The sequence below is a fragment of the Hyperolius riggenbachi genome, chromosome 3 (genome assembly GCF_040937935.1).
Source record: "Hyperolius riggenbachi isolate aHypRig1 chromosome 3, aHypRig1.pri, whole genome shotgun sequence".
NCBI classification, from domain to species: Eukaryota; Metazoa; Chordata; class Amphibia; order Anura; family Hyperoliidae; genus Hyperolius; species Hyperolius riggenbachi.
Genome location: NC_090648.1, coordinates 339,952,405 through 340,074,300, shown reverse-complemented (window position 1 = coordinate 340,074,300; position 121,896 = coordinate 339,952,405). Strand labels below are relative to the sequence as shown.

Here is a 121,896-nt window from a genome sequence, read left to right as displayed (position 1 = left end):
TCTGCCAATACCCACCTCAGGTAAATGATGGATATTTGCAAAATAATACAATCAAAATATCTTTCTCCAAAAATACGAGTAACAGTCATGTGATCTATGTCAGGGGTTCCAAAGAGGAGTCTGAGCTGCTGCAGGGAACATATCTCCACACTCTTCAGTGCTGCAGTGTTTATCCACACATGTTCAGGGAGAGTCAAGGGAGGTAAAAGCACCTGAGGCTTGTTCCTCACAGGGGGGGGGGGGGGGGGGGAATTATGCAAAACTCATATAAACCAGATATCAAACATCAGCAGGGTGTTCCCCCTATTTGCTATACTGGCGGCACAGACTAACCAGCAAGCTCATGGTGACCCAGAACTCATTGGAGTGTGTAAGGGACTACAATGGTCCTAAAAGCCCCCTTACTAAGATGTTAAGAAAAACAAAAAAGTTTGCTTTCCTAAAACAGAGAGAATTTGCCATAATTCAGGTTGGAGTGAGCTTGAGATGTCTCCCAGAGCAACAATGGTTAATTTGCATATATTCAGCAGTGTTGCTCTGGGAGACATCTCAAGCTCACTCCAACCTGAATTATCGCAAATTCTTTCTGTTTTAGGAAAGCAAACTTTTGTTTTTCTTAACATCTTAGTAAGGGGGCTTTTAGGACCATTGTAGTCCCTTACACACTCCAATGAGTTCTGGGTCACCATGAGCTTGCTGGTTAGTCTGTGCCTCTCGGATTTACAAGCCCTACTCCATAGAGCCAAATTAATCCATGCCATGCACTGATGAGGATCGAACAATCCGAAACAGTCTGTATGCATGTTGGATTATTATGGCTCTGTACAAATTAACAAGCTGACGCATCATTGCATTCCAGCGGTTCTGGAGGTGTGTTTAGCTTCTAAGGGTACAATGGTTAATTTGCATATATTCAGCAGTGTTGCTCTGGGAGACATCTCAAGCTCACTCCAACCTGAATTATCGCAGATTCTTTCTGTTTTAGGAAAGCAAACTTTTGTTTTTATTTGCTATACTCAGAGGCTATGCATCCAGCAGTCAAGGTTGGAGAGCAAAATACAGGACAATACTCAGAATGCTTAGAAAAACAATAGCCTGGCCTGAATGCAGCACTGTCCCATATTGGTTACTGAAGTTACACTTCAAAAGCTCATGTCTGGTGTACATAGGGTGAGGATGGGGAGGGGAATCAAAACACTTCCAGGTTAGCTTCAAGTCACTACAAACATTTAATACTAGAAGAGCTCAAAAGACATACCAAGATATACCGCTAGTCCAAAGTAAAGGTGCGTACACACGCACTACAGAAGCCAACGACGGGTCAGTCGGACCCTCCCGTTGGGCGGACTTTCAGCAGACTGTAGTGCGTGTGTACGCACTGTCGGCAGACTGATAAGGCTGTTCCTGAACGATCCGCTCAGCGGATCATTCACGAACAGCCTTATCAGTCCGCCAACAGTGCGTACACACGCACTACAGTCTGCTGAAAGTCTGCCCAGCGGGAGGGTCTAACGGACCCGCCGTTGGCTTCTGTAGTGCGTGTGTACGCACCTTAACAGTTCTCCAGAAACAGATATCAGATAATGAACAAATACATTCAACTATTACTACGGTATATACCTACAAACACCTTCCATTAACACTATCAAATGTCATATTTATCCCTTAAACCACATAACCATGTGGAACAGTAAAGCTCATCAAGTACTTTATGGCTGTCTTAAAATCTGGTTTGCCATAAAAAGGAGATCCTGTCGCACCTGAACTTTGCCACATGACCTAAACCTGGCAGATTAGGTTACCTGGCCTACAACGGATCTATATTGTGGGTACTGAAGACAATTTAATGTCTCTTACATGTGGCATTCAATGCACTTTCCACACATGTGTAACATGCATTTCTTCTCCATAGAAGAAAAAACGGTCATGCATGATCCACATCCTCACTCTACGAGGCCACAATGGCAGCAGTGGATCAATCCATTATTGGGAGGGGGTTGATACTAGGGAATAACTATGCAACAGTGCAAAGGCAGCAAGGCAGGTCAGTAACACTCCCCCTTCCTTGGAGAACCTTTATCCAAATAAAAAAAAAAAAACATTTGCATTTGATTTGGGAGGAAGTCTTCTTAAATTACCAACTAAAATGGATTTAATACTAAAAGTATACCGTAAATGAAAGTAGCGTATGGGTTATAGTTGAAGAAAATCTTACGTCTGTATTTAAAAATCACTAAAGAACAAGACATACCTGTAAAATATCACAGATTGCCACATACTCCTTCTTCAAGGTTCAAAAAACAATCAAACACACAAAGACATTTTAAAAACCATGTCTCAAAATGGAGCATGAATGGCTTCAATAGCTTCAAAATGTAAAACGAATGCTGTATCATCCAGCAAGCATCTTCAGTCCTGGTGGTGTGTGGCACTATGCAAACCCTGTTTGCGAGCGATGGACCAAAATAAGCAAACAACGTTGAGCAATACTCAGTCTATCACTTACATAAGCCACAGCAACACAGAACAATAGGGAGTCACTTAAGCTGAGCAATTTCCTGCATGAACGGAATACCAAATGCTCCAAGGTAATGCTGTTCAGACCACACTGGCACTTCATGCTGTAGGGGAGTCCTCTTTGGATAAAAAGTGTGGTGCAGGTCATAGTTCAGTAAGCAGCTAAGAGATTCCATGTAAACATCAGCAAAACGTGCCAGACGCCTCAAGAAATAAGTTGGATTATGGTCCGTCCTGAATATACTTCCAAAGCGAGGGTTAAAAATCTTCCTTGTCATATGCCTATGGTGCAAACAGAATCACTCAGTCATGGTAAACCAGAAATAGCAAAGGTGATGTATCTCAAACCCACTACCAATCAGTATCTCAGATCTATTACCAAACAGCACATGTGCAGAAGCTATCTGTTGCCATAAGAGATGATCAATGAGAGGCACATTTTCCAGGGTGATGTAAATTTGGTTACAATTTGTCTACTGCTTAGAATTTGGCTAATCTCAACTTGCCCAATTCCAAGCTGTATAGAAACTTCCCCAAAAAATGTGGATAGACTTAAGCGATGATCAATAAGGTGTTTATTTTCAGTCATGACCCCAAGTAAAAGCACCATAAACTAGCATTAAATGCCAATTATAAAATATGTCTTACTGAGAAGAAAACAGACACACTCACAAGTTTACATACCCTGACAGAATTTATGAAATATTGGCTCTTTTTTTGAAAATATGATTGACCATGCCAAAATGTTTCTTTCCTTCAAAGCTAATGGTCAGCCAAAGCCGTATATTATCACACCATTGTTTTTTTTTATTAACATAAAAACAACAAGTCAAAGCATCCAAATGTCCTTGATCAAAGGTTTCAAATTTTGGTGTGATAATCTACAAACAAATTCATGCTGACAGGTTCATTGGATATTAACCTCCCTGACATTATGATTACTTCAAGATTGTCTAAAAGCTTTTAGACCATAAAAATCATACCGCTAGATACAGTAGATCTGCGGTAGCCCTGCACATTACACACCTCCAATATATCCAGCTAGCTCGGGGTTACCGTTCTGAGCTGCGGATTTCTGTCCCGAGCCTGACTCTGGGTTACCGCTAAGGAGGTTAAGGATAATTGTCCGCACCAGTCACTTGTGTGCTTGTAATTACAGTACAGTGTGTATAAAAAGTCAGTGACATGCTGGACTCTTGATAGTCACATTTCAGCAATGGGGAAAGCAAAGGAACTGTCCAAGGATCTGAGAGAGAAGGCTGTACAACTTTATAAAAAACAGGAAAAGGGTGTAAAAAGACATCCAAAGAGTGGAGTATGCAAATCAGTAGTATTTAAAATCTCTTAAAGAAGTGAAAATTGAAGGGTTCTGGTGACATCAAACCACGGTCAAGTAGACCAACAAGATTTCAGCCAGACCTGTCAGGGAATACACAGTATTGTGAACTAAGGGCATGTAAACTTTCTAACAGGAACCATTTCTGTATTTTATTTTTTTTACTGGTTATGTTTTTTTTAATGAGTGTTGTGTTATTTTCAGAGGTCTCCTAGTTTAATCACATCTCTTTAATTTTTAATGGGATTCAAATTACTCATATAAAAAAAAAAAGGTACAAATGTTTGAAAATCCTCCGGGGTATGTAAACTTTTGAGTACAACTGTATTTGCAAAACACAGGAACACTAAATATTTAGGTGTCACCTCTTTATCAATGCAAAAGTAGAACGCTGAAAAGGGCACCTATGTGTGCATGGCTTAAATTGCAGGTTAGGCTCTGTGGCTACGGCACGGGTGCTGGGCAGGGAGGCCAAGATCTACAGTAAAAAAATGCATGCTAAGGGCTAGTTTATACTGAATCAGTTGCTGTTAGCTATAACTGAACAGACAACTGATGTGCAGGTGAAGGAAATGTCCATATTTACTGAGTCCATGAGTCACACATTTTTACAAAGCTTATTCCCAATGCACTGCTGTAGAACAACCGATTAGTTAAAATGCAAGAGTTTTTAAGCATTCAGTGTAAACAAGCCCCAAAGGTATCCATACACTGGTCGATTTGCCATTAGATTCGACCAACAGATAGATCCCTCTCTGATCAGATTCGATCAGAGAGGGATCTATCTGTTGATCGAATCTGATGGCAAATCGTATGGCTGCCTTTACTGCAAACAGATTGTGAATCGATTTGAGCCTGAAACCAATTCACCATTTGCTGAGCAGCCGCCTGCCTCCCTCCCCCTCCCGGCATACATTACCTGAAGCCTGGTCCCGGGCATCTTCTCTGCATCACCTCCCGGCTCCCGACTGGCATTTTCTCCGCATCACTTTCCGCATAAAGACATCCGGCATCTGCGTATAACTTTCTGTCACTCCAGTGACAGCGGAAGTTCAAATAGAGCGCCCTCTATTTGTACTTCCCCTGTCACTGCAGTGACACAGGAAGTTATACACGGATGCTGGGTTGCGGAAGGTGATGCGGAGAAGATGCCGGGAGCCAGCTTCAGGTGATGTATACCAGCGTCGATCGTGCGCCACTAGCGATGCGATGATCTGCAGTACACATTTTTGTTTCCGCTTCCCCATTCATTGTGATACACTGGGGTTCAGCATTACATCTCACCCACAGTGTGGGTGGAGCTAAAAAGGAAAATAAGTAAAAACAGACCTCAGTTCTTTTCTCTCTTTAATCCAATCTTGAAGAACCATCTGTGACTCAGCATCTCTGTAAACCTAAAAAACAAACAAATTAAATGAACTCCAGCCCAGATTGGACAACCTCATCATCACCTCATTTCTATGGGTACCAATTAAGTTCAGCTGTAGTTCTAACACAGGAAGAAGACGAAAAAAGAAGAAGAAGAAGAAGAAGAAGGAATATGGAAGAAGGAAGAAGAAATCCCAAAATGTTGCACTGCTGAACACAACACACAAAAATGTAAGAATCTTTTTTTGACACTCAAGTTACACTAAATGTAAAAACATTTTAAAGACCGCTAATGTCAATCCCACACCATGCAAAATGTCCATAATAAGTAAATAAGTCCCCACCTCTAACCATTACATATAAATGTTGACCAAGACTATAATGAGAGATGAACATGGATGAATTAGTAGACAGAATAAAGGTTTGTAATTAGAGCCCTCTTCAGGGCAAAAGTCTCTGCCCTTTAGCTGCGAAATCTGGGTTACAGCTACACTTTGATGATCAATTCCATAGATGTATGGATCCCCCTCACTGGAGTAGCAGAAAATAATGTACTGCTAAAGTGAAATAACTTTGCAGGGATATACAGGTATACAAATAAATAAGAGGTGACACGTAGCCAACACCAGGGTACCACCAGGGTCTAGTAACAGTCACTATCCTATGAGCACTTGCAACTTTATCATATTTGTGTTTTATTTGCAGATATTGTATTTGAATGTATGGTTGTGGTCATTGCAAACAAAAGAAAAAGATGTTCCGCTGCACCGTGGGTTGGGTATAAAGCAATCTTCAGTTTATTGACACATCAGTAGAAACACATATGGCTCACGCGTATCGGAGCTCACACTGGCTCCTTAATCATAGCCAACATACACAGAAACATCACAAGTTTAAATAGTCAAAAAAGGCCGGCACACCCAGGGTGTGGCTATGGCTCTTAAAGAGACATATGTATGTACATATAAAATGGCCGAATGGCCAAAAGATAATTAAAACAACCATGAATGTTATGATTAAGAATCAAGATGAATAGACAATTCGGTTGCATGAGATGTATAAATTACAGATACCACAGTGATGAAATAGAAAGTAGCATGCAAGAATACAAAATACATATAAATTGTATAAATGTATAAATGCATAAATATCAAAACATTGACACCGCCAGGGAGGAGAGTAAAAAGGTTTGGAAGGTGAGGGGGGGAGGGGGGGGGAAGACTGCATGGAGCAAAAGGAGGCAGGGCCACACACACCCGAGCTCAATATCTAATATCATAAGTCAGGCTGACATCCAGCTTAGAGTTCAATCCTGTAGGTATGCGTGTGCCCAATCTCCAGATCCATAGAGCCTCCCGTTGTAATAAACGTCTGTATAAATCCCCTCCCCTGGTAGAATGCATCACCCTTTCAATAACTTGGAAAGTGAAACCCCTCATGTCACCCCGATGTTCCCTGTAAAAGTGTCTGGCTACACTGGAAACCTGGGTGACATAAGCCTCATTCCTGACGCATCTAGCTGATCCGTTATAGTGTTCTGCAATGCGCTGTCTCAAGGGGCGGGTAGTACAACCCACATATTGGACCCGACAGATGGAACAGGAAATAAGGTATACCACATTGCTCGAATTGCAATTGACATATTGCTTTATATCAAACGTAATGCCCTTGGCAATAGAGAGAATCTCTCGTGTCTGATTATGAACCCGACAATATCTGCAGGTACCATAACCGCATTTATAAGAACCCACGCAGGTCAACCAAGTTGGGACAGGTTTAGGAGAGCTGGAGAAAAGACTGGGTGAAAGACGGGTCCCCAAAGTAGGAGCTCGGCGCGCTGCAAAGGCAACGCCACTACCCACAATGGTACGGAGCTTAGGATCTGAATGCACCGGCAAATATTTTTTTATTATATTAATAACCTTATTGTACTCCAGACTGTAGGGAGTTATAAAAGTTAGATTTCTTTTTTGCCTCGTCTCGCTTCCAGAACCAACCTCCAAAAGGTCACGACGATCCCTACACAGCACACGTTGTCGTGCACCACGTATGGAGCGTGTGGTGTAACCCCGTTCCCGGAGTCTCTCCTCCACTACATCCAACTCCCGCCCCAAAAGGTTGGGGTCTGAGCAGTTGCGAGCCACTCTAACCATCTCCCCATAGGGAATTGCTCTCAAAGTATGGCTCGGATGGCAGCTAGAGGCCAGCAGAAGAGAATTGCCGGCGCATGCCTTCCTATAAGTTTTAGTGACAATCCTGCCTGATGTCTCGGAACCCCACAAAGTCAGATCGAGATAATCTATCTGAGAGGGGCTATGGGACATGGTAAAAGACAGGTTCAAACTGTTATCATTACAATATAACAAGAAATCAGGCAGAACGTCAGGGGGACCTTCCCATATCAGCAGCAGATCATCTATGTACCTCCCATACCAAAAGATAAATTCTGAAAAGGGGTTCTCCGCCCCAAAGATGCGGAGCTCCTCCCACCATCCCATGAACAAATTCGCCAGGGATGGGGAGAATTTAGCTCCCATAGAAGCTCCACATCTCTGGAGATAGAAAACCCCATCAAACATAAAATAATTATGGGTTAACAGATGATCCACCGCAGAAATGAGGAGGTCCCTAGTAGCCGCAGAGAAAGAGCCATATTTTTGGATGTGAAAGTCCAATGCCCTGAGAGCAAGGTCATGGGGGATGGAGGAATAGAGTGCGGTCACATCCATCGTGACCCATGTATAGCTATTGGACCATTTCAGGGAGTCCAGGCTGTTGATTAAATGTGTGGCATCACGTAGGAACCCAGGCAAACGGCGGACGAGTGGCTGAAGACACCCGTCCACCCATTGGCCCAGGCGCTCTCCCAAAGAGCCTATCCCAGCCACAATGGGGCGGCCCCTGGGAGGAACATCTGGTTTATGCACCTTAGGGAGGTGGTGGAAAATTGGAATAACCGGTGTATCCACCATGAGATAATCTCTTTCCCGTTCGGAGAATACTCCCAAGGAGCAACCCCAGTGGAGTAGTCGTTTAAGCTCAGCCTGGAATTTAATGGTAGGGTCACCTGCTAACACTTGGTAAGTGCTCTTGTCCTCCAATTGTCACAATGCCTCTGCCCTATACATGTCTGAGTCCATGACGACCACAGCCCCTCCTTTGTCCGCATTGCGAATTACAATTGAATTATCAGTCTGGAGGGACTGCAGTGCGTCTTGCTCTTGCTTAGTGAGATCAGAACTGGCTCTAAAAGTTTTCTGTAGCTGAATAAGTTCACTCAACTAAATCCTGAAACATGTCTACCGCCGTGGATCTGGCCTGTACAGGGTAGAAGAAAGGATTGGAAACGGGTACGGGGCCCGGGGCTGCCCGGGCGACTGAGCCGCCACTCGCGCCGGACACTGGTTCCGGGGTGAGGGCAGCAAGGGACCCCCTAAAGGGAGGGACCCCCTCAGTCGCCCGGGCAGAACAAAAGTGGGGCCCCGCACCTGTCTCCGCACCTCCCCCCACCCCGTTTTGTTCCTCCGATTCCAAGAAGTGCTTCCTCACCATCAGATTCCTTACAAATTTATTCACGTCTAGCATAGTACTAAAGACGTCAAAGTGATGCGATGGCGAGAAAGAAAGACCCCTTGAAAGCAGAGAAAACTGGGCATCTGTCAACTGAATACTGGAGAGATTGATAACATTAGAACTGGGGCTCTGTGATCTCACTTTACTATGTTTACGGCCTGCCCTCCTGCATTTCCTTTTTTTCTGTTTTTGTGTTTCCGATTTTTCTTCGGATTTTGGTAGTAGGATGTAGGTACTAAAGGGGTTTGTCGGTCCCCCCCCCTTTTTTGGGGTGCCGGCAAAGACTGACTGTACCAACTCATCCTTGCCATCAGGGGTATCTGAAAAAGTACCTGAGCTGTCCGCAGAGCTAAAACTGACCTTTTTAACTGGTCTAGGTTTGCGTAATATCGGTCTGGGGGACCTGTGCATGGTCTCCCACCTGCCCCATTCATATACCACATTGTTTCGATAATCACCTAGATCCCTGAGGAATTTAACTCGTTTGGTGTTTGTGACCAAACTCTCCAATTTAGCAATATTATCTTTAATTTTGCTATTGAGCTCATCAAAGAGTTCAAAATTAGAAAATTGGTTCAAAGCTTTCTTAGTTTCAGAAATCTGAACTCTAATGTCCGCGAGTTTTCTTTCCTCATAGGATATTATCAATTTCATAAGTCGAATGGAACAGTCGGTGAGGACTTGGTTCCATTCTATTACGAATTGATTTGAATAAACAGTGGTGGGTACCTTTTTAATACGCAATCCTCTTGGAATCATGCCCTCCGAAACATAATGTTTCAGGGTGGTTGTATCCCACCATAACCGAACCTCTTTCTCCAGAAGGCATTCAAGATTGGTAAAAGAGGATTGCATATTCAAGGAGGGATCGGAACCAACAAAACCCGGTTGTGTGGCAAAAACAAAAATATATTTATTCATTCTGTCTGGATTGGACAAAAGTTCACCAATAATGTCCATGGTATACTCATAACCAAGTTGTTCTAGCTCCTGGGGCTCATTCGCACCTGAATTACAAGACAAAGCATTAGAATCACTGCATAAAGATTGATGTGTTCCCCTCTTCTCAATGGAGCTTTCAGTGTCTTGCATAACATTATCAGTCTGTGGCCCTAAAGAATCTTTGTCCTGATTTTCAGAGGGTGACTGTGTGGGACTAATGTTCGTATTAATGGACGAAATATTAGATGAAACAGCGTCCCTAGTGTCCAAAATGGTGGTCATAGAAAACTCCTTGATAAGATCTTTAACATGGGGTGTTGTGGAAGTACCCTTTGGAACTGCCCCCGTTTTAGCCCAATCTTGCAGGCCACTTTGTGTATATTGCAACATGGGGGCATTGTCACTTACTTTCACAGATGCAGATGAGGGTTCCTGACTCTGCGTGCGCCTCAAATTGTCCACCAGCGCTGAGATTGCTGCTCCGTGTGTGGATACAGGATACCTCCTTGTGATCTGGGAGACCTCTAAAGACAGGCGCCGTGAGAGCCCCGTTTTAGGCAAACCTGGAAGTTCCGGTCTGCGTGATGCGAGTTTAAGAGGCTGGGCGTCCACTGGGTGGCAAGCCGTTGCATCACTTCCGCCCCGTTCAAACTGTGGAGCGGAAGTCAGGTTGGCGTCCCTCGTTGGATTGTCCGGCGGCCATCTTGCCGTGGGACGGCCTAGATCCATGGATGTCCCCGACGGCGGCCATTTTGAGGGAGCCTGATCCGGACCTCCGCATGACGTGGAAGCGGTTTGCTGAGTGGCTTGCTGGGCGGTCGCCTCCAATGCCGGGGAGGGAACAAGACGGCTGCGCAAGGCTCGCGGCTCCATGGCATCCACTCGGCTTCCCAAAGCAATACGACCCACAGATCCACCTCCAAAGAGGGGGGCCAGCGGCACACAAGCAGCAGGAGCAGCGGAACTAGCCTGGGGCCACCAAGTCTTCACACAAGACCATAGGTGAGGGACCACCAGAGACCAGACAAAGGCCAGAGTAGTCACAGGCAGCGACAGGTTAGAACCGAAAGTCTATATGGATCTTGATACAAAGTGATCCTCTGAAGTGTGGTCATAAACAAGTGTCCATGTAAAGTTGATAGTAATTACCCAGTACCGGTGGGCGCAGGTCCAGGATGAGCAAACTGGATAATAGACAGAGAATGGAGATGCTGGCACCACCGGTGCATATCCCAAGGGAGCAGGAATACCGGGTCTCAATGCAAACAAAAGAAAAAGATGTTCCGCTGCACCGTGGGTTGGGTATAAAGCAATCTTCAGTTTATTGACACATCAGTAGAAACACATATGGCTCACGCGTATCGGAGCTCACACTGGCTCCTTAATCATAGCCAACATACACAGAAACATCACAAGTTTAAATAGTCAAAAAAGGCCGGCACACCCAGGGTGTGGCTATGGCTCTTAAAGAGACATATGTATGTACATATAAAATGGCCGAATGGCCAAAAGATAATTAAAACAACCATGAATGTTATGATTAAGAATCAAGATGAATAGACAATTCGGTTGCATGAGATGTATAAATTACAGATACCACAGTGATGAAATAGAAAATAGCATGCAAGAATACAAAATACATATAAATTGTTCATAAAAATGTATAAATGTATAAATGCATAAATATCAAAACATTGACACCGCCAGGGGGGAGAGTAAAAAGGTTTGGAAGGTGAGGGGGGGGAAGACTGCATGAAGCAAAAGGAGGCAGGGCCACACACACCCGAGCTCAATATCTAATATCATAAGTCAGGCTGACATCCAGCTTAGAGTTCAATCCTGTAGGTATGCGTGTGCCCAATCTCCAGATCCATAGAGCCTCCCGTTGTAATAATGGTTGTGGTCATTCATGCAAGTGATTAGTGTAGGTTTCCAGTAGGCTTCTCCAACATACAACCCTGCAGGCCAGACCATGCCTGCTTGTTCTGCTTGGCCCGCTGACACTTTCAGCCAGTATACAGTCAATAAATGTTGGGATAGCACCCACCTGACAGGTAGCTGCATGCGTTGGGAGTACACGAGTGCAGAATAATCGTTACCCATGTCAGAAATTGAGTCAAGCAACATTTCCCACATGGCTGTGAAGGGCAGTCATACTGTTAGTTAGCTCCAGGTAGATGCTTGTGCAACCACCTGGCATGAGATAAACGTACACCTACCACAAATGATCCATGGGGCAGAGAGTTAAAGGAAAACAGGGAGGGTAAGGTTACACATACATAAAAAAATATATAGGCATAAGGGGGGGTGAAAGGAGTATGAAGGGCATAGCATTGGTGTGAGCAGCAATGGGGGTTGTCAACAGAATGAGGGCCATAGAGGTGTGAGCACAAATGCGGGACACTGAAAGGGCTGGTGCACACCGAGCGGCTTTTTGGGCGTTTTCAGATCCGCTTGCGGCTGCGGATCTGCTTGGTCAATGTATCTCAATGGGGTGGTGCACACCAGAGCGGCAGGCGTTTTGCAGAAACGAAAAATGCCTGGGTGAGGCATTTTTTGGATTTCGGATGCGTTTCTGCCTCAATGTTAAGTATAGGAAAAACGCAAACCGCTCTGAAAAGCGCCTGTTCAGAGCGGTTTTGCAGGCGTTTTTGTTACAGAAGCTGTTCAGTAACAGCTTTACTGTAACAATATATGAAATCTACTATACTGAAAACCGCAGCAGCAATCCGCAAAACGCTAGCAAAACGCCTCATAAAAATAAAAAAAAGCGTTTAAAAATCTGCTAGCATTTTGCGGATCTGCTAGCGGGTTTTGGTGTGCACCAGCCCAAAGATGGTGTGAGCAAAATAGCAGCCGGTAGGAGTATGATGGGGAGGACGGATCTGGAGGCACATGAAAGAGGATGCAAATGTAGGGTGATATTTAAAGTTGTACATGTAAAAAGCAGTCGACGGCTTGTACAAAAGGAAAAAAAAACAAAAACAAATGTTGGGACCTATAACCACGCCCATTTTGGCCAACATAAAAAAAAAAAAGTCACCACATACTGGTTTTAGATATTTTTAAACCTTGGAAAGAGGAAGTGTATTTTTAGACTTTTTTTTTTGTCACTGACCCAAAATATGTAGATTTGATGTTGCGGCTCAGTTCTGACTGCATGCTTGTTCCAGGTATAGGACTTGGATACCATTCATGTTAAAGGGATCCTTAACTGTTAAAGGGAACCTCAGCAATACCAGTTTACTGGCACTCCTGCTGATCTCTTTGGCTGCAGTAGTGGCTGAATCACACACCTGAAACAAGCATGCATCCAGTCTGACTTCAGTCAGTCAGAGCACCTGATCTGCATGCTTGTTTAGGGGCTGTGCCTAAAAGTATTAGAGACACTGGATCAACATGAGGGTCAGGCAACTGGTATTACTGGTATTTTAAAAGGAAAAATCCATACACTTCTCAGTTTAGGTTTCCTTTAAAAAGAGCAGTAGGGCAAACAACCAAAAATAGATTAAGGGTGTCAGATTACATATTGCTCTCAATACAGGTTTCCTTCAAGCAAGGACCACACTTGACTGTTTTCGTACACGTTTTCTGCACAGAAAAACTGAGAACTCATGTTAGTCAAATGGGCTGGTTCACATTTATTGTGTTTTTCGCGCGCAGAAAAAAAACATCTCATGATTCTGCACATTTGTTAGTTTTCTGCATCAATTACATTAACTTCTGTGAAAAAACGTGCAGGTTTTTCTGTATAGAAACACACTGCATTCAGAAAACGTACGCAGAAAAAAACACGCACAGAAAACTGAAAGACAAGTGTGTTCCTTGCCTTGAAGGATATCTGAGGTGACATGTGACATGATGAGATAGACATGTGTATGTGCAGTGCCTAGCACACAAATAACTATGCTTTGTTCCTTTTTTTCTTTCTCTGCCTGAAAGAGTAAAATATCAGGTATGTAAGTGGCTGACTCAGTCCTGGCTCAGACAGGAAGTGACTACAGTGTGACCCTCACTGATAAGAAATTCCAACTATAAAATACTTTCCTAGCAGAATATGGATTCTGAGAGCAGGAAAGAGATAAAAAGGATCAATGGTTCATCATCGCTTTTTAGCTCTGGCATACTTCAATTAACCCCCTTGGCGGTATGAAAAATCCCGCCAGGGGGCAGCGCAGCAATGTTTTTTATTTTTTTAAATCATGTAGCGAGCCCAGGGCTCGCTACATGATAGCCGCTGCTGAGCGGCATCCCCCCGCCCGCTTCGATCGCCTTCGGCGATCTCCGATCAGGAAATCCCGTTCATAGAACGGGATTTCCTGGAGGGCTTCCCCCGTCGCCATGGCGACGGGGCGGGATGACGTCACCGACGTCACTGACGTCGGGACGTCATTGGGAGTCCCGGGCCACCCCTCGGCGCTGCCTGGCACTGATTGGCCAGGCAGCGCTGGGGTCTGGGGGGGGCCGCGCGCCGCAGCAGATAGCGGCGATCGGGCGGGGGCCGGCGGCGATCAGAGTGCTGGCGCAGCTAGCAAAGTGCTAGCTGCGTCCAGCAAAAAAAAATTATGAAAATCGGCCCAGCAGGGCCTGAGCGGCACCCTCCGGCGGCTTACCCCGTGTCCAGCACGGGGTTACCGCTAAGGAGGTTAATGTGTCATTGAGCAAAAACAATAAAACAGTTAAAACTTAAGAAGTAGATTTAACCATAAAATAAAATGGTAGAATATGTTAAAAAGTCATTTTTAGGAGAAGGAAGATAGATACAATTGTTGATTTCATTAGCTTATTTTCGCTTCAGGTGTCCTTTAACAAACGACACCCATGCTAACCTAGAAATAAAAAAACACATAAGTAGTTAAATACTAGTTCTACTTACATAACAGATGTATTGCACTGTCCATGTTATGATTCCTGTGAATTTTATAAAGGAAAAGCAGAGAATCCTATTCTAGACAGCTGCCATCTTGGTTACCTTTGACCTCCTGATTTGCTCCCTCACTTTTTTTCCTCCCCTTGCTAATTGTGTATTTGTTACCGCCCTCCTCCCAGAGTCTTCAGACACACCCACTGAGGTCTATACTAGGAAGTGCACTGTCTTATGTCATTAGGAAGGGGAAATAAAGGGTAGAGGAGGAATATATTATAGATAAAAAGACCCCCCCCCCCCCCCAGCATGCAACTGTTTGGCAATGGCTATTAAAGGGCCATTGCTCCTAAGGTATGTGATAACTCCAAACCATAACAGTAGAAAAAGTTTTGAATGCAGGATTAGCATCTTTATCACTTAATACACTCAGACCTGTTGCTGTTGAAATGTGATTTTTATGGAGACAATCCCGCTTTAAAAACGAAAAAGTCTCTGTTTTTTTTTCCACATGGTAAAAGCCTTCACAACTCTTTATAGCAATCGGAAAAGTCCCTGACTCAACCTCCTTTTCCAGTGCTTTACAAACTACATAAAGGTTTTACCAGCTGTATCTCAGAAAAGTCACAACCTAATCACTTCCTTAGTCATAGTCTAATGTCGCTATAGTAGTCTAAAGGTGGCCATACATCAGGCGACTTGGCGGCCGATCGACCATCCGATTCCATTATTATAATCGAATTGGATGAAAATCAGTACTGGCAAGTGCATGCCCTCCTGACAATGCGACCAATTTCGGGGAAAAAATTTGAGGGGGACAAGCGCAGGCCGCGCACAGGTAATGTATACTTTACACGGGGCATCAGGGGGGCATTTACATTAGGGGGGCACAGCATTGGGGCGGTGGATGTGGCGCACAAGGCCGATTCCGAATCGATTTCAGCATAAAATTGATCGGGAATCGGCCTGCAGTGTATGGGCAGCTGACAGATCTCTCTCATCAGATTCAATAAGAGAGAGATTTGTCTCTTGGTTGAATCTGTCCGAACATCTCTAGATCTATGGCTAATTTTGGTGGGAACCAGTTATCTTGACAGTGTGTTCTCGGGATGTTGGAAGAAGTGGCACACACAAAGGAAAACCATGGAAGCACAGGGAGAAAACACAAACTCCTTGAACTACACCACCATGTTGCCCATTTATTCGTGTTTGATTTGTTTAATGAAAATCCCACAGCTTTTAGTCTATTCTTTCAGGAAAAGAGACAATTGTTTTGATTTTAAGAATCTATCACATTTCTGCGTTGATCTTTTTACTGGAAGATTGAATAGAGTGGATAGAATAACAGTACTGTACTTCCTCAATCAACGTAATCTTGGCTAAGATTTTAAATTGTCATCAAAAAGCTGAATAAAAAAAAAAAACACACCAAAAAGCATGTGCATTTTACAGCACAAATGTGTGAAGGGGTCCTAAGCCTCATACTAAATATTCCTTGTATCCACTGTGTCTAGTTCCAGGACATTCCTTTTTATTTTGAGCACCAACTCATAAAAAACAATATTTAGGAGTAAAATTAGATCGCAAGTTCACAAAATCTTTTTTACCCTTCAACCTTCAAGGGTGTAAAAGCTTATGTCACACCCTTTACACGGCCCTCCTCTGGGGTGGAGATGACTGCATGGCTCCACCTGCACCATCTTGGCTTCTGACTGGCTAGACACAGCTACTAACCGAACAATAGCAATTCAGCGCAGAAGACTTGGGCGCAGCCGGCGCCACCCTAGAGCGTAATAGGAATTATGGCTATAGTGGCGCACAATGAGTAACTTCGGCGCCGTCAGAAGACGGAGCTGAAGTTGCTTGTAAAACACTTTAATTCGGCCTCCAGCAATAGCTGGAAGCCAAATTACATTATTCCCCTCCATCCACGCCGACCTAGAGGGGGAATAGTAATTAATGTCGCTGGGAACTTGTGAAGCAGCAGGATAAGCCATACCGGCTGTATCCTTCGCCCAAATCTCCCGGCGGCGATTCTTCTCGTACGCCTACTAATCCCCAGTGACAACACAAAGAGAGCAAGAAATGACACAACTGAAAAACAACTGAAAAACATTGCCAACTGCAGGAACCCAAGCCAAAAGGAGGCTAGTAGCATTATGCAGGAACAATCCAATGCCAACCTCTGAAAGGGCTGACAGTCTGGAGATCACTTTCCACCTGGACAAAAGGCTCAATTCCTGGATGGTCAAGTCCAATAATAAACAGCTGGCAACTACTTTAAACAGATAAAGTGTACCAGAGACAAACTAACAAAAGATTTATACATACCTGAGGCTTCCCACAGCCCGATCCGAACAGATCGCTCCAACGCTGCTGTCCTCAGTCTTTTCCCTCCCAGGCGCAGTACTATTCTCCGCCAGAGAGAGACAGAGTGAGCGCACTGCACATGCTCAGACTGCCCGCGACTGGCCGAAGTTACAGGACTCAGTACCAACGAGGGAGAAGACTGAGGTCGGCGGCGTGGGAGCGATCCATGCGGATTAGACAGCCCCAGCTAGGTATGAATCTTTTATGTCTGTTCGTCTCTGGTTTCCTTTAAGAATCACATGAGGTATACTGAACATCTTGTATTATCAAGCGATATAGAGAGCACTAGAGGCCATATATTTCTCCTCTATGAGAAATCATAGTATATGAAAAGACTTTAGTTTCCTTTATAGACACATTTGGGTGTATCTGGCTTGTCATGATTCTAATTCTAACACCTTCAAATGGCAGAACAAACTGTATAATTAAAATGTTCCCTCCATTCCTCACCCCTCCAAATCTCTACGTTTACGAAAGCGGCTTTAAAAAAAAAAAAGAGCCGTAGCTTTCTTTCAAAAGAAAAAAAAAAAAAAAAAAGCCGTAGCTCATTCCAAGTTTTCCAAAATACAGTGATAAAAAATGCTTCATGTTATTGCAGGACTTTAGTTTCCAGGAGAGAGAACATTAATGGGGAGTTTAAGCACTTCGCATCCAGACCCTGATCCCCCTTATGGGCCAGGGCAGTTTTGATATTTTAGCTATGACCCTATTTAATCAGCAATAACGGTATCCCTGTTTACGACACCTAAATGAAATATATATCTTTTTTTAAAGAGTCACTAGCCTTTCATTGAATAGCATTTTCTCCCTCAAACAATTTTGTTTTCTATGCATTTTATTAGGAAAAAAACAGAAAAAAAAACATAATTTCTCAGGTTTTACCAATTCCAATTTAAAATGAAAAAGCACTATTGTAGATAAAAAAAAACACAAATTTTGTTTGGCTAAGGCCCGGTTCACACTTGCGGTGGCCCTCCGGAATCGCCGTGCCGGAGCCGCACCGCCTGCAGAACGGACGGAACGGACGCACGGCATAGCAATTAAAGCCTATGCGTCCGTTCACATGGGTCCGTTCTGCAGAACCGGAGCCGGACCGGATCCGGGCCGGATCCGGACTCCGGCCTCCGTTCCAACATGCGCTATTTTTTCATCCGGCCCCTCCGGCAGCCGTATCCGGGGCGGAGCCGGACTGCACCATCCGGCCAATACAAACAAATGGGAACCGGAGGCCGCACAACACACTGGCTGAGAAATCCGGATGTTCTACCCCACTTCCTATGCGGATTTTTGCGGCGATATTGGCTGGGGACACATGGGCAAGCATTTTGGAGTGGAGCAGCACGAGCTGGAGGTGTTGGCAGGATGTTGGCAGCATGTCGGAGGTGGAGGTGAGTGCTAAACAGCAGAGGGCCTGATTCCACAGGTCCCCCTTCTGCTGACCTCCCAGACCCCAACATTTTTTTTTTTTTTTTTACGTTAACTTTGCCAAACGGATCCGGATCGCATCCTGATTACCACCTGATGCAACCTGACCGGATCCGGATCGGATCCGGATCAGAACCGTACGGTTCCGATCCGGATCCGGTCCGGATCCGGTCAGGTCATCCGGTCCGTTTGGCAAACAACCGCTAATGTGAACCGGGCCTTAATCTACTGTTTACTGTTTATCACAAAACTTAAACTACATTCCTGTCACAATTTATGGTGAAGATATTTGATTCTGAAATAATGCTACAGTGTGTATTTTTTTACTATGAATTGAGAAAATAAAATAATTTTAATGGTAGAAATCAATCTTATTGGCTCAGGGAACATATATGCACTTTCACCAATTAGTGCTGCAGCAGATAGTGCCAGAGGTTTTGCACAGGAGCAAGCCCAATCGTGCACAGCTGTGCTTCAGCTACGCCACTTATATCTATGTCATGGTGGCTTAGATGAAAATATAAAAGTTTTTATTTACTTGCATTACTTAAAGTATTAACCACTGTACCCCCGCCCGTACGAATTTCTCCGTCCCTTTTTCCATCCTTTAACCCCCAGGGATGGAGAAATCCGTACTTTCCGCGCTCCCGCCGCTGCCCGCACTCCCGCTCACTCTAGCGCGCATTCCCGCGGGTAAACACGCCGCCGGCCGCTCACCCGGAGATCAATGAACGGGAAAATCCATTCCCGTTCGTTGATCTAAGCCCCGCAATGATCCGCTGCTTTTCCGCTAAGCAGCGCGATCATTGTGAAAAAAAACAAAAAAACTTACCCAGCCTCCTACTACTTCCTCCAAGCGTCCGGAAGGAGTAAAACTACACCCTAAACATTTTTCACATACAAATAAATTAGTTATACACAAAAGTAATGGGGAAATAATTTAAACGGTTTTATAGCACGGGACAAAAGGGCAAATCAATTTCATGGGTTTTAATTACAATAACATGCATTATTTAAAAACTAGAATGGCCGAAAACTGAAAAATATTTTTTTTCCCACATTTTTCCTATTTTCCCATTAAAACACATTTAGAATAAAATAATTCTTGGCATAATGTCCCACCTAAAGAAAGCCTAATTGGTGGCGGAAAAAACAAGATATAGTTCATTTCATTGTGATAAGTAATGATAAAGTTATAGACAAATGAATGGAAGGAGCGCTGAAAGGTGAAAATTGCTCTGGTGGTCAGGGGGTAAAACTCCTCAGTGGTGAAGTGGTTAATACTCCAATGTCTTCCCACTACACTAGCATGGCGTAAAATACATGTAAATGGCTACAATCAGGTGAAAGCAGCAGTCACATGATGGTCACTGCACTCCGGGTTGTACTGCAGCCTCTTTCCATCCCTCCAAAACAGGATGAGGAAGGAGGCAGGTTCTGGACCTCCGTAATGATTATATATGACCATTACTCAGTAATGATTATATATGACCATCACCTAATCTCAGGTTCTTACAGGCGTTTGTATACATTTACACTATTGGTGAGAACGTATGGGATACTTTCTTTCTGCTAGTGCTGTAGCTCCTGCTGAGGCCATGAATGAGAGCGAAACCTGCACAAACAAAGTTTTTGTACGAGTTCGCGTTTCTTGCATTTTTCATGTGTTTTTATTAATCTTTAACAAGAGGAAAAATACAGTAGCAGATGTATTTTTTTTAAAAAGCTCATAAAACGTGAATGTAGTTTGCATATAGTATGCAGGAATAAGGGACTTGCTGTGCGATAAATGCACATAAAGTCATATTGGTAATTAGTGCAATTTTACTTGCTATGTGGAATGTGCATGCAAATCAATTAAATGTTTTCTTTGCCTGACCCACTATATTTTTATGATTCTTTGCCTCTCTAGCTTGCAGCAACCCTCCATTCCACTCCTTAATCTCTCGGCCGAGCGCATGCTGAGGGCATTGTTCTCCTCCTTAACCCCTTAAAGAGACTCCGTAACAAAAATTGCATCCTGTTTTTTATCATCCTACAAGTTCCAAAAGCTATTCTAATGTGTTCTGGCTTACTGCAGCACTTTGTACTATCACAGTCTCTGTAATAAATAAATGTATCTTTCCCCTGTCAGACTTGTCAGCCTGTGTCTGGAAGGCTGCCAAGTTCTTCAGTGTTGTGGTTCTGCTATGCACTCCCCCCTCAGGGGGGAAAGAAACACACAAATGATCTCTTGAGATTCAAAAGGAATGCTGTATACAGCCTGCTTGTGTATGGATGTATTTTCTATGTGTGGACATGCTGTACATCAACCTACTTCCTGTTTTGGTGGCCATTTTGTTTGTTTATAAACAAACTTTTTAAAACTGTTTTTAACCACTTTTAATGCGGCGAGGAGCGGCGAAATTGTGACAGAGGGTAATAGGAGATGTCCCCTAACGCACTGGTATGTTTACTTTTGTGCGATTTTAACAATACAGATTCTCTTTAAGAGCCATGTGCTTAAACCCCCCTAAAGACCAGACCATTTTGTAGTGATAAATCTACCCACTCTACTGTATTTTTGTTTGTAAGATATAGGAATGTCATATGTATGCATCAGATCGTCAAAGGATCTGATTTTCCCATCTATTAATAACTCTTCCACCCACTCTACACCTTTTTCAATACAATTGTCTATATCTAGGTTTTTTAAGGCCATATTCAGAGTTATTCGTGGAGTATTTGAGGATTTGGCTAATGGGTCGTCCCTACATAATTTAGTCATTTCTTTCATTATTCTTAGAGTATTGGCTGTTATGGGGTTTAAAATCTTAGGTTGAATATTCCAGTTTAACCTGGATTCTAGAAGTGCCTTGAAATTGCTATTGGGGAGTTGACTGTTCAATCCTAACCCACTGCTTTGAAGTGTTATTAGTCCAGATTGAATTAGATTGTTCAAGTATGGCAGAAAGAAACACAAGTTTCTCTCTTTTATCATTGTGATTCAAGGATTTGTTCCTATATTGGAAAATTAGTGAATCAAATACCTACTGGATTATAAAATACTTACTGAAAAGGAAAAATAAAAATGAAAAGAAAAAGACAGTAACAAGGGAAACAAAAATGAATAACAGTCAAAGTACCAGGATATCATGGGCCTGTATGGCCAAGTCCACCAAGTGGACTAGAAGACTGTTCTCCTCAGGTGTAAGAAACGGACATGTGGGGAAAAGTCTGTTTGGGGGGAAAGTTCGTGAGAACAATGCATGCTTGTGTTCTTCTCCTGTTGTTCAAGCATCAGATGAGGCTGAAGCCACAGTGAATTTCTCCTCTTCTTGTTGTTGACCCTGTGACCATTCCATAGGGTGTTGGCGGAAGAATGGGCGAGACTGCTCTTCTCTCGGGTGTACAGGCTGTATGTTCCATTTCGCTAACAATGCCAGTCCCTCTTTGAGGCGCTACTCCTGCTACTGCTGAAATTCTGTTTGTCCCCACATTTATTGCCTGATGAAGCGGGTGTTGCCTGCAAAACGCGTTGCACTTTTGGGGTACTATACAATAAATGTAATTACTATTATACAGTCTTTCGTGTCTGCTTTATGGAGGTAAGTCCACCGCTTCCTCCAAGCAAATTTTAAAGGTTTTATCCACTTTTACCCTGCTGGCTGTACCGTGTCCACCCCTGGTGGAGGAGTGATCTACCCCTTTTCTGATCTACAGAGAGTGACTTCTTAATCCTGAGTGAGGACAGGTCTAATCTCCTCACCTGCCTATACAGTGGTTGCCTTTGTGGTAACCCACGTTTGTGAGTATACTCTTCTCACTTATTATCTTTACTAATTTTTGCTGAACTTACTACACTATATTGGGCTCTCGGTTTCTCTAACCTTATAGTCCCTCTTTTAGGTTTCTGATGATATGTTGGAACCCATCTTTTTTAATTAGTAGCTTAGGTGGGAAGCCCCAGTTATACTGGATTCCTTCGTTTCTCAGTGCAGTCGTCACAGGTGAAAATTCTTTCCTTGCCTGGAGTGTCATTTGAGATAAGTCTGAATAAAGAGCCAGTTCTTTATAAGGGTCAGGTAGCTTCAGACCATTCCTTGTTTTATCAAGCAAAGCTTCCTTAACATGGAAGAAGTGTACTCTCATTATTATGTCCCTTGGTGGAATCTTCTCAGCCAGGAAACTTGGTTTAGGTAGTCTATGCACACGGTCCACTACCAGTTCACTATCCGGTATGTTTGGCAAAGTGGTTTTCAGTAAATCATGCACATAACCCTTTAGGCCTTCTATAGTTACTGTCTCTGGAACTCCTCTTACTTTAATATTGTTTCTGCGATTTCGGTCTTCCGCATCTGCTTGCTTCCCCTTATCAGCATTACTTCCTCCCTTAGTTCTTAATTAGCGTCAATCAGCTCATTAACAACAGTTGTCATATTAGGGATTCTTTTTTCTATTTTGTTGAGTCTGCTGTCTGTGACTGACGCGTATCACGTAAAATTGTCTGCAAGAAGCAGCATGTCTGCGTCCACAGTGCCTTTAAAAGAGAGCATGAAGTCTTTGAAAAAGGCTTGCGTTAGGGCTTGCTCTGTGGCAGGGAAGTTAACTAGATGGTCGGTTGGGGATTGCGGAGCGCTGCCTGAGGATAGTGAGGGGAGCATGTGGCCTACCTGGGCTCCAGGGAGTTCAGTCCTCTGCCTGGATTTTACAGGGCTGCGAGGTGTAGGGGTGTCCGGGGAGTCCTCTCCGCTGTCTTTATGCTGCTGGGTGGGAGTCTGTGGGTCTCTACCTCCAGAGAAATGTGTGGAGGGAGACCTCCGTGGTAATGGCTGCAGCTGCTGTCTCCCATGCTGATCTCCTTCCTCATAGCGGTGGCCATCTTGGATCTCTTCAGCATACCAGTCTGTAAGTTTCCTGGGCTTGTTTTTGTTCTTTTTTCTCGTTAGAGACTCTTTGCCACTCCATCTTGTTCCAGAGGGTCAATCCCCTGCAATTTTGCCGCGTTTAGGGGTCTGCAAAGTGCTTTTAGCCGCTGTGATTCAGTGTCCCTGGTGCAGAGCTACAGGACTAAGCAGCCATTCAGCTCTGCGTCCAGATCACGCCCCTTCTTTATTTTTTAATGTGTTTTTTTTTTATTTTTATTGTGCTCCCTCCCTCTCTCCCCCCGCTAGCCACTGTGATAGACTGTCATAGGCTTCAGCCTATGACAGCGGATCACCTCCGAGCCAATGGAGGGGACAGCCGTGTCACACGGCTGTCCCCAGTACAGCGCTGCCTTAGATTGCAGCACTGTACAGACTTAAAAGACGGTCTTCAGCCTTCAGTCTCACCACTGGGAGACTAAGGCCGAGCGGAGCTCCGCCATACAAGCGGGGATGCATGCGCAGCCCGATCCCCTGCAAAACACTCCCCCAGGACTTTACGCCGATCAGCGTTAGGCGGTCTTAAAGAGGTTGACACTCAGTTATGCACACTGCTGTTGTCCCTCCGCCACCCTCCATAGCAACTGAATGGGTCACTAGCCTAGAAACTGAACAGAACTCATCCAACAACTATTGCCTAAGGGATTGAATACTAATCGGGTATGAGGCAGCAGTAATTGTGTGTATGCACCTTTAGTTGCATTAACTGGAGTATACCTTAATATAGTGAGGCATGCTATGTCAGCACATCATAAAGACAATGCTGTAATACTACTGTAGTAATAAAAATCTTTGTTTGCACTTAAAAAAAATAATGAATCTCCACCTGCTCTGCCTCCTGCAGCACTACCCTCCTTTAAATCTATAGGAAATGCTTGAAGCATATCCTTAATCATCATTGTTAAGCCTTCCTCAGCTACATAATGGAAGACAAAAATAGATATGTAAAGCCCCTTCTCAAGTACCCTTACAAACATGCAGCCATCCAAAGCTGGCACTGTCTTCAAATGCTCCATTGTACACAGCCTAAACGTGTCCATCACCACTGTACAATACCCAGAACAAAACAGCTGTCTATAGCTGAAAGCAAGGTGACCACTCACTGCCAATGATAAACTGACATATTTGTACTGTTGAAGTGGAATACAACATTTGTTTTTTTCCAATAGACATTAGAACCTGCAAAAACAAGTCATTTTTACCCTAAGTCTTGAGGGTTTTAATATGCTTTTGAATAATGACAACATAGGATTAGTGGGCTGCAGGAGGTCGGCTATTTGCAAAATACATGAACCGTGCATATTAAGGACCACTATTGTAAAAAACTGTAACATTTAAAATACATGTGTACACATACATTTATCCTAGAATAAAATGTACCGTAAATCACAGTTTTCTTATGTAGCAAGTCACTTAAAAGTATGTGGTAAAAATCTGACAGATCTGAAAGGTTTTGGATTAGTCCAAAGACAGACAATCTTGTGAATCCCTCTTTAGGAGGTGGATTAGTCCAAAATCAGCCAGATTTTTACAACCTAATGTTATAGCAACATAGAAAAAAGTAAAGTAATCTATAGTGCATTTTACTCAAATGTACATACATACAGATTTAAAAAAATTCTACAAATTTCTAACAGTAGAAATCCATTAAACTATATTTAGATTAAGATGCAGCTATTTGCCATGAAGTTTCTGATAAAGAAAGTACTGCTGATCACCGAAGAGATTCCGTTTACTCTGTATAATTAGGCAGTATTCACCTAGGAGACTTCTCAGCAAAATTTCTGTTTGCTCAATATGGACAGAATTTCAAATATCAGCATAAAATTAAATACACATCTAAAAACAGTTTAGACATGGAAGATTATACCAAAAGGAACTGCAACCTTTAAACAGCAGGACGTTGAAGGAGCACAATATGTTATTGTTGTAATGCAATTACAATTGCAGTAAAATAGAAAAATTATACACACACTTACAGGATGTAAACACAAATAGCACAGAGGGGGGTGACAAAAGGAAAAGGGAGTAGTGAGCTGTCCTGCTCTAACTGGATAGGAGAGAATAAAATCGGGCACTGGGTAGGTGGCTTGTCCTAAGTCAGCAGTTAAAGTGAACCTAAACTGAGAAGGAGATGGATTTTGCCTAATAAAATAATACCAGTCGCCTGACTCTCCTGCTACTAATAAGCAATTTTATTTATTAAGCAATATACATTAAAGTTCATAATTAAATGAGACAGCTAGTGCTGCTAGTAAGATGGCAAAGTAGTAAAATGTCACTCTCTGGGAAGAGAAAGGCTTCTGGGGTGATGCAGCCATGAGAAGTCCAAATCATCCATTGTGTCACACAACTCATACCGTATACAATGTTTGCTTACTTGTCTCCCTTATTTTAACGTCTTTATTCATTCCATGGTCCTTACAATGTGCAATATTTTTATAAATTTGTTTATAAATTTATATTTACATAACTGCTTAGTATCTGTTGGGTGTTCGGCATCAAATTATTTCACCTGCTGGTGACACTGCACGCCAGGACTGTTGTACTCTCTGCTCACCAGCAGGTGGAAAGTCTACCTGTAAAGCGCCGTACTCACCACCTGACCGGTCCAGCAACGTCCCCTTGATAACAGTTGTAAAGCAACGCCTCTTGCTGTCAGTGGGTATGCATGACAACACGCAACGTTACAAGTCAGGCACGAACGAGACTTCGAAGGATCGCGGTACTTTACGCGGTGTTGTCCAGGATCCTAAAGATTCGATCTGCTGAGAAGTAATGGATCATTTTGGAACACTGTGTGCAAATCTATGTGTATGGCCAGCTTTAGTGCCACTTTTATCAGAGCTATATTTCAGAAAGAGGTGTTTGGGAGTATATTATTCGCATGTGGATGAAAGTTACACAGATTTATTCACTGAGCACAATATTACTACATACCTGCATACGTTCCAGTAAGCCTGTTAGACCCTGAAGCCAGGCCATTGTCTGTATGTACTCTGCTGTATTCATCAATGTAAGCTCGGATTTCAGCTCTGGAATAATGGCACCTGTCCTCCAGCCATGCTTTAATGTCAGATCCTGTTTCGCAAGACAAGAAATAAGGCATTGTTTACATTTCTCTTTTGCTGATAGGTTTAGGACTATTGTGCAATTGCATGATAGCTCAGATTCATTTACAAATCAGTGTGTGCCTATTGTAAAATCTTTCCTCTCCCTGATTTACTCTCTGAAATTTATCACAGGTGGCGACATCTTTAGTAATGGTCCATAGAATAGTAGAAAAAGAGATGGAGCACCAGCTCTTGCAATTAGGATTTATTAGCGTTCACATAGGCATTACAGGTAAACCAGTAGTGAGGGTAAGAGTACCGGCCTGACAAGTTTTGAACTGGGTATGCGATTCCTAGCCAAGGGATACCCCACAGAACTTGTGATTAAATCCTATCAAAAGGCAAAAAGTAGGGACCGCATGGATCTTATTTTTAAAGAGAGAAAGACTAGACAGACATCATGTTCTAAAGGTGGTCGTGTAGCGATGGTGTTTGACTATTTTCCAATGGCTACACAGATACGAACTAGTATCCTTAAACACTGGTCTGTCCTAAAATGTGATCCCTCCTTAAATTGCATCACTAAAGAGAAACCCCTAATTACCTTTAGGAGAGCCCAAACAGTGGGTGATGTTGTCACATCTAGTGAGCTACGACTAGACTACGACTGATATTACACTGCTTTCTAGATGCATACTAACTGGAGTTCCTAAGCTTTATACTCGGCATGCCTCTCTATATGCTCTTTTAACTGTTTTTAATCTGTTTACGCAGGTAGCCTTTTAATTCTTTAATCTTTATTTTCACTTTGCTTGCAGGTACCCGCCCCAAATAAATCTCTGCATCATGATTGGAGCTACTATGGTAGCAATAGACGCTCGTCGTGACGTGGACCGAGCGTAGCGCCGGATTGGCCTCCTATCCCAAGCTCTGGATAGGTCCGTCGTTCTTGAGCGCCGATTGGTGGGCGAGTCATATGATCCCAGAAGTGGGCGGGTTACTACCCGGAAGCGTACGCTGTAACGGGCGGCGCGGTACCAATCTGTGATGCAGAGACGGAGGGGTGTGGTAAGTGTTAACATATTGTATATATTGATTATACTGTCCTGCAATGCTTGATACCTTTTTGTGCCTTTGAGAAAGCGGCAGTTGCCGTGAAACGGCTGTCAGGCCGGTACTCTTACCCTCACTACTGGTTTACCTGTAATGCCTATGTGAACGCTAATAAATCCTAATTGCAAGAGCTGGTGCTCCATCTCTTTTTCTACTATCCTATGGACAATTATCTGAATTGTGAGCACGGCTACTAACTGGGAGCGACCACATTGTGTCTTCTGTCAGCCAGCAACTGGTGCCAACCGCATATATCTCCCTTGACTGTTGAATCTTTAGTACTGGCAAGTGATCCCTGGGTAATGTTTGGTTACGGAGACTTCTAAAGCCAATAGAAAATATAGCTGGGGGAGGGTTGCATAATAAACAGCCTAGTCTAAGGCTCAACACACACCATACAATCTTGGTTGTTCAATCTTACCACTTTCATGTAGTATAAGAGCTTATCCAATCAGTCATTCAAGGTATTTTGAATCTGTTGGCCCTTATACTATATAGATTTGGTAAATCTGTACAACCAAGATTGTATGGTGTGTGTTGAGCTTTAGTGGGATGGCTTAATACCAGTATACAGTGATGTATAGCTATGGGACGGGTTTCTGATGTTGAAACCAGGATAATTACAGTTAAAGTGAGTATCCTGAATAATTTACTGCATTCTATTATATGTCACTACAGTTCCTCCTTAAAGTTCCCCTCCTCTCTGCCCATCCCTAGGAGCAGAGCTGTTACATGTGCACTTGCAGAGACACAGTATATCGGAACGATAAGCGGGAGCCCTCACCAAAGCTCCTCTCCCAACCAGAACTACTGCGCAGAACACTCCAGACCACGTGAGCGCAATAGCAAGCAGCGATTGCGCAGAAGATGCCAACCTGGCGAGGTCACCTGGGGCCACAGGCTGGAAGCAGAGCAGTGGCGAGGGCTCAGGACAGCTACTAGGGGCTGGAGGAAGCCCCAGGTAAGTAGATTTTATTTTATTTTGCTCAGACCTTCCATTTAAACCAAATGTCCAAGCTGTTGAAAAAATAAAATGACATCTACTTACCCAGGTCTTCCTCCAGCCCCTTGCAGCTGGCATTTCCCTTGCCACAGCTCCGGTCCCAGCCGGTGGCCCGCGATTCCCTCCATTCACAATAGCGACCTCGCCAGGTCAGGATCTTTTGCGCCTGTGCGAGAGCCACTCCATATCACGCCCATGTGGTCTGGAGTGTACTGCGCATGGGCAGTAGTTCTGCGCAGTACACTCCAGAGCATGTGGATAAGACATGGAGCGGCTCTCGCACAGGCGCAGAGGATCCAGGTTTGGCGAGGTCTCCATTCTGAACGGAGACCGCGGGCCACCGGCTGGGAGCGGAGCTGCGGCAAGGGACATACCGGATAGGGGCTGGGGGAAACCCCGGTAAAGTAGAGGCCATTTTTTTCAACAGCTCGGACATTTCCTTTAAGATATCTCATGTAACCAGGCAACTGCCAAGCTAACCCATAAACCAGTAAGTTGCTAGGAAGTAACAAAGAAACCTTTGGATTTCTAACATTACTGGCCACACTGATGTCAGAATCAGAACACCACTCAATTTCAAAATGATATAATGTAATGTAATGCTAATACTATCAGCATGTGAGATTTGTGACTGCAGGTCCACCTCGCCAAAATAACAGAAATGGAAAGGTCACCACCACAGAGTGAATTTCCATTGGAAGTGGATCCAGACGCAGGCAGCCATTCTACTTCCTCTCCATGGAGGCTCTGAATCACTGTGCCGTCAGCGATCTCACTACAGAGTTACAGCGCCACCTGGAAGACGAAGGGAAAATTGCAGCGGTGGAGCCCAGGGAGATGAGCGAGTGCAGGGGCTGCTACTGGCCTTATGGCAGCATGATGTTTAGGGTCTGAAACGTTCAGAAAAGACCCTAAAACCTGGAAATAATCACACCGTTAGGGAGGTTTAAGAAAACCTGTAACATAAACCCTCTGGGGGATACTTACCTCAGGAGGAAGCCTCTGGATCCCAACGAGGCTCCCCCTGTCCTCCAGTGTCCCGGCAATCCAGCACTGTGACAACCTCCCCCAGCCCCCCCCCCCCCCCCCCCAAACAGTGGCGAGGTAAATGTTTACCTACCGCGATCCTGTGCAGACGCACTAGGCGCTCTTCATTCGGGCTAAGGCGAAAATAGCAGACAGAGCCTTCTCGTATCCGCTCCACTGCTCGGGCGGGAGTCCTTTGCGCCTGTGCAGTAGAGCAGATCGATCGTTTTCGGCTATTTCCACCCTAGCCCAAACGGAGAGCCACTACTGCGCCTGCGGAGGATCGTGGTAGGTAAATCTTGCCTACTGCTTGTCAGCTTTGATGAGGGGGTTTCGGGGAGCCAACGCTGGATTCCCCCAAGCTACAGAGAATAGGGAAGCCTCATTGGGACCCTGAGGCTTCCCCCTCCCAAGGTAAGTATCCCCCATAGGGTTTTTTGTTTTGTTACAGGATCCCTAACTAAAAACAAATACACGGAAGCTAGAAAATACAAGCTTGTAAAAGACAGAAAACAATGGCACACAAGCAGCATAGCTTCAGCCACAAGAAATGTGTTAATTAATGGATGAAACCGATACATGTTACATCTTTCAATTCAGTTCTCAAGTGCTGCTTCAGATGGCAAAACAGAACGGATACCTTCTGACTAGAGCTAGCGGTTACAAAAACAATCACAGCTAAAAGGGGTGAAATTAGGTTTTAACAACGAGCTCCATGCCATCCAAATAGTGTACTAAACAACAATACCTTCCTCTGTTCTTGATTTTGTGCATAAAACATGTGCATCATATGTAATATCAACACAGACTACGGAAAATTGTTACTTACCTATCGGTAATTTTCCTTTCCTGATGCTTACATGTCATAACACTTGGGTAGATGCCCCGCCCCCGCTACCCCATAGGATCCCGTAATTATAAATTTTAACAACTCCTCCTCCCCCCCCAGTCTACGTCAGCCTCGAGCTCACCGAAGCCACATAGAAGGGAGGGATCGCGTTATGACATGTAAGCATCGGGAAAGGAAAATTACCGATAGGTAAGTAACAATTTTCCGTATTCCCTATGCTTCCATGTCATAACACTTGGGATTTAACTAGGAAATAATAAAGGGAGGGTTCTTTACATGCTTAACACACAAATTTTAATTCACATTATGAATTTGAAGATAATACAGTTTTCCCAAATACAAGAGAACTCTGAGAAGATAAGTCCACTCTGTAGTGGCGCTTGAAAGTGTGAATATTGGACCAGTTTGCTGCTTGACAGATTTTCTCTGCCGGTACTTGATTGTAGGCTGCCCATGATGTAGCTATGCTACGTGTAGAGTGTGCTCTGATCTGTTGAGGTGGTTCTAGATCGAGAGTTCTATAAGCAGCTTGAATGATTTTAACCAACCAGGATGCAATTGTCCTTGTTGAAGCGGCCTGACCTTTTCTATAACCTGAAGGTATGACCCAAAGTCTCTCTGTTTTCCTGAAGTCTGAGGTCATCTCCAGGTAAGTTTTAAATGCCTGAACTACATCTAAAGGATGTGGGTCATTTGGCTCTGTCGTCTGAAAAGATGGTAAAGTCCAGTCCTGATTTAGATGAAAAGTTGATGCGACTTTAGGGATAAACTCCTGAATCGGTCTTAAGACTACCCTATCTGAGAAAAATGAGAGATATGGTTACTTTGCCCCCAGAGCTTGTAGTTCCGATACTCTTCTGGCCGAAGAGATCGCTACTAAGAACACTGTTCTAAATGTTGTATTCCACAAGTTACATGACTGTGCAGGATGAAACGGTTGTTTAGCCAAAGCTTCCAGCACAAGAGGTAAGTCCCATTTAGGGAACAGTTTTTTCTTTGGTGGTCTTAACCTTAGTACCCCCTTGGTAAACTGTTTTATCAGTGGGGACAGCAGCCCATGATGTTCCCGTCAGTGGGGTTAAGGCCGATATGTGCCCCTTAATGGTGTGGTAGCCTAGACCTTTATTTAGACCTCTCTGCAGAAACTCTAGGATTGTGTGGGGTTCAGGTTTCAAAGGATCAAATTTTTTCTCCTTGGCAAAGAGTTGGAAGATATTCCATATCCTCCGATAGGTTGTGTTCGTAGTCGGTTTCCTAGCGTTTAGTAGAGTCTCAATTACCTCATTTGAGCAACCTGAAAGTTTTAGCCTTTCCCCTTCAATATCCAGACCATGGGCCATATGCAATTCACTTTTTCTCCTGGGTCTTCTCCTAGGTGATATGTTCACAACTTGTCATAAAATGCCTTTTAAGCCACCAGAAAACAAGAAAATTCTCAAAATAATTTTGATAGTACTTTTTCCACAACTTTTGGGTACTTTTTCAATTGTAAAATGCCTAAAAAATATTTTATAGAGAATTTAAAAAATTATCTCCTAGGAGATAACTCGGGAGAAAAAATGAATTGCATATGGGCCCATAAGTCTGAGTTTTCCTGGATTCTGGTGAATAATTTCTCCTCGTGTCAGAAGATTCTTTTCGTACGGGAGAGGTAGTGGATACTGTGATTACAATTCCCACAGGAGGGGGAACCATGGGCGTCTCGGCCAGTAGGGGATTATTGCTATGAGCGTAACTTTTTCCTGATATAGTCTCGTAAGTAATGGACGGATCATTGGTGTTGGAGGGTAGACATATGCTAGAGAAAAATTCCACGGACTGGACAGAGCATCCACTTCCGCTGATTGTTTGTACTGGTATCTGGAATAGAATATCCTGCACTTTGTGTTCACTGGTGTGGCCATAAGGTCTATCTCTGGAGTCCCAAATTGGTTGCTTATCCATTGAAACGTCTGTTGAGATAAACTCCATTTGTTGTTGTTCAGTGGTTTCCTGCTTAGATAATCTGGTGTATGATTGTCCACTCCTGGTATATAAAGTGCCTTGATGTTCCATAGATTTGTCTCCGCGAATTGAAAAATTGCTGCTGACTCCTGCAATGATGTCATGCTCTTGGTACCCCCCTGTCGTTTTACATAAGAAACCGCAGTGCGGTTGTCCATTTTCAAAAGAACGGTCTTTCCACAAACTAAATTCCGGAAACTGAGGAGTCCCTGGTAGGCTGCACTCAATTCCAAGAGATTTGCTGGCGTGTGATGACCTGTATAAGTCCATAGTCCCTGGGCAAACCGGCCCTCGCAGTGGGCTCCTCAACCCCTCTGACTGGCATCCGTGGTAATTATGATCAGTACGTTGTCTTGTATGAGATGGTGTTTCATCAGATTGTTCAACGATGTCCACCACACCAGACTGTTCCGCATTAAGTTCGTTATCTGTATTGGTTGATTGAATGATGTTTTGTTCCATTGGCTTAAGAAGCCCCATTGGAACGGTCTCAGATGCCAATGTGCCCATCGCACCATTGGGATGACTGAAGTCATCAGTCCTATTAGGCTGAGGCATTGTCTTGCTCGAAGTGAGGGTATAGATAATGTTAGCTGAGCTCTCTGTGTTAGATTGTGTGCTTTCTCTAATGGTAGGCTCAATGAATTGTCTACTGTGTTGACTAGAGCACCTAGGAATATCATTGATTGTGCGGGTTCCAGATGGCTCTTTGCATAATTTATCTTCCAGCCAAAGTATAAGAGTGTGTTTACTAGTATTTCCCTGTGTTGAAGTATTGTCTGTCTGTTTGATGATATGAGAAGCAGGTCGTCCAGGTAGTGATACAACCTTAAACCCTTCTCCCTCAATAGAGCCACCACTGCTAACAGAGTTTTGGTAAATGTTCTTGGTGCAGTGGATATCCCGAAAGGGAGGCAAGTAAATTGGAAATGGTCTTCCGCAATTGCAAACCTTAGATACTTCTGGGACCTCGAGTGTACTGGGATATGCAAGTAAGCGTCCTCGAGGTCCACAGAAAGCATCCAGTCTGATGTTCTCGTAGCTTGTCGAATTGACTCCAAAGTTTCCTTCTTGAATTTCTTTACCTTGATGTGTTTGTTCAGTCTCCTTAGATCTAGGACTGGGCGCCAGTCTCCTGTTTTTTTGCGTACGAAGAATAATGGGGAATATACCCCTTTGCCCCTCTCCTTTGCTGGTAGTTATTATGGCCTGTTTTTTGTATGAGAGACTGGATATATTCTTTTAGAATTAACTTCCTGTCTTGTTGTAGTAGAATCCTTGTAGTCTGAAATTGTTTTCTTGGGGTTGATAGGAAACTCCATCGATATCGGCCTTATGACCCATTGGTTGTCTATATTGTCCGCCCAAGCTTGTCGGAAAAGTGCAAGTCTTCCCCCTACTGGACAAGTCTGAGCGGGCTCCCCGTCAAAACGGTTTTTGTTGTGTGAGTGTAGACTGGGTCGTCCTCTGTTGAGTCAGGCGTTGAAGATTGGATTGTGAACTTTGCCAGTTCTTCTTGAACTCCCTGCCGGGTTTGTAGGATCTGGCATTCCTATATCTTGCTTGTTGGTACCGAGTGTTTACTTGAGGATTGGATTTTTTGTTTCTTCTATCCTGGGGTATCAACCCCGATTTTCCTCCTGTGACTCTTTGAATTGCTTGGTCCATTTCCTTACCGAACAGATTAGATCCGTCATATGGTATCTTGCACCAATCTTGTTTTGATGCCGGGTCTGCTGCCCAAGACTTTAGCCATAACGCTCTTTTGGTCACTACCGCAGAAGCCATCACTCTTGAGGTACACCTAATCACATCTATCGCCGGTTTCACTGCACTTCCTGTAATTGTGTAGATCTTCTTCAGCTCAGAGCCCATCTTTTTTTCTAAGACGTCTCTAAACGTGGTAGCGATCTCTCTCGGTAGCGTCATAGGTCTCGCCAAGCGTACAACAGACGCGTCAACAATTGGAGGGTTGTCTAAAGTTTTTGTTTCCTCTGGTTTTAATGGATAGAGTTTTGATATCTTATTTAAGGGTGCTCTTTTATCGATTTTTTCCCATTCTTCCTTAATAATATCTGCTATTTCTGTCATTAATGGAAAGGTGGTAGTTTTTCTTTTCAGATGTGTAAAGTATTCCTTCTGTTTTCCTGTACTTGTGGACGGGTCTTCAGAATCATCCGATTCCCATTCTATGGCTTCTCGGACCGCCTTAATATAAGGTTGCACTAATGCAAAGTCGAAACCCACCGCTATGTCTTCTGTCTCTGCTGAAGGTGGCGGTTGTGGTTGTTCCGTTTGTTGTGTTGATGTGGGTGGTAAAGAGGCTAAGTAGTCTCTCATGGACTCTTGTACAGCCTGCATTATCATCTGAGAGACATCCATGGGAGTTTGTTCTCTATCCCCGGCTAATTCCTTAAAGCACTTTCCGCAGACGGATTTATCTGGTAGTGCCTCTCTACTACAGGCCTACAAGCATCTCTTATAGCGTTGTCTAGATCTAGATCTGCTCCGATCACGATAGCGAGGTGAAGGACTTCGCCTGCGCGATCTGGATCTTGAACGAGTACTCTTCTTTTTGCGATGTTTCTTGGGGCTGAAACAAAACAAAAGAAGAGACTTCGTTCAGATTTTTAAAAATAAAAACATTCGGGAAAATAGAACCTACCTTACTGCCCATACCTTTCCCGACGCTGGTCTAATGGTGGCGCAGTGGGAGTAATAGGACCAGCAGAAGTAGCTGACGAAATGAAAAAAGAAATAGATAAGAAACAATAGTACTAACTACTGACATGAAGCTATATTATAGAGATCCCCCCTATTATAATATATAACACGTTTTTTTTTTTTAAACATCAAACAACACTTACATTGCTGCGGGGTAGCAATATCCTCCTCAGTAGGAATAGTGGCCGGCACCTCCATGGCTGGGAGGCGAAGAAGCAGTGTCCAACGCACCAGCAAACTCCTATGGCCGCCGAACGCCATGTCTATGGCTCTAAATATCTCCTCCTTGCCTGGAAGGCCGCCCCCTGGATGCCGGGCTCCAATAGTCTCGAGCGAGACCTGTTGCTATGGAGATCGCTAGTTTCCGCCTACCCAATACTACCCCGCTTCTGTATTGAGCGGTGGTAGTGGGCGGAAGTGCGTCACCCGGAAGTGACGTCTGCGCTTCACTCGGAGCTCCCTGTGCAGCTGGTAAGGAACGGCCTAGAGAGAAAACAGGTGATTAAACTCCCACTGCGCCCGTAACTTAGCATTTTTAATGCTATAAGCCAGGCGTACACCCGGTAATGCGGAAAGCGGCTGTAAGTGGAAAACAATAGTCCTTTAGACTATATACATTTCCACAGCCTCCCTCAAAGACCAGTCAAGATGAGGGGACCTTACTAATTTATAGCATACATGGTCATGAAAACAAATAAGCCACTATTTAAGCGGCCAGGTAGGGCATACAAAAATATAATAAAAAATGATAGGCAAACCTTGCCCCAAGCAGTGGGTCCCATGAGGTGAGGTGAGATCGAGGAAAAAAGACTGGGGGGGGGAGGAGGAGCTGTTAAAATGTATAATTACGGGATCCTATGGGGTAGAGGGGGCAAGGCATCTACCCAAGTGTTATGACATGGAAGCATAGGGAAATATGCATTTCATCAGACACAGCATTCTACCCATTAGTTTAATTTAAAGAGGCACTGTTTTGACATATAGTGGAATGCAGTAAATTATTCAGGATACCCACTATTAATAATAATTCCAGTATTTGTACATTAATGATCAGGTTTTCAGAATGAGAAACACTTCCTATGACTATATATTGCTGTATATTGAATGTAGCCCTGCCCTACCAGCATTAATTCTGGGAGATTAGGTATATTTTGTACAGGCTTCGGAACTCTCAGTAACTGAACATTTTGCTGAAATCACCTGACAGCAGTAAAGATGTCACCACATGTGATCAATTTAAGAATGTAAATCAGGGTGAGCAAAGATTTTACCATAGGCAAACATTGGCCAAATATTTTATAAATCAACATTTTAAAAAATAAGCAGTTTTATTAATGACGTTATTTTCACTACAGTTCCTCTGATGTTACATATGCACATTTTTTTGAAACAAAACAACGTCTCAAATTCCTTAAACAGTATGATATGCAAGTAGATAAGAAGCCTTCCTACCGCCAAGTCACTGTATATATGATCTCCAAAGTACAAGACCTTTGATCCTACCCAACCAGTCAGCTTCAGGAATTCAAACAAATTGCCCTAAAAAAATAAATAGATGTACTTCATATTAGTATGGACTAATATCAATATAATTCACAAATATTTAAAGGAAACAATTTAAATAAAACAGGTCACACTTTAGTGATGTGGATTTTTGAGTATTATCTTAGGGATAGGGATAACCAGCTGTAAAGTTAGTTCAGCAGTTTATCATCAAAACATGGGCAAATCCAATCCCCAGTCTGCTGACTGGACAAGCAGAGGTCAGCAGCTAAGTGATGAGCTCAACATTCGGCCTCTGATCTTTGGTAATCAAGTAAGGCAAAAATAAAGCCTGGCTGGTCCAAAGTGCAGCTATTCATTTGCCATTTTATATCTGATAACTTCATTTCAAGAAAAAGCAAGTAATTTGTCTTTATCGCAGAAAGTGTTTTTATAAATACTAAATCTCGCTGTATTTTACAGCTCCAAACGGCCAGGTGAGTAAGACCTCTTCCAGACGGGCAGCTGACAAGCAGTGAATTCACCGCCTGTCAGCTGCTCTCCTGCACTGGCTGCATAAACACCCCCCCCCCCCACACACACACACACACACACAGAGTCACAACTAAGCTTGGCTGCAGCCATGCTCAGAATAGTTTTTTTGCGATCCAGCTGCATTTAAATTGCTCCCCAAATTGAACGCCTGCTGCAGACAGGACGCTGAATTGCTCTGCAAGTGTGCGGTTCAGTGGTCAGCTGGGGAGACAACTTCTAGGCCTCTTTCAGACAAGGAGCTATCTCAGAGCGTGACAGGCAGTTTCCTCTTTGTCCTTGACTGCAATAAGGGCCTATTCACACTACAAAGTAGCGCACGGGTGAGGTTACCACGATTAGTGCGGTAAAACCATTGTACACTCCCGCGATTCCAGACGATCGTGATTCAGCACATATTTAAAGCACTGTACCGCGATCGCTCGAGAATTGCAGCAAAATGCTGCAGGTAACACATTTTGTGATTGCCGTTATACGTGAAATCACTGCCATAGGGTTATAATTGCGCTAACGCTTTAAAAAGCACTAGCGCTTTGGTGATTAGCGAGAATCGTCCACTAATCGCCGTAGAGTGGATGGGCTCTAAAGGTTCTTGTGTAGAGATGTACAGGACTGAGATCACAGCCTGCAATCTCAGCACTAGAGCTTGGTGTGTCCCCAGACGTCATTCATCTGTGCGCAGGATTTTATCTGTCATGCAGCAGGCAAGAGGTGCTTTGTGCATTCTAAAGCAGTGACCCTTTCTCTAAGAGTAAATGCAAAGAATCGGAAGTAATTATAATATGTTTATTAATTAGCGTTTCACCACAATGTTCACAACCTTCTGTATAACCAAAAGGATATCTGTTTAAAGTGTACCAGAGACAAAAGGGTGTAAAAGTTTTATACATACCCGGGGCTTCCTCCTGCCCCTTCTGCGCAGATCGCTCCCTCGCCGCCGTCCTCAGCCTCCTGGATGCACCGGTAGATGCCCTGTTATCTTCGGGCAGTTGGGGCCAGTCAGCGCAGGTGACATACATCAATCCATTCATTTTTGTACTGAACACTTTTTGCATTAATAAAGAGATTGGATAAAAAAATTTTCCCAAATCGATTTCTTGATAGCATTTCTTTAAGAGTCGCCAGATCCAACACGCCAAAAACACGCCATCACCTCACAATCACATCATGGCGAGAATGTGATTGTAAATGTGCTGCCTAAAACTACAGCTATGTTCACCCGGAGTATAGGAGGCGGGGATTACAATGCAATAATGATACAGCTGTACATAAATAGCTTATAATTTAGTAAAGATTACGGTATTCATAATGCTTAGCTTAGAAAAAAAATACACAACAAACCTGCTTGTATGTCTTGCCTTTTTCAAGCTGGTGTATTTTATCCCATAGTAAAATACCTCGGTCAGTAACTTTACGGAAAGGTCTGGAAGATGTGGAAATCAGAAAACGGAGTAATAAAACTGGTCTTACATGAGCAATAACAGAGAACGGATACAACAGAGCAGGCTGACAGGAGCAGAGAAAGACATATAAATGAGTAAAATGAATGTGTACTAATATAATATATTATACACACACACACACACACACACATATTTATATTTTAAAATCCCTCAGTCCCTGCGACATCCTCCTGTCCCTCTGTCCGTGTGTTTTAGCAACTGCGCATGTGTAGCCTTTTGTACAGGAGGACGACAGGCTGGGGGGAAGGGTACGTGGGTGTACATGCGCGGGTATGCGGGCTGACGTGCGATCATAGGAGCTGGAAGGGAGTTGGGTTGTGAGGGACTAGAGCCCGTTATATTAATGGGCTTAGGTCCACCTAGTATATAATAATATACAGAAAAATAACACAGCTTCTTTCAAGCAGGTAATTATACAGAAAATACCTGGGGTTGTCTGTTCTGCAAACTACTGCGAGGACAGATTCCAGGCTTAAATTGAAGGCTGCAAACTGAAATGCTACAAATTCTGCAGTACAGATTGAGGGAGTGTTTTTACACCTCACAGGTGCCAGTGGTATATCCTGTTGTGTATCCAATTGTTCATGGTGGAAGGGTGATAAGATCTTGATTTATACTCTAACAAGCTACCAAGGTCTACCAAAACCTGATAGAGTGCACTCACGGAAGACAGACTGGAATTACTTGATATATATTGGGACTGCTCAGCTGCTAATGTTTTTGAATGTCAGTGTACCTGAGATGAAAATTATTAAAGCATTTATACTTACCTGGGGCTTCCTCCAGCCCCCTATAGGCCATTTGCTCCCTTGCCATCCACTCAGGCTGCTCTAATCGTCCCCTAGCCCGCCTTCATCTTACAGTTGGCTCAGTCGTGCTGCACTGCGCATGCCCTATCATGCTACAGTCGTCCTGGAGCATTCTGTGCCAGCGCAGACGTAGGAATGCTCCCAATGACAGGAGCGTGCGCGGGGTCAGGCATGCAAAGTACAGCAGGACTTGCGGCGACCGAAAGAAGAAACCAGGCCAGCCAGCGAACGATTGGAGCAGCCCAAGAGGTAGGCGAGGGAGCCACTGGCCTAAATGGGGCTGAAGGAAGCCCTAGGTAAGTATAAATGCTTTAAAAATGTTCCAGCTCAGGTTTCCTTTAAAGCATTTGAATGTCACTTTCAGCGGACTGTTACCTGACAGCACATGCTGTATAGTGTATAGGATTTCTTTATTTGTATGCTGGTTGGAGCTCTTTTTATATTGCATACAATAAAAAAGTATTTAATGTTTGCAGTGTCCTAATTCTTTCTGGTAGTATACAACCACTGCCAGGTCCATAGCGGTGACTGAAGAGCATTAGCACGATAAATCTGAAAATTAGGAGTTACAAAATGAGCCACTTTTTTTTTCACATTTTTACCTCCTTTTGTCATTGAAGAAATTAGGTTTGTCTGCTTGAACAATTACGACATCAAAAAGATCCCTCCAATCTTTTCCAACAATGAAGTTCATGCCTTTGTTCCTGTAACAGTTATGCAAATTCCTATTTAAAATAATCTGAACATTTCCAATCAGTATAAAAGGGTGCTAGCAATGCATTCAAATGTATTACTATAGATATCATGGAAGTAGTAATGGACACAGGTTCTTTCAGTTCTATGAAAGATCGCTTTAAAGGAGTTGTCAGGGAAATTATAGTAAAATAAACGCTACTTACCGGTGGCTTCCTCCAGTCCCAAGCTCCCAGGACCTCCCTTGCCGCAGCTCTGCCCGCAGCCAATTGCCGGAGCTCCGACCCGGTCCCCGGTGATGACGTCGCAGCCTGGGCAGTCCGCTCCGGCCCACGTGGCGGCGATTGACAGCGCCGATCACGCAGGCGCAGTATAGAGCGACCCCCAGGTCGCTCTGACGTCATCGCTGGGGATCGGGTCGGAGCTCCGGCAAACGGCTGCGGGCAGAGCTACGGCAAGGGAGGTCCTGGGAGCGTGTGGCTGGAGGAAGCCCCCGGTAAGTAGCGTTTATTATAATTTCCCTGACAACTCCTTTAAGTTTTAGTTTGTTTTTTTGTAGTTACATTAGAAACTAATGTATTTTTCGGAATATAAGACACACCTAGGTTTAGAGGGCAAAAACCAAGGAAAAAGATAATAGATTATAAAAGAAATAATATAATATACAGTGGCTTGCAAAAGTATTCGGCCCCCTTGAAGTTTTCCACATTTTGTCACATTACTGCCACAAACATGAATCAATTTTATTGGAATTTCACTTGAAAGACCAATACAAAGTGGTGTACACTAGAGATGGCCCGAACCGGTCGCCGTGCGAATCTCTCTGGGCCCTGTACTACTTCCGGGTCGTTATGACCCGGAGTAGTACGCCTGCACTGGCCCGGCGGTGCGTCTCCTATATCGCGCGCCTGTTGCCGGGCACTCTCTGCGCATGAGCGTGACGTCACGCACATGCGCAGAAAGTCCCCGGCAACAGGAGCACGATCTAGGACGCGCACCACCGGGCCAGCACAGGCGTACTACTCCGGGTCATAACAACCCGGAAGTAGTACAGGGCCCAGAGATTCTGAGATGTTTGCCGGCGAACGGTTTGGGAACCGTTTGCAACATCTCTAGTGTACACATGAGAAGTGGAACAAAAATCATACATGATTCCAAACATTTTTTACAATCAATAACTGCAAAGTGGGGTGTGCATAATTATTCAGTCCCCTGAGTCAATACTTTGTAGAACCACCGTTTGCTGTAATTACAGCTGCCAGTATTTTAGGCTATGTCTCTACCAGCTTTGCACATCTAGAGACTGAAATCCTTGCCCATTTGTCTTTGCAAAACAGCTCCAGCTCAGTCAGATTAGATGGACAGCATTTGTGAACAGCAGTTTTCAGATCTTGCCACAGATTCTCAATTGGATTTAGATCTGGACTTTCTAACACATGGATAGGTTTTGTTTTAAACCATTCCATTGTTGCCCTGGCTTTATGTTTAGGGTCGTTGTCCAGCTGGAAGGTGAACCTCCGCCCCAGTCTCAAGTCTTTTGCAGACTCCAAGGGGTTTTCTTCCAAGATTGCCCTGTATTTGGCTCCATCCATCTTCCCATCAACTCTGACCAGCTTCCCTGTCCCTGCTGAAGAGAAGCACCCCCAAAGGATGGTGTGTTCTGAGTGATGTGCAGTGTTAGTTTACCGCCACACATAGCGTTTTGCATTTTGGCCAAAAAGTTCCATTTTGGTCTCATCTGACCAGAGTACCTTCTTCCACATGTTTGCTGTGTCCCCCACATGGCTTGTGGCAAACTGCAAACGGGACTTCTTATGCTTTCTGTTAACAATGGCTTTCTTCTTGCCACTCTTCCATAAAGTACAACTTTGTGCAGTGCACGACTAATAGTTGTCCTATGGACAGACTCCCCCACCTGAGCTGTAGATCTCTGCAGCTCATCCAGAGTCACCATGGGCCTCTTGACTACATTTCTGATCAGAGCTCGCCTTATTCGGCCTGTGAGTTTAGGTGGACGGCCTTGTCTTGGTAGGTTTACAGTTGTGCCATACTCCTTCCATTTCTAAATGATCGCTTGAACAGTGCTCTGTGGGATGTTCAAGGCTCTGGAAATCTTTTTGTAGCCTAAGCCTGCTTTAAATTTCTCAATAACTTTATCCCTGACCTGTCTGGTGTGTTCTTTGGACTTCATGGTGTTGTTGCTAACAATATTCTCTTAGACAACCTCTGAGGCCGTCACAGAGCAGCTGTATTTGTACTGACATTAGATTACACACAGGTGCACTCTATTTAGTCATTAGCACTCATCAGGCAATGTCTATGGGCAACTGACTACACTCAGACAAAAGGGGGCTGAATAATTACGCACACCCCCCTTTGCAGTTATCGATTTGTAAAAAATGTTTGGAATCATGTATGATTTTCGGTCCACTTCTCACGTGTACACCACTTTGTATTGGTCTTTCACGTGGAATACCAATAAAATTGATTCATGTTTGTGGCAGTAATGTGACAAAATGTGGAAAACTTCAAGGGGGCCGAATACTTCTGCAAGCCACTGTATATACACACACACACACACTAAGGCCTCTTGCACACTACATGCGATTCCGACAGGGGAAGGAGAGTAGACATGCGGGGGACTGGAGAACCACACGGGGGGGGCAAATACAAGGACTCCCTGTCTTTAGCTTTTAAGACGCAGAGACTTTTCCTCCCCATTTTTTGGTGAGGAAAGTGGAACTTATTTCCGAAAAATACTGTAAAATATTTTGCTATTAACCACTTCAGGACCGACATATAAAAACGTCTAAGGACCAGAGCAGTTTTAACATTTTAGCTATGTCCCTACTCAATCAGCAATAACTTTACCACTGCTTAAGACTACAAAGAGATATACATATCGTTTTGGGTTTGTTTTTTCAGGAAAAAAAATGGTCTTTGGGAAGTTTTTTTTGTCCAAGAAAGATTTTATTTTTTATGCTTTTCAAATCAAAAAAGTAGTAAAAATTTTTTTTTAGTTTTTTTTTTTAGAGTTTTTAGTTTTAACGATCATAGTTTTAAAATAAAAAGTGTTACTGCACACAAAAACCAGAAAATGTATGGGACTAGTTCTCCTGTTTATCACAAAACATAAATTATATTCCTGTCACAATGTATGTTGATACTATTTGATTTTAAATAAAGGTGGGTTGTTGCTACAGTTTTTTAGCCTTGAACTGAAAAAAATACAAATATTTTAATAGGAAAATAAGAAAGAAAGGGTTAACGGAAAAGGTTAATTTTATTAAGTTAAGGGTGTGGTCTTAAAAGTGGGTGGTTTTATGAGCGTGATGGGGGTACGTGCGGCTGTGGGGCACATTCGCAGTACAGAATGCCTTGGGACAACTAGAGAAAGAGACTGGGCCCGACCAGAGGAGGATAGGAGCATCCTGGGAGGACAGCGATGGAGCCCACGGGGGGTGAAGGAAGCTTCAGGTAAGTATTAATGCTTGTATGTGGGTATACTCTAATTCCCTGGTGGTCCAGTGGGTCCTTAACCCCCCGGTGATCTAGTGGGTTGTCCCATGCAGGGCATAACTAGAAATCACTGGCCCCCCCTTGCTAAACTTTGGATGGGGGGAGACCTCTTCCCCCCCCCCCCCCCAGCAGAAATCGGAAAGGCAGGCAAGGTAGACAGATGTAGCCCCCTCCCAGCATAGGTGCCCCCAGTAGCCAGGCATAGGTGGCCCCTGTATAGGTAGCCAGAAATTGTAAAAGGCAGGCCAGGTTGCCAGATATAGTCCGCCCAATATAGGTAGCCAGCTGTAAGTGCCCCATGTATAGGTGGCCAGGCATAGGTGCCTCCAGTATAGGTAGCCAGCTGTAGATGCCCAGTATATGTAGCCAGCTATAGGTGCACACAGTATAGGTAGCCAGCTATAGGTGCCCCCTAGGTAGCCAGCTATAGGTGCCCCCTAGGTAGCCAGGCACAAGTGTTCCCTGTATAGGTAGCCAGACAGATGCCCCATGTATAGGAAGAAAGGCATAGGTGCCTCCTATAAAGGTAGCGAGGCATAGGCACCACCCCCGTATAGGTAACCAGGCATAGATAGTCAGGCAAAGGGTTTCCAGTATAGCTAGCCAGGCATAGGCAACCCCACAATAGATAGCAGGAATAGTTATCCCCAGTATAGACAGACAGGCTTAGGTGTCCTCAGTATAGGAAGCCAGTCATTCACCTCCCCAGGTCAAGCGACAAGCAGCTCTCCCCACCTCCACCCTCATCAGCACCCAGCCTCGCAATGCCACTAAGTACCGGATCCCGGCTTGATGCATCAAGCCAGGACGCGACACTAGAGGCAGTGCGAGGCTGGATGCCGGGCTGAGCGGAGAGGGTAAGCGACGATCTCCAGAGGAACGTCACGAAAGGTGAGTTTGTCCTCTTATTTCCTTCTGCCGACGCAGCTTAGTGATCACTACGATCAGCGGCGATCATAGTAAATCACATGATCAGGAGCCAATCGCCATGGCTCCTGATCAGTGAGGGAAGATCTCAGCTGTCATATGACAGCTTAATCTACCAGTTTGGGTGAGTGAGATTGGGTCGGGAGCGTTGGGATTAAGGGCAGTAACAGTTACATCCTGTCAGCAGCATACAGCCAAACGCAGGATCTAACGTCCTTGGTCCCAAAGGGGTTGAACATCCTGGACACCTTGGCAAAAGATTGGATTTCAAGGTGTAAAGCTAAAAAAAAAAACACTTGTTTTTGTGAACATTTCAGGAGACCGTTAACCCACACAATCACTGTACAGCTGTGCAGCACATTTTGTGCAGAGTCCAATGCAAGAAGTAGGAAAACAAAAAGCAATCAGTCTAATACTTTTCAGCCAAAAACATTGCTGAATTGCTGAAGTCACCATCCTTGAGAAGATGGTGCATAAAGGAGACTGCCATCAAAAGTAATCACAAACAATTGCACTGGGCTGAGGAAATAAACTATGGGCATGAAGCTGTGTGTATGAAGTACAGCTAAGCACTGGGGTTTTTTTTTTAACGTTTATATACTTTTCATAGTAGTGGAAAGACTCCGGATGGTACAGAAGCTTCCCAGATCCTGTTACAGCTCACACAGTTCCATCAAAGGGTCCCTGTACACCAATTCAACTTGCGTCGTTGAATACAATTCTTCTGACACACTCCAGCCCTCAATGAACACATGTGCAAATAAGGTCTGCGCATGCCCAGTGGAACAAAGCCACTCATGCATGACTATTCCTCCGCGCACAAGCACTTTGTTCTGCTGGGCATGCACAGATTTTACTTGCACTTGCCCAGTTGGGATGTGCTCGTCCACAGGAGAGAAAAAAAAAATGTAAAAGGGACACGTTTTTACGGATTAAAAACATTTAGAAATCAAAAACTCTCTCAAAGCAAACCTTTACTTACAGTATACTTAAAGGGGTTCTGTGGGGGGGGGGTTTTGAAAAGAAAAAGTGATACTTATATGGGGCTTCTGCCGGCCCCCTGCAGCTGTGCCAACGCCGTCCTCTACGATCCGCTGTTTCCCGATGCCGTCACCGGTCAACTATTCGTCTAACTAGACGAATACAACTGCAGCTGCGCAGCAGCATACGTCCCCACAGGGCTGTGGAGTCGGAGTCGGAGTCGTGCAATTTTGGGTGCCTGGAGTCGGAGTCGGAAAAAAATGCACCGACTCCGACTCCTAATGAATTTGTAACTGTAATTAAAATAGAAAATATGATAAAATGTTCTATTTCTCAGATAATAGTCATTAAAAATAATGTATATATACAGTAATAGCTGTGCTTAGTCCACAAAAATGAAATAAACCAATCAAAATTAGTTACTTGTGCTGATTCAATAAAGCAGTCCCCGTATTTTTAAGGTCAGATATACATATCTGATTGTGACTGTATATATGATGTGTACACAGGAATCTCTTATATATACTAAATAACATCTATTCTGTAAGAATAAAGCCTGATGTGTAGCTGTGTCACTAATAGAGATGGTCAACGAGATGGAAATAGTTCTGCATTGATGCTGACTTATGCAAATGTATGCACTCCCTTTGCTGATGAAATCAAATAATTTGATATGTTGTTAAAATTTGATTTGGTGACTACAAATCAAAGGGTAACTGAGACGGATGAAAAGTAAAGTTTTATACATACCTGGGGCTTCCTCCAGCCCCCTTCAGGCTAATCAGTCCCTCGCTGTCCTCCACCACCCGGATCTTCTGCTATGAGTCCTGGTAATTCAGCCAGTCAGCGCTGTCCGGCCGCATGCCGCTCCCACAGCCAGGAACATTCTGCACCTGCGCAATAGTGCTGCACAGGTGTAGTATGCTCCTGGTGGCGGAGTGTGTGCATGCGCACTACGCCCGACTGGCTCAAGTACCTGGACTCATAGCAGAAGATCCAGGTGGCGGAGGAGGACAGCGAGGGACTGATTATCCTGAAGGCGGCTGGAGGAAGCCCCAGGTATGTATAAAACTTTAATTTCATCTGTCTCAGGTTTACTTTGTTACACAGTAGTACTATACTCTACATATGCACTCCTCACAGAGCTGCAGGGAATCCACTGAGAATGCTGTGCACATTGAACACAGAGGTGTTGTCTGTTTACAATCTCCTCATTCCCCTGCAGAGTACCTGCACATCATTCTTACATGTACCCACACTTACATTGCCTAGGGCCTGATAGATGTTCTTTGTTCCGGTTTGTACCTTTTACAAGTACTCTTACCAAGGACTAGTTTTAGTCTAAAGGGAATAAATATAGTAGTCTACATATCCTTCTCACTTCAGTTGTCTTGTAAAATTCCTAAGCGTTGGCAGTTAAGAGACGAATTTCATGTTACATACTTTTAATCAACAAAATTGTAATATGCAAATTAGAGGAGTTGGAGTCGAGGAGTCGGAGGAATCCTAAACTGAGGAGTCGGAGGATTTTTGGACCGACTCCACAGCCCTGCGTCCCCACTCCCGCTCGTCCCGCCACAGTAAGCTCCCAGAGACGCGGGAGCAAGGACACGCGCGGCCACAGCTGTATTCGTCTAGTTAGACAAATAATTGACCAGTGACGGCGGAAGGGAACGGCGGATCGTAGAGGACGGCAAGGGACATGACAGCTGCAGGGGGCCGGTACAAGCTCCAGGTAAGTGTTAGTTTTTCTTTTCAAAACCCTACACAGAACCCCTTTAAAATAAAATGTAACATTACCTGTATCTTGAAATAACAGACAAGCTTACAATAGAATGGGTACTGTTCCTCAGTATAACTGTATTCTTTGTTCATGCATGCAACATCCATTTAGTTCTCATTTTGGAACAAAAGGTCAAACCAATAAAGAAGGCTCTTAATCTGAGGAACAATGCAACATTTTCCTCAAGATAAAGATTTACCTTTCCTCAGCATGCCAGCATGCTCCCCTTGGCATGGGATAGTGGAACAAGACGTCTCTGCTACCAACAAGTATTAGTAGTTTTTTTCTTCAAAGCAATGCATGCAATTCTGTCATTCTATTTATATTTATTACAACAGTATAGTACCACTATTACTTCCATCCCTGGTTTGTCATGTCAGTTTTTTGCCCGCATGGAGCTGCCATGTTGCTGGCAAAGTCAGCACTATGCACAAAATAGATAATTCATAGCACTCTTATAGGAAACCCGAGGGAAGAGATATATGGAGGCGGACATATTTACCTTTAAACATTGCACATTGCCTGGCTGTCCTGCTGGACCTCTGCCTCTAATACTTTTAGCCATAGAACCAGAACAAGCGTGCAGAGCAGATGTCTCTGACAAGATCAGCTGCATGCTGGTATTGTTTAAAGTGAACCGAACATGTGAGAATATTATATATGTGTGTGTGTATATGTGTGTGTGTGTGTATATGTGTGTGTGTGTGTATATGTGTGTGTGTGTGTATATGTATGTGTATATATATGTGTATATATATGTGTGTGTGTGTGTGTGTGTGTGTGTGTGTGTGTGTGTGTGTGTGTATATATATATATATGTGTGTGTGTGTGTGTGTATATATGTGTATATATGTGTATATATGTGTATATATGTGTATATATGTGTATATATGTGTGTGTGTGTGTGTGTGTGTGTGTGTGTGTGTGTGTGTGTGTGTGTGTGTGTGTGTGTGTGTGTGTGTGTGTGTGTGTGTGTGTGTGTGTGTGTGTGTGTGTGTGTGTGTGTGTGTGTGTGTGTGTGTGTGTGTGTGTGTGTGTGTGTGTATAAGCAGTTTCCTTATACCTCTTCCGTCTGCGCAAGGACTTGCAGACAGAGGAGCAACAGATGATGGAAGACTGATAAAAAAAAAAATCACCTAATTAGACTTAACCACCCTGGCGTTCTATTAAGATCGCCAGGGCGGCTGCGGGAGGGTTTTTTTTAAATAAAAAAAAAACTATTTCATGCAGCCAACTGAAAGTTGGCTGCATGAAAGCCCACTAGATGGCGCTCCGGAGGCGTTCTTCCGATCGCCTCCGGCAGCCAGAAGTAACACGGAAGGCCGCAATGAGCAGCCTTCCGTGTTTGGCTTCTCCTGTCGCCATGGCGACGAGCGGAGTGACGTCATGGACGTCAGCCGACGTCCTGACGTCAGCCGCCTCCGATCCAGCCCTTAGCGCTGGCCGGAACTATTTGTTCCGGCTGCGCAGGGCTCAGGCGGCTGGGGGGACCCTCTTTCGCCGCTGCTCGCGGCGGATCGCCGCAGAGCGGCGGCGATCAGGCAGCACACGCGGCTGGCAAAGTGCCGGCTGCGTGTGCTGCACTTTATTTGAGTAAAATCGGCCCAGCAGGGCCTGAGCGGCAGCCATCGGCGGTGATGGACGAGCTGAGCTCGTCCATACCGCTAAGATGGTTAATTGAACAAACAAACTGAGTCTATCCCATTGCATGTCAAACAGAAAACACTAGTCACATTTGAAGAATTTCACACCTAGCCTGAATAATGGCAGTGGAAAGGTAGCAGGGGAGTGAACGTCTCAAACATAGGATCAGCATCAGAAAAGAAAACAGTTGAGTCAGGCACTGCAGTAATTACCGTTTTAATGGTGTTCCGAATTGAAGTGAATCACCATAGTTGTATCAAAAATTGTGACATTCAATAGGTAGGTACAAAACATCATCATCAATGAAAAAATCGTCATGTGCAAACATCTTGTGCATTCAAACAGTTGCAAGAGGAGGATGTCCTACCATATCAAAGGTGGCGGTGGTGGGTGCAGGGCAAAAACGGTAGCCTAACGGCCGTTTCGCACGGCGGTGCTTCTTCCGAGGCTGATCCAGGCTAAGTGCACCCACCACCGCCACCTTTGATATGGTAGGACATCCTCCTCTTGCAACTGTTTGAATGCACAAGATGTTTGCACATGACGATTTTTTCATGGATGATGAGGTTTTGTACCTACCTATTGAATGTCACAATTTTTGATACAACTATGGTGATTCACTTCAATTCGGAACACCATTAAAATGGTAATTACTGCAGTGCCTGACTCAACTGTTTTCTTTTCTGATGCTGATCCTATGTGTATACTCCATTTATCAGTTATGAGCACGCAGTATTTATTGCAATAAAAAGGTGGCCTTTAGAACATCTCTCCATCCTCATACCCAGTGATACGGCTACAGACTTTGTAGTGCCGGCAACCCTTCACTCTTTGAACGTCTCAAACATGGCAGCCCTTTCAACTATTTGAAGCCAGGAGCTGCTTAGATCCCTTTAAATGGAATTTAATATGGAAGCCTCCATATGTCTACCATCATAAAAATTTCCCATCCAGGACTTGTGGACTTTGAAATTGAGAGGTGTGATGGACCCCTCATCCCAGTAGGACTCCCCTTGATCTGCATGGTAATATCCTGAGGCTGGTGAACTACTCTGCATTGTTGAGCCTCCATATGTCTCTCACCTGGGCTTCCTTTTAACCAGTTGTGCATAGGTACCGCATGCACTTATATGAAACAGTTACATGAACAGGAGTTTGTTAAACTTCTTTGGACAGGATGGGCTTTAGTCCACCTTGGGTGCATTTACTGTAAAACAGGAAGTGGCAATAAACACTAATTTTAGCTATTTACTGCTGCACAAGACGCTTGTTTAACTCAACAGTTGCTGTGGACCTTTGTAAAATTAGTCTGTGATAATAATTGAAAACTATTTCTGATGCAGAGTGTACTTTAACCACCTTAGCGGTATGGACAAGCTCAGCTCGTCCATTACCGCCGGGGTGGATTGCTCAGCCCCAAGTGGGTCTTTTTTGACAATTTTCATTTTAAACCCGCAGCTAGCACTTTGCTAGCTGCGTGTTTCACTCGCTCACCGCCGCTACGCGCAACGAAAGAGGGCCCCCCCCAGACCCATTGCGCAGCCTGGCCAATCACCGCCAGGCTGCGCTAAGGGGTGGATCGGGACTCCCCCTGGCCTCATGACATCGATGATGTCATTCCGATCATTGCCTTGGCGACGAGGGAAGCCCTAATAGGAAATCCCATTCAGAGCGGGATTTCCTGTTGGGTATGATCGCCGGCGGTGATAGGAGGGGTGGGAGGGATGCCGCAGGGAGGGGGGAATCATGTAGATAGCGCTAGGCTAGCTACATGATAAAAGAAAAAAGTGAAAAAACCCACCCACGGCCGAGCGCCGCAAAACAATCAAACGCAAGGGTGGTTAAAGGGTCTGTTTCCACTTGCGCAATCTGCAGCATTTCCCTACATGTGAATTTGGACAGGGAATTGCAGCCTATTGCGGTCAGTTTTGCACACGGGGAGGAAAAAAAATATAACTAAAATCAGACGCATGGCATGGGGAGAGGGATTCAGATGTGTCTCTCATCACAGCTGTGCCAGAGTAGACTCTAGCAAGATGTGTACCGAGCATAGAAAGAATGGGCCAAGGCCCGGAACACACTACCGCGCACCTGTCCCCTTTTCAGCAACACATCAATGTTACAGACTGATACGAGTTGCTGAAGAGCAGGGAGAAATGGGCAGAAGTAAGCGTGCATGTTCAAGCCTTATAAGGCAATATCGAAGAGATACCATTTTTATTTGATTTTCATTAGAAGCTTGCACATATTCACCACTGAAATATATAAGAGCTAAAAAGTAAAAAGAAACATCCATATAATGAATTTGAGGACTTCCTTACTTACACAAAGCTGCTAGGGCTGTTTGTTATGAGAAACATCTTTTTGCCAGTGTTTGCCAATTTTGACAAAACTGCTTGTGTCTTCTCTCCATAGCGAATATACCTCTCTAGAGAAGATAGGGAAGTAACAAACAAAAAAAAAATCAATATGACAAACATAAATCATCGGTACACCCCATCAAGCAAAACCGATTAACATAACTTCAAAAACACCACCAACTTGGAATTCTGAAATTCCCTAAGGTTTGAACAAACATGCAACTGAAAAATTCACAGCAGAACACCTAGACAATTTTGGCTGTGCTTGCAGTAAGATTATAGTTCCTTTTTCATAAGCCAACATGTTGAGGAATGTGACTACAGGGATGATGCAGTGACATGTTGCCATGGTTGCAAGAAAGCACAATTTTAAAGAGCAACTCTAGTTTACAAGATTTGTATGCATAAGGAGCTCCACCATAAATGAAACAGGTGACTAATTTCTTCAATGCAGGCCTCTCATGTAACAGAGCGACAGGCCTGTCAATAAAATAGGCTTGTGCTCTAACTGCTGGTCAGCCAGCTAGATCGGATCAGTTTTCACTCCATTTACCAGGTGAGGGAGGGTGCAGCAGCTGGGTGGTTGCTAGTCACATGACACGTAAGAAGATGGAAGCCTGAAACCCTCTCTACCGCTGGCTTCAGGAATCTGTTTGTTTTAACTCTCGCTCAACCAATTCCCCAGCTGCTGCACCCTCCCTCACCCACCCAAGGGCCTGGTTCACGTCCCCCCCCCCCCCCCCCCCAAGGACTTAAACGCCCAGCTACACCCTAATCCTGCCTACTGCACTGATTGAACTGCTCAAAATAAAGAAAGGTTTGAACTTGGGAAGGGATGTCTCAGGAAACTGAGGCTCTGCTCACACAGAAACAACATGTGGAGCACAAGTACCTGAAAGCCTCAATTAATAAAAAGAAGACATTGCTACAATAAATTTGTAATCGGTGGGCTATGCAGCAATGCCTTTATTTCTGATCCTTGAGTTTCACTGATATTTCTGACAGATCTACAAAAGCATGACTGCCAAATGAAATGGAAGAATACATTTTAATATACAGGTCATATATGAACTTTTCAATGAAAGCTTTTTAGAAAAGGAGAGCAGCTATAACATTTTCAAATTATGATGCCCACACACTTATCTAACAACCTTTTTACAAAATATCACTGTGCCATTTAGTCCTTTCAGTTAAATGTCATTTGTTAAAGCATTTGACCTTTCAGACCATGGATTGTAAAAGGTGTGTCACCATAGCAAGCAGTGTACTACCATGAAGTTGATTAGGCCACTGGCAACATAATTTATTGCACAACTAAACTCACATGCATTGCTTCTATTATTGGCAATAGAGTCAGATACAGGACAAAGGTCATGGGTCTATGTAACAGAAAACTCTCACCTATGTCAGCCTCCACAGCTCTGTACATCAGGCCCTTCACATGGACATCCCTAATGGCATCCTAAAAACAGTGTACAGAGAATACTCAGAAAAAAAGAGAACCAAGAACATTTAACGGTAGCTGAGAGAGGTACACAACAAAACAAAAAAACACATCACACACACAAAATGTATATAAATCAGGCAAGTGGACTTTCAAGTTTTGTTTGTTGTGGTTTTGGATTGAGAAGCAGGGGTGCTTTAAACTTCTGGGCTTAGTATTGTACACATACCTTAACATCCTTGTATAGATGAACAGCTTCATAATCAATGTTGTTTTTTCGGAAGTAGTCATTGACACAAGAGAGCAGGGTCATCTCTGGCAATGAGAATATGTCCATGAATTGCTTTAGTGTGTTGCCTTCAGAGCTCTGCAGTTAAAAATACATCTGTCAGATTTACATAATTTATGAGTCTCCAGTCAAAACCACGAGGAAGAGTTCTGGAACTGGATCTTTGTCAGAGTCTGAGCCACAGTCTGAGCAACAAAAAGTTCAACAGTGAAACAAGATACATTCACATTGCTCACTGATGACACAATTTTTATTGTAAATTCTTACTACTTCTATGTAGCAGGGAGGGGCTTGTACCTATAATATAGCAGCTGGAAGATTTTGGCGCATGGGAAAGCCGATAAACGACTTACCCTGCTCCTGCATAAGTCCCGGCAGCGTTAATTAGCATTTCCCCTCCAGGTAGACATGGATGGTAGGGAAAGACGTAATTCAGCTTCCAGCTATTGCTGGCGGCCAAATTAGAGTGTGATTTGTGCTTCGTCTTTTGACGGCGCCCAAATCAGCCCCTGTGTGCTGCTATAGCCGTAATTTCTATTACAGTCTATGGTGGTGCCGGCTGTGCCCAAATCTCCTGCGCTATTTTTACAGCGCTCGTGGAGGGACTACCTAAAGTATCCATGCAAAGTATACCAACTCTACTACAAAGATTTAATACGATTTTACAAATAATGATTGTATCATTAGTAGGCACCTTTACTTGTGTCATATAAAATCATGGTAGAAATAAATAAATATTTAGGCTAGATTCACAGTGGGACGTTGCGTTTTGATGCCACGTTAAAGTCGCACCGCAAGCTTACAACGCAACGCGCCCAAAAAGTGGCAACGCAGCGTTACCGTCGCATACAGCAGATACAGTAAAAAATACAGGCAATGAAAAGTATGCTTCCAAGTCATTACTGAGCATGTGCAAACATTCCAACGCAGCTAATAACGTGTATAACGCACTGCATGCAGTACTTTTACTTAACGTGCAGCGTTAGACACCAACGCAACGTTTGCACTGTGAACAGGGCATTGATTTTTCATTGCAGTGAGTTATTCTGCGTTAAATGCTGTTTTAACGTGCGACTTTAACGTCCCACTGTGAACTTAGCCTTAGTGAAACAGCAGTTATGCAGTTGTAGCCACATGCAGGACAAGCAATGTAAACCTTTTTCAATATGTCCAGGGAGTCCAGGTTTTATTATAAATCCAGGTGTATGTAGAACAATGCAATTGCATAACCGATGTTTCACAAACAGTTTAGCAATCCTTACTATGATCTCATATGACACACGTGAGGGTGAAAAACCCAGTCCTGGCTTACAGGATAACAGGTTCTCTCCACTGCCCACCAACCTTAATAAATCAGGAGTCCAAAATCAAAGCAAGCCTACATGACAGGGGGAACTTTAGGTGGATTTACACTAGAATGTGATGCTGAGCCAGAGCAAATCATGCCAATGGCTAGGTTAACTGATCAGCACTGTAATTCATGGACTGGAACGCATGCAATCTCAATTCTTTCTGTTAATAATGCAAAGATCTGCAATAAATTAGCAACAGTTATGCAGATTGACACTGCAGAACTATAGATGCGCTCAGTGATCGAAAACCCTGTTTTAGGATTTAGTGTCATCTGGGTCTGCATCTGGGGGAATTTCCTTCCCTTCCTCTCCTGTCATGAAATGGATCTCTCTCTCCAAAACGGACAATAAATAAAAAGCTTTTTGCAGAGGGGGTTAGAGTTCAGACTGGTATACAGCTAGAGTGTTCTCGGCCAAGGTGATTGGTTGGGTCATCTCTGCCGAGATTTAACATAGATGGCTTTTGTTAACATTAAAACTATAGATTTTATAATAATCTAAACTTGGGTACTAACTAGCACTGTGGTAACAGCTTAAAGGGGTTCTGTGGGCCTTAAAAAAAAAAAAAAGTGTCACTTACCTGGCACTCCTACCAGACCCCTGCAGCTATTAAGTCCCAGGCCATAACTGAAGCTGCCTCAGTTTGTTGCCGTCGGTGACCTGCTAATTATTCGTCTAACTAGACGAATCGCACTGTGGCTGCGCGCGTCCTCACTCCCGCATGCATCATCGGGAGCTTACAGCACAGGCGCAGTACAAGAAAACTTCGTACTACGCTTGTGTTATATGGGGAGGGGGCGTGCAGCTTCATTTGTTATATACCAGCCATAGCAGATGGGTAGCATGTAAAATTACCCTTTCTATACTCTTAAATAATCCAATATAAATGTGTAGATTAAATAAACTATACTACCAGAAAATCTTAACGAAAGCATTACCTTTCCATAGAAATCGCTCATCTGCTCCAGTGGTACATGGGAGCCTTCATACATTTCAATGACTTCTGAATCTGAGACAACATCAAATCCTCTGAAAAAAACATGAAAGAGCAAGACTCAAAAGAGGTTTCCTCATACAGGCAGCTTCCACTATGCACCCTTCTGTACTTCTGGCATCATTCTTCACTAAATTCAAGTTTCAACTATTCCATAAATCCAAGTTTATTTATTTATTTATTTATTTTTTGTATATGTGCAATCAGGATACCACTTACACAGTTGAGTGTGTAATCAATGCTTATAGAAGATGGCATATACCTAAACAAGAATATTAACAACATTAAATATTACTTAACACGGTTACATTAAGTACTGTATTGCTAGACTTGATTTCATGAGGTTAAAGTGGATGCATGACAATCTATATGACACTGGTGGGGGTAATTTCCTATAAGAGAAATATGGGGTGGAAATATCTAAATACTAAACAATAATAATCTAATCATATGCAGAGGCAGTATCTTAGGATTTTTTTCTTCCTGTGCTCCTGACTACGCATTTGAAGGTGCGTACACACCTTTGATGAATGTTGCCCTTTGGGGATCAGGACCTGATCCCTATGATATCGCTTGGGCCTGGCTGCACAAATACCGTCAGCTGTGTAGCTGACGACACGCTGCATTATGCAAGAGGGGGTGAAGGGAGACGTGCGGCGTGTGTGATGTCACATGGCTGGCAGAGAACGATGCAAAGAATGGGATCTGCGTCGCTGGGGGTTAGTAGATCTGCCTGGGCAATTGCTCATAGGTTGGGGGTCACCAGCTGCCGTACACACGTCTGACTATCGGCTGAGGCAATCGTTATCGGCCACCTCAGCCGACTTAAAGGGAACCTAAACAGAGGGATATGGATGTTTGCTTTTAAACAATACCAGTTACCTGGCAGTCCTACTGATCTCTTTGGCTGTGGTAGTGGCTGGATCACAGACCTGAAACAAGCGTACAGCTAATCCAGTCTGACTTCAGTCAGAGCATCTGATCTGCATGCTTGTTGAAGGTCTGTGGCTGAAAGTATTAGAGACACAAGATCAGCAGGAGATTCAGGCAACTGGTGTTATTTTAAAAGGAAAAATCCATATTCTTGTCAGTTTAGGTTCCCTTTAAGTCAGGCATGTGTACAAAGCTTAGAGCGTACCTGAAATTACATGATGAGATAAACATAATAGTAGTACTAGTTCTACTAAGAAATTGCCTGGAGTCCCTTTCGGTTTTCCAGTATAGCTAGAGTAAAAAAACTTGAATTATAAATGAGCTTCTCAAAAAGCTTGTCGAATATATTGTCCAAATATAGTCTGGTTTCCTGAAAAGTAAATAAAAGCCAAAAGGCTATCATCTGTCAGGGATAAGGCAGATAATAAGGTTTTAGTGAAGGAAAGCACAAAGGGTTATTACTTTAAATTGTAAGCCTTTGGGCAGGGTCCTCCTCCTTTTGTGTCCAACCTGATCATGCACCTCCGTTACTGTGAACCCATGCTAGGCCTCTTGAGTGAACCTAACTTGCTTAATCTCCATGCTCCCCTCCAGTGACTGACTAAGCATTACCTTGTACTCATACTGTGCTGCATGATCTGATCTTTCTTGTATTCAGGTATTGTCATTTTGCTGTATGTCACCCCTAAATATTGTATGTATCCCTATTTATTGTCCAGCGCTGCGTAATATGTTGGCGCTTTAGAAATACAATAAATAAATAAATAAATAATTACTTTAATTTCTTTTTCAGCGAAACAAGCCAGAGTTTGGATTCTGAACGATAGCTGTGTCTGATGCAACCTTAAAAATGAACCCATTAAACTGAAAATAATATCAATATCAATTTCCTCCTCCTCCTCCTTCCTCCTCCTCCTCCTCACTCCTCCTCCTCCATAGTAATGCTCTGCAGCAGGGGTGTCAAACTCAATCACGGAAAGGGCCAAAACTACAACAACATACTATAGCTTAAATCGAGGGACAAATTGTTTATTAAGATTTATTGAAAAAGGGGTGTCGTGGGGGGGTGAAGGTGTGTAAATGGGGAGGGGGGGACCCATGCTAATTTTGCGGGTGGGGGGGGGGCAGTGGATTATCGCTACACCCAGTTTAAAACTGCCAAGGTTTCAGTCAGAAACACTGCCACCAGTGTGCTCCTTTGGACTGGAAGGCAGTGTGCACTGTTTCTTTGCTTCTTATGTGATTGACATTATAAGCTCTTGAAGGCCACATAAAATGGCACATGAGGGTCACACTTGGCCAGCAGGCCTTGTGTTTGACACCTGTGCTCTACAGCAGGGGTTCTCAAACTGGGTGCCGCGGCACCCTGGTGCGCCTTGAGCACCTGCCAGGGGTGCCTCGGCGTTCATCCCCATCCTTTGGGAGGTGCTGCTGAATAAGGTTCATAACAGCATTTCAGTAGTTATTTTTGCTGAGGGGTGCCTTGAAAAAAATTCAGAGCCATCAAGGGCGCCGTCACCCAAAAAAGTTTGAGAACTACTGCTCTACAGTTTCCTCCCCTCTCCAGTCTGTTATCACACAAAAATGACATGCCAGCTGAGTAGGCATGTGATTACGGGCATCACATCAGTACTTTGTACTACATAATATCTTATTTATGTACTAAAGTTACCTAGTCTTGTGAAGGGACTCAGGAGCAGAGTTCACTTTTTTTAAACTGTATAAGTTCCTTAATTAGGTCAAATAAATCTGTGTTGTGTACTTTATCATATAACCCTTCACCAGCCATATCCAGAAACACAAACTTCTACTGCTTTAACGGCAGTCTTTTAAAGTTCACTTTGTCCCACTTTGTCCCATTCTCCTTACAGTCTGACCAGCAAGATGACAACTCTTCCAATTCAGCCATTTTAGGCTGCGTAACCAAATATAAAGCAGGATCTTGCTTTTTAATATAGATTATATGAAATCAAAATTTGCAGGGCACAACGTTTTATGCATTGCACAAAACTCAGGGTAATTAGCTCTGGGATTGCAAAAAAATCTTCCTGTGCTAAAAAGAGGGATTCTGCTTGGTTGAGAGAACAAAAAGTCTGTGAACTGTACAAACTCTTTCCCCATCTCGTCATCACTCACATGAGGTAATCACCCAAATCTATTCTCGAAATTAAATTGACCCTAATGTCACAACTGATATGCATAATGGTGGCTGGATATTGTAGTGGTTGAGGGCTCTGCCTTTGACACAGGCAACCAGTGTTCGAGTCTCGGCTCTGCCTGTTCGTAGCGCCATCCTCTGTATTAACTTGATATGCATAATGAACAAAAGTGAAGTCCCACAAAGTGAGAGTCTGCAGTTTACCAGAGACTCAGAAAACAGTAAGGTTTTCAGTTAAAAGTCAGTTTAAGAGAGAAAAAAAAAACCCACACACACACACCACAACAACAACCACTGAGCTTATCCAAATGCCACAAAGCTTTAAATACTAGGAATGCAGAAGGGTGGAAGGATCTCTAAAGACTTTTATTGTCACAGAAACACATCAAATACACATCTCAGCAGGCCTGGTTCTCAGCAAACTCTAAGTGACCTAGCATTGACCTTTTCAGCCTATCCTACAGCATTACATTTGTACAAAAAGACAAGCTTAATCCCTTCAGTCCCAGCGGTCTCTGGCCCCTTAAGGACCAGAGATCGCTGGTACCAGAAATCGCTGCATCGCCGCACTGAATTGCCGCTACTGCCGTTCACGTATCACCTCAACCCACCCACTCTGCCTCTGTGAGCCTGTCAGGGGCCGATTTCATTGGCTCTTGACCCTGTGATCAATGTGATCCAATGAGATTGGCTCACATTGATGGCAGGGCCAGGAGCCAATGAAGCCTGCTGGGTGACTGGAGTTTATTTGGACTCAGGAGTTATTTGGATTGTTTTTTTCGCTTGTGTTTGCTTGTAGAATTGATTTAGTGACATTCAACCATAAAAAAATAAATAAATAAAAAAGCAAAGTGTAATTAAATATTCAGAAAGGACATAAGCTGGAACCACTGAGGGTAGTACCATCTTTGGGCTCTGCCATCCTGTCCATTTGAGGTATAGGCCAGATATGTAAAGCTCTTTGTTATAGAGTTTATCTACTTTTCACTGATGCTGTCGAAGGGCTCCTGCTGTTCATCAGAAACCCTAAAATGAACTCTCACTGCAAAACCCCTCAAAGCTCACCCCAACCTGAATACTTGCAATTACCTTCTGCTTTAAGAAGGCAAACTCCTGTTTTGCAATGTATTAGTTGTTGCAGCAGCTACCACTGTAACACTAAGGACTGGATAAGAGAAGAAAAAAAAAGAAAAGTGTATTTCTCTAATAATTTAGTTTTATTGTGGGTTGTACGGTTTATCTGTTCAGGATTGTATAATTTGTCCATAAACTTCAGTGCACCATTTTTCCTTTTTTTAATAAATAAAATCTATCCATAGAAACATGTATTTGCAAACTCTGTGTTATTCTGCAGAAGCTGGCCCTGAACACTGGAAAATCTATGTGCAGGGAGGGGCATCTGTCATACTTGTAGTGAGAGGGATATGGAGGCTGTAATATCCATTTACTTTAAGGGCTGGTTCATACGGATGTAGTCCTGCGGCGGTAAACGATTGCCTTGTTATTTGTCATTTAATCGCTGTCCATTCAGATAAATTGACAGCTGTCAGTATGATAGCTTACCGTTGTTTACCATCATTTGCGCAAATGGCGCATTTTAAACCCGATTTTTATCGTCACCTGCCTGGGGATTGGCCAATCCTGGAAGCAATATGGAGCTTGGAGGCTACCACCACCCTTCTGTGTCCTGTGATAAAAGCCATTGAACCCCAGGAAGTGCGCCGAAAGCCGACAAATGCTTTTCTGCAAGCTTGCAGAAAAGTATTTGGAGTGAGACACTGGACTGCCGCAGGCGGCTGGGTTGAGACGCGCATCTGAACCAGCCCTATAAAGGCGCCGTGGTTTGCGACATTAAAGTTGCAAATTCAGAAAGTGAACCGGCAGCAGGGACAGAAGCATCGGTGAGTGGCTGTGAGGGCACAGGATGTCTGCGGGGGACCATTAGATGCCCCGGGTAAGTTCAACTCTTCCCCCCCCTTACTGTACTAATTTATACAATGCCAATTCTCTGACTGTCCTGCTGGGGTTTTTTTCTGACTTCAGCAGCAGATGAAACATATACATTACTGCACTTTGACCACACTAACTGCATGTTTGTTCTAACACTAAGGGTGCGTTTCCACTAACGCGAATTCGCATGCGTTCCCCGCATGCAAATTCGCATAACCAATCAAAGTGAATGAGCCTGTGTCCACTTGTCAGGGCTCATTTCCACTATCGCGAATTCGCATGCGTTTTTCGCATGCAAATTTGCATAGCAATACAAGTGAATGGGACTGTTTCCACTTGTCAGGATTCCTGTGCGTTTTTCTGTGCAGAAAAAATTCGGATGGCAGAGCCATCAGAATTCGCATACCGCATACCGCTATGCGAATCGCATGCAATGCATTTAATAGGAAATTCGCATGCGGTTTAGGTATGCGAATTTTCATGCGAATTTTCATGCGAATTCGCATAGAAACAATGGAAAAAGCACTCCAGCACTGCCAAGGTTAAATTCGCATGCATCGTCATCCATGCGAATTCGCATGCGAATTTGTACCTCGGCGATTCGCACCGCACAAGTGGAAATGCAGCCTCAGGAAAACGGAGCGTTTTCTTGTGCAGGAAAAATCTGCTCAGCAGAGTCATCCGAATTCGGACACCGCACACACGCGTGCGATTCGCATACAATGTATTTAATAGGGAATTCGCATGGTGTTTTTTCATGCGAATTCGCATACGATTTCGCATGGAATCAATGAAAAAGCACACAGGCACTGACATGGTTAAATTCGCACACAGCGTCATCCACGCGAAATCGTATGCGAATTCGCGGTAAAATTCGCATGCGATTTTGCTCCTGCATGCGAATTCGTCCGCGGAGAATCCGCGGCAATTTCCCACCGCACTAGTGGAAATGCACCCTAAAGGTGGCCACACACCATACAATAAAAAAAAAAAAAAAAAATTTCGCCAATTCAATACTTATTACAATCGGTTGTCCTGAAAAATCAAGAGCTTTTCTTTGTTTTCGATTGCTAAATCTGATTTCCTGTTTTTTGGATGTTTTTTTTTTCTGTTTTTTTGGGAGATTGGACATGTTGGAAATTTCAGACCAACTTTATCAAGAATTGTATGGTGTGTGATGGATTGTCAATTACTTGATGTACATTTCCAATCAACTTTTTCTGAGCTTTCATTTTATTTATGATTGGGGGAGCCCCCCCACCCCTGCTCCGCGCTGCACCCTCTTAAATGATTGCCAGGCTAGTGACACTCTGCTTGACGCTAGCCTGCTTTAAAGCGGATCCGAGATGAAAAACTAACTATAACAAGTAACTTTCTATACATCTTATCTAAAGTTTAGATAGTTTACACAGCAAATCTAGCTGCTAACAGCTTGAATAGAATATGATTATTTAATCCTGTGATACGACAGCAGCCATGTTGTTTGTAAACATTACACAGAGACAGGTTTATCTGCGTCTTGAGCAAGAAAAAAAAAAACCTAATCCCCCTTCCTCCTCCCCCCTGCCTCTGAAATCTCTGGCTAGTAATACCTCCCCCTCCTCCTGCCCAGACTGAGCTCCCATGAGCCCTTGCTACTGTCTGAAAGTGCCTTGGCGCTTTGAAAATCTGTGGGCATTGCTTGTTTATTTTTTAGGGAATTAGAGTATTAAAACAAAAACAAAAAAGTATTTGGCTTGAGGAATGCCCTAGAAACAATAGGAAAGGAACACAATTATGCAATGTGTAAAAGTTCAACTCGGATCTACTTTAATTATGTGAGGCTGTCAGTCAGCCTTGTAGCATCTCCATAATCTATGCACACCTCCTCCACCTTTTCAAAGCCGACCTTTGACCTAGGTGCCGATGCTCGACTACTGCAGGTACACCACTCCTGCCAAACCGTGAATTTTTTAGAACAAACTAAAACGGCACACAAAAGGCTTCAGTAGGTAAACTGTATTAACAGCATACAGAGCACACTACATGTTTCGGGTGGAGCCCTCCCTCGACACCTGAGGAAGGGCTCCGCCTGAAACGTGTTGTGTGCCTCTGTATGCTGTTAATACAGTTTACTTACTGAAGCCTTTTGTGTGCCATTTTCATTTATTCTAAAAACACAAAAAAAAACACATACACAAAAGATAACACACTCCCCCTGGCCACTCTCCGCCTCTGTTAGCTTCCTCCATTAGGACTTCCTATTGGAGGAAGCTAACAGAGGCGGAGAGTGCGTTATCAGGGGCAGATGCTACGAGGCTGACTGACAGCCTCACATAAAGAAAGCAGGCTAGCGACAAGCAGATTGTCGCTAGCCTGGCGATCTTTTAAGGGTGTGCAGCGCAGAGCAGCAGTGGCGATATAGTGACCCAGAGGCATGTCTTTGTGCACATGACATGCCTCTGGGTCCTATTAGGATTGCAGTATGCCGCCTCAGGTTCTATTTAAGAAGGCAACATTTCTGTTTTGCATAGTGTTTTAGTAAGAGGGCTTTTTGGTCTCTTTCAGCCCCTTACACAGGCCTAGGAGTTCTGGTTCACCATGAGCTTGCTGGGCAATCTATATTTCTGGAGTAAGACTACACTGTTTATTCCTGGGTATCAAATGGCTGATGGCAAAGCAATAGCTATAACAGTGTTTGATGAACTTGTTTAAACTTGGCAGAGCTGCTGTAAACAGCACAGAAGAAAATAAAAAAAAAAACATTTCAAATATTACTTGCATTTGTACATTAAACGGAATATAAAATCATTACAAGAAGGACTTTAAAAAGCGGTTTAACACCCAGCATTACAACTTTGCTTTAAAAGATTGCTTACAGCTTACAAACTATTATGCCAGATTTTTTTTTAAGCAGAAATTCACTGAATGGGTTAAACATGACATTTTAGTGTTGGATTTAACTAGGAATCCGCATCCGTTCTTATCTGTAGTTACAAAATGTATCTTTATTTGGAATACAAATAGACCTTTGAAAAGCCTGCCGGGGAAGCCCTCTTTGTTCTCTCAGAGCAGTGTTTGTTTGTTACATTGTAGATAGATACATTTGTAACTAAACAAGCAAGCACGAGGAGCATTTCTAGCTAAATGCAGCACTAAAATGTCATGTTTAATCCATTCAGTGAATTTCTGCTAAAAAAAAATCTGGCATAATAGTTTATAAGCTGTAAGCAATCTTTTAAAGCAAAGTTAAAATGCTGGGTGTTAGACCACTTTAATCATTGTAATAAAACACTGTAACCTAACTTTTAGTATGGAAAGTCCAATAGTGTCTTTTCTTTATCAAAGCCAGACATGTGGTAAAGAAAGCATACAGAATTAACGGCAAGTTAATTTTTTTTTTCTTTAGAATATGGACATAAATATAGCTCAGTGCTGCACACGTTTTCTGCATTTTATTAAAATGATTGTTACATTTCAATGTGCAGCCAGCTAAGAGTTTCTATAGTTCCTTCTCAAAAAATTAGCATATTGTGATAAATTTCATTATTTTCTGTAATGTACTGATAAACAAACACACACACACACACACACACACACACACACACACACACACACACACACACACACACACACACACACACACACACACACACACACACCTGGAGCAGTTCAAGCCTTTTATTGTTTTAATATTGATAATTTTGGCATACAGCTCATGAAAACCCAAAATTCCGATCTCAAAATTTTTTTCCATATTTCATCCGACCAATAAAACAAAAAAAAGTGTTTTTAAAACAACAAAAAGTAAACCTTCAAATAATTAATGTTCAGTTATGCACTCAATACTTGGACGGGAATCCTTTTGCAGAAATGACTGCTTCAATGCCACGTGGCATGGAGGCAATCAGCCTGTGGCACTGCTCAGGTGTTATGGATGCCCTGGATGCTTCAATAGCGGCCTTAAGCTCATCCAGAGTGTTGGGTCTTGCGTCTCTCAACTTTCTGTTCACAATATCCCACAGATTCTCTATGGGGTTCAGGTCAGGAGAGTTGGCAGGCCAATTGAGCACAGTAATACCATGGTCAGTAAACCATTTACCAGTCGTTTTGGCACTGTGAGCAGGTGCCAAGTCGTGCTGAAAAATGAAATCATCTCCATAAAGCTTTTCAGCAGATGGAAGCATGACGTGCTCCAAAATCTTCTGATAGCTAGCTGCATTGACCCTGCCCTTGATAAAACACAGTGGACAAACACCACCAGCTGACATGGCACCCCAGATCATCACTGACTGTGGGTACTTGATACTGGACTTCAGGCATTTTGGCATTTCCCTCTCCCCAGTCTTCCTCCAGACTCTGGCACCTTGATTTCCGAATGACATGCAAAAGTTGCTTTCATCTGAAAAATGTACTTTGGACCACTGAGCAACAGTCCAGTGCTGCTACTCTGTAGCCCAGGTCAGGCGCTTCTGCCGCTGTTTCTGTTTATTTCAAAAGTGGCTTGACCTGGGGAATGCAGCACCTGTAGCCCATTTCCTGCACACGCCTGTACACGGTGGCTCTGGATATTTCTACTCCAGACTCTGTCCACTGCTTCCGCAGGTCCCCCAAGGTCTGGAATCGGTCCTTCTCCACAATCTTCCTCAGGGTCCGGTAACCTCTTCTCGTTGTGCAGCGTTTTCTGCCACACTTTTTCCTTCCTACAGACTTCCCACTGAGGTGCCTTGATACAGCACTCTGGGAACAGCCTATCCGTTCAGGCTCAGGGGTGATTGGCTGTCATAGGCTAATGCCTATGACAGCCGATCAGTGATTGGCTGCCGGGAGAAGGGAGGGAGGGAGAATAATAATAATAATAATAATAATAATAATAGCAACATTTAAAAATAAATGTAATAAATATAAAAATAAGTAAACATCCCAGCACGGATCGGAGCCCACCAACAAAGAGCTTTGTTGGTGGGCAGAAAAGGGGGGGGGGGGAAAATCACTTGTGTGCCGAGTTGTACGGCCCTGCAGCAAGCCCTTGAAGTTGCAGTGGCCTAATTTGTTAAAAATAGCCTGGTCACTAGGAGGGGTTTAAGTCCGTGGTCCTTAAGTGGTTAAACATGTAAGGTCACAGAAAATACAATCATTGTTTTTAGCAAATTATCTGAAACTTGGGTGACAAGCAAAATAACTCACACACACACACCAGTATCCCCCTCCTGGCATCTGCTTTTGGGTACAAAAAGCTCCTGGACAGACAGCTGACACTCTACTCTGTCAGCCATCCTGGCCTGTCATTGACAAACGTGAATGCCCCAGCACGTCGCCTGTACAATGAGATTCACCGGAGCCTTGTATCACCTGGATTCTGGTGTATAGTCCTGCCAGCTTGCAGAAAAAGGCCTCTGCGTTTTCTATATCGGATATAGAGAAGGCCAGAACTATTTTCTACAAGGTCTTCACCAAAGATACATTTTAACCTCCCTGGTGTCTAATCTCTTTGCAATTTGTGTACCAAAAGCGGTACTTTTTTTTCATTGTTTCTTTATATTGTAAGCATTTTTGCTGGGCGCTTTCAAGTTACAGTCTACAATATAACATCCCCCCCCCCCCCTTTCACCCCCCAAAAATATTTTTTTTTTAAACTTTAACTGGTTTCCAATCGCATCACTTTGATGGACGTGGCTGCAGCGGCAGCCCCAGGACCGCCTAACGCCGATTGGCGTAAAGTCCTTGGGCAGGGATTTGCAGGAAATCGCGCGCATCTCCGCTTGGATGACGGAGCTCCGCTATCAGTCTCCCAGTGGCGATCTAGGGCAGCACTGTACTGGGGACAGCCGTGTGACACGGCTGTCCCCCTGGGGGAGGCAGATGTGATCTGCTGTCATATTATTATTATTATTATTATTTAGTATTTATATAGCGCCGACATATTACGCAGCGCTGTACAGTGTATATATATATATTGTCACTAACTGTCCCTCAAAGGAGCTCACAATCTAATCCCTACCATTGCCATATGTCTATATTATGTAATGTAAGTACTGTAGTCTAGGGCCAATTTTTAGGGGGAGCCAATTAACGTATCCATATGTTTTTGGAATCTGGGAGGAAACCGGAGTGCCCAGAGGAAACCCACGCAGACACGGAGAGAACATACAAACTCTTTGCAGATAGTGCCCTGGCTGGGATTCGAACCAGGGACCCAGCGCTGCAAGGCGAGAGAGCTAACCACTACGCCACCGTGCTGCCCAGGTTGAGGTTGAAGCCTATGACAGCCGATCAGGCTGATTGGCTGGCGGGGGGAGGGAGGGTTATAAAAATAAATATAAAAATAACAAAATGTATTAAACAAAGATTTGTAAAAAATAAAATAAACATTTGGGGAGCAATCACAGCTCACCAACAGATGGCTCTGTTGGTGGGCAAAAAAAAGGGGGGGGGGAGAAATACTTTGTGTGCCGAGTTGTACGGCCCTGTAAAGCTGCAGTGGCCTATTTTGTTAAAAATGGGCGGTCTTTAGGGGGGTTTAAACCCGTGGTCCTTAAAGAGACTCTGTAACAACATTTTCAGCCTTATTTCTTCTATCCTATACCTTTTCTAATGTGATCTGGATTACTGCATCCTTTTGTAGCTGCACTGTCTCTGTAATATATCTAATCTTCTTTTCTTTGTCAAGCTTTGTCGACCCAGGGAGGACCCCCTGCAGGCTCTGTGTGCTTTGTTTACTCCTCATAGACTGCCCTCTGTTTCAGCTTGTGATGCAGTTTGTGAGGAGATAGAGATATAGATAGATATAGATATATATACATATACACACACAATATACACACACACACACACACACACACGATTGGTAGGTTTTTTTTTATTGTACAAATCGGACAGTACAGATTTTCTTTAAGGAGGTTAAAGAGTACCTAAACTATAAGTTACAATTTGCTTTAAGGCTGCTTACACACTAAGACGTTACAGGCGCACGTTAGTGCAGCCTGTAACGCTCCCCCAACACACAGCAATGTAACACAAGTGGGCTGTTCACACTGCCCACGTTGCGTTACATGTGCAGCATACTGTAGCGAAGCCGCGTTTGACTGTTTGCACATGCTCAGTCATGTTGGGGAGGAGCGGAGAGCGGCCAGGCACATGGCTAATTAATATTCACTGCACGTTGTGACGTGCAGTGTTTACTTCCTGGTGCGGCCGCTCTGTGCGGCGATTGGCCGGCGGGACCACGTGATGCCGCATCCGTCCAAGAGTACGCATCACGGACGCCAGAGTGAGCTGCACAACGCGGCTCACTCTGACGTCCACATCGAAGAGCACCAGGCCTTGCGTTAGGCGCACGTTATGCGACCTTAACATAGCACCTAACGCAACGTCTTGGTGTGCAAGTAGCCTTAACCTAATAAGTTCCCAAGATATATAAACTCACACATGATAAAGTGTGATTTTCTCACCCCCAGGGTCTGTATTCCACATATGGTCTTGAAATCCCTGCCCCCAGTGTCAAATTGGACTTGGGCCTTTTCTTTCCAAACCATAGTTGCAAAGGATGCTGGGGGATGGATGTCATAACTCCACCCCTCATGTCCATGTGATCTAATATAGGCAGACCGCCATCTTAAATAAAAGGGGCCCATACACTGGTCGTTTTCAGCCATCAATCGACTGGAAATCGATTCAACTGAATCGGCCGATTTGAGCTGACTGGATGGAAAATCTAGGTTGATCTGCTGCCAGAGTTGCATTGGATCTAATGGTCCAATAATGCATTTAGATCGATTTCCAATATATTTTATTATGAAATCTATTGAAAATCTGTTCCTAGTGTGTGGCACACATCAGATAGATTTCTGTCAGATTTGACTTGACAGGCATCTGACAGAAATCTGATTGACAAATCTGCTGCAAATCTATAAAGGTAGCCATACACTGGTCGATTTGCCATCAGATTCGACCAACAGATAGATCCCTCTCTGATCGAATCTGATCAGAGAGGGATCGTATGGCTACCTTTACTGCAAACAGATTGTGAACCGATTTCAGCCTTAAACCGCTCACAATCTGTTGTGGTGGTGGTGGTGGTGCTGCTGCTGCCGCCGCTCTCCCCCGCATACATTACCTGCTCCGCCGGCATGACTGCCCCCGGTCACGACTGCTCAGTCTCCGCTCTGGTCTCCAGGTCCGGCATGCTTTACTTCTTCCTGCCCGGCAGGAGGTTTAAACAGTAGAGCGCCCTCTACTGTTTAAACTTCCTGCCGGGCAGGAGGAACTGAAGCATGCCGGAGACCAGAGCGGAGACGGAGCAGCGGTGACTGGGGGCAGTCGCGCTGGCGGAGCAGGTAATGTATTGCCGCTCTATTGCGTCGGTCGTCGGGCACTCGAACGCCACTGGCGTCGCGCTCCCTACCCGCGGGCGATCGACGGTAATTTTCCGCACGGAGCGATCGACGGGATCAGACGAAATGGATCGAAATTCGGCGTGTAGCACGAACGATTGGCAGCAGATTCAATCCCAGTGATCGTATCTGCTGTCGAAACGGCGGCAAATCGGGCCAGTGTATGGCCAGCTTAAGTGTATGGCCACCTTAAAGAGAACCAGAGATCCTGTAAAGAAAAGAAATTATACATACCTGGGGCTTCCTCCAGCCCCATAAGCGCTGATCGATCCCACACCGCCATCCAGCGCTGCCCACAGCTATGAGAACCGGGACCCCGCTCTGCCGCCAGTCATAGCCAGTCTCGCGTAGCAGAGGTGCGCTTTTGCATATCTGTGCAGCACTGTATGGGGGGGAATACGTAAAGGGGGCACTTCCTGCGTAGCCCGGCTCCGATGACATCAGCGACGAGAGCCCGTTCTCGTAGTTGCGGGCATCGCTGGACGGCGGCATGGGATCGATTAGTGCGTATGGGGCTGGAGGAAGCCCCATGTATGTATAACTTATTTTCTTTGCAGGATCTCTGGTTCCCTTTAAGAATTATAGCAGACAGGCATGATAAGATAGGCTGCAGCAGTTTTCCTGTGTCTTCTCTATCCTACACACTGTGAAAAGATAAGTAATTTCAACCAGGCAGGCAAACAGCAGGGGAGGGAGGGCCAGGGGAGTTATCCAGGCTAAAGAACAGGGCACAATGCTTTCAGCTTCAGGAGGAATAAGGAAGTGCTACTTACAGATATAAAGTTTACATCTGGTACATCATATTGGATAGAACAGACTCACCTTTATATGTTCAGCTAGGCTAGGTCCACACTAGACACAGTTGCAGGACGGACACTGCAGTCCGGATCAGGGGAAAATTAGGGGAAGTACCACCGTACTGCAAACTGATGAAAGTGCATCAGTTTTGCATCAGTTTCCGTTTTTCCCTGACAGAAAACGTCTCCATCATTAGGAAGGAGTGGGAGGATTTTTTTGGGCCAATCATAAAGCTCAGGATATCCGTTTTCACATCAGTTTTTTGCCTGTGGAGCTGGAGATGCGTTTTCTCATTGCTTTTCACTACCCCTGCGTGTATCCGTGGTCCTGATCCGTTGCGTAAAAATGCAGCAGATCCGGACCTTCCATTCAGGTTTTGAAAACGGGTCCCCGCAAACGCAGACGGATCCGTTTTTTTACTTGGGTGAGGCTGGCTGCTATTTTGAACATTAGTATCCGGGACTCTGTTTTTCATCAGGTTTGAAAAACGCAGCCACGGATACGTTTCCGGACCTAGTGTGGACCAGGTCTAACTCTACATAGTGCATAAGGAACATATATGTATTGCCATTCCGACCTTTTTTGGCTGGAGGTGGTCTTTAATGTTTGCTGCTATGGGCAGTAGTGCTGCCCATAGTTTTTTTTTTGTTCTGTTTTTTTGGTCACACTTAGAATTTTTTATATTAGATCCAATACAGATGTTTGCATTGGATTCAATACAAAAAAAAATTGAATCTACTGCCTCAAGGAGAGAGAAACACGCCAGGGGACGTGATCGCAGAGGGAGAGGAAGCGAGTGGAGAAAGAAAAAGATCGCCGCCCCAAAAAATGGGAATCCACGCACAGGGAAGCCGCAAGGTGCGAGGGAGGGATAGCGCACATGAGGAACGCCGCAGGTGAGTAATAGGAATTACTGGGTGAAGCTGTCTATAACAATAGTAGCTATTTTTTTAGGACAAGCCAGGCTCGTCCTTAAAGGGACACTTAAGTCAAACAAAAAAAAATGAGTTTTACTCACCTGGGGCTTCCAATAGCCCCCTGCAGCTGTCCGGTGCCCTCCCCATCTCCATCCGATCCTCCTGGATCCGCCGGCAGCCACTTCCTGTTTCGGTGACAGGAGCTGACAGGCTGGGGAACGCGAGTGATTCTTCGCGTTCCTAGCCACAATAGCGCCATCTATGCTGCTACAGCATATATCATATACCATATAGCAGCATAGAGGGTGCTAATGTGTCTGGGAACGCGAAGAATCACTCGCGTCCCCAGCCTGTCAGCTCCTGTCACCGAAACAGGAAGTGGCTGCCAGCGGGGCCAGGAGGATCGGAGGGAGACGGCGAGGGTACCGGACAGCTGCAGGGGGCTATTGAAAGCCCTAGGTGAGTAAAACTCATTTTTTTTGTTTGACTTAAGTGTCCCTTTAATGCTAGGGAGGTTAACTAAACTTAGGATATAGCTGTACAGTAGCTGTTAAACAGAAATCAAAACTAGTCCTTGGTAAGAATACTTGTAGATGGTGCAGACAGTAGCATTAGCAAGGAACATCAATTGGGTAATCTACGCAATCTAACTGTGGGTACATCTAAGAGTGATGTGCGGGTACTCTGCGGGGGATTTTTCCTCTATTACACATTCTTCATGCGTGATCTGAACCAGGTTTATAGTTGATAGGCAACACCTCTGCGTTCAATGTGCACAAAATTCTTAGGGCCCGTTTCCACTGTTGCGACGCGATTTCGCCGGCATCCCGACGCTTGTAAAAGCGCATGCGGATGCGTTTCCGCATGCGTTTTTACCCGCGATTTCGAAATTAACTATGACTCTGCCATGGCAAAATAACATTGAAAGAGGTGCGAAATCGCACGCGAATCGTGGGTAAAAACGCATGTAAAAAACGCATGCGTTTTTCCTATTAAATACATTAGCGGCGATTCGCATGGATTCCCGACGCAGGCAAATCTGTGGGTCCCGTCGTGCAGATTTGGCCCGCCGCCAAATCGCTCCCGCACGCCGCACATATGGAAACAGCCCCGGCCACTTCAATGTACCAAGCGAATCCGCATGTCAACGCCGCATGCGGATTCGCTATGGTGGAAACGAGCCCTTAGTGGATTAAAAACAACTCTGTGGGGAGTGCAGATCTAGAGTATAGTACTATTACATAATTAGTTTGTAGTCACCAACCCTAAATTTAACATACCAAATTAATTGATTTAATAAACCTGCAGAATTATTTGCATCTCAGTGACAAGCCCTACTGGTGATACAACTACAAATCAGGCTTTATACTTATAGCAGACATGTTATTTAAGATAGATAGTAGAACTGATGTGTACACAGGAATATCTGTCGCACAAATTATATAATTATTTAAAAATACAGTGACTGCTTTATTGCATCAGTACAAAACTTGTTTTTTGTTCATTTCATTTTTATGGACGCCTATTATATACAAGTTATTTATGATGACTATTGTCTGAGAAATAGAACAGGATATATTTTCTTTTTTAATTAGTTTACATTTATTAGGAGTCTGTGCATTTTTTTCAGACCCCGACTCCAGGTACCCAAAAAGTGCTCCGACTACTTGACTGACTCCACAGCCCTGATTGTGAACTGCAGTGCCATATTGGGTTGCCTTGTACTATCCATTTTGTGGCAATAGCTACATACACTCAGAATGTTAAAAGTACAATAGTCATTTATCTACTGTATTTACTTTATAATCCATGTTACCAGTCTGTATTTATGACTGTGATTAAAGATTCCAGCACCAAAACAGGCACACCACTATGTTAGACATTCTGACAGCTCACCATGTTGCACATATGAACACAAATAGCAGCTTCATACATGCAGTACAAAAAAATAAAGAAAATAATGAATGGCTATCAGAAATATGCAAGAAAGTTGAAACAGTGTCAAATAGTAGATTAGAAGAGATTTATTCACTTCTGGGCAATTCTTAATTACAGATTGGAATAAAAGTAGGTGCTGACGTTAATAGCTGCTAGTTATATTTACTTTAGACCTCATTTTATAGCCAAGAGTGGCTTAACAGGGCTAATAAGCAATAGTTTATTTTGCAATCCTATTCATTGAGGCTTTGAAGTGAATAATCTATGATGCCACATGGTTACATAAAATGCGCTTGCATAAAGAGTAATCTTGATCAGCAGAGCAGACTTCCTTTTCTGCATAATCAAAATAAATAAATAAATAAAATAAATAAGACACCTTGATTCCAAAAATTCAGAACAATACTCAGCCACAATGACCTCCAAGGGATATGCAAGACTTCCAACAGAGAACAAGTATAACATAAGAGTTACTGATCTGAAGTTACACAGGCAGTTTTTTTTTTTTACTGTACATGAAGCCCACTTGTTAAATACCCTTAAAGCAGGGGTCTCAAACTCGCGGCCCGCGGGCCATTTGCGGCCCTCGATACAATATTTTGTGGCCCTCGCTGGCAAAAGCTTCCTTATAGTTCGCTTCAGTGCTCCCAAGTAATCCGCCGCATCCCCGACGCTAAACGAGGGCTGCAGAGGCCCCAAATCACCCAGGGGGGGGGGGGGGGCAATCCGCTGACATTTCCTGGAAGGGGCAGAGCATTCAGCTTCAGCTCTGCCCCTCCTGACGTCAATCGCAGCACGGATCGCCGCCTCTCCCCGCCCCTCTCTGTGAAGGTAGAGTGAGAGGGGCGGGCAGAGGCGGCGATGCTCCGCGATTGTAAAATTCCTTATGCGGCCCAGCCTCATCGTGACTTTGCCTCCTGCGGCCCCCAGGTAAATTGAGTTTGAGACCCCTGAGTGCTGTAACAGATTTTTACTTACCCGGGGCTTCCTCCAGCCCAATAAGCACAGATGCGTCCCTCACCGTCCTCCGTTAAGCCCCGATCAGCTCTGGAATTTGGCTCAGTCTTGCCCAGTCTGACGCGGTGAAGTCAGCCGGGGGTCTTCTGCGCTTGTGCAGAAGATCCCCTGCTGACATCACTGACCCGGAGCTGATTGCCGATTAAAGGAGGACTGCGGGAGGATGGCGAGGGACGAGTCTATGCTTATAAGGCTGGGGGAAGCCCCGGGTAAGTAAAAATCTGTTACAGCGCTCGTCTCTGGTACACTTTAAAAAGTGATCATGAAAGTAAAAAAATAGGGGCACTTACCTCACGATTGGAAAGCCTCTGGATCCTAAAGAGGCTTCTCCTGTCCTCTTCAGAATATGCGATCCAGCGCTGGCACCCCCGAAATGTCACTTGTTGCTGGTGCACGCTGGCGAACTAGCAACTTTCCATCTGAGCTCTGGCGGAAATAGCTGAGCCCAATCGGAACTGCTCTACTGAGCAGGTGCCAGCCGACTGTTTAAAAGCCCCAACCAGCCCCAAACACAAAGCTTCACTCAACATATTGTGAGGGAGAACTGAAAACAACACCGGGTAAGTAATCAGCAGGCATGGGCTTTGAGTAGTAAACTACTCGAATTCGGAATTCAAATAAAGACTAATGACTCCACGTGTGACCGCGGGATAGGAAGGGTTAATTTACCCAGAAGTCTTTGGGGACGTCTGCGTTCCAATACACGTGATAGGCATAATAAAAGCCGCGTTCCACCACTCACTTCCGTGCTTCCTCCTTCTGGTTTAAAAGAGGAAGCGCGGGAGTCATACAACTCAGCTTTCATTACTCCTATGACGCGTGATGGAGCGCAGATGTCCCAAAAGACTTCTGGGTAAGTTAAAACCCCCTATCCCGCTGTCACACGCGAAGTCATTACACTTTATTTGAATTCCTAATTCGAGTAGTTTACTACTCAAAAGCCCATCCCTGGTAACCAGAAAACTTAGAAAACTTGGAATGAAGGTGATACATCTGGGGCACTAACCAGAACCTATTGCTGGGGTGCCCCGGATGTTGCTTGCCATAGTGCCCTATGCTGAAAGACGTTGGAGCGGTGTCTCTGTTGCTATGGCACCATGCAGTGCCCAGAAGTCACTATTGTGCAGGCGAGTGACAGAAGCATGCACGAGACAGAGGAGTGTGGGTGGCAGAGCTACAGATGCATTACACTGCCTGGCAGCAGACATCACATGGGACCGAAAAGGAGGTGGCTGTACACCTTAAAAATGGGAATTCCAGAGACAATAGGAGCCCAAATGGTGCTTTATGTCAGGGAAAATTGTGAAGAAAAGTAAAAACAGTGGTACTCACAAAGATGGGTTGCACTTGGGGGCAACCAACCACATGCAGCAGGTGAAGATTCAGAAAACCCAACTCCACTCGGCTGTTCAGACAGTGATAAGAGAGAAATTGCATCTTATAGTCCGAAAAATTCTGGCTCTACTAATGCTATTTCAAACAGTGCTTAAATCCATTGTTCGGGCTCATGCATTTTTAATGCAAACTGTGTGGAATAGATCACAGCTTGCAATGCACAAAGATTTGTACACAGCACACAAACCATTTTTGGATTATTACATGGATGGACACGTTTGCAATGCTAACTTTCTGTGCGAATGTCAGATGCAGCTTGGCTGGATTGACAGCATTTTATAGGCCATTTCTTCTCCATCAACACCCACAGCAGGTAGTCAGGGAGGGAGCACCAGTCTTGTCCTGAGAGCACAGAGCTGGCCCTGTCCACTTCCTGCTACTTTACAGGAAGAAGCAGAGTGAGGAGGTAGGCAAGGGCAGGAGACACCTCTGCATCACATATGAAAAACTGAATGAGTAATGGCACAGACCCCTATTCATCTTTACTAATAATGAAAAGTCCAGAAGGGGAGGGTAAACTTGAGTTTTGAGAGAAAAACAAAAACAAAACCTTTACTACAAAGTGAGTACTGTGGGCAGTACTCTACACTTAGTTTGCCTTATGCCCTGGAGATGACAGGGTGTCCCTGCAACCTGTCAATAGAAGATTCTGTCAAAGGAAAAAAAAAAAATACAAAAATTCCTGACCGGTTTAATTCTGGATATTTTGCCATTCACTCCACCACACCGTTGAGAGAAAAAAATTGAATAATACACATATCTCTGCTTGCACAGAAAAGGTAGGAACAGGCGGCAAACTGAAGGGTAAGTAAGGCCTTCTACACAAGGTGGATAAAAGTAATTTGACACATCCAAATGTCAGATATCGCTGTATCGGACAACAAAGCGAGGGGAAAAAAAAAAAGTCACCAAATTACATTAAATGACATGTGACTGATATCAATTATTCTGGCCTGTGAATTCAGACTACTATTGGGCAGTCAGCCAGTGTGTACAATGTTGTTCAAATGATATTGTCCCAGAGCATGCATGCATATGTCGTGTTAAATGTTAATTTCGCTTGCGAGTGCAGCATTCGAATGACCTCATTTGGAGCACCAGTGTGTGTGCACAACATTGTTTAAACTATATGAAGCGATCAATGTCCGCACAATGTTTCCAAAAATCCAAAAATTTATTTATTGAGGACGTATCCCAATCATATAAAACGAGTACTTAGACTGACATGTCTCGAACCATCCCGGTTCTTAATCATAGCCATTTTTATGACTTACATCCACATGGTTTTATAGGGGATGGTGGGCGGGACCAGGAAGTGTGACAAACCGGCCAAACCCAGTAAGGGTGGTATCAAGACGTCCGCACACTCAAAAAAGGTCACTACTTGTTTTTTATCCAGCAATGTCGTTTGTGCAGTGCACGCCAACTTTTACTCCAGTTTACAATGACTAGAAATGGTGACAGATTGCCAGAGGAAGCATCTTGCTAAAGGAGGAAGGAGCAGGCAGAATCTACTACTCAGGCCTGAAGCTTAATACATACACTGTTAGGGTCCATTTGCCACTTCTCATGCTGCACACTGTCCATATTGTAATACATTACTGGCATATATTTTAACCCAAGACTGCCAGCTATTTTTTTTTCTTTTTACAAAAGCTACACGCCAGTGGCTGCTATGTTTGTATTGTGTTTGTTAAAGATTTTGCTTAAATGTACTAAAGTCAACATAAGTAGGAATATCATCATACATTTGAGAGGACTGAATTAGGTTACAGAATTATGCTTATTAAAATCAGCTGTAAAATGAATCAAATCTTGCAGTGAAAGCAGTTCACTGGTCCATGTTCAAGCTGCATAGGTTGGCGGTAACATCTGCTTAAAGTAGCAGGCACAGCCATACTATCCCAGGAAAAAAAAAAAAAGTATATATATATATAGATAGATAGATAGATAGATAGATAGATAGATAGATAGATAGATAGATAGATAGATTTCAGTGAATTATATACACAGTTAAAATACTGTATCAAAGAGCTGCTTTAAAAAAAAAAAAAAAAAAAGTACTCAGGGAAAAAAAGTTTTCAGCAGCCAAACCAGACCTTGTTTGCTGTACTGGCACTGAATTTTGGATATTTGTGTTCTACATAGTTCAGTGGTTTTAGTATTTATGCAGCCCTGTCAGCAGCCAGGCAACTGAGTAAGGGCTAGTTCACACTTAATTTAAAAACGTATCCGTAGCTACGTTTTTTGTCCCGGACGAAAAACGTAGCCACGGATACCAATGTTAAAAATAGGAACAGCACACACTCAAGTTAAAAACGTATCCGCGTGCGATCCGCGGAATACGTTTTTAAACCCGGAACGCTGAGTCCGGACTTGCAGCATTTTTCACGGACCCGTATACACGTACGGGTAGTGAAAATCAATGGGGAAACGGGCCTCCCTCTTCACTGACATTTTGGGACACTGGAAACGGATCCGTTTCCAGTGTCCCATGGTGAAGGAGGGGGCCGCCATGCTGAAGGGGGTAGCAGCCAGGACGGGGGGCTGCGGGCAAAGCGGCGGCCAGGGGGGGTCACATCCACCCCCCCCCCTTGCTCACCTGGGTGCCCCCCTCCCCGCTCCCCCTCCAGCTCGCATATAATGTAATAATTTGTACCTAATGAAGTTCGGCGAGCCGGGCACTTCCGCCCACACCGCTCGCCGTCACTTCCTGCGATGCCGCCCACTGAAATACAGAGGGCGACATTGCAGGAAGTGACGGCGAGCGGTGTGGGCGGAAGTGCCCGGCTCGCCGAACTTCATTAGGTACAAATTATTACATTATATGCGAGCTGGAGGGGGAGCGGGGACGGGGGGCACCCAGGTGAGCAAGGGGGGGGGGGGGATGTGACCCCCCTGGCCGCCGCTTTGCCCGCAGCCCCCCGTCCTGGCTGCTACCCCCTCTAGCAAAAAAAAAACAAAAAACGCAAGCGGATCCAAAACGTGTGCTGCAAAAAAGGCAGCACGGATCCGTTTGCGTTCCGGGTTTTGAAAATCGGAGCCCGGACCGCGGATGCGTCCCGCACCCGGAGCTAGTGTGGCCCAGGCCTTACACCATTTATATCACAAGAAGAGGCCTCTTTATAAAAAAAATAAACTACTTTGTATCTTTAACTTCTGATGACTAAAAAAAAACCAAAACAAAACAAAACAAAAAAAACACACTTGGTGAATAAAAAGTCTGTGCCTCTCGGATTTACAAGCCCTACTCCATTGAGCCAAATTAATCCATGCCATGTACTGATGAGGATCAAACAATCCGAAACAGTCTGTATGCATGTTGGATTATTATGGCTCTGTACTTATTAACAAGCTGACACATCATTGCATTCCAGCGGTTCTGGAGGTGTGTTTAGCTTCTAAGGGTAACAATGGTTAATTTGCATATATTCAGCAGTGGTGCACTGGGAGACATCTCAAGCTCACTCCAACCTGAATTATCGCAAATTCTTTCTGTTTTAGGAAAGCAAACTTTTGTTTTTTTTTGAATAAAATTTGTAAGACCAGTTATAATACTTGATCTGTAGGTTCTAAAAAAGCCTGGATTTGGCCAATACTGAGGTCTGGTTTGGCTTCTAAGAAATCTTCCCCTTATGCATTTTTTGTCACAAACATTTATTGTTTTCAATATAAAAGGATATGCATTTCCAAAGACTCCTTATGCATTTTAAACAAGGTAAACAACATGCTTTCTGAACCAGCTCTTCTCATGCTGAAACTACAGGACTGAGCAGATGTATAAGAAACAGCAAAGCATAAAAATCAGATAGATATAAAATTATAGAAGTGTTATTTGTACTCACCGATACACCGTACCAAGCTGAATGTAATGAAAGGAGTCGATCTTCATCAACAGTGCCTTTTAAAAGAGAACATTAAAAAAATGGACATTACTACTGTTATAATTTGCAACATTGTATTCTGAAAGACTTTAGAGTCCCCTACAACAATAGAAATATAAGTATGTGTTGAATAAAATGATTTCCTGTGCGGTCAGGTTTCCCAAAAACACAAGAGTTCACCATTGTGCTGATGCTAGGGCCCCAGCATTAAGCCGGAGGATGTCATGAGAGGCCATGTGCCAGAAGGGCAGGCAGAGACTGACACCAGGGAACATTAGATAAGAGCATATCTGCAGCCTTACCTTATGAACATCATAATGTAGACCTCGAATCGCAAAGTTTGGATCATATTCATAATTTTTTATTTCACTTGGGTACTGAAAGAAAAGAAAAATGGAGCAAATGAGAAAGGTACTCATCCATGTCAGGAGAGAAGTAAAAAAAAAACAAACAAAAAAAAAACAAAAACACACATTTCCATTACAGCTTAAGGGCCCTTTTTCCACTAGCAAGCGCGATCGCAAGCACTAATCACCTGCGCTTGTGATCACGCAGGCTCCTTTTTCCACTGTCGGCATTCTGCTGTACCGCCTTCGGGAGTAACGCGACAGCGACGAGAATCATGCAGGACGGCGATCGCGTTTCGGCAAAAAACGAATTGCGATTGAAGCGCCGTAGTGGAAAAAGAGCTCCGCGATTTACATGTTATCGCAGTGCTTTAGCGATTAGAAAAACGTCTGCGATGCGCTTTTTAAATCGGATCGCAGCCAGTGGAAAAGGGCCCTAAAGGACAGTAAAGAAAGCTTTAAAAACATTACAACACCTGCATATGTGGCTTATATCTTCTAAAGGCCTTTTAAAGTTTCTTCTTGAGGTATTTCAACCATACTTTGGTAAACTTGATGTTTGCAGGTAGCGCACATAAAGCTTACCGGGGTTTTGTTTGTGATCTGCAAAACTCAAGGTCACTGCATGTTACCTAATGCAATTTGATTTTATCCCAAACTTAAATGTAGAGCCTGCTGCTTTTTTCTTACATTCGCCTTAAAGTCAATGGAAGTGCAAGACATTGCATAAACAACATGGTGCTATGCAATGTTCTAGCCATTTCCCTGCTGAATTTGTATTCCCTAACGAATTGTCCTAAAATGCGATCATACTGTTAAAGGGATACTGTAGGGGGGGGGGGGGGGGGGTAATGAGCTGAACTTACCCAGAGCTTCTAATGGTCCCCCGCAGACATCCTGTGTTGGCGCAGCCACTCACCGATGCTCCGGCCCCGCCTCCAGTTCACTTCTAGAATTTCTGACTTTAAAGTCAGAAAACCACTGCGCCTGCACGCCCGTGTCCTCGCTCCCGCTGATGTCACCAGGAGTGTACTGCGCAGACACAGACCATACTGGGCCTGCGCTGTGCGCTCTTGACGACATCAGCGGGTTTAGGACACGGCAACGCAGGTGCAGTGGTTTTCAGACTTTAAAGTCTGAAATTCCAGAAGTGAACCGGAGGCGGGGCCGGAGCATCGGTGAGTGGCTGCACCAACACAGGATGTCTGCGGGGGACCGTTAGAAGCCCCGGGTAAGTTCAACTCATTTTCCCCCGACCCCACTACAGCATCCCTTTAAAGCAAAGGCTAGCACACAAATCATGCTGAAAAGCATGGAAAAAAAGCTTTTCTGTAAATGTTCGCAATTACAATTTGCAGTGCAAAATGAGCAAATTAACTCAGTTTGTTTTTGGAGGATGGGAGTAAACTGAAGTGCCCGGTGGAATCCCACCTAAACATGGTGAGAACATCCATGAAAACACTCCATGCAGCTAGTGTCCTGGCCCAGAATGAACTGGGTAACCAACAATGCAAAGTGAGAGTTCCATCCACTACACCACTGTGACTCCATTCTCTTACAGAATGTGCTAAGGGCTGTAATGAAGGATGGATAAGGATGATGCTAGCTAGAGATGTTCATTGAGATGCTAACAATTTGACCCAACAAAATGCATTTTCATAAATTTGCAAATAACAGAAACTTTGCATTAATGAACAGCTCGCATACTGAATTATAGTCCACACATTTCATCTTAACCTGAGAAGCTGGCAAGTGAAGCCTTAGCACATCTGTATGAGCCCTTGAACAGATTTCCTCCAATATACATCAGCAGCAAATGTCACCTTACTCTTGGTATTCAGGGCAAACCTGTGAGCACACATCAAAACTGGTGGGGTAGGGGGGAGTATCCAGAGGCTTCCCTCCACTGAGGTAAATATATTTTACTTCTTTTTTTTTGGGGGGGGGGGGGGGGGTTACAAGCACTCTAAGAATGGATTCAGGTTAAGAACCTACCTACAGTCCCTATCAATATTGCTCAACATGATCATATCAGTTCGAAAAACTTATAATGGATGTGCCCGGCCATACCTCCCCACATGCAACAAGATGGAGCAGTGTTCCGACACTAACACAAAACACAGCATTTACCAACAGAGATGCTACTCAATGCTGTAAATGTGCAGTGAAGCATCAGTGATCTCCCGCTCAGGGAGGAAGGGGGACTGGATGACTGAAACAGTGAAATTTAAGGTGGCCACTAATGATCCAACCTTTTTCATCCAATCTTACCATTTCTATGTAATATAAGGGAATTGCCTAAATTATTCATTCAGTATTTTCACTCAGTTTACCCTTCTACTACATAGATTTGGTAAGATTGGATGAAAGAGTGGATCATTAGTGGCCACCTTAGTTTCACATTTGCTTTTAAAAGGACCACTATTGTGAAAAAATTAGGCAGTTAAAATCTGTCAGAATGGGGGATTATCAGGCAGGGAACACATTTGACTTTCAGTTTTCCGCGTGTGTTTTTCTGCATACTTTTTTCCCTATTGCTGACAGTCGGCTTTCTCAGCTGGCTACCGGCCCAGAATGCAGATTCAGCTGTGTGAAAACAGTGCCTAGTGTGACCCAACCCTCAGGCTAGGAACACACTGGATAGAAACACTAATGAAAGTCTATGTGCTACATGTCAAAAAATCCATATATGCGCGTTTTTCAGTGTTCATTTTTGAAAATGCACAACTTCCTGCATAATTTTCAAAAACGCACATAATTTATCCCAATGAAGATGCAGAGGTATGCATTTTTACATGCATTTTTTGATGAGTTTTCTTCAGGGCTGTTGAGTCGGAGTAGTATTATACTCTACATATGCACTCCCCACAGAGCTGCAGGGAATCCACTGAGAATGCTGTGCACATTGAACACAGAGGTGTTGTCTATCACCCATAAACCTGGTTCAGATTGGACATGAAGAATGTGTAAGGGAGAAAGAATCGCCTCATTCTCCTGCAGAGTACCTGCACTGCACTCTCAGGGCTGGAACCCACTAGAGCGATTTTTTGAGTGTGATAAATCGCGAGCGATTTCCCTAAACTCTCTGCCAATGTAAATGGATGGTGCAAGTTCCACAGAAGTGATTGTGATTAGCAAAGTCGCAAACGCAGGACATGCAGCATTTTGTTAGCGTTTGCACTTCAATGTAAAGTATATAATCGCTGGCGTAATCGCTCCTCAAAACCTGCACGGAGCGATTTTGCTAGCGTTTTGAAGTTACTGCACACGAACAAAATTAAGATTAATTGAAAGGACCAATCAGACTTAAAAACCGATAATCGCTACACAACGCTGGCAAATTGATACACTTTTTAAAATCGCTCAGGAAATCGCTTACAAACTGCTCATACAAAACGCTAGCGATTGTGATTAGCGATAGCATTTTGTAGTGGGTTCCAGGCATTACATGTACCCACAGTTACATTGCCTAGGGCCTGATCCATGTTCAGATTGTACATGAAGAATGTGTAATAGAGGAAGAATCCCCTCATTCCCCTGCAGAGTGCCTGCACATCACTCCTACATTTACATTGCCTAGGGCCTGATAGATGTTCTTTGTTCCTGTCTGTATCTTCTACATGTACTCTTACCAAGGACTAGTTTTAGTCTATAACTAAAGTATTGTGAAGTTTTAAAGTATTGGCTGAAGATCCACCGGATATCCAGGTAACTGGTATTGTTTAAAAGGGAATAAATATGGCAGCCTCTGTATCCCTCTCACTTCAGTTGTCTATTAAAATTCCTAAGCGTTGGCAGTTAAGAGATGCATTTCATGTTACATACTTTCAATCAACAAGATTGTAATATGCAAATGAGGAGTCGGAGGAATACTAACCGGAGAATTCGGAGTCTGTGGATTTTTGTACCGACTCCACAGCCCTGGTTTTCTTAAAATACAAATAGAATTGTGAAATGCAAGCACAAATGCATAAAAAAAAAAAATTGAGAACGCACAGCGCACGTAGTGTGCTCCTAGCCTCACAGAGATCAATGTAAATGAGACTTACCCGATGCTCATTAATTAGAAGGTCTCTAGCAGTGTTAAAAATCAAAGTGTGAAGATCCTTGGAGTAAAAAGCCAATGTGTAGTCATAATCAAAGCCATAAATTTCAATGTCAGCAAGACTCATTTCATTGTTGGCAAAGATGGCACTTGGATTCAACAGATTGACGGACGTAGCGGGAAGAAGCTCTGTGAAAGAAAAATGCATCAAGTACTCAATGCAAAGGTCAAATGTAAAAAAAACTAAACACATTTTTCTGTATAGCCCCTAGGTACTTGGAGCGCATGTCCCAGGGGATACGCATGATACAATTCATTACTGTATGATTTGAGATTTACAACAATGGAAACGCATAAGTAAACAAACCTGAAGTAAGTAACTTAAAATTTATTAGACGTATAAAGAAACATTTAAAAATAACATCTACACAATAGGTTTGTTTCAAAGAGTGCTTGAGATACTAAAAAACACAATAGAGGGTACTTGACAAATATCACCTTTCATAAATAGATACAAGCTGTATGTAATGTTGAGAAGTACTTAAAAATGATGCCCAAGTCTTTATCTTTAACCAGTTCCCTACCCTGGGGTTTTACCCCTAAAAAACCCAAGCAATTTTCTACATTTCACAGGTCTCCCATTCATTAGCCAATAACTTTAGCAGTACTTATCACAAATAAATTATCTATACCTTGTTTTTTTGCCACCAATTAGGCTTTCTCTGGGTGGTACTTTTTGCTAAGTATTATTTTACTTTGAATGCATTTTAAAGGGAATAAGGAGAAAAAAAATGAAAAAAGTCATTATTTCTCAGTTTTCAGGCATTACCGTTTAAAAATAAAGTATTACTGTAGATCAAGCCCCCTTTTTTTTATTAGTCCATATGTCCTGTTTATTTCAACATTTAAATTATCTTCCTAGTACAATGTATGGCGACAATATACCGTACTTTCCGCCGTATAAGACGCACTTTTTCTCCCCAAAAAATGGGGTGAAAAAGTCCCTGCGTCTTATACGGCAAAGGCAGGGAATCCCCGACTTCCCGAACGCCCGCCGATGCAAACCGCCGCCACATCGGGGATTCCCTGCCTGTGTGCGGTGTCCTGTCTCCTCCCCCATGGTCCTCCTGTCCCCTGCATGTGTCAGCGGCTCCCCGCCCAATCCCCTTGCGTTGTGTGGCCATGGTCCCCCTGTCCCCTGCGTGTGTCCGCCCCCTCCCCTTGCGTTGTGTGGCCATAGTGCCCCTGTCCCCTGCATGTGTCCGCTCCCTCCCCTTGCGTTGTGTGGCCCCCCCGGGTGTTTATCGGCAGCTGCTTACCTCAGCCATCATGCCCGCGTGGACTGCAGACCTCCTTCTTCTATGTGCGGCTTCCTCTAGTGCCGGCTTCTAATGACGCGTCATCGATGACGCGTCATCGATGACGCGTCATTAGAAGCCGGCATTAGTGGAAGCCGCACACAGAAGCCGGAAGTTTGCAGTCCACGCGGGCATGATGGCTGAGGTAAGCAGCTGCCGATAAATACCCGGGGGGGGCCACACAACGCAAGGGCAGGGGGCGGACACACGCAGGGGACAGGGGGACCATGGCCACACAACGCAAGGGGAGGGGGCGGACACACGCAGGGGACAGGGGGACCATGGCCACACAACGCAAGGGGAGGGGGCGGGGAGCCGCTGACACATGCAGGGGACAGGAGGACCATGGGGGAGGAAAGACATAGGGGGTGACATGGAAGTGACAGGAGGAGACGTGGACTTCGGGGGAGACAGCAGGAGACATGGTGGGGGTGACAGGAGGACACATGGGCTGACAGGAGGAGACATGGAGGAGGAGACAGGAGGACCATATGGGAGACAGCAGGAGACATGGTGGGGGTGACAGGAGGACCATGGGGTGACAGGAGGAGACATGGGGGTGACAGGAGGACCATGGGGTGACAGGAGGACCATGGGGTGACAGGAGGACCATGGGGGAGACATGGAGGGAGAGGCAGGAGTATGCATGGGGGTGAGAGGAGGACCATGGGGTGGGGGCATGAGGATGCATGGGGGAAACATAAGACCAGGTGGAGACATGGTGGGGGTGACAGAAGGACACTGGGGGAGACAGGAGGACACATGGGGAGACATGGAGGATACAGAAGGACATATGGGAGAGACATGGGGAGACATAAGGACACATGGGGGACACAGGAGGATACCATTTGAGGTATAACTTCTACAAGGCGCTCCTGGAATATGGACGCACCAGGTTTAGTATTTTTTTCTTGTTTTTGCCCTTTAAACCTGGGTGCGTCTTATATTCCGGAGCGTCTTATACGGCGCGAAATACGGTAATATTTGTCAATAAAGGTGTATTTTTCCCATTTTTTTGCTTTGTACTTTACAAGCAATTACAAGCCGTATTCGCCAAAATAACAGTAATATACCCTCACGGCATACATATCTAAACTGCTAAGTCCATTTATTAGCCCCACCCCCGTAGTTAGCAAGATGTGCCCCTTTATTACCCTCCACCCCCATAGATAGCCAGGTGTGCACCTTTATTCCCCACCCCTCATAGATAGCCCGGTGTGCCCCTTTATCTTCCCCCCCATTATAGATTGCCAGATGTGCCCCTTAATAGCCCCTCCACCATAAAAATACCAGATGTGACCCTTTATTAGCCAGATTCGCCCCTTTGTCCCCCTATCCCCATTGATAGCCAGGTTTGTCCCTTTGTTCTTCTCCTCCAATAGGTAATCAGATGTACCCTCTATTCCACCCCCCCCCCTGGATAGCCAGGTGCCCCCCTTTATCCCCCCAGTATAGCCAGATGCAGGGCTGTGGAGTCGGAGTCGTGGAGTCGGAGTCGTGGAGTCGGGCAATTTTGGGTGCCTGGAGTCGGAGTCGAAGTTGGGAAAAAATGCACCGACTCCGACTCCTAATGAATTTGTAACTGTAATTAAAATAGAAAATATGATAAAATGTTCTATTTCTCAGATAATAGTCATGAAAAGTAATGTATATATACAGTATAAATACAGTAATAGCTGTGCTTAGTCCACAAAAATGAAATAAACCAATCAAAATTAGTTACTTGTGCTGCTTCAATAAAGCAGTCCCTGTATTTTTAAGGTCAGATATACATATCTGATTGTGACTGTATATATGATGTGTACACAGGAATCTCTTATATATATACTAAATAACATCTATGCTGTAAGAATAAAGCCTGATGTGTAGCTGTGTCACTAATAGAGATGGTCAATGAGATGGAAATAATTCTGCATTGATGCTGATTTATGCAAATGTATATGTTATTAAAATTTGGTTTGGTGACTACAAATTAAAGGGTAACTGAGACGGATGAAAAGTAAAGTTTTATACATACCTGGGTCTTCCTCCAGCCCTCTTCAGGCTAATCAGTCCCTCGCTGTCCTCCACCACCCGGATCTTCTGCTAGGAGTCCTGGTAATTCAGCCAGTCAGCGCTGTCCGGCCGCATGCCGCTACAACAGCCAGGAACATTCTGCACCTGCGCAATAGTGCTGCAAAGGTGTAGTATGCTCCTGGCGGCGGAGTGTGTGAATGCGCACTACGCCTGACTGGCTCAAGTACCTGGACTCATAGCAGAAGATCCAGGTGGTGGAGGAGGACAACGAGGGACTGATTATCCTGAAGGCGGCTGGAGGAAGCCCCAGGTATGTATAAAACTTTAATTTAATCTGTCTCAGGTTTACTTTGTTACACAGTAGTACTATACTCTACATATGCACTCCCCACAGAGCTGCAGGGAATCCACTGAGAATGCTGTGCACATTGAACACAGAGGTGTTGTCTGTTTACAATCTCCTTCTTCCCCTGCAGAGTACCTGCACATCATTCTTACATGTACCCACACTTACATTGCATAGGGCCTGATAGATGTTCTTTGTTCCGGTTTGTACCTTTTACAAGTACTCTTACCAAGGACTAGTTTTAGTCTAAAAGGAATAAATATAGTAGTCTACATATCCTTCTCACTTCAGTTGTCTTGTAAAATTCCTAAGCGTTGGCAGTTAAGAGACGAATTTCATGTTACATACTTTTAATCAACAAAATTGTAATATGCAAATTAGAGGAGTCGGAGTCGTGGAGTCGGAGTCGGTGGAATCCTAAACTGAGGAGTCGGTGGATTTTTGGACCGACTCCACAGCCCTGGCCAGATGTGCCCCTTATCAGCTCCTCCCCCAGTATAAAAGATATAGATGTGCCCCCTTGACCCCCCCCCCCATAGATTGCCAGGTGTGCTGCTGTATTTTCTCCCCCCCTCCCCATAGATAATTAGATCTGTTGTTTTGTCATTGCCCCCCCCCCATATATATAGCCTCTTTGCCCCCATAGATAGCCGAGTGTGCCCCTTTGCCCACCTCCCAATAGATGGCCAGGTGTGTACTGCCCCCTCTCCCCCTTAGATAGTCCCCAGATAGCAATTATTCCCCCCTCACCTCCATGCTGCGATCGGGCAAGCAGCATGGAGGATTAGCATGTAAACATACCTCGCCTCGTTCCAGCGCGATCAGCCTCCCCTCCGTGCATCACCGCTGCCTGAGTCATTATGCCGAACGGATCGGGTCACGGCTTGATGACGTCATCAAGCCGGGACCCGATCCGTTCGGCATTAAGACACAGGCAGCGGTGATGCACGGAGGGGAGGCTGATCGCGCTGGAACGAGGTGAGGTATGTTTACATGCTAATCCTCCATGCTGCTTGCCCGATCGCAGCGTTGGAGGAGAAGGGGAGGGGTTGTTAGAAAAATTACAGGGGATCGGGCAGGGGGTTGGAGGATCGGACCCCCGGGTGGGCACCCTTAATTAGTGTAGTTAGAGGGAGGGGGGGTTAATGAGCTCAGACGCGTGCTAGCACGCGTACTGTGCTCCTTAAAGGGAACTGACGTATAATCACGTCATGTGGCTTTCAAGAGCCACTTACAATGACGTGATTATACTGTATGTGGGATGCGAAGTGGTTAAAGAGGAACTGTAGTAAAAACAATGGATAAAATTGCAACATATTTTCACAATACTAATTTATAAACTATTTAGTCAATGTTTGCCCATTGTAAAACCTTTCCTTTTCTTGATTTACATTCTGAAATGTATCACTGGCAGTTGGAAAAGCTGTTATTTCCCACAATTCAAAGAGGGTCACAGAGAACAAACTGTTCATGTGGGCTTTAAAAAAGAAAGAAAGAAAATTATCTTACTTCCAGAAATAATCTTGCTTAACCAGTTCACCCCCAAAGGTTTTTATCCTAACGGACCAGAGCAATTTTCAGTTGTCAGCGCTCCTCCCTTTTATTCCCTAATAACTTTATTACTACTTATCACAAGAAAATGATCTATACCTCGTTTTTTTCGCCACCAATTAGGCTTTCTGTGGATAGTACATTTTGCTAAGAATTTTTTTATTCTAAATGCATTTTAATGAGAAAAACAGAAAAAAAAAAGAAAAAAAAAATTATTATTTCTCAGTGTTCAGCCTTTATAGTTTTAAAATTAAACATTCTCCTGTGGATAAAACAAACACGTTTTATTTGCCCAGTGGTCCCGATAATTAAACCGTTTAGATTATGTCCCTACCACAATGTATGGCGACAGTATATTATTTTGAAATATAAGTGGTTATTTTTCTGTTTGTTCTGGCCATAATTACAAGCCCCTGTGTAATAAATTAAAATTAATTTTCCCCATAAAATATAGAATAAAAAAAGCTTAATCCCTAAGGCAACTATTTATTTATTTTTTTTAAGCTGATTTTTTTTTTTTTTACAAGTGTTTTTTTTGGGGGGGAGGGTTGGAAGTGTAATTTTATTAATGATGTGTATATACTTGAAAATGTATGTATTTTGTAAGTGTAATATACTTTTTGGCCACAAGATGGCGCTAGTGAACACTCATAGGACGTGTTCACTTTTTTTTTTTTTTTTTTTTTTTTTTTTACACTTTATTAAACTGTTACATTTCCTGTTTATGTGAATGGACGTAGCCGCTGTTCGCGGTCACGTCCATTCACTCCAGGCACTGCGATTGGGTAGAGGACTGTTCGGTCCTCTTCCCCAATCACCCAGCACGGGATCCCGACGGTAATGGCGGCGGTAGCGGCGGACACACGGCGGTAGCAGCGGCGGGAATGCGCGACGTATTAAAACGTCATGTTGCTGTTAATAGCGGTAAGCATGACGTTTTAATACGTTAGGATGGCGGTAAATGGTTAAACAAAATTTCCTTTCTAATGGACTCAGAGCTCATTCAGATACCTGGGAATACAACTTCCAACCCACAGTAAAAAGTGGCTGCTTTAAATTATCTCCCATTGCTGAATGCAGCTAGGAAAGATCTTAATATGTGTCAGAGTCGTACGATTTCCTGGTTCAACTGCATTGCGACAAAATTAGGGTTCTTTCACATGGGCAGCTGACAAGCGGTGAAGTCACTGCCTGTCCGCTGCTCTCCTGCACTGGCCAGGCGCTTGTTAGCGGCCAGCACCAGTGCTATACAGGCGGGAGTGAGATCTGAGTGTTCCTCCGCCGCAGAGTAACACCACCGCGTGTCAATGCTAGACACACATGGGCCCATATGCAATTCACTTTTTCTCCTGACTTTTCACCTTGGTGATATTTTTAAACTTGTCAATAAAATGCCTTGGAATCCACCAGAGAACAAGAAAATTCTCCAAATATTTTTGATATTAGTTTTTTACCTCCTTTTTGGTATTATTTTAGTTAAAAAGTGCTGGGAAGTTATTTTAAATCGAAGATGAAAAATTATCTCCCAGGAGAAGACTCAGGTGAAAAACTGAATTGCATATGGGACATGGTGTTACAACCGCTGTAATTCTGCTGCATTTAAATTTCACTGGCAGGAGGCAGATGGGAGGCTGAACTGCTTGGCAAATGCGCAGCAGTTCAGCCGCCCATCTGAAAAGGGGGCTTAACGTTCTGCCCAGAACTTTAGATGCATTACAGATACTCCTCTCAATTGCACTGCCACTAGGCTACCTGAAAACTTTACAAACATTTATGGATTTTGGATTACGGTAAGTCTAAACCCAGACTTAAAGGAAAAAAAAAAAAAAAAAGAAAAGCCCCAAAAATAAATATACCAGTATCTTTACTCCTCAAAGAAAAAATAAATAAATAAATAAATAAATACATGGTAGGCTTGGTGTTCTCGACTTCAACAGATATCAATGAGCGATCTCAGGTACTGGACTGGTCTTAAAAACTGGGGCTCTTTAGAGAAAGACCTATTGCAATGTAATCTCGCTCAGTTAGCTTGGGTTCCCAATCCAAGATTGAACATTTCACAATGTGAGAACCCTCTGGTATTCAATACTCTCAAAACATTCTAAGTAACTCAAAGCCAGGAGCAGATCTCATCTTAGGCCAGTCCACTGACAAGTCTCTTTTTTTAATAAAATATATTTAATTTTTCAGGTATTTAATTTTTCAGGTGTTTTTACAATAAAGACAATAACACAAGACAAGATAAAAAAACAACATGGATACTAAACACAATGCAAAAGAAAAAATACAATACATTATTGTAGGAAGAAAAAAAAGAAATTAATTACATGCAGTGTAGTACAATGAGCTATCCCATATTTAAAAATTCTATCGCGTTGGCACAAGACCCCCAAACAGAATCAAAGATTTGCCCTCCATGCCACCAACAAATGTTGGCATTGCAATCTTTATTTGAGCTTATCTGACCATATTCGATGGGAGGTCCTAAAATTAACACAAAAGATCCACTCCTAGACATACATCACCAGTTTATATATTCCTTGTAAAAAAGTTCTTCTGCTGCATAACTGTTCAATTAATTAAGTCTTAAATATATGTAGCATAAGAGGGTTTTTTTCTCTAATACTGCCCTGACTCTAATCTCAAGACATTTGAAAAGCACCATTCATTATTATTAATTGGATTTATATAGTGCCAACATATTACGCAGCATAAGATTACAGACAATGATAACAGGGGTGACCGACAGCACAATACAGGTAATAGACAATAGATACAACAATACAGGTAATAAAAAAAAAGCAGTAAGATACACAAACACAATAAAGGTAGTAATACAATGCCATACACTAGAGTGGTAGTGCTAATTATACAGGTTCACATATTCTGGGCAGGGTGTAGGATACACAAGGGGAGAGGGCCCTGCCAAAGGCTTACAATCTAGAGGGAGGGGTGGTAACATGAAAGGAGGGGGTGCATCAAGAAGTTCTCGGTAGAGAGTGTTAGGGCAGCGTCGAGGTGAGGTAGGCCTCCTTCAAGAAGCGATTTTTGTATGCTTTTTTGAAGGTGGGGGCAAGCCTGATGGGCAGTGGTAGAGAGTTCCACAGGATGGGGCAGCTCTAGTGAAGTCCTGTAGTCGTGCACGGGAGTGCGAGATGTGTGGGGTGGTTAGGAGTAGGTTGTTGGAGGAGCGAAGTGGTCGGCCAGGTGTGTATCTGCTGACCAGGTCAGAGATGTAGGTCATATATACACTGAGTCACCAAGGACAAGCCCTATAGGTATAGATTATGCAAGCATGGATCCCTTGCAAATAGTTAGATCAGTTTAAAATAAAACAAGGGGGGGATCACCAGATTCTGTGTCCCCTGGTAAAGTACTAAAAATTATCTATTCATAGGTCTTTGAGAATAGTGGAGGTCTTTGCTTATCCCCCAGTCTTCCTGTATATGTATAAGGAGGACTGGTGTAGCTATTCCACCATTAAAGAAGAAAAAGGACAATACCTAAATAAGGCACATGTGGAGGAATAGTGTTGAGGGGGGATGGGTATACAATTCACCCCTCAAACACCTATAATCAGGTCCTCTCAAATAAACTTTAGGGAACCATTATACAGCACCTTGTATATAGCACCTGCACTATATGTTATTGCGTGTCGTCCATTTCAGCAGGCACATTGAGAGGACCTGATTATAGGTGTTTGAGGGGTGAATTGTATACCCATCCCCCCTTAACACTATTCCTCCACATGTGCCTTATTTAGGTATTGTCCTTTTTCTTATTTGATGGTGGAATAGCTACACCAGTCCTCCTTATACATATACAGGAAGTACTGTGGGATAAGCAAAGACCTCCACTATTCTCAAAGACCTATGAATAGATAATTGTTAGGACTTTACCAGGGGACACAGAGTCTGGTGATCCCCCCTTGTTTTATTTTAAACTGATGTAACTATTTGCAAGGGATCCATGCTTGCATAATCTATACCTATAGGGCTTGTCCTTGGTGACTCAGTGTATATATTCATTTCCCTGGTATATCACTCGGATAGTGTTTGATCTTTTTGCGAGAGATGTAGGTCAGGCAGGACTTTTGTATACAGGATATTCTCAAAAAATTAGCATATTGTGATAAAGTTCATTATTTTCTGTAATGTACTGATAAACATTAGACCTTCATATATTTTAGATTCAAATACACACAACTGAAGTAGTTCAAGCCTTTTATTGTTTTAATATTGATGATTTTGGCATACAGCTCATGAAAACCCAAATTTCCTATCTCAAAAAATTAGCATATTTCATCCAACCAATAAAAGAAAAGTGTTTTTAAAACAAAAAAAGTAAATCTTCAAATAATTATGTTCAGTTATGCACTCAATACTTGGTCAGGAATCCTTTTGCAGAAATGACTGCTTCAATGCTGCGTGGCATGGAGGCAATCAGCCTGTGGCACTGCTCAGGTGTTATGGAGGCCCAGGATGCTTCAATAGCGGCCTTAAGCTCATCCAGAGTGTTGGGTCTTGCGTCTCTCAACTTTCTCTTCACAATATCCCACAGATTCTCTATGGGGTTCAGGTCAGGAGAGTTGGCAGGCCAATTGAGCACAGTAATACCATGGTCAGTAAACCATTTACCAGTGGTTTTGGCACTGTGAGCAGATGCCAGGTCGTTCTGAAAAATGAAATCTTCATCTCCATAAAGCTTTTCAGCAGATGGAAGCATGAAGTGCTCCAAAATCTCCTGATAGCTAGCTGCATTGACCCTGCCCTTGATAAAACACAGTGGACTAACACCAGCAGCTGACATGGAACCCCAGACCATCACTGACTGAGTACTTGACACTGGACTTCAGGCATTTTGGCATTTCACTCTCCCCAGTCTTCCTCCAGACTCTGGCACCTTGATTTCCGAATGACATGTAAAAGTTGCTTTCATTCGAAAAAAGTACTTTGGACCACTGAGCAACAGTCCAGTGCTGCTTCTCTGTAGCCCAGGTCAGGCGCTTCTGCCGCTGTTTGTGGTTCAAAAGTGGGTTCATGCTTCCATCTGCTGAAAAGCTTTATGGAGATGAATATTTCATTTTTCAGCACAACCTGGCACCTGCTCACAGTGCCAAAACCACTGGTAAATGGTTTACTGACCATGGTATTACTGTGCTTAATTGGCCTGCCAATTCTTCTGACCTGAACCCCATAGAGAATCTGTGGGATATTGTGAAGAGAAAGTTGAGAGACGCAAGACCCAACACTCTGGATGAGCTTAAGGCCGCTATCAAAGCATCCTGGGCCTCCATAACACCTGAGCAGTGCCACAGGCTGATTGCCTCCATGCCACGCCGCATTGAAGTAGTCATTTCTGCAAAAGGATTCCTGACCAAGTATTGAGTGCATAACTGAACATAATTATTTGAAGGTTGATTTTTTTTTTGTTTTAAAAACACTTTTCTTTTATTGGTCGGATGAAATATGCAAATTTTTTGAGATAGGAATTTTGGGTTTTCATGAGCTGTATGCCAAAATCATCAATATTAAAACAATAAAAGGCTTGAACTACTTCAGTTGTGTGTATTTGAATCTAAAATATATGAAGGTCTAATGTTTATCAGTACATTACAGAAAATAATGAACTTTATTACAATATGCTAATTTTTTGAGAAGATCCTGTAGATCTGTATGCCATGCAAGTAAGGGATTGCTAAGTCGCATTGACCATTTATGAAACTGAGGAGACCAGTCAAGCTAAACATAATGTCTTGTCGACAAGTTTATTTCTATCAGGTTAAGATGGGCTTAACTAATAGTGTCAGAGAACTATGTGACCCTTGCAATGTTTCAAATACTTGTAGACGTTCCTCTCTCACAGTATCTCCTTTAATTAAATCCCTTTCATTACTCTTACCTCCGTTCACCTTTTCTTCTCCTCACGACTATTTCCCTTCTGTCAAGGGCTGTAAGGCGTGCACAAATAGAAAATTGGGGAGCACAAGAAGATATGAAGTATCTGAAACCCTAGACAGGGGAGCCGTTTCCCATACTCTTGTATTTGAAAATTGAAAAACTAAGGGAAGTGTCTACTTACAGATATAAAAAAAAAAAAAAAAAAAGTTTATTAGCAGAACCAAACAGTCACATAAATATCCCTTCTCCCCCCCTAAAATACACGGCCGTGCATTGCTGTCGTGTCAGCTGACCACTCTCACTACTTCACACACAGGCAATTGAAATTGCTCAGAACAAAACTATGACAAGATAAGTGGATTCTCCACAATGCAACTGTCATGCAAGCTTGATTCAAAATTATGTGCTTCAATAACTCAGGAAATTATATAGAGTGTCTTCTATGTTGCACCATATCCCATATAAGTAATGTCCAGATCGAGGCTAAATCAAAGTCTTATGTTTAAACATGGCGTGGACCCACCGCTATCTTAGCTATCAATCATAGCAAGGATGCACAATGCTGCTATCAAGACGGACAGCCACCATTAATCACCACAGTTCCAGGTAAAGGCCACAGTACAGTGTTCTCCCCAGAGCGCTTTAACTGGGCGGAGCGCCCGGCTGGTGGTCAGTCCCCGCCCGGCTGCTGTGATCACTATCACTAATCCCTGTCTACGGCATATTTGCTGTCCTCCACACTCATCCAGCACAGTGCTCAGTGGCTGTGGCATTGGAGCTGGCCGCTGTCACTCTGATACAATCTCCGCCCTCCTCAGCTCCTGACATTACAAGCAAGAACGGCGGGATCTTTGAAGAGGTTGGGGCACACAGAGAAAGAGCAGAGAGAACGTGGGCTTGCTGTGTTCCCTCTGGTGAGTCACTGATCTGCCCGAGTAGTGCAGAGAACGGGCTCTCCTCCTTCTGTCTTCCCATCATGCAGGAATTTTCTCAGCACATGCTCCAGCCTCCCCTGATCAGAGCTCAGAGCACATAGAGAACAGTGTGTTGCAGCGCTCGTTCATGCGGGGAGAGCAGCAGCAGGGCAGATGGTTATCTGATAGCAGTAATGGTCCCCCAGCAAAGGAATCCTTGTGACTCAGCTGCAGTCTCTCAAGACAGGTATTAGTAAACGTTACAGCTACTACTGCTTCCCTTCCCCCACTGCTCTGCCCGGAGACGTTACATAGCTAGCTGTCCTGGACATCAGTCTGCAGACTTCCTGCAGTGTGCTGTGCAGTGTGCACTCAAATTTTCTTTTCTGCATTAATTAGTCTGTTTCTCACTCTCCCTCTTACACATTTCCCTCTGTCTCTCACACACTTTCTCCCTCTTTTTTTCTTTCTCCTTTCCCAGTCCTTTTCACACACTCTCTCTGTCCCTCAAAGACACTCTATCTCCCAGACTCACACCTATTCCTCTTCTCTTCAGTTTGTATTCACCTTTTTCTACTCAACCCCCCCTCTGTCCTCTATATACTGTATTTCCTGTATACAGTATGTATGTCTGCTCACCAGTACTTGATTTTGTTAAAGGGTAGAAGCCACAGCAGAAACCCCCAAGCACTTTTATGTTCCTTTGTAGTGCATGTTGTTTAGCATAGACAAACAACAAGCATGTCTATACTGGGTTTACTACTACTATGTCAGCCAAAATTATTGTGAGACTTTTTGAATGAGAACAAAAGTCTGTGGGGATGTGTGGTTTTGGCCCTAAATTAGTCACCCTGTCTACAGCCCCTTTCTGGTGTTAATCCGGATTTGGCAGCACTTCTACTATCTGATTGCCCATCAAAACAGCACCACTCAGTGCAAGATGCCTCTTTCTCCATTAGCATCATTTAGTGTAATCCTCTACCCCCATCAGCAGTGGCTAGCATGACTACCTCACCAGGTAACAACCAGCGTGCTCCACCTACTCTTCTCCCCAGCAAGCAGCACCCAGCATGATCCTCCCTCTCCATTCTCACCTAGTAGTAGCAGACAACATCACCCTCCTTCCCCACCCACGGTGACCTTAAAGGGAACCAGAGAGGAAGGATAGGGAAAAATAGGAAAAGGTTTTATACATACCTGGGGCTTCCTCCAGCCCCATAAGCCTGGATCGCTCCCACGCCGCCATCCTCTGCTTCCTGGATTGGCGGTACCGGGTCCCGTCATTTCCGGCGGACGCGGCCAATTATCCGCATCACAGGGGCTCCCTCCATACCCTTATGCATGCGGCTGCGCAGTTTGCAGCCGTACGAGTAGGTATATGGAGGGAGCCCCTGTGATGCAGACAATTGGCCGCGTCCGCCGGCCGACTCGCGGAAATGACAAGACCCGGTACTGGCAGATCCAGGAAGCAGAGGATGGCGGCGTGGGAGCCATCCAGGATTACGGGGCTGGAAGAAGCCCCAGGTATGTATAAAACCTTTTCCCCAACGTCTCTGGTTCCCTTTAATTTCCCACCCGGCTACTTTTTCATGCCACCCGGCTGGAAAAAAATTCTGGGGAGAACACTGCAGTATCCACAGCAGGGTATGCGCAACTTAAAGAGACACTGAAGCGAAAAAAAATATATGATATAATGAATTGGTTGTGTACTATGAATAATTACTAGAAGATTAGCAGCAAAGAAAATATTCTCATATTTTTATTTTCAGGTATATAGTGTTTTTTCTAACATTGCATCATTCTCTAATATGTGCAGATTACACAACACTCAGCATTCAAAATGATTCTTTCAGAGCAGTCTGTGAACTAATGACCTCTCCTCTGGCAGAGGAAAAGTAAAAAATTAACTAGCAGTTGAGATAATAAAAGTCAGAAAACAGCCCTCTCCACGACTTTGAAAGTCGTAGAGCTTAATGGCTTTTTTGTATAGAGATAACAACTGGAGTTTCTTAAATCTTCCTGTACTGGAAACAAATTAGACTGATGTATCTGATCTTAATGTTTTATTTCTTAGCTGTACTACACATACAAATCATAATATCATAATTTTTTTTTCGCTTCAGTGTCTCTTTAACCATACAGGTTTAAAATTTAACACACGTTGCCCATGCGGGCTCTCACCACCACTGGGCTCCGCTGGCCACTGGGATGTCCTCAACTGTTGGTGTAAGTATGGTTGCTGGTGCGCACCAGTTATTCCACAGGACAGATAGCGTGCATAAGATAGGCATTCAGCAGGAGACACCCTAGAGCAGCCGACTCCTAGCTCAGCGTGGCGCGGTGACATCAGCTGACCAGCAAGCCGTCTCACGTGACATGTTTCGCCTGGCCCCCCCTCCAGGCTTTCTCAAACGTGGGCTGTAAGGCCACATCTCTTATTTAATTACCGCTGAGTGTACTGAAATTGGCCGGAGGATTGTCTTGGCCAAACCTACTCATTGGTTATAATTTCCAGTATTCTACATGATTCTCAGCAGGTTCAAAGGTGCGAAGTTTAATTTTCTTAAACTCCTTGCAAAAAAAAAAATTACATATTTTTGTATGCTCACATGATCATTTGTTTTGGTCGTTAGAACATACTTTGTTGTTGGCAAAACTACATCATCGCAAGAGTTACTCATTTTAATTTGATTTATTGGTTTATGCTGTGACCATTGCTTGTATCACAGTTTGTTACATTAACTTAATAAAGAGTTTTTGTTAGAAAAAAAAAAAAAAATAGCATTACCAGCCCTTTCCAGTCCCTGCCACCCGCGCTGCTTAAAAGAATCTTAATATCACCTGAAGAATATTGATCAGACATGTCCGCTCTTTATCCAGTTGATCCTGATGGGAAAGTATGGGTGCCACGTGAAGAGGAAGTAAGCATTTCTATTGCTTTGTACTGCATCAAGAAACGCAAACCTAGCAGCTGTGGCAGTGCAATCAATAGCGAACAAGATCTTTGTCTAATATCTACTGATGCAAGTTAGAGGTACAAGTAAAAGGGTCAATGTCAGGATTCAGGAAGATAGTAATTTACCTGATCCCTTGGGACTTCCACATCCATATGGACAGACAAGCACCAGCCTGTCAACTGTTCACGGCAGTAGCTGGCAAAAACTTTATGACAGCTAGGGTGATAGCTGTAGTGGTGGCAATTACATCAGAAATGAGCAGTTCATGCTCGTGTATTGTATAAAAGGAGTCCTTAAAGTGGATCCGAGATAAACTTTTACTCATTGCATAATTGTGTTCCTTTCATATACCTTCTAGGGCATTCCTCAAGTCAAATACTTTTTTGTTTTGTTTTAATACTCTAATTCCCTATAAACTAAACAAGCCTCGCCCACAGCTCCTATTGTGCCTTGGCACTGTAGCAAGGGCTTATGGGAGCTCAGTCTGGGGAGGAGGAGGAGGTTACTAGCCATTGATTTCAGAGGCAGGGGGAGGAGAGGGGACTGAATTTACACACAGGCAAGCTGATAGCATCTCCAGCCCTCAGCCTGTGACAAACAGAACATGGCTGCTGTCATTGTATCACATGAATAAATAATCAAACTTTTGAAGCTGTTTGCAGCTAGATATGCTGTGTAAACTATCTAAACTTTAGATAAGATATATAGACAAGTTAGTTTTTCATCTCGGATCCGCTTTAAACTGTTTGCATTATTCAATTCATTTTGAATAATGTGACTAATAAATCATTACCTTGAGAAAAAGGATGTTCAGCAAAAGTAAATAACCCTTTATACACTCACTGCTCACCAGCCACTCAAGCCCAGGATGCAGCTACTGTCCCTACAGCTCATTACAAACTGAGCAGTCTCCATATCTATTTCAGTGTTTCCATCTGAGAGCGGAGCCTGGACCTTGTGTCTTGCTATAAAAATTACATTCATCCAGTCTTTACAGCAGAACTGCTACTATGAGCATTTTCTGGTTTTCCTTTTCATATGCCTTTAGCAGGATGGATTTAGGTCAGTATAAAGTAAAACGACATAAAGGTCTCTGAACTTGTATCCTATGAAGTCAAAGCTTTACTTCCCACGTCTATCAATCCTGACAGATTCTTTTTAAAAATGCCACGAGATGGAAATCTCTAAACAATGAAGTACATACCGAACAGTTCATTCTTCCTACCTCTGACTAATATCAAGAGATTCAGCACTACATTCTTCCCCTGTGACTCACTTATGGAAAAGAAAAGCTCTGGATCCCAATAAGCCCCATACTCACGGGCTACAATTGTCGCCGCAACCACGTGGCAGGCGCGTGTTGCGGCGACAGGTCGCCCATGAGTATGGCGCGGGCCCCGAACCGTCGCTGCTGTCGCCAGGCGATTGGCGCGGTCTGGAAAACTACCAAAGGTATATTCGGTCAAGCTGGTCGTAGAACTCTACCGGGGTCCAGCAGTGGAACGAGGCGACAGAGAGAGGACTGGAAAAGCTCTATGGGATCCAAAGCCTCCGCTCTCCATAGGTAAGCATCTATTTTAAGGTGGCTTCAGTGTAACTTTAAAGGGGCACTGTGATGAAAAATGTAAACTACACATGTATATACATACAGTGGGATGCGGAAGTTTGGGCAACCTTGTTAATCGTCAGGATTTTCCTGTATAAATTGTTGGTTGTTACGATAAAAAATGTCAGTTAAATATATCATATAGGAGACACACACAGTGATATTTCAGAAGCGAAATAAAGTTTATTGGATTTCCCAATAGTGTGCAATAATTGTTTAAATAAAATTAGGCAGGTGCATACATTTGGGCACTGTCATTTTATTGATTCCAAAACCTTTAGAACTACTTATTGGAACTCAAATTGGCTTGGTAAGCTCAGCGACCACTGACCTACATACACAGATGAATCCAATTATGAGAAAGAATATTTAAGGGGGTCCACTGTAAGTTTCCCTCTTTTAATTTTCTCTGAAGATTAGCAACATGGTGTCTCAAAACAACTCACAAATGACCTGAAGACAAAGATTGTTCACCATCATGGTTTAGGGGAAGGATACAGAAAGCTGTCTCAGAGATTTCAGCTGTCTGTTTCCACAGTTAGCAACATATTGAGGAACTGGAAGACCACAGGCTCAGTTCAAGTTAAGGCTCAAAGTGGCAGACCAAGAAAAATATCGGATAGACAGAAGCAACGAATGGTGAGAACAGCTGTATGCGAGAGTGATGCAGAGGAAGCCTTTCTCCGCCCACAGCACAAACAGAGCCACTAGAGATATGCTAAAGCACATTTGGACAAGGCAGCTTCATTTTGGAATAAGGTGCTGTGGACTGATGAAACTAAAATTGAAATATTTGGGTATAACAAGGGGCATTATGCATGGAGGAAAAACCACACAGCATTTCAAGAAAAACACCTGCTTCCTACAGTAAAATATGGTGGTGGTTTCATAATGCTGTGAGGCTGTGTGGCCAGTGCAGGGACCAGTTATTGCACACCTTCTGTAAATCCAATAAAACTTAATTTTACTTCTCAAATATCACTGTGTGTGTCTCCTATATGATTTATTTAACTGACATTTTTTATCATAACCACCAACGATTTATACAGGAAAATCATGACGATTAACAAGGTTGCCCAAACTTTTGCATCCCACTGTAGCTGTCACTTACTGTAACGGTTAAACTGATGGTTCTTATTTATTACTGACCGGTTTTGGGCCAGTCCTTCTACTCATGGGGGAACATAAAAGTTGTATTTTATGCTTTCAAAAGTACTCCGAGGCAAGGCTATCTACAAAGTAGTAGGATCGCCAACTTACTGATACACTGCCATTCAGTAAGTGCTTCTGAAAACAAAGAAAGCACAGCAATTCCCCCATCAAGCCTTGAGGAGGCAGACTAGTACAAAACATGTACGTAAGAGGTCAGAACTAGGAGATGGTTACTTACTGTTTGTGACAGTTCCATAGAAAGTAATTTTCAGTGCATTTTACTCTGGGACAAAATGATTGCACATGTATTTTAAATTTTACAGTATTTCCCACATTGCCTCTTTGGAACAGTCTCTTTATTCAGGAACAGATGGAAAACAATTTCACTATTGTGAAAATAGTAAAATGTAAAATACATTTGTGCACATCTGTTGCATTGTAAAATGCAGTATGATTTTTTTTCATATGCTGCTGTCACTTACAGTAGGAAGTACTAATCTGACGGTTTTGGACTATTCCATCTCCTCAGGGGGATTCTCTGCATTTCCTTTATTCTTTGCAAAAGCACTGCCTGGAAATTACCTATACAAAGATGCTGGCCAGCCTCCCTACCTGTTTGCACACTATTCTAGCAGTTGTACTGAGCAACTGCTGTTCGGTAAGTGGTTTTGAAAATAAAGAAAACCCTGAGAATTCCCCATGAAAAAAAGATTATCTAGTCCAAAACCTGTCACTTCTGTCAAATGTTACTACCAACTGTAGTTGTCTGCAAAATAGGAAGAAGGAGGTGATATATAGTACATTTTATTATGCATGATGTATGCAAGGGAATGGGTTGGAAAAAAGCCCAGATATGTGGCAAGGATTGGGTTGGCATAAAACCCTAATGTGTCAGGGAACAGGTTGAAATGAAATACAGACGTATGCCAGGGAATAGGTGGGCATAAAACCCAGATGTGCCAGGGAATGGGTGGGCATAAAACCCAGACATGAGCCAGGGAATAGGTTGGCATAAAACCCAGACATGAGCCAGGGAATGGGTTGGCATAAAACCCAGACATGTGCCAGGGAATGGGTTGGCATAAAACCCAGACCTGAGCCAGGGAATAGGTTGGCATAAAACCCAGACATGAGCCAGGGAATGGGTTGGCATAAAACCCAGACATGTGCCAGGGAATGGGTTGGCATAAAACCCAGACATGAGCCAGGGAATAGGTTGGCATAAAACCCAGACATGAGCCAGGGAATAGGTTGGCATAAAACCCAGACATGTGCCAGGGAATGGGTTGGCATAAAACCCAGAGGTGTGCAAGGGGATGGGTTGGAATAAAACCCAGACATGTGCCAGGGAATGGGTTGGCATAAAACCCAGACATGTGCCAGGGAATGGGTTGGCATAAAACCCAGACATGTGCCAGGGAATGGGTTGGCATAAAACCCAGACATATGCCAGGGAATGGGTTGGCATAAAACCCAGACATGTGCCAGGGGATGGGATGGCATAAAACAGATGTGTGCAAGGGGATGGGCTGGAATGAAACATACATATGCCAAAGAATCAAAATGAACCTCCGCACACTCATGCAAATCCTCATGCGAATCCCCTTACAAAAATCATGCAGCAATCAATGCTGACCCTACAGCTAAGTAAAAAGCTGGGATCTTCGTTACAAGAATGAGTCTCTTGCATAGTCACATACACCGCGTAGAGGTAGCCCAGTGTCGTATGTGTTCTAACTCTGGCCCTGTAACATGCATAGCACAAACATGCACGCATTCAGCGCATCAAAACCCATCTAAGGAATAGGAGCACATATCCTTAACGTCCTCTCCTGGGAAAGATTGTGCATCTAACTAATCCTGCATAGGTTTTGATGCGCTGAATGCGTGCATGTTTGTGCTTTGCATGTTACAGGGCCAGAGTTAGAACTCATCCGACACTGGGCTACCTCTACGCGGTGTATGTGACTACGCAAGAGACTTAATCTTGTAACGAAGATCCCAGCTTTTAACTTAGCTGAAGGAACAGCATTGATTGCTGCATGATTTTTGTAAGTGGATTCGCATGAGTGTGCGGAGGTTCATTTTGATGTTTTGCTTGCCACACCCCTTCCGGCACCTCCCCATTAAATCTATAAGTGTTTAAATGTCCTAGCTCAAGGTGAAGAGCCTGGATTTTGTGTTTTTTTTTTTTAATATGCCAAAGAATGAATGGGTTAGAATGAAACTAAGACATGTCAGGGAATGGAAAAGAATTGTGTTTCAAAGAGCTACTGTAAATCCCTAGATAGTGGTCACCAATACACAGTAAGTGTAACTAATCACTTTCCATTTATCTCAATCCCATCAATAAATTCAAAATTACAGTAACAGAAATCTCTCAGCAATAAATAATGTTTCTCAGTGCCAACAGTGCCTAATTATTCACTGCATCGTTACTGAACGGATTTGTAAGCTACCGTAACTGTCAGATAAGTTACTGTCAAGTTCTGTTTATGGGAAAAAAAACTGTCAGGGAGGAACCTTTGGTGACAGCTTCCGCCGCATCTCTGTCCCTCTGTGCGCCGTGTGTACGGCTGCTGCACAGAGGGTCCTGGCGACGAACTGTGTGTTTTGTTTTTTTTGCCAGACTTCTGTGCCTCGTGTGTATGAAGCTTGATACCCAACTGGTGACTTGTGATCATGTGACCTCAAGCAACCAGTAACAGGCATAAACACAGGCAGGAATAAGAAATGAATTGAACCCAAAGACATTATTTCAATATGACACAAAGTATAAGGCAAATGTATCAACAATATTTCTAGTTGTCACCATTATTTTATAAAAACAAAGTGTCACTTGGCTGAAGCAGGTTTCCCACAGAGGCACAAAGTGGAAGTTTTCAGTAATTTTCCCCTGCCACTTTCCCACCAGCTGTCTCCGAAAGACACTCAGGCCTCGCCCCTTCCCCACCAGCTGTGACCCAGTCTCCGAAAGACACTCAGGCCTCGCCCCTTCCCCACCAGCTGTGACCCAGTCTCCGAAAGACACTCAGGCCTCGCCCCTTCCCCACCAGCTGTGACCCAGTCTCCGAAAGACACTCAGGCCTCGCCCCTTCCCCACCAGCTGTGACCCAGTCTCCGAAAGACACTCAGGCCTCGCCCCTTCCCCACCAGCTGTGACCCAGTCTCCAAAAGACACTCAGGCCTCGCCCCTTCCCCACCAGCTGTGACCCAGTCTCCAAAAGACACTCAGGCCTCGCCCCTTCCCCACCAGCTGTGACCCAGTCTCCGAAGACACTCAGGCCTCACCCCTTCCCCACCAGCTGTGACCCAGCCTCGGAAGAGACTCAGGCCTCACCCTTTCCCCACCAGCTGTGACCCAGCCTCGGAAGAGACTCAGGCCTCACACCTTCCCCACCAGCTGTGACCCAGCCTCGGAAGAGACTCAGGCCTCACCCCTTCCCCACCAGCTGTGACCCAGCCTCGGAAGAGACTCAGGCCTCACCCCTTCCCCACCAGCTGTGACCCAGCCTCTGAAGAGACTCAGGCCTCACCCCTTTCCCACCAGCTGTGACTCGCACATGCACAGTACAGATCCACTGGTCTTTGGAAGTACCCACGTTCCCAACTACTTCTGAAGATGAGCAGATTCATGCTGCACGCATGTAACACGAGTATCTCAGAAGCCAGCAACAGGAGTGCCCGAAGAGGTAACTTCAACGGCGGACAGAGAGGGAACAACAGTATGGACTTTGAGGACTGCAAAGTCTCTATGGTATTCAGATCCTTCCCTTTACATATGTAAGTGACCACTGTAGCACTTTACGGGGCTGACAATGGCACAACGGAGTGGAATGGGAGGACACCAAGGGACCTCAGATACTCCAGGGGGCTGTAAGAAGCCTCAGGAAAGGCTAGGTTCAGACGGTTGTCTGAACCAGCCGTCTGGCGCCTGGTTCAAAAGCTTTTGTGCAAGCGTGCAGAAAAGCATTTGGCAAAGCATTAGGCAGCTTCCCAGCGATCATAGTATTTCACCCTCGCAAAGGGAAACGGGAATGTGGTGCTAAATAACCCTGGAAGCAACCTGTTGCTTCCAAGGTCGCCACAGACAACGGAAAAAATGGGGATCAAAACGCAGCATTTGCACAAATGACAGTACTGTCGCTGCCAATTTATCTAAATGGGCAGTGCTTAAACGATGAGCGCCATGGCCATTGTTTACCCTCCAGCAAAGCATCCATTGATCCCACTAAGCTCAACTTTTTGCCCCCATTTAACATCAATCTTTCAGGTTCACTTTAGAAAGTCTGAGACAGTTCTGCATGATTTCTAGAAACCAAAAAATGTTCTCAGACATTATTGATAAATCTGCCCCTGCAGCTTTCTCGCTCCTCCTGTTCAGCTGGAGAAGAGGGGAGATTGTGGTCACAGGTTGCTATGTCACTCATTCACCTGTTGTGTCAGTCTGTGACCTGAGCTGACATGCATACGGTGCATTCTCTCACGCATAGCACTGATGTCACATGTGTCACGCAGCACACCAGCTCACCATTGATGTTTCTCCTCGCCTCATTGTAGTGTGATGTGAGGTATCTCCGCATGTCGCCATTCTCCGGGCCACCAGAGTAATTGGCCGAGAGGCAGCGAAGCCAGCTATTCTTTGCGAGAGGCGGCCCGGGGCTCCCTGCCACCCTCCTGCCCGCAGTCAGGGTCACCCGGCAGCAGCTACTCAGCAGAGACAGAGACGGAGCCATGGCATTGAAGTGCGTGTGTGCAGCAAGCGGCGCCTCTATATGGGCGGCCAGTCACTTCCTAGTGACATCACTGCTCACAGAGGAGGAGGCGGTACCAGGGAAACCCTTCAAGGGTCAGCGTCTGGCACTGCTGCGGCTGCTGGAATGCCTGGAGAATCCATAGGAGCGAAGTGTCAGCAGCACAGAAGTCTCATGGGTGCTTTACATTATAGGAATCGCTGACTACGCAGGGACTCGCCAGGCGCCTAACTAACCGCGTTTACTAAGCAGTTGTGCAAGTACCTGTGTTTCAGGCAGGAGCTTAGCTAGAAGTCGTGGGGCTCCATATCAAAGTCTTGATCGCCCCCACCTCTGAAAGAAAAAAAATATATAATTATATTAAATTATATTGTGACAATTTTAAGTAGCATGACAGAGGGCCTAGTATTAAGCAGCCTTCCAGTTACAGTGGCCAGATGTAACCCTCTGTATTGAATAGCACCTGTAGCTCCCAACAGTCCCTGCTTTGGCGGGACAATCCCCCTTTGGGAACCCTGTCCCTCTTTCCTCCTCATTTGTCCCTCTTTCAGGACTCCTGCAGATTGATGTAAATATATGTATTTTATCTACTGAAAAATGTGTTTAATTGACTCTAAACATTATTTGCATCTTTTAAAGTGGAACTGTAAATACTTTTTCAACACACAATTTCACTTACCTGGGGCTTCTGCAAGCCCCCAGCAGCCGTCCTGTCCCGCGGCGGTCCTCCACAAGCCTTCGGTCTCCTGCCACCAGCTACTTTCGGTTTCGCCACACGTATCCTTTCTTCACGCTCCCCGCTATTGCAGAGGGGAACGCAAAGAAAAGATATGCTTGGCAGGGGCTGCACTGGCCTCGACTTATACAGAACACAGCGGTGGCGGGAGAACGGAGACTCGTGGAGGACCGGCGCGGGACAGGATGGCTGCTGGGGGCTTGCAGAAACCCCGGGTAAGTGAAACAGTGTGTTTAAAAAGTATCTACAGTTCCGTTTTAAATTGATATATTTCTTATTTGGCCTCAATTCACTAAGATCATGCTAGAGATAATAAGGCAAGAGAAAACTTACCTCCACACGTGAGAGAGTTATCTTACCTCTTCATTCCTTAAGTTACCTCCTCTGTAGTTAATTTACCTCCTCTGTAGTTAATTTACCTCCTCTGTAGTTATTTTCACATGCAGCTAATTAACAGCCTGTCTTTAACTCTGGAGTTATTTTAAGGATTGGAGAGTTAATTTAAAGACAGAAGAGTTAACTTCAGGCTTGCCTGAGGTAAAATGTTTCCTGAATACTACATGCCTTATCACCATGGTAACAACTCTAGAAGAGTTATTAAAGACAGGAGATAAGTTTAGTGAATTGAGGCCATTGTTTATTAAAAAGTTTTTAACATACAAAACTGCTCCAAAGGGAGCAGCAAAACAAACAAAAACAGAACACACATAAAAATTAACCTAAGTGGGTTACAATCCGAGCATCAATTATTAAGTTGAAATTGGCAATTTCTCACGTCAGTAAATGTATACAGATATAATATAATGACAATGGCCTCAATTCACTAAGATCATGCTAGAGATAATAAGGCAAGAGAAAACTTACCTCCACACGTGAGAGAGTTATCTTACCTCTTCATTCCTCAAGTTACCTCTCCTGTAGTTAATTTACCTCCTCTGTAGTTAATTTACCTCCTCTGTAGTTATTTTCACATGCAGCTAATTAACAGCCTGTCTTTAACTCTGGAGTTATTTTAAGGATTGGAGAGTTAATTTAAAGACAGAAGAGTTAACTTTAGGCTTGCCTGAGGTAAAATGTTTCCTGAATACTACATGCCTTATCACCATGGTAACAACTCTAGAAGAGTTATTAAAGACAGGAGATAAGTTTAGTGAATTGAGGCCATTGTATGTTAGAGATATATGCATAGGTAGCATGGAGTGCAGTTTTAATCATGGATAAATGAACACTAGAAACTCTTACTATATTTTGATACAAGAGATATACGCCACTATTGCACAGTGTCCTGGACTGAAACAGTAATGTCTAGATTGGGTATGGTTGTCTCAGAAGAATCTACCCATTTAGACCAGATTTTGTCAAATTTATGGGGTTGGTGACGTAACTGATAGGTTAGCTTATAGAGGGGTAATGCTTGATTTACCAACTTCTTCCAGTGATGGAGGTTTGGTACCGTGTTTTGTTTCCATTGTAGGACCAAAGACTTCCTTACATAAAAAAGTAGGATCTGAAGGAGTGTAGTTTCTCTCCGGCTACATGGAATATCTGATAGCATACCAAGCATACAGGACTTGAAATTAAGGACGTTGGGCAAATTTAAGGAGTCTCTAAGAAAATGGGCTACCGCTTTCCAATAGTTATTCACCTGAGGACAGAACCATACACAATGAAGAAAATCCGCCTGCTCTTGACCGCACTTAAAGAGAATCTGTACTCTAATATTCTTACAATAAAAAGCATACCATTCTATTCATTATTTTCTCCTGTGCCCCTCTGTGCTGTTTCTGCCACTCTCTGCTGCAATCCTGGCTTGTAATTAACAGTTTTAGGCAGTGTTTACAAACAAACTAACCAGCTTCTAATAGGCTCAGCTAAGCATAGTGTGTGAGTCATTCAGAGTGTGCAGGGGGCCTGCAGAGGGTGTGTATCGCTTCTACCAATCACAAGCAGCCCTGCACATTCCACACAATCAAGCCTTAGCCCGACGAACAGGACAGAGGAAAGATACATTGATTTATTACAGAGACAGTGCAGTTAGGAAAGACTGCAGTAAGCCAGAGCAGATTAGAACAGGCATAGGAACTTATTGTGATGATTTGCTCAGCTGCCTGTGCAGGCAGGCAGCCCTTTGACCATTGTGTAGGTTTGCATGCTGCAGGACTCTGGAAAGAAGCTTCTGTCAGTTTTGCAGCTTGTGCTTGCAGAGGAATTTGCATACGTTGTCATGCAAATTGCCTGGCCACATTCATTGGAGGCGTGTACTATAAGTACTATGTCTTTCCCACAATGCTTCGCTGGTCATTTCCTTTCCATGGTCTGTTCCTGATGGACACTGCTGGAGTGTCAGCCATTGCTATCTAGTATAGTTAATTCCTGGGGGGTTGCTTTAGGCTCCCCTTCTAGCCCAGTCAGGTTGTATTATCTGTATTGCCTGTTCTGTCTTGTCTTGCCTGTTGCCATTGTCCTGCCCCTATGGTGGTCGACAGGAAATGGTTCTGATCTCTGTTCTTGGAGTATAGCTGGTGCAGCGGTTGCTACCAGCTATCTCTTCTGTTCTGTTTCCTGGGATCGCGCTAGCTACTTTTCGCTAGCGCTGGGGATCCTTCTGTTCTGTCTTCTGGGATCGCGCTAGCTACTTTTCGCTAGCGCTGGGGATCCTTCTGTTCTGCTACTCTGTACCTGGATCACGCTAGCCACTTTTCGCTAGTGCTGTGGATCCTATCTCTCGTTTGTCCCTGTTTTCGTGTGTCTGTCTTGTCCGCTACGCTTGCTGCAGGCTCGGTGAGGTAACCGTTAAACAAGCGCTCGCGTCCTCTGTTTCATGTTTGTCTGTTAATGGTTAGTTAGGCGTGCTTGTCTCTATTGTGCTTATCAAGTGGAGATCGCGCATAACCGCGTGCACTGTTGCGAATGAGTGCGGTGTTCGCGGTTAGCTAGCGTTTATTTTCCGTATCTCCTTATTGTATTTGCTGTGCCTTTGCTACCCTCGTAGTCTATTCTGATCTGCCTTGTGTCACGTCTGGCGATCGCACCTCTCGCGATCGCGTTCCTATTTCGTATCTGCTGTTGTGTGTGCGCGGTCGCGGGGTGGCGACTGGATTGGCGCACACACATACAACCTGTCCCTTTGCTCAATCTCATTCACAATCGCCTCTCTTGCGATTGCGTTCTGCGCTTCGTACAATTCCTGTCTGGCACTTGTGGAGGTACAGAGGATTGGTTCCTCTGCACTCCCCAGCGCCATCTGCCGACAGGAATTTCCCTCTACAGGTGCGTAGCACCTTTTGCTGGGTGTCTGCAAATATACGCTTGTGGAGGATTTCCGCCGTGTCAGCGCACGCGTTGTGCGCTGATCACGGAGAAAGTTCCACAATCGTTACACTTATAGGATAGAAGAACTAAGGCTGAAAAATTTGTTACAGAGTCTCTTTAAAGCAACATCCACTATGCAAAGAGCTCATTTTCCTCAAACGGGCAGGAGATAGGTAGGCCTGATGGAACCATTTCAAATTAATTAACCTGTCATGTGAGGCAATAACTGATCTATGAAAGTGTTCCTCAAAATCCATCCAGTCTTCCTTACTGAAGGTGATCTCTGTGCCCAACCATCGCCTCCTTACAGACAAAATTTTAGGGGCATAACGTGAGTTCAGTATGAAATTATAATACCTGGATATCTGTTTAGTTCTATCTTTTTGTAAAAGTAGGGATTCAACTCCTAAGGGTGTTAGATTAACATTATATAGTCCAGTCTGGGCCTGTAGTGCGTGCCTGAGTTGAAAGTACCTAAACAAGGCCTGCCTAGGTATACCGAATTCCGTGCGGAGTTGCGAGAAGTCCCTGAAACTGCCATCAGAGAAAAGTTGATGCAGATATTTAATACCATGCAGAATCCAGAAGCGAGGGTCATGCACCTCAAGCAACTCCGGAAGGTTGTGGTTGAACCATAAAGGTGAGCTGAAGGAAATAGGTCTCAGGGACTCATTCAAAAGCCTGCGGGTGGTTTTGTATATTTTAATTGTGTTCTGTATAAGTGCAGTACCCTTACCCTCATTTGGAATTGAGTACCTGTAAATGGCTCCACATAGTGCTTCATAGGAGCTGGCTACGTCAGCTTCAAGAGCTAGTGAGGAGTCCTGTCTGTAGTCACTGAGCCAATAGCTAATAGGTATGAGCTGTGTTGCTAAGTAGTACAGGAAGAAGTTTGGTACCACTAGTCCTCCCAGGGAAGTCGGCAATTGTAGAGTGGACAGGGCGATTCTAGGGACAGAGTTCGACCATATAAATGATACCACCAGTGAATCAATGTGCTTAAAGACCGATTGTGGAATCAGGTCTGGAGCCATCTGCAAAAGGTATAGGAGCTTAGGGGCCACAATCATTTTGATTATACAGACTCTGCCATACAGATTAAGTGGCAGGGATATCCATTTTCTGAGTCGGGCTTCGATAGATTCCAGGACTGGTTGAATGTTAGACTCGAAGAAGCCACCCGGGGGGCGTTGGACCCAAATCCCAAGATATTTAAATTTATCTGTAATCTGTAGGTTAGAACGAGGGGTGATTATATGGTGGTCGAAGGTGTCTAGGGGGAAAAGGACTGACTTGGACCAATTTATTGTCAAACCGGATATGGAACCAAATTTATCGTAAATATTTAGCACAGCCTCTAAAGACGGTCCGGGGTCTGCAAGGTACACCAGCATATCATCTGCATATAAGGATATGCGATCTTCTATCTGATTGACCCACAGGCCCCGAATCGAGTGTGACAGCCGGATAGCCTGGGCCAGGGGCTCTACAGCAATGGCGAACAGCAAGGGTGAAAGCGGGCATCCCTGCCGTGTGCCGCGTTTAATATTAAAGTCATGGGATATCGTGGAGTTAACTCTTATTTTAGCCTTTGGTGAGTTATATAGAATGCCGAACCACTTCCGGAAGCCAGGACCGAACCCAAACCTCTCCAATACAGCCGTAAGGTATGACCATTCGATTGAATCGAAGGCTTTATTGGCGTCAAGTGATAGGATCACTCTAGTCCCGGCATTAGTATGGGGGTACTGAATATTTGTTAGAAGTCTTCTAATATTTAATCTGGTGCACCTTCCGGGCATAAACCCAGTCTGATCAGGATGAATAATAGTGTCTATATATTTATTAAGTCTATTTGCTGGGATTTTTGTAAGAATCTTAATATCTGTGTTCATTAAGGAGATCGGGCGATATGCATCGCAGGAGGTTGGGTCTTTACCAGGCTTTAAAATAAGAGTTATCAAAGCCTCACTCATGGACTCCGGAAGTGATCCGACCTCAAACGCATATTGAAATAATTTAGCAAGATGTGGGACAATTAAAGTTTTATTCTTCATGTACCATTCGGCTGGAATGCCGTCCGGCCCTGGTGCCTTATTAGTTTTAAAGGATGAAATAGCTATAGTTATTTCATCGGGGGATATAGGGAAGTCTAATTCCAAACTAGCTTCCATTGATATGGATGGAAGATCCAGCTCCTCCAGGAACTCTCCGAGGTCAGGGTCTGTATCATTCAGCCTAGAGGAGTAGAGCGTAGAATAAAATGTAGTAAATGTAGCAGCAATCGACTTAGAGGTAGTGCATAATGTCCCAGTGTGATCTGTAATTCTGGGGATTGCCAGCGATTCCGTGTCAGACTTAAAGAGAATCTGTATTGTTAAAATCGCACAAAAGTAAACATACCAGTGCGTTAGGGGACATCTCCTATTACCCTCTGTCACAATTTCGCCGCTCCTCGCCGCATTAAAAGTAGTCAAAAACAGTTTTAAAAAGTTTGTTTATAAACAAACAAAATGGCCACCAAAACAGGAAGTAGGTTGATGTACAGCATGTCCACACATAGAAAATACATCCATACACAAGCAGGCTGTATACAGCCTTACTTCTGAATCTCAAGAGATCATTTGTGTGTTTACCTTCTGTCCTCAGCTTCTCTCATGCACTGAACATTACAGGCTTCCTGCAGACAGCTCTGCCTATGTCGTTAATTCCTTAGTATGTGACAGACCAGCTCCTTTCACAGCCTCCAGAGGAGGATTTTTATCCAGCTCTCTTCTATCACTGATAAGATAGCAGAGAAGCTGCTGGCTTATGTAAATAAAACACACACTGGAGTGTGCATAGAGGAACAGTTCAACACTGAAGAACTTGGCAGCCTTCCAGACACAGGCCGACAAGTCTGACAGGGGAAAGATACATTGATTTATTACAGAGATGGTTATAGTAGAAAGAGCTACAGTAAGCCAGAACACATAAGAATAGGTTTAGGAACTTGTAGGATGGTAGAAAAAACGTTGTAATTTTTGTTACAGAGTCACTTTAAGTAAATATGTCAGAAGTTTACTACACCTATTACCGAACTCAAAATATTTCTGCTTGTGTATTAAGTCCCTACGCTTTGTTCTATCTAATAATTTCAGTTCCAGTTTTCAACGGGCCTGCTCCCATTGGGTATAATTTTCCGGAGTTGGGGTCTGAATTAACTGGATTTTAGCCAATCTGGATTCTTTTTCGCAGTATTGTTGCGAGGCTATTTCGTTTTGTCGAATTCTGGACATTGCAGCCCTGAATGAGCCCCTGAGAACCGCCTTGCCAGCATCCCAGCAAATCAATGGGTCAACTGTGCCTATATTAGTGCGCCAATAGTGCGCCATTTCTGTCTGACACTCCCCGAGTACTTCCTCATCCTCCAACCAGCATGATCCCATTCTCCAGAGAGTTGGTACCTTGCCCCCCGGGAGGAACAGCTCACATATTAGAGGAGAGTGGTCGGATATACCGTGCGCCAAGTATGTAATCGATTCCACCATAGGGAGAAGGTCTTTAGACCCCAGGCACATAACAATGCGTGACATAGTTTTGTATGAGTCAGAGTAACAGGAGAATTCTTTATCGTCTGGGAACTTCCATCTCCAGACGTCCTGTAACTCATACTGAGAAAGCCAGTTTTGCAACTGTGGGTATGTTCTACCTGTACCATTCATTCTATCTAACAGAGGGTCTAAGACAGCATTAAAATCCCCTAGAAGTATGAGAGGGCCATCCATCAGATCATGTAATCTAGAGGAAACACGGTCCAGGCTTTGTATATTAAAAGGTGGTGGAATATATATTGAAGCTACTGTAAAAGATCTGCTCTCAATGGTACATTTCAGAATAACAAAGTTGCCATTGGAGTCAATCTTAATATCCGTGATTTGGCCTGGGAACGATTTAGCAACAAGGATCGCGGTTCCTCTAGAAAATGATGAATAGTGAGCTAAGTAGTATGAAGCTATCCAAGGTTTTTTAAGTAGAAATGCTTTAGACCCAATCAGGTGGGTTTCCTGAAGGCAGATAATCTGGGGGGATAACTTGCGTAGGTAGTCAAAAACTAAGCGTCTTTTAAAGGAGTTATTGAGCCCCCTCACATTCCAAGAAGTCACCTTAATATGCGTCATAACATAAGATTAGAAAGGGAATGAAAAAGTCTTGAGTGTTATATTTCTTCATGCTGCGTGTTCTGTATTGAATTGTCATTATCACAGTCCTATAAGCTAGGATTTCCCCCACATAAAACCCGCTGTAACCCCTAACCCTCCCCATCCCCTGCATTAAACCACAAAGGATTTCTATTCCCTAAACGATATAAAAGTAAAAAGAGGTACTATAGGGACAGCACATGTATCCCGGCTCAAGGCAATAGTCGTATCCACAACTGCTTGTGAATAGGTTTAAACACTTAAACATAAAACTGTATCAAACTTGCTAACTAGGTAGGAAGGGGCCCGGCCCACAGCAACACTCCCAGGGACACAGCGATCAGGGTGTATAAGGAGAGCCACTGCAGATTTAAATTGAGTGGTGAATGCATGCAGAGGCTATAGATCAACTATGGCCAGTAGATGGCGCTTGAGGTCTGTGCTTAAGAAAAGGTGGTGAGGCCAAAGAAATGAATGTTTCCAGCCTTGCTGTACTCATATAAAAGAGTGAGAGCTGCGGACAGGACCCCCCCCCCCTCCCAAACAAATAATCCGTACATAGATCAGTCATGAGACATCCTCCAAGTTAAATTGCAATAATAAGATTAATATCGAAAATTGTCTCTTCCTGTAATAAAAAACAGCGGGTTAAAGAGCAAATGAACGTCAAGACAAATCACTGAGACCAACTGAGGAATCATCATATAAATGTCACCTTTGTAATGTATGTAACAGTGATGGTGATGGTAGTAAAGGAAGAAGAAAAAAAAAAACAAGAATAACAAAATTGGTCCCCAAAAAAAATATAAGTATGCTTCATTAAAGGGTACGCTGAGGCAGATATGTTCATCAGCACTTATTATTATCAAGCAGTAAAGGAGGTATATCAAAAGAATGAGCAAGCACGGTCAGCAAACGGCTGGCGGATAGTATGAGGGTGTATAGACATACTCGTTCAGGATCACTTTTTGGATCGTGGCGGGATTACAGGAACCGAAATGCCCTGCTCCTCCATCCTGGATACCGCATCTGCGGGAGCTGAGAAGAAGTGAAATTTTCCATTATGCTGTACACGCAGCTTGGCCGGGAAGAGCATACTATATGGGATTTGTCCGGCCCTTAGGCCGGATTTCACAGAGAGGAAGTTAGCACGCAGTTTTTAGACTTCGGAGGAGAAGTCTTGATAGATGGAAACTGCAACTCCGTTAATTTGTAGCTCCGGGGCATCCCTGGCTTTCCTGAGAATCTCCACCTTGTCCCTGTAGTTAAGTAGTTTAGCCAGGATGGGTCTTGGCGTTGCGCCAGGTTTAGGTGGGCCTCCAGGGACTCTATGCGCCCGTTCAATGCTGAAGGTATTCGAGCCAAATTAGGGATTGCATTTTGTAGCCAGTTTTCAAGGAAATTTTCGGGGGAGGAGCCCTCAGATTTTTCCGGAATGCCCACAAACCTCAGATTAGACCTTCAAGAACGATTTTCAAGATCGTCAAGAGTGAGTGTTCATTAGAAGCTTTAGAAATAGAGGATCGTGTTGCTCTGATGGGGGTAACTGCATCCTCCAAATTACTTATTCTGTGTTCAGCTTCAGCAGTTCTCTCCCTAAGCTTTTTATAGTCTGCTTTGACAAAGGATAACTCTGTTTGTATAGTGTCCAGCCTAGTGGTAAGAGAAAGCTGCATGTTTTGTATAGCAGCTAAAAGTTCAGCTCTAGTGGGCTCTGTGGGCTCCAACCCCCCCCCCCCCCCCCCCCCCGTTCTCCCCCTCCTCCTCCATCTCAGGGTGATTGTAGCTACAGCCCTTAGGCTGAGATCTCTGCCTCTGTTCTTTGGGTGTGTCAGCATGGTGAGGCTTACCGGCTGCTGCAGTGAGCTCTCCTTCCTCCATATCGCTGGAGCGGGTGGAGCTGGCCTGTGAGTGGAGATGATTCTCCATGTCTGTGACGTCCTTCTCCTCCTCGCATGTCTGCCGGGCGCCATCTTGCCGCTCGTCGCGGGCATACTTGGCAAGCTTCTCTGCGGCGGCTGTGGGAGCGGGTGGCCCGTATTTTGGCATCTGGAGATGCAGGGGACCCCCCCGAGTCCGGATGAGGCAGAGAGGAGGTAAATCGGGCGGTCAGCGGCGGCGAAAACCCCAGGATTCTGCCTTGAGCCGGGAGAGCTGTGAGAGATCACGTCCTCACACGCTCATGGCTGGCCACGCCCCCCCTTATTTGCGAATGTTAACATAAAGATAAAGGAACCAGCATAGAAAGGACCAGTGTGGTTTGAATTATAACATAATTTTCTTTTTAAATCTTAAAGAGAATCTGTATTGTTAAAATCGCACAAAAGTAAACATACCAGTGCGTTAGGGGACATCTCCTATTACCCTCTGTCACAATTTCGCCGCTCCTCGCCGCATTAAAAGTGGTTAAAAACAGTTTTTAAAAGTTTGTTTATAAACAAACAAAATGGCCACCAAAACAGAAAGTAGGTTGATGTACAGTATGTCCACACATAGAAAATACATCCATACACAAGCAGGCTGTATAAACCCTTCCTTTTGAATCTCAAGAGATCATTTGTGTGTTTCTTTCCCCCTGCAGTTCTCATGCACTGAAGTTTCAGGCTGCTCGTTTCTTCCTGCAAACAGCTTTGCCTTTGTCTGTAATTCCTCAGTATGTGAAAGCCCAGCCAGCTCAGAGGACGATTTATCCAGCTTGTAAAAGATAAGAGAGAAGAGAGAAGCTGCTCTAATCTAAATAACACACAGGCAGTGTGCAGAGAGGGGCCTGGAAGGGGGAGTTCATAGCAGAACCACAACACTGAAAAACTTGGCAGCCTTCCAGACACAGTCTGACAAGAGAAAGATACATTGATTTAATACAGAGACAGTGATGGTATAAAGTGCTGCAGTAAGCCAGAACACATTAGAATAGCTTTTGGAACTTGTAGGATGATAAAAAACAGGATGCAATTTTTGTTACGGAGTCTCTTTGGGTATGTGTGATTAGGGGTGTGGTGGGGATGTGGTTAGAGGTGTCGTAGGGGTGTGGCTTAAAGTAAGTGTCCAAGAAAAAAAAAAGATTCACTTATCTGGGGCTTCCTCCAGCCCAAAGCAGCCATCCTGTGCCCTCGCCACAGCTCCGGAGGCTCCCGGTCTTCTCCGCTGCGTCGGCCGTCTTCTGCACTCCACCGCGTGGGTCACGTGGTCCGGCCGACATTATCAGGACGGTACTGCACACGCTCCTGTCATTAAGCTGCTCTGCTTTAGCAAAACCCCTTTTTCTCCAACGTGCTGTTGCACCACATTGATTTAAAGAACACCTGTAAGTGGTAAAAAAAAATATGTGAGTTACTTGGGGCATCTACAACCACCCCGCAGACGTCCTGTGTCCGCCAGGACAAAACGAACCTTTGGTCCCCCGCCGTGGCTCACTTTTGTTTTCCACAACTGAGACGGCCACTGCCTGCGTAGCCCTGGCCATGTGCGTCTTCGTTCGCGCTCCCGTTGCTGGTAGCTTCCTGGACAGGCACAGTACAAGGTTTTCGCATACTGCGCAGGATGCTCCCTGCAACAGGAGCGCAAACGAGGGTGCGGTCAAGCACAGTGGCCGGCAACATATAAGTCGTCGATAATGAAAGTGAGCTGCGGCGGGGGACCAGAGGATCGTTTTGTTCGGGGAAGGGCAAAGGACGTCTTCGGGGCCGGTAGAACCCTAGGTAAGTTACATTTTTTTTAAAACTGCTTACAGTTGTCCTTTAAGCCTCCCCTGTGCGCCTCCCCCTATAGGCTATAATGCAGAGTGGCTGCAGGTAGTGTTTTCATTTTTACCTGTTCCGGGTGATGGATTGGCTCCCCTCTTCCTCCATCGAGCGGGTGTTGCAATGCCGGCATCTTCTGTGTCCTAATCAAGTGACAGGACCCAGAGGAAGATGTCAGTGTTGCAGCACCACACAGTGGTGGAAAAGGGGTGGTGGGGTAGTCTATATATCTCTCGCCTCGGGTTTCTTTCAAGGACAGCACAATAATGTAGCAATTTGAGGGAAGGTTTATTATATACCGTACTTTTCGCCGTATAAGACGCACTTTTTCTCCCCAAAAAATGGGGAGAAAAAGTCCCTGCGTCTTATACGGCAAAGGCAGGGAATCCCCGACTTACGAACGCCCGCCGATACGAACCGCGACCCGCCGTCGGGGATTCCCTGCCTGTGCGTCCTGCTGTGGCCTCTCCTCCCCCTCCTCGTGTCCCCAACGTGTGCGCTCAGGCCCCCCTAATTGAGAAGCGGCAGCTGCTTACCTCCTCCATCTTGCCCGCGGCGATTGAAGACATCCGGCTCCTGTGGGCGGCTTCCTCTAGTGCCGGCTTGTAATGACGCGTCACATGAGGGACAGAAACCTGGGGGCAGACACATGGGGGACAGAAACCTGGGGGCAGACACATGGGGTCAGACAGCTGGGGGCAGACACATGGGGGACAGAAACATGGGGGCAGACACATGGGGGACAGAAACCTGGTGGCAGACACATGGGGGCAGACACATGGGGAACAGACACATGGGGCAGAAACCTGGGGGCAGACCCATGGGGACAGAACCCTGGGGGCAGACACATGGGGGACAGAAACCTTGGGGCAGACACATGGGGGCAGACAGCTGGGGGCAGACACATGGGGACAGAAACCTGGGGGCAGACACATGGGGGACAGAAACCTGGGGGGAAACACACATGGGGGCAGACAGCTGGGGGCAGACACCAGGCACATGGGGGCAGACAGCAGGCACATGGGGCAGGCACATGGGGGCAGACAGCTAGGGGCAGACAGCAGGACACTGGGGGCAGACAGGAGGACACCATTTGGGGGAGGTCATGTACAAGACGCTCCTGAAATATGGACGCACCAGGTTTAGTTTATATCTTTTTTTCCCTGGATTTTGCCCTCTAAACCTGGGTGCGTCTTATATTCCGGAGCGTCTTATACGGCGCGAAATACGGTATACAAAAATATTTTGAAAACTAAGTGAACTTTCAAGGCAATTATAATTTAGTCAGGTTCATATCACTAGTCTCAATAGTTACAAAAAATACCTGACAGCAACAGGCTTAAAGATGGATTGTCAGCCACAAAATTAAATTCCATGTACACACTGCACTGTATTCATTATGCAGCCTGCAACCTCACCCTGCATTGCAAGCACCCCAATCTAATCAGAAATGTTTCTGCAGTAATAAATTTTATCTCAGCCAGACTAGCTCTCTTTGGTACATTGCCGATGAGAAGGAAGCTTGTCACCTCCCCTCCCAAATTCATGCTCCTCACGGATTGGCTGAGGGCAGTTCAATGTGACACAAGGCTGAAATTTTATCTTGCTGTGCTCACATGTTTACAAAGCAAGCTAGCTATGACAGAGCAGATTCTAGGAGGAAAAAAGTAAGGGAGAAAATGACATCAGTATTGGCTTCAGTCAGATGGAATCAATATGTCAAATGCTAGGCACTGAATTCTCTTTATTTATTATATAAAATTCACTGAAATCAAAACTTGGACAGCACAATACATCTGTTATGTAAGTAGAGCAAGTAGTTATCTAGTTATATATATATGTGTTTTTTTCCTGGCATAGTATGGCTGACCCTGTAAATCAATCAAAATGACAGTACAGTAAGAAGTAATGTTTCAATAAACAATTTTATTTAAACGTAACATTTCAATATACATAGTGGATACATTACTTGACTGTTCCCAAACTGGAGATCATAAGTGACCCTAAAACCTGACCTGGTTTTGATTTAAAAAAAAAAACCTGTCAGTTAGATAGCAAAAAATTTCAGGCCTCACCTGGGCAATTTTGGTTGTGCAAATATTATTAATAGACACTATTAGACACATTAAATTCATACATAGTTCATGCACAGTACTATCAGAACATACAGTAACAAAGTACAAAACTACAACCACAGATTGTAGTGTTGCCCATGCAGCTGCATCAAGAACTGCTAATCTACAAACCTTTTAAAGAGAAACCATAACCAAGAATTTAACTTCATCCCAATCAGTATCCGATATCCCCCTTCCCATGAGAAATCTATTCCTTTTCACAAATGGATCATCAGGGGGCTCTGTATGGCTGATATTGTGGTGAAACCCCTCCCACAGTGTGATGTCAGGGCCATGGTTCTGACATCATGCTATGGGAACCTTGTAGCATTGTGGGGAATAACAGCTTTTTACAACTACCAAAAAAGCAAGCAGCATCTCCTTCCACTAACATCACCTGCAGTAAAAATGTCACCATGTGATAAATGTCAGAATGTACATCAGGGAGAGGAAAGATTTTACAATAGGCAAACACTGACTAAATCATTTATACATAATTATTGTATAAATGATTTACTTTTTTAGTACATTATTTTCACTGGAGTTCCCCTTCAATTGGGCTTAATTGCAAAAACGTTTGGATAAGTTTTTGCAAGTTCCACTCAGCGCAGGAAGTAGATCTTATTGTTAATAATAGGATACGCTTCCACGTTTTGTTTTGTTTTTTAAAAAGGATCAGCAAACAGAACATGCAAAGCATCCGCCTCGGGATGCAAACGTGACTGTAAAATGGAGCGGACTCAGAACTGTCTGCTCCATGCCAAACAGATCCATTGCAAATGGGAACTGAACCTAATCCCTTTTATGACCCATATTAGGATTGCAAACTTTTCCTAACAGCAAACATTTTTAAATATATCCAGGCAAGTTGGCAGAATCTCTGTTTTTCTTCAATGATGTACAGCTCTGGAAAAGCATAGTAACTTGGACCATTAGAAAATCAGAGGGGAGAGTGTGTCTTTTGATGAAAATTAGGAGAGAATACATTTGTCAATATGGTGAGAAAAATAATCAGAAGAGGTCTATACAGGAAATGTTAACATGGGATAGTAAGCTTGTGAATGAAAAACCTAACAAAATTCTAAATGACTTTAAACTTCTTTACGGATCTGATGTCTCTTGGGTGGAAAGGGACTTTGCAATGTTGGGTAACGGCCAGGAACATGATACCAAGCAGATTTATGGATTAATTTGTAATTCTCAGATTTTGACATAGGTCTGCTGAGAGAAACTAAGGAGCTAACATCACTAAGAGGACCTGACAAAGTGGTGTGACAAACACTGTTTGGGCGAGAAAGAAGCACACTTGTGTGGATACTGGCGACAGAATGGGGTCTTTTATCAGTGGAGTCTGAGATCGGAAACACAGAAACAGTTAGTGTAACATTGTCTTGGTGGAATGTTAATTCTTTATTAGACTTCAATTTCCACTTTTCTGCTGATGTTACGCTCTCTTGCATCTTACTGCGTCCCAGTAAGAATGTATTTGAACCATACTCCGTACTTAAGGCCTCCTGGGAAGCATAGTGAGATCCGGAATGAAGATGAGATGGCGCTGAATGAACACGAGGAGAGCGCTTCTTTTGACTTGTTGCACTTGAGCTGCTTGCAACCTCATCTCCAAAAAGTACAATTTCTTTACTGTTGCTGTGTTTACTTTTTAATTCCTTCAGGAGGCTAAATAGTATATAAAAAACAATATAAATAAATAAAGGAAGCTCAGATTACTTTTCCATTGCATATACAGTACTCATTTGTAAATTCACCATTTCAGCCCGCCGGTTGTTTTCACCTTATGGGCGAGAGGAATTTTCACATTTCAGCGCTCCTCCTTTTCATTCCCCAATAATTTTATCACTACTGATCACAGCGAAATTATCTATATCTTGTTTTTTTTTCAATTAGGCTCTCTTTGGGTGGTACATTATGCTAAGTATTATTTTATTCTAAATGCATTTTAATTAATAAGAAAAAATTGAAAAAAAAATCATTATTTCTCAGTTTTCGGCCATTATAGTTTTAAAATAATACATGCTACCGTAATTACAACCCACACATTTTAAATACCCATTTCTCCCGGGTTATTAAAACATTTAAAATATTTCCCTAGTATGGTGACAATATTTTATTTGGAAATACAG

The 121,896-nt window shown here is 44.0% G+C and overlaps 2 protein-coding genes across 7 annotated transcripts in view; both read right to left on the bottom strand.

Moving 5' to 3' along the window:
* Nucleotides 1-1,524: 1,524 nt before the first annotated feature.
* NT5DC3 (5'-nucleotidase domain containing 3) lies at nucleotides 1,525-105,789 on the bottom strand. 2 transcript variants are annotated; one of them, XM_068272798.1, is made up of 14 exons: nucleotides 105,450-105,789; nucleotides 83,123-83,307; nucleotides 79,029-79,103; nucleotides 78,688-78,743; nucleotides 55,309-55,399; nucleotides 52,959-53,096; nucleotides 52,687-52,747; nucleotides 51,251-51,353; nucleotides 39,981-40,082; nucleotides 38,448-38,529; nucleotides 36,525-36,611; nucleotides 26,240-26,380; nucleotides 5,183-5,247; nucleotides 1,525-2,799 (listed from the first exon to the last, which is right to left on the bottom strand). In XM_068272798.1, exons 1-14 carry the CDS (start codon nucleotides 105,652-105,654, stop codon nucleotides 2,538-2,540), a joined length of 1,653 nt encoding a protein of 550 aa, XP_068128899.1. In that variant the 5' UTR covers nucleotides 105,655-105,789; the 3' UTR covers nucleotides 1,525-2,537. The 2 variants fall into 2 exon arrangements, with proteins under 2 accessions (XP_068128899.1, XP_068128900.1); XM_068272799.1 differs by lacking the exon at nucleotides 79,029-79,103.
* Nucleotides 105,790-119,547: 13,758 nt separating this feature from the next.
* The window catches only part of LOC137563881 (putative tetratricopeptide repeat protein 41), a 110,539-nt gene continuing 108,190 nt past the window's right edge, over nucleotides 119,548-121,896 (bottom strand). For all 5 annotated transcript variants that reach the window (XM_068276923.1, XM_068276922.1, XM_068276926.1 and 2 more), the window contains one exon: nucleotides 119,548-121,432. In XM_068276923.1, coding sequence (XP_068133024.1) covers nucleotides 120,847-121,432 — 586 coding nt within the window. In that variant the 3' untranslated portion in view covers nucleotides 119,548-120,846. The remainder of the gene's footprint in view (nucleotides 121,433-121,896) is intronic.

Coding starts and splice junctions, on each gene's coding strand:
- NT5DC3 (XM_068272798.1), bottom strand. CDS start 105,654: ATGGCTCCGTCTCTGTCTCTGCTGAGTAGCTGCTGCCGGGTGACCCTG. Junction 78,744..79,028: donor TACATTATGATGTTCATAAG/GTAAGGCTGCAG, acceptor CTCTTTTAAAAG/GCACTGTTGATGAAGATCGA. Junction 52,748..52,958: donor ATCTATACAAGGATGTTAAG/GTATGTGTACAA, acceptor CACTGTTTTTAG/GATGCCATTAGGGATGTCCA.